The 116,710-nt window shown below is 43.4% G+C and overlaps 3 protein-coding genes across 6 annotated transcripts; 2 read left to right on the forward strand and 1 right to left on the reverse strand.

Moving 5' to 3' along the window:
- Positions 1 to 21,981: 21,981 nt before the first annotated feature.
- Positions 21,982 to 36,731, reverse strand: unc45b (unc-45 myosin chaperone B). 2 transcript variants are annotated; one of them, XM_036526986.1, is made up of 20 exons: positions 36,614 to 36,731; positions 35,437 to 35,598; positions 34,897 to 34,933; positions 34,152 to 34,327; positions 33,758 to 33,847; positions 33,475 to 33,642; positions 32,579 to 32,744; positions 32,010 to 32,180; positions 30,405 to 30,576; positions 29,954 to 30,254; positions 29,433 to 29,527; positions 28,418 to 28,559; positions 27,816 to 27,956; positions 26,962 to 27,089; positions 26,604 to 26,670; positions 25,516 to 25,629; positions 25,236 to 25,351; positions 24,822 to 24,939; positions 23,454 to 23,609; positions 21,982 to 22,829 (listed from the first exon to the last, which is right to left on the reverse strand). In XM_036526986.1, the coding sequence occupies exons 2-20, from the start codon at positions 35,596 to 35,598 to the stop codon at positions 22,569 to 22,571; spliced, it is 2,781 nt and encodes a 926-aa protein (XP_036382879.1). In that variant the 5' UTR covers positions 36,614 to 36,731; the 3' UTR covers positions 21,982 to 22,568. The 2 variants fall into 2 exon arrangements, with proteins under 2 accessions (XP_036382879.1, XP_036382880.1); XM_036526987.1 differs by lacking the exon at positions 36,614 to 36,731 and adding an exon at positions 36,342 to 36,373.
- Positions 36,732 to 41,430: 4,699 nt separating this feature from the next.
- On the forward strand, positions 41,431 to 85,285 carry pip5k1bb (phosphatidylinositol-4-phosphate 5-kinase, type I, beta b). 2 transcript variants are annotated; one of them, XM_036527377.1, is made up of 15 exons: positions 41,431 to 41,625; positions 58,071 to 58,166; positions 58,453 to 58,521; positions 60,172 to 60,302; positions 63,908 to 64,025; positions 65,915 to 66,067; positions 66,641 to 66,937; positions 74,428 to 74,627; positions 75,442 to 75,525; positions 76,665 to 76,713; positions 76,838 to 76,922; positions 78,646 to 78,801; positions 80,773 to 80,908; positions 82,590 to 82,707; positions 85,009 to 85,285. In XM_036527377.1, the coding sequence occupies exons 3-15, from the start codon at positions 58,453 to 58,455 to the stop codon at positions 85,009 to 85,011; spliced, it is 1,599 nt and encodes a 532-aa protein (XP_036383270.1). In that variant the 5' UTR covers positions 41,431 to 41,625; positions 58,071 to 58,166; the 3' UTR covers positions 85,012 to 85,285. The 2 variants fall into 2 exon arrangements, with proteins under 2 accessions (XP_036383270.1, XP_036383271.1); XM_036527378.1 differs by lacking the exon at positions 60,172 to 60,302.
- A 2,439-nt stretch (positions 85,286 to 87,724) lies between these two features.
- On the forward strand, positions 87,725 to 96,661 carry fxn (frataxin). 2 transcript variants are annotated; one of them, XM_036527016.1, is made up of 6 exons: positions 87,725 to 87,898; positions 88,278 to 88,364; positions 88,676 to 88,764; positions 89,750 to 89,870; positions 94,860 to 94,957; positions 95,660 to 96,661. In XM_036527016.1, exons 1-6 carry the CDS (start codon positions 87,773 to 87,775, stop codon positions 95,796 to 95,798), a joined length of 660 nt encoding a protein of 219 aa, XP_036382909.1. In that variant the 5' UTR covers positions 87,725 to 87,772; the 3' UTR covers positions 95,799 to 96,661. The 2 variants fall into 2 exon arrangements, with proteins under 2 accessions (XP_036382909.1, XP_036382908.1); XM_036527015.1 differs by lacking the exons at positions 94,860 to 94,957; positions 95,660 to 96,661 and adding an exon at positions 92,857 to 93,524.
- Positions 96,662 to 116,710: the final 20,049 nt, after the last annotated feature.

Raw genomic sequence — 116,710 nt, forward strand, 5'->3', positions numbered from 1 at the left:
GTATCAAATCACTCATTAACCAGCTGAATTAAGCTACTTGATACATACATGTATAATATATGTATCAAGTATGTATCAATGTATCAAATGTCACTATCCAAACCTCACATTTTGGATCAAAAGCATCTTAAATTTACATGTCTGATGTACACTCTGTATCAAATTTCGATGTGTCAAGCTCACTGTAGCGAAGGGCGAGAACAGCCACTCCACCCAGCCTTGAACCCCGGTCTACGGGACACCAAACTGCTTTAGAATGTCCTTGAAGTGGCGCTGAAAGTTGCACCTATTACCGACTGAAACGCTGGTATCGCAGATGAGGCACACACACTTGTCCTTCACATTCGTGGGAAAAAAAAAAACTCGCATATCCATTCCTCATGGAAATAGCATGTTTTTTTTAGGCTTGGCCACTTTCCTTGTTCATCATAAATCTGGCCATTTTATAAGCTAAACATATTCCACAGTTAGAAGAGCCTCCAAATCTCTCCAGTTTATTAATTCTTGCCTGGTGAGCTATGGTGGTATTCATGCCTCATAATTTGAATGTGGCATGGCTTCACACAATCTATTGGGGTTTGCTGTGAATTGCAAGACCTCCCGTCTCACGTACATGGTGCTCTGCCAGTTGAGTAGGGGCTTTACACTCTGTCAATCTTTTCTATGAGAGACTGCAGCATGACCACTGTCCACACACTGAACCCAGTTCAGTGCACAAATTCTGTATGTTATTTTCATTGGAAAAGGACAGGTTTCATTCACCCATGATATTTCTAGATATTTAGCCTGGAGAAAAATTTTCAAGCACAGTACTGTGTGAATAAAAACAGCAATTGCAGTGGATAATAGCTTACACATCAGAAATGCAAAGCCAAATTTACTAACAAATCCAATGCATTACAAATGTTATTATCTGAGAAGAAAAAGTAGAATCTTAACTGCCCAGTCTTAATTATCTTATACTATTCACTTATGTTGACAGGTAATATAACTCTAGTGTATTACTCAGAAACACTGTACAATTTACTCAGGATGATTATTTTTTCCAAGTAGTACAACACTAACAATGCACATCAACACACATTTCGAGAGATTTTATTGGTGTAAGTGATCATTTAATAGCCAAAGCAAAGCTAATTTCATAGCGTTTATCCCACTAACCCCAAAGCTGCGTAAAAGATTAACTACAGTTTACTTTACACAGATCCTTATAATGAACCTGGGCCAATGCACTTGCCAATTACCCATGCATTATCAGCGTTAGAGACTTGACATTTGTCCAGGAGAATGTCATACTGACTTGAGTATCCCCTGTCATAGAAGCAAAAGACCATTACATGCATTACTATGACAACCAGCCCATCATACATCCATAGAATCTCAAAAATCCTGCAGAGGTCATTACATTATAATTTTCATTTAGCAGACACTCTTATCGAAAGCACTGGATGCTGACCCTGGAGTCAGACGTGGACTAGATCCCCATTCATGCTGGAGGCCTTGTTGAGAAAGTCCATTTCAGTTTGAACTTCTGCTCTTTCTCTGACATCAGAGTAGCTGTGGAGGAAGCATAGAAGGTAACTTCAACAACTTGAAACACCATCATCATGGCTAAGGTGTATAAGGCCTGTTCACACAGGAAAACACAAAGCCTGAGAGATAGAGAGAGAAAGAGATAGAAAAGACAGGAAGTTAGGAGAGGAGAATGGTGGAAGAGAGGAGGAAGATGAAGCAGACTGGAGAGAGAGAACAGGGAGAAAGGAAAGAGGAAGAGGAGACTAACAGGAAGATGAAATTAGGAAAATCAAGGGTGTAGAGAAGCTTCCACTTTTCCTCTAACTCCATTACCTGTTAGGCACACTCTTCTTTGCCCTGTAAAAAAGAAATTTATATTACTACTGTATATTTGTATATTTATATTTAGAATGTATATTTAACTATAATTGTACACTGTCACTGTCAATATATTGGGAAGAACTGAAAAGTATTGTATTAATATTGTGTAAATATATTTGAGAGTTGTATTGCACATGAAAAATATTTTTTGGAGATTACATACTTGCATTTTCTGTAAATACAAACAGCAGCAGCAGCAACAGCAAGGCAGGTCAGCAGCACACCTGGGGAAGGATAACAAATCAGTGAGTGAACAGATTTTTGTCAAACGTCTCTACTAAAATGAAATGTAAAATGTATGTATAACTAGTGAGGAGGCCATCAACCAGGGTGTTGAGCAGAGGGTAGGGAACTGGACTTGAGGTTTGACGTTTGCGAGTTTGAATCCCAAATAAAGAGAGCTTTAGTCTCCCAGTGGCCAGAAATGTGGTCTCTGGTTTTGCATCCGTTCTGTGTGCAAATGTGTTCTTGTCTCCTTGTTGTGTTACTATTTACATACACGACTTGATTAACTCACTGACTTAATTAAAGTGGAAGAGGAAAAGTACCAGTTTTGTATGTGGAGTCAGTTATTACTTCCTCTAGGGTACCACAAAAATAAGTGGTAAGGGAAGTAGAAGTAGTAGCAGTTGAAACTGTAGCAGTAGCAGAAACAGCACTGGCTGCACCAGTCTCATGGGCATGGGATGTAGCTGTAAAGTTAATTTTACCTCCAACAATCCATCCAGTGTTCACGCTTTCTGAAGACAGAAACAGGAAATTGATCAGCTCAATGAGTGTTACGAATGTGATCAGCATAAGCAGCCATTTTTTCCTTCTCTCTACCAAGGAAGTAGAGAACAGACAACGGAAGCTCACCTGGGGGTGGTGGTGTTATGGTGGGTGTAGCAGCTGTTGTATTTCCTGTAGAAAAAGAGGGAAGTGTGATGTTTGAGAATCTTTTGGTCCTTCTATTGCTTCACTTTCCCCTACATGCCATTTATAACTGTAGACCATTTCAGCAGCAGTGTAGAGGAGTTCTTTGGTACATAAAGAACATATTTCCACACACAAAAAAGTCAGCTACAAACATAGACAGTGTTAGACAAATCAAACATGTACACTGTTTTTGTTTTTTGTCTTTAGTTTGGCACTGGCTGCTGATGTCAACACACAGCTAGAGGCAGCCTCCTTTCTGGGTAAGCTTATAAAGGTGAACTGCTGACCGGAAGAGGCAGAAGAGAGACAAACTTTGAATGCAAGGGAGACATTGGTGGCTATTGTTTTGGATGCAGTTTAGATGGGGAGACCAGTTGGCAGTAGAAAAAAATTTATTTGGGTCTGCAACGACCCTAGTGCTTTGTTTGTTCTACTGGGTCTCACAGACTGTTTTTGCAGTCACATATTCGCTGTCAGTTCTCTGAAGCCAAGCATTGGACGGCTGTCTTTGTGCCATTGATTTTAACAAACCACAAATATAAACTGAACAATTCACTGCTGTGGCTCTGGTGGTGGTGGAGCCCAGAAGACAGCTGGCCCACAAGGGGATCCCAAGAGTGTGATGAGGTGGCAAATTCACCTTAGCAATTTTGGATTTGGAGGTCTGCCTTGTGCCACTGTTGGGTTTGTTTGTTGGGGTTGTTTTTTATACTCGCACAACACACAATTAAGTTCTGCTGCCTTCTCCCATTTACAGCAGTTTTCATTGTTTTTGTTGAGCCAGAGAAGCTAGCTATAACAATAGGTACACATATACAGCACATACAGATCACTTACCTAGATATTCTGGATCAGGAGATCGGGTCTGGGTCAGGTTCAGGTCTGAGCAGTCTGTGGGTTAAAGAGTTTTGTTCAGAATGTCAGTCAAACGGCACAGACATACGTCCGCTAGACTTGAACACACAAAACAGGTGGAACCTTTGCTACGGTACTCACTGTGAAATTCAGTGCGGATGTACTTGGACTCCCCTGTTCCTTCTCCATGATAATTGCTCTTGGGTCCTGTGATCTGCATGATAACGCGTCCGTTGCTCTGGCATGGCTCATGTGGCTTCAGGGACGTGACACTGCAGTGCGGGAGGCTTTTACTGGCACTGCTGATCTCCCACAGTGGCTGATCGTCTTCCTTTCCCCAAATCCGAGTTACATTTTGCAGAAACACTGCACACAAATCCTGTACAACCTGGCTGAGAGCTGACCCTGCCACACAAAAGCAACAGTGAAATAGGCACTTCAGATGGGATGGACGTCTAATCCTATAACACTACTATTTCTACTGGAAACCAAACAGGATATCTACTACAAACGCAACAGAAAAAAAATCTACAGCATATGTATTGTAGGTGATCAAGGGGGTTTTTAGTGTTGAATTTAACAGTGGCACATGCAGTATAGACTGGGGCAAACACCCCAGAGAGAACAGGAGCTCTGCCGATAAGAGGTCTCCTACAGGAGATTGGAAATACGAGTGACATACTGACAGACATTATGGAGCAAAATAGCATGGCACATAGGGGGTATTGGTGGCAAAGGTTCAACAGAAGGTGTTAACTGCTTTCTTAGAGAAAAATAGCTCTGCTAAGAGCAGAAATTCCAAGAAGGTAATAATAATCATAAGCAGGGAACTTTCACATGCTTGTACTCAAGGCTGTTCAATGTCTGCTGCTCACTTGGGTGGGAACTGCTGGAAGAAGCCACCACTAGGGTCGCCATGAGTATGATGGGGAAGAGACAGGCTCCTACAAAATAAATCATAGACGACATGAATTGTTAAGATTATAATTTACCTCAGTTTTACTTAGTTTGTTTACTGTACTGATTGTGTATGCATAAAAGTACATGCAAACCCATTTTTGAAACTTACTAAATTCATTTAAACACGGAAGGAATCTCTTGGCACATCTTCTGGATGTTTTCTTCCGTCTCTTCCTCTTTTGACCTTCCTGAGCTTCCTGTTGCCATGTCTCTGCCGTCGCTTGCAATAAAGGCTCCACCATTTCCACCACAGCTTTCTCCTCTGCCTCCTCCTCCTCCCTTGTCTCCTTCTCTGCCTCCTCCTCCCTCACCTCCTTCTCTGTCACCTCCGCCTCCCCACCCTTTGCGTCATTATTTGGCTCCTCCTCTTCCCTTGTCTCCTTCTCCGCCTCCTCCTCATTCTCTGCCTCCTCCTCCTCCCTCTCCTCATTCTCCGCCTCCTCCTCCTCACTTGCCTCCTTCTCTGCGTCCTCCTCTTCCCTTGCCCCCTTTTCCGCGTCCTCCTCCTCCCTTGCCTCCTTCTCCGCGTCCTCCTCCTCCCTCGCCTCCTTCTCTGCCTCCTCCTCCCTCATCTCCTTCTCTGCCTCCTCCTCCCTCATCTCCTTCTCTGTCACCTCCTCCTCCCCACCCTTTGCGTCATTCTTTGGCTCCTCCTCTTCCCTCGTCTCCTTCTCCACCTCCTCCTCCTCCCTCGCCTCCTCCTCCTCCTCCCTCTCCTCATTCTCTGCCTCCCCCTCCTCCCTTGCCTCCTCCTCCTCCTCCTCACTCGCCTCCTTCTCTGCCTCCTCCTCCTCCCTTGTCTCCTGCTCTGCCTCCCTCACCTCCTTCTCTGCATCCTCCTCCTCCCTCGCCTCCGTCTCTGCCTCCTCCTCCCTCGCCTCATTCTCTGCCTCCCCCTCCTCCTCCCTTGCCTCCTTCTCTGCCTTCTCCCTCACCTCCTTCTCTGCATCCTCCTCCTCACTCACCTCCTTCTCTGCCTCCTCCTCCTCACTTGCCTCCTTCTCTGCATCCTCCTCTTCCTCCTCCCTCACCTCCTTCTCTGCCTCCTTCTTGTTGAGGGCCCTTCTGCCCCTACAATTCTCTTCCTTACTCTCCACACCAATGTCTGTTGCCTCCTTGCTAAGCATGGGTGAATCCAAGTTTGCTTCATTGCAGTTGGTTAGATTGAGGTGCTCCTGGAACACTTTATAATCCAATGGCCAAGTGTGAACATCACTATTTATCACAAGGAAAAAAGGAACAATAAACGTTACTTTCTTATTCTCAACAGAAGAACAAAACAAAGAAACGTATCAAACCTGAGACAAGTTCTGTCAAAACTGAGAACACTTTCCACACTTAAAACTTCACCACAGAATGTTACACGGTGCTATGATACTCTACCAAGTTATGGTTTTACAGAAAAAGCTTTGCCTTGATTGGTTAATGTGATATTGAAAAAATAAGTGTCACGGCAACAAGTGAAAATGTACCCCAATCATTAAGCCTTAAAGTGTCATTATACAGTACAACTACAATATGCAGCCTTTGTCACAGTGTAAGAGTGGGGGTTTTCCTTGAAATGAAATGTGCATATGTCTAGCCAAATGTCTTTAAAAAAATGTCATGATAGCACTTTCAAAACTCAACAGTATATGAAATCAGCAGGTGTCAGGCAGGGAGTTGTAGATCATGACAACGGGTCAGTTACGGATATTTTATAAAAAAAAAAATAATAATAATAATAAAATGTAGGCAACTCACTCCAATTTACACCACACATGGTAAATATGGTGACTCGAGACCCCAACTTACCCACTTTCCTGTTCTGGATAGTGAAGCTCTTCCTGTTGATTCTCCATTGGTTTTTCTTGCCCTGTGGGAAAATCGTTTCAACAATAATGACCTTTATTGAGATTTATACGTAAAGGGCTATGAGACAGGGATATGGACAGCACCAACAGATAATGTCTATAGAATTAAAATAGTTTTACTGTTTCGAGTTTTTTTTTTTAACTGTAGGAAGTGATTCGGCAACAAAGAGATTACACGTTTCAAACCAAATCATAAATTCATGACATTTTGACATTTTAAAGAGGCAAAACACTATAACAAGGCCACAAGGTCAGTGAAGCACAACACAACTACCACTTCCACAACAGGTGGTGACTGGCTCTCAAACCCCTCTTCCCAAGATGAGTACTCCCACCCAAATATGGCACAACACTCAGTATCAAATTCCAGTAGGGCATGCTGCATCAATAGGTGGCGGCATATAAACAATAAAAGGGGATTTAAGTGTCTAAATCTCACAGGCAGAGAGTAAACATGTCTCAAGTTCATCTATCTGAGAAATGACTGAAATGACTTATGTTGCATGTTCACTTGCAGTTATCTAGGTAACTTGGATCGAATTCACGAGAGGGGTAACACTCGTTACTAGCTTTTTAACAGTTTACCTCACCTCGTTATGAACTGATCCAAAATCCTGTTATGCACACAATATGGCTACTTGACGCAGAACCAAAGGGATGGCAAGATTTAACAGACACAAAAGCGCGGATCACACCAATCGCGACAATGGGAATTGCATGGAGCAGCTAGCTGAGCTGGTCTGCTGGACAACTAAGATAAATACACTTCACCAGCCAGGACCGCTAATTTCGCACAGACTAACTGCGGCTGACAAGTCAAACTGGCACTACATTTGGGGTGCTGTTCATTATGATACTGGCTCTTACCTTCCTATAGCGGCTACTTCTTTTTGGAAATTAAACTTCAGAGGCAAGGTTATTAAATATGTTATTTTCGTCACTGAATCGTACGAGTCACACTAGCGGAGAAGTCCTGTGGTTTTTAAAATAAATAAAAAAAAAGTCTGAAGCTAACGTTTGCTAACAAGTTTCCCAACAAGTTCATGACGCCTCAACCCAGTTACCTTATCTTGTATTTTGTCAGTATGACAATATCGTTTAGCTTCTTTCGTCCTTTTTGATGAAAATCTGGGTGCACGTCTTGGGGTCTGCACTGACCTGATCCAAAATGCTCTTTACCGGCTGGCTGGATGGCTAGATTGCTACACAGTACTGAACGCTGGAGAGCAGGGAGGTTAGTTTCCGGCTCAAACTGGTCTGAACTTTGGAAGGCGTTGATACAATTAACTAGCTAACTAGACAGGTTGGTAGATTTGGTTTACCAGCTATCGAGATGTCTACATAATGTATATCTAGCCGAAGAAGCAGTAGCAGTATCTTGCTTATTTGCATACCTGGTTTGGAAGTGAAGTTGGTCACAGGGTGATCTTGGCAATCGACTTCAGTAACGTTGGAAGCTTTTCTGCAGTGCCCCACCCTAGTTAGTGGAGATGAGTCGAGTTTAGCCACTTTAACAACTTTTTAAAAAATGAGCTGGTTTGTTATGTACACCTCGCTCGGATGTTTCTGCAGCCCGTCTGAATGTTTAATCGCAGCTTTATTATGTAGTTTACGAAAGGTATTAGTGTAAAAAAGCTTGCAGCTTGCAAATGTCAGTTTGTAACTTAGATTACAACGATAATTAAAATAACCGCCTTTAGTTTTGACACTATAAGTATAATATAAGTTGCCGTGTTCGAAAAGTATTGCCTTCAACCGTAACGCAAGTTCTCAATCGCAGCACTACCGGAGACCGGAGTTTGCTGTCCGCTGTAGTTTTGAAAGAGGTGGAGCTAGTAGGTCTATCAGAGATTCCGAGAACTGTGGAGGTTTCCTTTATAGGTTTCAACTGTGTCATTTGTTTTCACAAAAACGTCAATTTTGTGGAACTGTTAGCTGTCGCCTTTGTCTATAAAAGTCGCAGAATCCATATAGGTCTTCTTGGGTCTTGTGCAATTTATATGTAATTTTATGATGTTTTGTGGCTGCTTCATTCGTGTGATTGCGAAGCAATCGGCTTACGGTCACAGTACCTCATATGCTGGCTCAGGTCATGCCACCCAACACTCAGTGAAAGCCATACTGACCCGCACTCGTCTTTTTGTCGTTCACTCATCCCTCCATCCTCCCATTCACCTCAGATCATTTTTAAGGTCTTACCGCTCGTTCACTTTTGGCCTGACAGCCGCCGTACCACATATGCTGCCTCAGATCCAATCACCCAACACTCACTTTTTGCTGTCGGGTCACAATCACACTCTGCATTTTCTTCAGGAAATGCACTTAGTTTCTTAATGTAATGGTTTAGCACATTTTGACTTTTCAGTAGCCTATGTGTGGACTTATGTATGTAAAAAAAAAAAAAAATTTGTAATAAAATCTTAAGGTCAGTTTCCTTCCTACAACCTCCATTCTTTTTTGTCCACCTGTCTCATCCCTTTCTCATTATTGATTAGCATTTTTATGCAACAGTATTCTTACATTTCATAAAAAAAATATTTTTATGATGAATAATTTATTTTATATTATGAATAAGTTAGTACTCCATCCAATGTGCATATGGCCAGTTTGGTCATTGGTAACCACTGACTTCCTGTCCAGTTCTGTGATGCGTTCTGTTCATGTGCTCATCACAGAAATGTGGCAAAATTTCCTAACAATTATCACATTATCCAAGCAATATGACAACACATCACAGTTTTAGACATTTTTCAATTCATTTTATTAATGCAAGTAATGGTGTTTTTTAATAGCCAAAGCAAAGCGAATCTTTATTCCCACTACCCCAAAGCCCAAATAGATAAACTGTAGTTCATCTTACATTTACATTTTGTCACATAGCAGATGTTCATATCCAGAGTGACTACCAAAGTCAACCACAAATTGCATCCAACAAAACGACACCAAACATTACATAAACATGGACAAGTTAAGTAACAATTGCAATATGGGAAAGGGATATGACAGGGCATCCCCCACTGGCCTCCCTTGATAGGCCCCGTTTGAAAGACCCTCTTGTCCTTCTATGACCAAGTCTTCTTACGAGGAGAGAAACGTTTGCTGCTTCCACTGCTGCTTCAATGCAGACACAGTCAGTAAATGCCCTGCTCAGTTAACAATAGGGCTGTATCGAATGCCATTTTTTGCCATTCTAAATTTTAGCCAACCCTTTTCGAACGAAGCTTCGAATGTCTGTGATGTGACGTCATCGTTTTGGCCTGTTTCGGCATTTCGTAAGCGACCAAATGAATGTAATAAACAGTTCTGTCAACAAAAGTTCAACCAGCATTTGCTTTAGTGTACGGAATCATTCCTGTGTGATTTCATGACACATAATACACTCCATGAACTGCTGACTCACGGAATGTATTGGACCAAATCCCTTTCGTGCACATCGTACCTTCAGTAATATAGCCTATGAACATAATTAATTTTGTAGTTAAGCAAAACACTGATGTCTACGAAAGTTCAAGCAGCCTTTGCTTTTGTGGACGGAATGCCTTCTGTAACTGCCGAGTCACGGAATATATTATGCTAAATCCCTTTCGTGCACATCATACTTTCAGTAATATAGCAAAACAGTTAAGTGGACAAAATGAGCATTGGATGGCATGGAATGATGACAGTATAGTGCATTCTGCATTTCGTGTCACAAAAGCATAAATGCTGGCCTAGAACATCTATTACGTGGACAGAATTACTTTTGCCTAAAAAAGTTTCTTTTGTCCACAAAATGAAAAGCACAACGGTCAATTTAGTGCACGACAGGAATCATCCGTTTTGTTTTCTGTGCACCAAAGTATGTGCTCTCTTCAGTATGTCATGGACACAATTGTAACGCGTTATGGTTTTGTAATGAATTTATGTGTTTCGTAGTACAGAGGGCATTCTGTCTACGAAAAAGGTGTGTTACACTTGGCATCCCACAGTTTTTTTGGCAAAATTGTTTATGTTAAAGCGGCCTACTTTTTATTATCATTTAACATCTAAATTTCTTGTATTACAGTAGTAATAACCTTAAAACTGCAACTGAGCACCCATCCTAATAATAGAATGCTTAATTTCACAATCGAATGCCAATTCAATGAACAAAGCTTCAAAGCTTCAAATTTTTCAGTACAGCCCTAGTTAACAAGTAAATGAGCAGCCAGTTGAGATGAGGAAGCCTAATGCCTACTGACTAATCAGACAAGCAGTATAAAGATTCTTATAATCTCATCTATCTTCCCACTACCGCCAAAGTTGCTTAACAGATTAACTGCAGTTTACTTTACACAGATCCTTATAATGAACCTGGGCCTATGCATTTGCTAGTTACCCACGCAATAGCAGTGTTGCAGAGCCTAAGGATATAAATAAAGTTTATTATTATTATTATTATAAGGGGAATATCATGCTAAGAATGACCTGTTTCTAGAAGCAAAAGACCATTACACACACATTACTCTTGGAGACAATGACACCAGCATATCACATGTCCTCCACTCAAATCTTGCAGAGATCATGGAGAAGACCCTGGGGTCAGTTGGGCTGGATTCATTCAGACCTCCACGTTCAGTGGTTTCATTTCACCTGGATCTTCCTGTTTCTGTCCACCCTCGGTGGTTCTGGGAAGGAAATACAGAATGCACCTTTAACAGCATCATTCCCACCGACAGCACCATCATCATGACTTAAGGCTTTTGCACACCAAGTCCGTATTTTTCGTTAGAAATTGTCGCACATTTAAAAATAAATATGACCTCACGTTGTGTCAATCATGTTTACACACCGACTTTCGTCTTTCATCCGTCATTAAAGTTTTTGGAACAGGTTCGATTTTTTGCATTTTTCGCATCCGTCAAAAGCCTTTAAAGAGTTGCTTGACCACTCAGAGCCTGAGTTGAGGCTGTGCCCTGAATATTTGCGGATCCAGTCGAAAGGCTGATCACCTAGCACGCAATTTTCCGATGGCACAATTTGGATTGCCTGTTAAACTCCTCAAGTGTGTGTGTGTGTGTGTGTGTGTGTGTGTCCCTAATGCCAGCTGCCGTTCAGGATCAATTGGATCACGGAAATTGGTGGTCTTATTTTTAATGTGTGGTTCCAGTATTCCTAGCGACATATCAAACTGGACCACTGACACCCTGAAATAGACCTGGAAACAATCGGGATAATTCCGCAGCTCCTCTATCAGGAGGATAACAAGTGAAAGGACTACAAAATCATCCTCACTGCTTGACGACTCCATTTTGTTTCATAATTTGAATTTTCGCAACAAATAGAATAATAAAACACATTCAGCGTGCAAGGTTTCTGTGCCTAACGATTTTTATCGGATGGCGGATTAAAAAACATGCATACGAAAACTACGGACTTGGTGTGCAAAGGCCTGTATAAGCCCACTCACACATGTAAGGGATCTGCATTTTTTCTACACATTCTGATGAACTGATCGCTAAATTGTCTTATAGTTACATGGGCAGTTTGACACTAAAGACATTCCCATGTCACTGTGGCTGCCTATTGTTAAAAGATGTGCCTCAAATCCCTATTACCAGTCTCTATGCCCCTACTTTGTCCATCGTTTGTTCCCATGTCTGTCCTTTCTCTTCACTAATGAATATTGTTTATTTCCTGTTGACGACAACTTTCCTAAGGCCACCTTTATCATTTTGCCTGGCTGTTTTATTACTCTTGGGTGTGGCCCAAGACTATAGCTGTGTCTTACAAATGTTTGTGTATGCAAAGTTGTCACTGGTATGGGGGGGGGGGGGGGGGGGGGGGTGGTTAGGGTTATTTGGATTATAGTTGAATTATATTTAAAGTAAAAAGACAAGTTTTTTTAACCTTTTCACACGTACTGTCACACTGGTGTGATTTGCCGTTTAGCGTGTATGCTAAAGCCGGTGCGATTAGAACACTAGATTGGAAAAATTCTAATAATATTATCTTTGAGGAAACAGCGATTTAACATATAATATAAAAAATATAGCAAATGCTAACTGAAAACTATGAGAAGCTTAATAACGCTAATGAAAACATCAGCAAGAGCTGAGCAGGGCGAGACATGGTGAAAAAGGGTTAATAAACAAATAATTCCTAATCGTTACATTGTTAAGACAGGTATAACAGAACAGGAGAATTTACTCTGTAGGTAAATTTTAATCCTCAATTTTGCAATACAAATAAAGACTCACCCCCGATTTACTGAGGTAGGTTCAAACCAGCTAGATTTAAAAATAATTTTTATGTTTGCGCCTAAATTAAAACATGCTTTCACTGGGCAGTATAGTGTGATTAAATAAGCTGTTTTTCCTTTAAATCAGGTGGAAGGAGCTAATATAATAATTAGAATAAACCCATCCTTCATTTTTGTGCTCTCTGGCTGACACTTCCTTGAAATACATATTCATCAGTTCTACGGTTCAAGCTGCACCTCTGGAGGTTAATCTGAAGTCATATGTCAGTTGTGGCATTGCGGATCTGCAACTGTGCAAGCCGCTTATACTGCCCATCTACTCTTCAGGCACCCGGTGTACACTTGCCTCAGCCCTCTCTCATACAATGTGGGAATGGCACCCCACAACACATCATTTGTATTGCTTCATTCATCTGCAGTAGTTACTCCAGTGACACACCAACATTTTAAACAAAATATTTGTTATAGCATCGGCACAAATGTTTCTTACAGAATGCACAGTACAGAAGAAGAAAGGCAGGAGGTGAGAAGAGGGGAATGAGAGGGGAGGAGAGTGGGAGAGGGAGGAAAAAAGATCTAGAGAAGAGGAATAGAGCAGGGAGAAAGGATAGAGGAGGCTTTAGAAGAGAGAGAGAGCGAGAGAGAGAGAGCGAGAGAGAGAGCGAGAGAGAGAGCGAGAGAGAGAGCGAGAGAGAAGGTATAAAGGAAAGAGAAGGAAGAGAATGAAAGACAGATGAAATCAGGAAAATCAAGGGTGTGAAAAAGCTTCCTCTGACAGCATTACATATGATCCACACAAGTTACCTGTTCAGCTCACGGCACTGTTGAGTCTGGTCAGTCCTGTAAAAAAAAGAAAAAAATAATTATAATCCTTTATTCCGTCCAGTCAATGTACAGGGAAGAACTGAAAATTATTCAGTTTTAGTAGTTTTTTCTGCATTCTATGAGTGTCTTAATGAGAGTCCCTTGAAAAACACATGGATTCTTTTTTTTTTTATTTTTGAGATTACTTACTTCCGTTTTTTGTAAATCCCACCTCCAACTGTAGTACCAACACAGAGTACCAGCACAACTAGGGAAGAATCAGAAATCAATAAATTAATAAATGTATGATATCAAATATCTCTGAAATTAAAGATGAAATGTGTGTAACAGTAGTTTATGAAAGGCATGTATAAATAGAAAGGAAAGTCTGAGGCCAAAGTTTAAGATGAAAAACTTGAATAAGTCTAGCATGGTAGTAGCTAGTAGTCACAAGCTGTGCTCAAGAGGTCTGTGAATCTGTGGCTGCTGTAGCTGTACATGATAGATTCTGAACAGTCCATCCACACTAGTCAATGGGAAATTTTTCATTGTAAGTTGTCCATATCTCAAAAATTATTTTAAGTATAGAAGTAAAAAGCACAAGCAATCCCATACCAGCTGAAGGTATTGGCCAAGTTTGTCGGAGTAGCAGGAGAAGTCATGTACAGAAAATTGGATAGAATAAAAAGAAATAATAGGAAGAACAAATTCTTACCAGTGTCTTTCCAACCAACTTAATTAGTGATTAAAAGTCAGTCATTATTTGCTCTGAGGTAACAGAACAGCAAGTGGCAGCAGCAGCAGTAGCATTAGCAGCAGCAGTAGCAGGCTCAGTTGGCGAAGCGTTCACTTTGAATGTAGGCTGAGCTTTACGACCAGGTTTCAAAACCAGCCATATCCTAAGTCGGCAGTGACTAGGATCCCACATTGGCAGAATAAACTGGCTTCGTTCCACTGGGGACAGGGGTCAGGCTAGGGCTTCCTCATCTCACCACTCTCAGGCACCTGCAAGTCCCTCAGATGATGTCAGTGTAGTAGCACCTATCATCCTGCAATGGGTATCCACTGCACTGTGGTGCACTGTGTTACTGGTAGTGCAAAAATTGCCATTGTCTGCATGAATCAGTTTTGGAAGTTTACATTCATCTTGCTTCAATACTCCTACACAAGCACAGTTAGATGAGCCTAATGCACACCTGGCAATTCTAAACCCTGCTTGCATTAAGGAGAAACAGTATTTACAAGGCAGCAGTAGCAGCAGCTGGTTGTCAGTGTAAGAAACAGCAGTGTAGGACTGGGTGATAAAACGATCTCGAAACGGGATCATGATAGAATTTATGTTGATAACGATGATAAGCTTTTGACATTTTTATTTGATATGGATAGATCTAACAGCCTATCATGCAGCAGAAATAAAACAGCGACAACAGCCAGTCAGTCTGCAGTTTGTGGCTTGCACGTCATAGTACACGGCCATTTCCTACCGCAAAGCATTGTTTGAGCTACCGGCGGTGAAGAAAGCTCTGGAAATGAGGAAGCCCGAACAGCTGCTTTGTGTGAGAGATCTGTATCATTCCGAGACAATACCTTTTGCCGCTTGTCCCATACTTTTTTTTTGAACACATGGTGCAAAGCAGCTCCAGGGCTCCTTAAATTTGTGACAACATACACCGAACGTTTGTCCGTCATTACTGTTTTCATCTAACCAAGCCTATCGCCATTTATTTTTCACCCCCCGTTCTATTGTGCTTGTGTCTGCGCCAACCTTCACAAGTTTTGCTTCCATGCTCCATCTATCTGAATGCATGCTAGCCTATTGTGCAGTAATCAACTGACACAGTCCCCACAAATACTTCCTGAAACCACCTCACAGAAAGTTGAAACTAGTTGCCAATTGGATAAGAACAGGGCTCTCGTGCCAGTAAATCACCTAATCAGGCTACCATTGGTTAAAACTCATCCGAAAAGACACCATGTCAGTTATTGTTTTTAATAAAATTGCGTTCCGGTCTGGTAATATCAGAGCCCATATATGCTAGTAATAATTTATTGCCTGATCTTAAATCTCTGCCTGCTGGATTTTCGGCATGGGGCCGGAATTCTTTAACCCATGTATATCGTGATAAATATCAATATTGATCAATATTTGAAAAAATATCATGATCATATTTTTTTGCCATATCGCCCAGCCCTACAGCAGTATTTGCAGTAGTCTCATGAGCAATGTAATTAGCTGAAATAACTTGCATTTACCTGCAATGATGATATACAAGTTGGTTGAACCTGAGGGAAATGGAAATATAAAATTGATCATTTCAGGGAGAGTTATGAATCTGATCAGCATAAGCAGCCGCTTTTGCTTTCTTTTTACAGAGGAAGTAGACAATGGACAGCAGAAGATCACCTTGAGCTGGTGGCACTGCAGTAGCTCTTGTAGTGGAAGCATTTCCTGTGTAAACAGAGAGAAAGTAAGACATTTGATTTCCTAAGGACTCCGCCATTTCCAATGTATGCAATGTTACACAGGAAACTTATAATTGGTTATAACTTATAATTGCATTTAACACTTAATTCCATTCAATGCCTTTTACTCTATAGCCACAGCATTTCTATCAGTGTGGTCTGGTTGTACAAATGGGCAATATGTTAAAAAAAATGTTAAAGTGGACCTTAAGAAGAAAATAAAAAGGAATGGAATAAACACAAATCTTTTCTATTGTTTCAGTCTGTCAAAATCACCTTTTACATTTGAGAACTTTGCATACATGTACTATTAACAGTTCATGTGTCGTTATTTAACTATTTAACATTAAATATACAGAGACGTATACATCTTAGCCAGCTGACTTTCTCTTTTCAACGCAGAGAACAGTGATCATACAAGTCCCTCTGATAAGAATGCTGATTCTGCAGCAAACACAAATCACTTACTCTGCTGGTCTTTAGGACTCTGGGTTGAATGCAGGATCGAGTTTAGCTTTGGGTTGTCTGTGGCTAAAGAACATTTTATTCACAACATTATACAAATAGCAATGTAAACATACATCACACAAATGCTTCTAATACTTAGCTAAACATTCAGTGTGTAACACAAAATGCAAAAAACAGCAACTGCCCATAGAAACCCATGAAGGAAAGAAAAAAAATCAAGACAAATCCAACAGCTGTTCATACTTTGGACTCTAATTGCATTTTAAACATTTTATACATCATTTAGTTTTATTTTCTCCATGTCCTTGCTACACTACCATATACCAATGGGTACATGAACACGTGAAGAGCTTTTCAAATTACCCCGAACAAGGCTATATGCTTAGCAATTCAATAACAATGAAGCTAAGCAACATAAACCATTATTCATACATACGTTTCACCCCAGTCTTCAGGTGCTTCTCCTTCCCACTGCCTTCAAAATCATACTCCACGTTGGCTTCGTCAGTAGGAACAAAAATGTCATTGTTGAGTACACACGGGATGTCAGGCTGTAGAGAGGTGGTCCTGCAGCTCAGAAGGTCATTTGTTTTATTCTTTTGGTAGAGCAACATCTCCCCACCATCTTGCTTTCTCCAGATTTTCTCGAGCTTGTCTCTGCACTCCTCGCACGATGCATACCTCCTAGCTGACACTGACACACAGACACAGAAGGTATAAAGGTAGAATGTTTCTCTCTGGCAGTTTCTAACAGAAGTTCCAATAAGAATAATGCAAAAATCCTAAGCAAGAAACTTCTACATGCTTTTATCCCACTAGATAGGTCTTACAGCTCACCTGGGCTGAAACTCCCTGTTGTACCACTTCTGACAGGAAGCACCAATTGTAAGACTATGAAGAGGGAGAGACAGACCTCTGCAAAACAAGTCATAATTGATATGAAATGTTAAGATTAACATTTACCTAGCATTTACTTAGCATTTTTTTTTACCGCAGTCTGTACACGCAAATTATAATACATGCAAACCTACTTTGTTCATAACTTACTAAATCTTTGCCCTTTCACATGAAGGAAATCCTTGAAATAAAACAGGGGGACTTTGCTGCCATTAGCCTTTCTAAGGCTCTCCTCAGAACTTTTGATCTCTGCAGAGCTCTCTGGTTTGGGTTTGGTTGAACGCTTCCTCCTAGAGAGTGTTTTCCGACGTCTCATCTTGCTTTGGCCTTCAGCTCTCTGGGTTGGAGGGCAGAGCATAGTCTCTGCGCTTTCTTCAGAAGCAGGCTCCACTGAGTACCATCCCTCTGACTTATGCGTAGGGTCAAAGGCTTGGTCTTCATTTTTAGCTTTCTTCTCTGCCACCTCCTCCTTCTTTGTGTCCTTCTCAGTCTCCTCCTCCACCACTTCCTGCTTCTTCTCCTCCACCTCCTCCTTCACCTTCTTCTTCTTCATCATCTCCTTCTCCATCTCCTCCCTCTCGGCAAGGTCCCTTTCCCCCATGACAATGTCTTCCTGACTCTCCACACTAATATCAGCTACATCCTTGGCTGAATCCAGGTTTGGTCCAGTGCAGTTTGCTGGACTGAGATGCTCATGGGACACTTTACAATCCAAAGGCATTGTCTGTGCATCACTGTGTGTCACAAGGAACAGAGGAACAATGAAGGTTACTTCCTTATTCAACAGAAGAATGATTATAACCCGCCGTTTGAAAGTGTATCATATTAGTTGCCCTATAGGCTGTAATTGTACAAATCTAATAGTACTGTGTCCTCAAAAAGACCTCGCTCTCAGCTGAGAACTGTCTCATTGTGGAACTGTACACATCCTGTCCCTGTACTGTCGCTATACTTGCTGTATGCACTTTTGTAAGTCGCTTTGGATAAAAGCGTCTGCTAAATAAATAAATGTAAATGTAAATAACAAAGAATAAAGAAAATTATTAGTCATGAGACAAGTTCTATCAAAAATGAAATCATTCCACTGATTGGCATGCAAGTAGAAAGTTGTGATGACAAAAAGTTTCGCACTGGTTAATGTTGTAGGAAGTGGGAAGAGTGCTCTGCAACAACAACTGAAAATGTACAACTTATCAAGCTTAAAGATGGCGGAGCACTGCAGCTTGCAGGCCTAACCAGGCCCAGCGCTATGGGGGTGCTTAGGACCTCAGTGCATCCCCAGCTGTCTCCTTATATCCCGATGTCTGATACCTCTAGTATTTGATATTTATTGTACATGTTGTGTTGTGATGTATTTTGGATTCTGTGTTCAAGGGTATGATGTATTGTAGTATACTTAACTTGTGCAATCTGACAGAAGACAACTTGTGGTAGGGCTCAAATAGTGCTATGCTCACACTCACTGGTCTGGGAGTGTCGTTAGCCTGGACTGACACTGTTGTTCATTTAAATTGAATGGATACACTTATATTCTATTGCGCTGGAAGTCGCTCTGGAAAAGAGCATCTGCCAGATGCATCAAAATGTAATGCAATGTAATCTTACCCCACATCTCAAAAATATACTGACCAAGCACACAGGCTTACCCACTTTCCTGCACAGAAATACGAAGTTTTTCCTGACTCTGCACTGTTTCTTGTTCTGTAAGAAAATAGAACAACAATCATGTTTACTCACATCTGAAACTCAGTAAAGATATGACAATCCATTAAAAAGCATCTTCAGTCTCCCTGTTACCCCGAGGTGAGTTATAGAAATTATGAAATCCTCTATGAATCTCCGTGATGACACACATATCATGTATGCACATTCTCTCTGTATAAAATACAACGGGGAGAATTTATGCTGTTAAAGCTGCAACCACTAACAGAAGGGTATACATACCTTGGTTTAACATGTTTAAATGATTTACTCTGCTTACACCACCAGTACTGACCTCAAATACACACAGAGAATTCTAAATTAAATTTTCAGGTCCTGAAATTGTCCAGTAAATATTGTATTTTTATGTGTAAACAAATTGCAGAACAATAAGAAATACTGATCTCATCATAGTTTGCGTGCCTGCTTATATGAGTTAATGCAAGTGCAATGTCTGCTGCCAGTCGACTTGACATGGGTAAGAGCTGCTGCTGGTCACACGACGACAAAGACAAAGCGTCGAGCGCAGCACTATATACGAGTGATCCGTGGGAATTTTTCAAATACGTTACTACTTGTAAAGCCAGCTCCAGAGAAAATGCCTCAGAGCAACTGATCAAGAGCTGACCAACCACACCTGATTAGGGACTGGAGTAAGATATATCGCGATTGCGAAGGAAAATAACACCAACTCACCCTCTTGAATCCGCCTTAATTACCCAAAAAATAACAATCGATAGCCCATTAAAAAGCTTGTCACTCTGATTGTTAGGCAAGTACTTTAGAGTATGAACAAAACAACTAAATGTTGGGAGCTAGTCGATGCTATCTAGCTAGCCAACACGCCGTTTCCACATTTATTTAACGTTTTAAAAGTCAAGGTAGATGTTGCATTCCGCCGCCTCTTAAAACGACTCATTTAAATGTGCGCACCAGCGCTCGAAAGCTAAAAAAAAAAGTCATCTCCAGGGCACATGGACAAAAACCGGCTAGTAAGTCTCTTCATTCAACGGTCATATTTTGCCGCTGACAGCAATTATATTGGTAAGGAACCACGATGTGGAATGTACAAGTTTAGACTTAATGTTAGCTAACACCGACCCATAAAACGATTTTGCAGGCATAAAATACACTATCCAGCTAAAAAACTAACATGACACTGCCAGCTGACGAAACATACCACAAATGTAGCCTATATAATGAAAAACTGAATACAGACAAAGTAACACTGAATTACCTGGTAGGTCGTAAATTCTCTTCAGGAACATCTTGCAAAGATCAACAATTGATGTTTGATAGGCCTATCCTTTTTATTCTACAAACTTCTCTGAGTGTTTCCAGAGACTGAATTAGCGGTATGTCACCTCAACTCACAACACTCCGCTTCCGCGTTTTAAAGTCTTGCGTCAGAAGGCAGGCTTTCGTCTTTATCATCCGAGCCCCTGGAGCGTATTAATTTCTTGGCTTTACCTTATGGATCCGCCCTTTAGCCTTGTTGGGATACACGCGAGCAAGAGCCCTGTGCTCGCCCGGAATGCAACAAGTGAACAGTAGGTCTGCTATTTCCTACGGCACAGTACAAGAGCAGAGATGTAGTGGTAATTTCTGAAGTACTGGGGCGCCCCCGGTTTTTTTTTTTTTTTTTTTTGTTTGTTATCCTGAATTATGTTTTAGCTGAGTGGAAGTAGCTATGTATGCTCGTATTGTCTCTGATCTATCTATCTATCTATCTATCTATCTATCTATCTATCTATCTATCTAAGTGTATAGTTTCATGAAAAAAATTAAAAAGTTCAAAAAGTTTATTTTAGCCAAATGTAATCCGGTGGTATACGCCTACTTTTTATTTACCGATTCAGTGCAACCATACTTTTAAATAGGTTACAAACATGACTAGTTTCGCAAGTCAGGAAACATGAATTGTGTAGGTCACAACATAACACGTAGGCTAAATGAACAATATTGGAAGTCATTTCATGCACTGCGGGCGTCAGAAAGACACAGAATCCATTGTTGGCTACAAACATGACTATTTTCAAAAGTCGGGCAATGTAAATTATGCAAGTCACAACACACAAAAAACGTCGACTAAAGGAACACAATTCAACGTCCTGTCGCTTGGCAGCGTCAGAAAGAAACACGGATCCGTTGTTTTCCCTGAAAGCCCGTATCCTATACAGTATTGATTGCCGGTTACTATTATTATTCATTTTTATTGGACACAATTAGGCGACTTGCGCCGCTCCTTGTCCCCATTATAGTATTTTTTTTGCAAGTATAGATTTAGACATCGATGCGAACTCCACTAAAAATCACCACGAATAGCCTAAGTGGCGGAGCGTCGCACTGCCGCGCCCGGCCCCACTACACCTATAATAGGTAACAATATTGATATGGAGGCAGGGAAATTTAGTTTTCATGAACAGCATTTACCGATTTTCCATGCAATATGGAAATATATAGATGAAGTGAATATGTTTCAGTACAGCCTGTGTGACATATTTATCCCCCTAACGTGTCTGAAGTCCCTCTTCGTTGCAGGACCTGCATGTAGCTATGATGATGATGCCGATGATTATGTAATTTTCAGGATGCCCTTATTCGGAAATGCTTAGTGAAACATTTTATGAGTTAGGCCTACATGAATGCAGAAACAAACAAATAAATATAAAATCCAAACACAAGTGTCACTTGAAAGTGAAAACGTATATTATGCAATAATTCCATATATAATGCAATTATAAACAAAATTCTCGTGTTAAAAATGATTCTCAAAAAATTTCAATTTAATCAGCACTTTCAAAATAAGACATACAAGCATCATTAAATAATTCCAAAAAACAAAACAATACAAACATCTTTCAGTTAGACTAACATTAAAGCATTCCTAACAAATACGATTGAAAAAAAATCATTGAAAAAATAATTTAGAAAAAAAAACCTGGGGAAATGTAATTCTCAGCTTGTGTCCTATACATCATTACTTGCAAATCATCTTCTGCTTTTCCAGAAAGAAGACCCTGTATTGGCTGCATCTATAAAATACTGTAGCCTGCCCAACTACTGTCATGTGTCAAGACACTACCATCTGGAAGGGGGAACGTGGGATAACATCTGGACTCCCACACATACATTTGAGGAGAGGTGTCTGGGAGATGCCTTTAGGAAAGGGTGGGGAGAGCCAGATAGTTTCTTAGCCAATGTGATTTGCTCAGAAAGGAGGTTATGGGTACATAAAACCCTGAAGCTGAACAGTAAAAATCCGACTGAAAGGTAGACATCCTATGCTACATATCTGTCTGCTAGGCAGGCTAAATACTGATTAATGTCTGTGGTTTAGCTCCTAAGTCCGCTGGGTGTGCACAGGAGAGTATGTGGTTTCTGGTCTTGGTTCCAACTTAATGATTTAATTGGAGCTGTTTTAGAATTTGCTGGCAATTTGAATTGTCTGCTGTTCCAGGTGTCTGGTCGAGAGGCCTCTTTAAAACAGTCAGGACTGCATATCCCCAGGACCAGGAGTGGACACCACCGTTTTAAGAGAAGGGCTTGATGAGGCCGAGGTCCATGGCGGTGGTCAGGCAGGTACGCGCCACGTCGATCACCTGCTGCTTCTTTGGGTTCTCCTCTTGCTTGGAAATAACTGTGAGAATCTCCAGGATCTCACTCTCGATCAGTTTCTTAGCCAGTTCTGCGTCGGCATTCATCATGTTGTAGACGATGACCAGGCCCCTGTGCTGGATCTGCGGGTTGTCATGGAGGCACAGCCTCTGCAGGATCTCCAGCCACTGCACTGTCTGGAGAGAGAGAGACAGGAGAGCCATCAATCAAAAAGGTCATCACATTGCATTACGTGCATTTAGCAGATGCTCTTATCCAGAGAGACCTCCAGCACAATAGAGCATGAGTGCATCCATTCATGTTAAAAGGTCAATGACCTTTCTTTCTTAAACAGTTATGGGCTCTGAGGATAAGGGGCATGCCGTGAGAGGCTACAATGGATTTGCTGTGGAGAGAGGGGAGGGGCCCAATGCAAAAGGGGTATGGTATAAGTATCTGCTATTCCAAGATACTGAATGCTATGCTGTTGAAAGAGCAGTGCACTCTGAACTCTACACTGCTTTGCAACACCCCTTTGGAGGCAGTTCTCTAGTTTTGGGATGCGTGGCAAGGTGCCAAAGGTGCTCTGCTCACTGCACCGATTTTGGATAACAATGGAAAAAAGTTGCCCCAGCGGAACATATTTCACAGCAATAGATGACTGCAAAGTTCCGAGCAATAAGGGGCGTGGCACAATGTCTTGTAGTGATTGGACTGTAGGGGCGGGAGGCGTGGGGCATTAGGTGCTGCGTTTTCATGGGTATGGCACAAGGAGCTGGGGTGATTTTGGAGGGGGGAAGGGCAGAGGGCGGGACACCTACCACCAGGGTCATCTTGGTGCATAGTTTCTTCTGTGCGGCGGTCAGCATGGCCAAGCCCCCCGAAGCGGCCCTCTGCAGCTTGTCGTCGTCCTCGCCGCAGAGCAACACCAGCAGCTTCAGCTTGTCGTTCCCGTCCTCCATGTACCGCTCCTGCACCTGGGAACGACGCACAACACCGGGGACATCGTTACACCCTCGCCCCTGAAGCACGCAGCCGCGGGGATCAAACTGGCCCCCCGTACGGTGTGAACTCTCAGACACAGGAGTTACTGAGTACCCTCATTCCATACACACAGCCCCGGTGGTCACCCCTTCAAACAGACAAGAGCAACTCAACAGGCTAGAGCAGAAAGGTTTGCTCACAGAAGGAGAAAGAACACACTGTTAACTCCATTGAATTTAAATAGCTGTTTTTTTGTTGTGGATTTTTGCATATCTTGTTGTATATGTCGTATTTTACGTTGTATTTTTAATATGTTGTGAGTTTGTATGGCTGCTATCTTGGCCAGGTCTCTCTTGTAAAAGAGATTGTGAACTCAATGGGACTTCCTGGTAAAATAAAGGTAAATAAAATAAAATAAACTCCACCCTCTCCATTACTGTCCGCAGTTCTGTTACTGTCCGATCTGTTGGGTGTGAGGTTTGTCTTTGCTATGTTGGATTCAGTACTTTAAAAGAACACAGAAGGCATTCATGAAACCTGAGATCCTACTTAGGATGGTGCAGTGATAAGTGTTTGTGAGTCACAGATTCCTATTGCTGTTCTGCCCTGGGGCAAGGTAGTGAGTTATTTTCTGGAATTGATGTGTTTCAGGGTGAATGCCCGCTTGTTTTGCAAACTATCTTTACATCTCAAGAGGCATTCCCTTGCAGGGAGAGGCCACTGGAGCCCAGGCAGACTTCCGGCAGAAAAGGAAGTGCAGTGCAGAGACACTTTATTATGGACCTCAGCCAGGGTCAGAAAAAAACTGCATGATCTGATTGACCAGTGTGCATTGTTAATTCTGTTTCATATTCTTATCCATCTTATTTCTAATGCAAGTATAGTGAGGCATAATAACATTGAACATAGGTGGTTATTTTTGAAAATATAGGCCTGTGTGGTTTCAGATTTACGTGTGTGTGTGTCATGGGATTAATTTTCAGTTCCTAAAATGTTGTTCATATTGACTTCAGCGGGGCCAAAAGCATTTGTACTCTGAAGCAAACAAACCTTCATGGAGAGATTTTGTGACATTTGACCATATAGCATTTTTCAAAGCTTACACCATTGGTTGTTTGAGCAGTTGGAACACGATTCCTGTGTGACTGGCATGCAGATTTGGTTGTAAAAAAAAAAGCCAATGCACAGATCGAAACATATCGTACCTCTTTGCAGACGACTAAGTTGCACATACACTCAGTAGCAGCCTGTCTGATCTGGTCATGTTCCTCAAACATGTAGTTCTCGATCTCTGGCAAAGCTTTCTCCTTCAGAATCTTCACCCTGAATGTGGCAGAGTTAGGCCACATTGCATCACATTCATCATTTTTCTGTCACGTTTCAAAAACCCTTTCTCCCTTTTCTTGCCATTTTCAACCACATCATAAAGACCACTAATCTTGAAATTATAACTAGAATGACTAAAGCATAGTGGTTGGGAAACCGCAGAGAGTTTCCTGAGGCATAATCTTCCCACACAGATGGCTGCAGCTTTTCCTTTATATGCATATACAGTGCTTCTACATAGTGACTGGCTCAAGTGTTGCTGAATGAGACGATGTCAAGAACAAGTCACTCACCTCAGCTTGTCATTGAGCCCAGCAAGATTAGTCAGGCCCATGAGAGCCTCGTAGTTCTGCAGACCATCTCTCTCAGGGTTGAGCAAACTCACCAGGGGCCGAACCACTTCGTAAATCTGCGAAAGACAGCGAGCCACATATGAACAGCCTGTTTAGTTTAGACACAGAGTGACCTGTACCAGAAGCCCTTAGCAATGCTTCTGCATATTCATGTTATTATCTGATCAATTGACCCAGAGCCTCTTGGCAGGCTCAGGCTCAGACCAAGGTGTGAGCCTACCCTCTCTCCAGGGAAAGCGATCTCAGGGTTGGAGATGGCTGCAATCTTGGCCAGGGCGTGAGATGCCTTGACTTTGCCCATGTCTGTTCCCTCCAGGGCCAATGGGATGAGTGCCTGATTCCAAGAGAGTCAGAAGTCAGAACCTGGTCCATTACGCAGCACACACAGGGTTCAAAACCCAATCCATTACAGACACAGGGTTCAGAACACAATTTTGAACAGCACAAATTTACATAAACATTTACATTTAGTCATTTGGCTGATGCAATTAGCCAGAGTGACTTACAAAAGTGCATTCAACAGGATAGAGAATTAGCTGCACAGATCCTAAAAAATCTGTTTCGTAGCTGAAATGCTGTGCTGTTGTGGGAAACATTGCCACAATGGGATTAAGTGCTGTCAAAGGATATACAACCTTAAACTATTATCATGCAATATTAAAATGAAACCTTCCAGCTTTAAATGCCATGGGTTTGTGTCATCACAACATGTTTACAGCTGAGCTCATGTCTCTGCAAAAACTCAAGGTGTCACCAGGCTTTTACCTTTTAAGTTTAAATCGCAATCAGTTTTAAAGCTACTGCATGATATTAGTGTTAGGAAGAACATACTGAAGGTCACAACTGTGGTCTATTACAGGAAAAAAAAACTGACACTGGGGCTTAGTACTGAATGGTCGGTACCACAAAGACAGAGAGAGACTGGGAGAGAACCAGCTGCACATATAGCTTAGAGGAGTAGAGGGAGAGGGAGCCTGGGCAGGCAGGAAAAGGCAGTGTGGAAAGTCCCACCATGGCTTATGGGCACTCCCCTTGAAAATAAGGGTGGAGTCTCAAAACTGTCAGAGCTGGAATCAAATTTACAGGCAGAGGGGAACTCAGAAGCTTGCGTTATCATGTGCTGCCTGCCTGGAACGCTGATACAACGTAGCAACCACTGTTTATGTGTATGGCAACCGCATTTTGTGAGTTTGTGTGCAAGTCTGAGTTTATGTGAGTGAATGCTTGGTTGGGTGTGTGTGTTGTTGTTCTGTGAGTGGGTGTGATTGTGAGTTTGAATGTCCAGATAAACAAAAAAAAAACACTCACTTTTCCCCCTCCTTGAGCAACAATAGTGCCACGATCTTTAACATCCTCTGCCAAGGCCAGGAACACTCTGCGGGGAAAAGGGCACAGAGTTCAGACCTGCTCAGGGAGCACATGCCTGAGCTCAGGAGCATGTTCGGCATGACATCACTCTTCTGAAACGATGTGGTCATGGCGTGCAAAAGTATTTAACCCTGCTTCCCTGAGGACCTAGGTGATGATGGCTAGACCCACACATGCCACTGAATTAAATGATTCAGCATCATTTACATGTAGACATTCTTGATTTTTAATGATCTTTATCCCATGGAAACCCATTGTAGGCTTTTGTTAGCAACGCTACAGATACTCCCTCACCCACCTGGCGAGCATCTCTTTGGTCTGGTCTGTCAGGACGGTGCTGTCTGCTTTGACCATGCAGGCCAGGGCAGAGGTGACCCCCGCCTTCAGCAGGCGCTTCACTCTCCTCTCGATAAAGTCCTTCTTGTCCTGAGGGCAGACAGTCTCTGCGTGATTACTGTGTCTCTCACTGTCAAGTGTCCCAAGAACAGAGACACACCCTAGTGTACCTCTCAGAGTCTCTGCGCCTGAGGGCAGCTGCTTTGTGTGCATTTACTGTGCTACTCATGACCAAATCAGACGGCCTTTGTGCAACAACGGGGACAATCAGTGAGGGCTGTGTACGGGTACCGTATATAAGTACTCTGTCAAAGATGCTGAAATGTCCAAAGGATTGACAGTCCTGCACTGATTATTTCTCCCTTTCTGTTGAAAATTCCAGTGTAATACAGAGCAGCTTCTGAATGAATGCTGTGTCATTCTCTGTCGATGGGTGGAGAAACAGTCACACATGCAGAGATGCCCCTAGGCAATGCCGAGATGTATGAATGAAACTGTGTCGTTATGAGTTGTTTGACAGGTAATTATTATGAATACTTTGAGCAGGTGTTGCATATTTTCTTGACTGGCTAACTGTTATCGCATTGAGATTGCGCAACACTTTTTATGTAGGACAGCAGGTGGCAGTGCAGTGTTGTAGAATATGTTTTAGAAGTGCTCTTTTGAAACATTAATAATTTATCCTATTTACCTGTGTAATCATTTTTAGCTTTCTGCCTCGTTGGGTTTGTTTCTCGAGAGCATGGCCATTAGATCCTTTGTAATTACCCAGAATGCCCTTCTTATAAGACACTGAAACGTGGGAGACCCCCTTACCTTTGGGTGCTGTTCTGGAACATGCTGCTTGGAGAACTTTGCCAGCTGGACAAGTTCCGGAATGATCTCCTTCTTATCGTAGCTGTTGGTGCAGTTGACTAACGTACAGGCCACTGCGTACAAGATGGTCTTGTCTGGTGACTGTTCAAAGGGGAGACATAGGAAAGTAAATATTGTGCACTTATATGGTAACATAAGGTGTTTATATGGTGGGTTTTTGTGGTAGACTCTAGATGTTCTGAGTTTTTCTTACATTTCCTCTCAAGCTGGTTTGATAAACCCATAAACTGCATTTTTGTTTTACAATGATCTAATACATTAAAAGTAATTTAAAGCAAATTCAGATTATAAATGTTTTGTCATTCTATATATCTCAATGCATGATTGCAGCCGCTTTTCCACCAAAACTAAAAACACACATAGAGACATGCATACTTCTGCTGTGACAGACTAAATGTTTGGGGGTGAGCATGGAGGTTATAATGAAGATTTTCAAGTCACGCAAAAAGGGTGGCCAATGCTGGATTATCTCTGCATGTAACTGATCCCTATAAACCTGTTTCTGTCAGTGTGGAGTGCTCTGCAGTGAATTATGAGGGTACCTTGGCCAGCTCAAACATGGCCCTCATAGCTGGTTCGTCCTCCACAAAGTCATCCTTCACGTCTGCATCGTTGGTCAGGTAGGCCAGACCCTCCACCGCCCACTTCCTGGTGCGCGCGTCGATGGTAGGATTACACAGCCACCTGGGAAGCACAGAGAGGGGAAGCGTTAGTGCTCAGCACTGATGCTGTTCTCTGAAACACAGCAGCAGTCATCTTGAAATACATCACACACGACTATGTCAGACTTAAGAATAAAGAGAAAGTGTGAGCATCACTCATAATTCAATCATCTTAAAGACAGGCTGAGAGAGAGAGACAGAGAAAATAAAGTGTGTGAGGTTAAAAAAAAAGTGTGTGAGTGAAAAAAGAGGAAAAGAGAATCATTTTGGATTATGCTGACTCTGAATGCAAATATGAGAGAGAGCATTCTCCTCCTAACATCTTAAATACATAAAGGGGGACAGACTTGTCTTCTTAAATGCAGGGCACCACCTGTGTGTAAGGAGAGAACTGGGAAAAAAAGATGCTTCTATCTCAACATGAACATTGACCCTGCTTGACAACAGTTAGCCCAAGTGTATGAAAACAGGAAGATGACAAACTAGATGGCCAGGCTCTGGACTAAACTTAAATTTGGCCAACGACTGATCTGAATGCCTCTGACTCTTGAAAGTAAGATGTTACCAGAGTCATGGGAACTTAATATGCTTAATAGTTGCTTCAGTTTGAACTCAGTTTTACAGTACATTGGATAATAATTTAATTTGGACTAAACAGACAGGAAGTCACTGAAGAAGTAATAAGGTAACAGGCCAGCAAAAAATAGACTGGAATGGAGAATTACATAAACTTCCAGAACAGTGTCCATGCGTTCTGCAAAAAAAATACGCACATACACTTTCTCTACCATTGACACGTCTGCACACTCAAATGCATGCACAAAACAAGCCCACCCATGGGCCTGTATCCTTTCATTGTGAGGATGCTAATGCTAATTGAGGACAATAGACTTACTTTCTGCATTGCTTGGCTAGCTTCTCTGTGGAGCCCTCTGCGAACTGCCGGAGGCTGTAATCGTCACCCCCTGCAGAGCCCAGCTTGCACAGGCCCTGTATGTGTGGATGGGGAAATATGTTAATGGCATTTGTTCAGATTACGTTTGCTTATCAGATGCTCTCTCCCAAACAGAATTATGTAGCATACAATTATTACATGTTACCCATTTATATAGGTGGATATTTACTGAAGGGTTAAATGCCTTGCCCAAGGGTACAGCAGCAGTGCCCATCTGGGGAATCAAACTGCCCTGTCTCCTTTAAAAAGACCACATTGCTCCTCCCTTTTTATAGAGTAGACATTACAGCACTAGGCACTGGATCTGAAGGTTTTGGGTTTGAATCCAAACTTTACTGCAGCTGATCCAGTAAAATTGAGCTCAGCATGCAATAGCACATAAAGGTCGTTAAGAACACAGTGAAAGTCTCTAGTTCTGGTGACAAAACTGAAGGGCTGGTGGCACTGAGTCCCCCACTCACCACCAGGGCGCGAATCTTGATTTTCTCGTTCTTGGTCTTCTTGTAGATGTCCTTCAGCAGCGACACACCATTGGTGATGATGAAGGAGGCACGGCTCATCTTGGTGGAGGCGTGGATCAGGGCCTCCACGGCGACCATCTGGTCCACCTCCCGCTCTGAGCCACAGAGGGCCACCATCATCTCCATCACACCCTGCCGCCCGGCCAGCATGTTGCCCACGTCGAAGGGGCCCTGCAGCAGCCCGGACAGGGCGTTGATGGCGTGGATGTTCTTGTCCATGTTGTTGGGGTCAAACTTGCTCCTTGGGGACAATGCAATGCAAACGAAGGGAAATGCATGAGGCAGCAGTTCACAGCAGGACATGCTGTATGTCTCAGCACTAAAGTGTAAATGTGATGATCTTCCACAGAGCTGGCAGAGACTTGACACCACTGAGGCAGGTGGGACTCACTTGATGTACTCGTCACAGATGTCCCTGAAGTTGTCCCTCTCGGGGTCACAGCGCAGGTCATCATACAGCTTGTTGAGGAGGACGCTGGCGATGAGTTGGGTGTTGTCCGTCAGGGGCAGCTGGTCTGGAAGGTCAGGCACCTGACCACACACCTTCAGGATCTTCTTCAGGCCTGGATCACACACAGAGACTGGAGCTGAGCACAAACTACTACACGCACACATACACACATAAGTACACACACACATATGCATACACACACACAGAAACCAAAAAGCAACTGACCATGGGGTCTGCAGTGCCTGCCAAATGTTGCTCGCGTGAACACATTTACTGAATGTGACATCTCCTCATGCATACACAAACACAGCAGCTCTAAGCAGCTTGATACACCCCTCTCAGGTAAGCATATTGACTGTACACAGACCCTCTGCACATTTCTCACAGAAAATACAGCCATCCATGCCCATAAGACAAACACAGCAACATGGGCTCTCTAAAGTCTTCGCCTGTTCACTGAAATGCTCGACGACAATCACTGATCCAACCCCGATTCATTACGAGTTCCAAGTGACTTTGCACACCTCTGCCAGACAACATCAAAGGCAAGCTGACGCAGCAGTGTAGGGACTGCTCAAAACTCTGCATATTCTTCTGTTCTGGTGTGCTGTTTTTCCAAGCAAGATATTAATAATGATCTCCAAAAGTTAGTTCTGAATATGTTTGGGTCCTCTAAAAGTTATTCTGGATGCAGGAACCCAGACGTTTCATTTATTCACTGGAATAAATTGGGCCAGACTTCAATAAAACACACTATGAAACACTATACTTAGATAAATTTGATAATCCGTCCTGCCTTTTTTCATAATCTGTCATGCTGAGCTGAAAAGTCTCTGCTTATTAAAAAATATGATATGATAATGAAAATATGGTTGGAATTATTCATGCAGCTTTCCCTTTTCCCTTGTGCGAGCTGGCATGACTCTCCATAAATATTATTGTAACAATAACAAATAATACTGGAGTGGATTTGTCTGCAGATGTCTGTAGCTGTTATTCATTCACGCATGATGATTCTCCGTGGGAGTAATTAAGGTGAATGTTTCAGCATGTGTTGGAATGCTTTATTTGTAGTGCTACTGGCATGCAATGAACACAATTGCTTCTGTGTCATCAAATGTGAGCCGGACAGCTAAAAGCTATAGGCCTCAGTCTTGGTCTGGGACCAAGAACAAGTGCCAGAACAATACAGAAACCAAAGCCAAGATACTACTACGGCCCCCCTTTGGCAGAGTGGTGTAGCTGTGTGACTCTGACTCAAGCTACAGGCTTGATTTCCAAACAGGGCCCTGTGTTGGTATTTGAGAAAGGGACTTAATCTGAACTTATTCTTCCTCAAACTGTGAATGGATAATTAGTTAAATGTAAGCCATATGCGGCTACTGTATTACACAATAATTACAACAATAACACTGATGATGCCCATCATCATATGTGGTTAATGCATTTTTGTATTTAACAAGACATATGAATCGAACCAAAGACACATATCAGTTGGGGTGGAGACTGTGACTGAAAGAGAGCTTTTTGCCAGCAGGCACTGACCGTGGTCGATAGTGAAGAGGGTCCTGGAGTTGTCGGATTCCTTCTTGTCCTTCCTGGGAACGTTCTTGGACAGGAGGTTGAGGGCCTGGTCGCGCCCATGTCCTGAAACCTTCTTACTGGCAATCATCTCCAGCAGGGCCATCAGGATATTCTTCAGGTCACGGGCAGAGTCTGTCACAGTGGAAGACAACCACAACAACAAAGCATTTGAATAAGCAAACTAAGCACGTTAAATATAAAATAATTTAACTCTAAGATAACTCTGAGGTGCTGCATATCTATTTTTAACTGCCCACTGAAAACTGTAATGTAATTTGATACATTACAGTTTTCAGTTGGGAGTTAAAAATAGATCATGTCATGATGTCATAATGGCCCTGAGCCAGATTCAGCTGGCTTCGTTCCTTGAGCAGTATGAGAGAGATCACTGTGGATACTCCAGGGCCAGGCAAAGGCGTGACCGTGAGGTGAGGGCCATGTTGTATCGAAATTGATTAATCTCTCAGAGCTGACAGATTTAAGGTACCAAATGGCCAGTAAGTGCAGAATCAAAAGGCCTGCTTGCTTACCCAGCACCAGAGCCTCCTCTTTTCCATAGGCCCTCTTGTCCGCTCCGGACAGGGAGTCATAGATGCACTGGAACAGGTTGCAAGTTGCCAGAGCAATCTCCTCATTGTCTATTGCCATGATGCTGCACAGCTTGTCGATGCCCATCAGATGGATGATGGCTGTGGCCTATGACCATGACAGAAATGAGGCAGGGAGTGAGTACGCAGACATAACATCACCAAGTGGTCAAAAAACAAACTGGGTCACTTTCGACCAGAGAAAGAAAAAGACTGCAATTAAACAATACAAAGGAGACAGCTTTTGGTCTGTTTCTTGATGGTCTATTTTTTTTAGAAATGTCATGGAAAAATAACATTTAATTCCATGATTCACTACAGAAGGACTCTGATGATGATCAAAGAGGCCCAACAAGCACAGATCAATCTCTCTCTTTCCCTCCCATTTCCACTATCTCTCTTTGTCAATGTAATTCAGAAGGCTTTGGCGGCACAACAAAAGAACATTTATGATGCCAAAGCACAGTAAGATTTACGACAACCATTACAAAGCTGATTTAAGAGTGTGGTTCACTTGGAACAAATTCACAGTTTAAAGGAGACAACAATAATGCAAATAAATATATTAGTAAATTAATTATACAAAAGCATAAAAAATAAATCTTTGTTCCTATCTGACTCTGTCTAGCTTTCCCTCTTTCCCTTTCTCATCATCTCTCATTCATTCTCTCCGGTCTGTCTTCAACTTGCTTTCCTTGCACTCATTCTCTTTCTTGTACTTTCTTTATACTCTCAGGCCCTCATCTCCCTCTCTCTCTCTCTCTCTCTCTCTCTCTCCCCCTCTTTGCCCCCTCCCTATCCCTCCCTCCCTCTTTACACTCCCCCACCCCCTCTCTCACCCGTGCCCTGTGTCCTGTGCACATTCCAGACAGTGTCCGAATGGCTGCGAGGATCATCTCTGGCTTTCCTGTCTCGATCAGCTTCTGGAGGAGAGGCACGCCGTTGTTCTGGAAGATTCTCTCCGACCCTGCATCTTCCCTGGACAGGACTATCAGGTTGTTGGCAGCCTTAGGGAGAGAGGAGCATTTAATGGTGTGGGTTTTAGGGACGTGTGTTATTACAAGTGAAGGGTAATAATTGAAAGATTATTGACTTGATCATTCAACACTGTCCTCTACCAACCTTTTCTTTCTTGTCTTTGTCCATCTCATCATCCAGAAGAATGTCAAACATGCTCTGAACCCGAGAATCTGTGGAGAAGGTTGTTTTCAGCTGTGGAAAAAGGACAGTGATGTCATTATAGTGTATCACATTTCAGACCTTTTTCTGTTCCATCACTGTGTGTGTGTGTGTGTAAGAAAGAGAGAGAGAAAGAGCTTGTGAGTGAGTGTGTGGTTATGTATGGGTACATTTTAGGTGGACACATGAAAAAAAATAATTGACCTTTAGTTTACTGAGATACGACCTACTGTAGTTTTTTTCTCTGTCGAGCAACTGAAAGAAAGCAAATTCAACATGGTGTTCATATTTTATGAATAAGGACAGTGCTAATGCTTTATGAATACAGGCCACAGACCTTCTGCTGGATCTCTGCCCCGAGTCTCCTCAGCGTCTCTAAGAAGGTTTTGTTTTTGGGTTCGATGGTGGCACATCTCTGCACATCTTTGAATGCCATGTCCAGCTTGCCCAGCTTCTCAAGAGCCTGACATCTCCTGTACAGAGCTTTCACGTCCGAGCCATCCACATCAATCGCTGCAAGGGGTTTAAGACATAGTAATATTACCACAATGACACCATCTTCCTTAGTGGACCAAGGGCCAGATTTAACCAAAGGATGCAGAGCTATCAAATAGCTAATAGCTTGGTTTTGGGGTATAATTAAAGTTGCAAAAATAAAAGGTTCAGAGCAAACCTGTATGACATGCATAAGCAATGTGTTGCTATTGCTGATGAACTGCACTCACAGTGTCTTTTGTCTCAAGGGATCTCAGAGTGCTTTGTAGTGTGTAATGATGTGATGGTTATTTGGAATCCTCACTGAACACAGGAATCCGTAAAAGGAGCAAGGGTTTATTTTTTAAATCGATGAAAATCCTTAAAGATTTATCTTGCTGTCACTTTGTGACAGTTCTGAGGTGGAAGGAGCTTTGAGTACTACCATGCTATGTAATCATCTGGAGGGGGGTTGGGTGTGTGTGTTTGGGGGGAGGGGTGCTACACGTTGGTGGCGGTTGAGATGAGTCATCACCCTGCACTGTAAAGCACTCTGGGATCCATGAAAGGGCTAACAGTCACTGTTTATTGTCATTATCACTGCATACCTCTAGAGGCGTCCGAGGCAGCATTGGCGTAGTTCCCCTGAAAGACAAAGAGACAGCTTTGAGGCAGGCACTCCAGAGGAGCAACAGGGAAATGCAGGAGCAGTAGAGGCGTTTTCTGAGCAGCGCAAAGCCCCATCAAGCAAACCCCGCGGCTCTGCCAGGGTGGAAGTGAAAGCTGATCTGATCAAAGCCGTTAAATAAAACGGGGCTGTATTTGCACTGCTTTGCGAGCGAGCTGTCATTCTCATAAATTATTCCCACCGTCAGCAGCATTGAATTGCATTGCTTAAGTAACAACAGTTGTCACATTTACTCTGTCAAACACTGAAAGCACAAAAACAAACACACAAAACAAAGGTTCAGTGGCATCATTTGGAATTCTGGGAGTGGGGAATCATGAGGAACAAGGGACAGAATCATTACAACACACACACACATAAATGAAAGGGCAGAGCTACGCGTGTTTCAATCTGCATCAATCTGTGCGGGTGTACATACTGTCGCAGCTCCAGGATGTGGCGGGAAGGGGCAGGGCATTACCTGTTTGAGGTAGCAGGCCGATCTGTTCCTGTGAATGACGGCCAGCACCTTCCTGTCTTTGCAGACCTTGATGGCGTTAGTGTAGCATTCGATGGCCTTGTCAATTTCACCTGCCTGAAAGTGCTTGTTGCCTTCCTCTTTTAATTGGATTGGGTCTCCCATCTGAAGGAAGACGGAGAGGTTAGAGACACACACACACACACACACACAAATACAGACCATTCACAGGCTCAGAAAGTTTGTGAGCACATCACATTCATTTATTTTTACACAGTGAGATTAGTTAAATGCTGTTCTGGAGTAGTTCTGAAGGTGAATGGCTACATGCTAAAAACAATCATTAGTCATAATGTTATGTAGTAATGCATAATCATAATGTATTATGATAATATATCATAATGATAACGACTACCATGAATGCTGAAATACTGTGGCAAGATATTTGAAGCCACTTACTGATTTGATGATGAGGTAACTTTATTCATTATTTATAACTCATATTGATACCTTAGGGCTGAGTTGTTTTATGATGTATTTTATGATATATACTAATTCTATTGATATCAGTACATATTAGACAGTTGGGATTACTAAAATATGTTTATCAATTATGAATTTCAGGCCAGGCTAAATAAATAAAACTCAATGCCCTGTATAAGTTATATAACTTATTAAATGACTAAATAAATGCAACATTCAGAATGCACTGTACAACAAAATGACCATCCATGTGGCTTTTATATTTCAACTGCAACTAATCATTTTATGATTTCCTCAGCTTGTTCGCAGCACACAAGTAAGTCAATACAACACCAACCACAATAACCTACCAAACTGCTGTCTAGACCAAAATAAAGTAAATTAAAAATTCACCCAATAGGTCTGTAAGACAGAACCATTCTTACCTCTCTGCTGGTGTCCTGACGCCTCTTCAGCAAATGGCCTAGCACATGCTGTCTCAGATTTTAAATCACCTTCTCCAAAACCTTATTTGGGCAACAATTTTGTGCCCCAGCAGGACCCTACCACTGACAAGGCTTTCTGACAGACATGTGGACGACTCCCCCAACACCCCCTGGCCAAGATAACAAGCAGTCAACCTTACCCCTTCCCATCCCAGATTGAGGCATCAAACATGCAAAGCAGAGTGCTAAAGTATCACTGTTGCATACAGTACCTTGTTCAGTGTTGAGTTGGTTCCACTCTTTTATTCTTCAGCTTCAGTTACTGTTTGTAGCTTTAGCAATGTGCGTAGCTTCAGCTGTGTTGCGTTGTGCTTGTCTTAGTGACCTCTGTGTCACTAAATCGTTTGTCCTAGCCTGACTGACTGCTGTAAACCCTATATACCTAAGTGGCGTGGGCAACAGCCAGGGGGTGGGACTTCTCAGCACAATCATAGAGGGTGGGGGTGCTGGGGGGGGGGGTGGGGGTTGGGGTCCGGGCTTAGGAGTGTTAGGCCCTGACCTCACCCACCTGTTTGAGATTTAATTTACCAACTGCCAAAAACTTCACCCAAACCACCTCCATCAGCCTCCCCAGGCCAACAGCCATTATCCCGATCATGTATTGGCAAAATAATTGTGGGGCACTTTTTCTATGTGTTTACGGAGACAACGGGTCACCCCTTTTTGCGAGAGTGGTTTGACCCTTGGTCTATTTAAGGAATATGTATGACAGCTGAACACTCAACAGCAAATGCCTGCCCTGCCTTATGGGGGGCAGGGGGGAGGGAGTGTGTGGAGACAGCCATTGACAGCTGTGACAGGGACCTGCAGGGCCTGGCAACTTCTAGAAAGAGAAGGAAGAGGGCTCTCCATATCTATGTGTGTGTGTGTGTAGGAAGGGGGGCAGCAGAAAGGGGGGGCGGTGTTTGTAGAACAGGCTCACTTCCACCAGCACTTTCCACAGAGTTCCCGGTCTTTCTCATGGACATCATGTGACAGAACATCGTGCTCTCTTTGAGTTCTTGAGGGGTGGGGTGTTGTTGGTGTCTTTAAGGCCTAAAATGTGAAAGGGTCAAATCACAGATTTGAAGATTTTCAGGCTGGCTTTATTAGCATGACAGCAACTTCAGGAGAGAGCACACCCAGCATCATCCTCTGACCATCAATGGTGCAGCTGCGGAGAGGGTGAGCAGCACCAAGTTTCTGGGTGTGCACATAATAGAGGACCTCTCCTGGTCAAACAACACCACATGGCCAAGAAAGCTCAGCAACACCTCTACTTCCTGACTGAGGAGAGCCAGAGCCCCAGTTCCCATCATGTGCTCCTTCTACCGTAGCACCATTGAGAGCATCCTTACCAGCTGCATCACTGTGTGGTTTGGAAGCTGCACCACCGCCAACAGGAGAACCCTGCAGCACATAGTGGATGGAGCAGAAAAGATCTCTGGTGCCTCACTCCCCTCCCTCCTGGACATCTACAACACACGCCTAGCCTGTAAAGCACAGAGAATTGCTGGTGACCCCACTCATCCATCGCACACACTCTTCAGTCCCCTCCCATCGGGGAGGCGATTCAGAAGCCTCCAGGCCCGTACCTCAAGGTTGAGGGACAGCTTCATCCACCAGGCTGTTAGGAAGTTGAACTCTCTTCCCTCTCTCAGCAACCAACACAGAACTGAACTTTGAAACCCCCCCCCCCCCCCAACTGAAGCCTGGACTATTCTCCACCCATTCCTACTCCCAACATTAATCACACACAAACTCACACAGATCTGCACAGTCACTTTACTTATATAACAGTCTACTACATATCCTGTGGAATTTATATTTATATTTTTATATTTCTAAACCTACCATGTGCCCTGATGCCCTTGCTGTAAATATTTGTAGCTTGTTCTGTCTCTAATGTCACACATTTTATTTATGTCTGTGTTATTGAGCCATTTGTGTTTATTGTATATCTGTGAAAATTCTTGTTCTTGTCTCTCAGTGTCACTGTGTTATGTCGAACTGTTGTATTGTCACTGTGGGCCTGAGAGAAACGCAATTTCAATCCTCCGTATGTCCTGTGCATATTGGAGAATTGACAATAAAGTTGACTTTGACTTTGACTTGACTTATCGGGGTCTGCAACAGTATTTAAAGGAAGAACTGATAAGATTAACCCTCCCTCTCTCCACTCTCTCTTTCAGAGTGGAAAGGGACAATGTACAGAATGAGTCAAAAGACATGTGAATCGAACAACTTAAATGCTTGAAATTTGTTTCTTTGACAAATATAAATAGTTAAGTTGATGCCCATGTAAGAATTTCTTTCAAAAACAAAATTAGTTTTAAAAAATATTTTTGGCTACTTTGAAGAATCTAAAATATAATATAGTTTTGATTTGTTTCACACTTTTTAGTCAGTGCATAATTCCATATGTGTTATTTCATAGTTTTGATTTTTTTAATCCCACTAAAAGGATCGATCTTTCATCTTTCATAACCTGTGGTGTTTGACCTGTTCTCTTTTTTAAATTTTCATCAAGAGTTTAACCGTAAAGAAAGAGGGTTTAAAATTTAAAAGGCAGTAGCAGTGTACACAACAGTGTACAGTGCATGGAGTCTAAATAGTCTGTTTTGAGACTGGGATGTGCTTCTGTCCTTATGGGGCTGTCTGCTGGACTGCTGATTAAGCTGACAACAGAAAATATCACAAGTTGCACTACTGGTGTTATATAACTGCTGTGCTTTTATAAAAAATAATAATATTGGGTCATATAAGATTGTAATTCACATAACTAATCTATGGGAACATAATAAGTATATGGTGTATGCTTATGATGTTGCAAATCTGAGCTTATATCATGAATGTAGTGTTTAGTTAATGTCAGATAATAAGCAAACTACTCTGAAATTCTGAAAAAACTTCCCTTGGGTGCCATCACACTGTGCTCCTTTCTTGGAAAAAGGAGAACATTTTGCCCCATCCTCAAATAGCTTACCAAGATAAGACGCTGAACAAATTGAGTTATTCTCTGTAAGGCATCTAAAAATGTTTGAGGAATAATTCGATAAACAGACTCTGCTTTTACAGAACAGAAGACCCAGGGAACAGTGAGTCTAAGAGAAGCGCATAGGAAAGGCGTGGTGACACTCAGGTTTTTAGTCATACTTTAAGGGCCTAATTGAGCGAGAACTTAGGAAAGTTTATGAGTTTTAAGTCAATGCTGCTTGAATCTTCTCTCATCTTATTAACACTGAATCTGAGTTCAGTCTATATTTAAAAACCCTATTGCTGGAGGAGGTGGCTTCAAGTTGCCGCTATATATCAGATGTAATCATGAGTTGGTTACTTGACTCTAGCGGCTCAGCTACATCAGCCCTGAAAATTCTATCAAGATTTGTATAAAAATTAATTCAAAAATTAAAAATTAATATTAATTCAAAAATTAATTTCCTGCAATTGGGGAATTGCTCCAAAAAGATCATTTGATCTATGAAATCCAAGAGCTCCTGTTCTTACCATTAGAGAAATGTTGATACATATAACGCTTGCAGGAGGAGGGCCTTAGAAGGTTGTTTCTGGGTTTTGTTACAACCTCTGCTCTATTAATTATCACAGTCACTGGCTTGATCTGATGTTTTGTAATAAAATCATGAATGACAGTATGAATGACAGACAGCTACACTGTATCCTTAGCTAAAATATTATACTATGGTCAAATAGCAGTGAAATTGTGCTGGTGAATGGAACTATGCAGCAATTTAAGCTGCAGGCATTAGCTGAAACACAGCACATACATTGGCCCTTCAGGCAAGGCGTTGTGCAGGCCTAACCTATTCACATCGCTTTGTTGCCCAGTTCATTGTAATGCTATCAGGGATAATTTACCTGATTTTTCGTTGAAATGAATAACTGAGGAGGATAGGATATTTAAAAAATCAGGGGATATCAGCAGGGTTAACCTTACATGGCACCACATTGCTCTCCTCAGAAAAAAGTATTGGTTAAGATGGATTACACTTATAGTACCTTTCAATGTTCTTAAAGGACTTTACAGTGATGGGGGGCCCACCTCAACCACCACCACTGTGTAGCATCCAAATGGTTTATGCACACCAGCAATTTTGCACCAGAAGACTCACCACACATCAGATAGTGGAGAGGGGGGAAATTATTTAGTCAATTAATTATTGTGAAAATCATCTCAGCCTTTCTGATCTGCAATCAGTGACATCATGTCAGGAGAACCTGGGTTAGCCCAAGACTCCTGACAAGTTGAAGTTTTCTGGGCCATGAGGTGTCATGCCATAAAGTGTAATCAAACCTTTACCCCCGGCCTTCACCCTCCAGAACATATCAAAATGTCACACCTGAAAACAAAATTAAGATGGTAGATATAGTGGATCAGATGGCATGTTCAAAATATGTATCCTTAGCTTTAGGTTGGTCTTGCATCATGGTGTCAGTTTGATTATTGTTTTAGACAACAGGCAATGTCAGTGGCTCTACTGAGTGTAAGCTTACGGGATTCAAACTCACGATCTGGCATCCACTTCAGTTCTATAGCCACTACATCATCAAACAGACTTACTCTGGCAACATTACTGACTTGTGAGAGAAGTTAAGACTGGTGGGTCAGTAGCATGAGATACCAATTGTATTTCAAAGTTTACTGGCCAGCAGTGTGAGTCTTCAGACAACCAAAACTAAATCTAACATTGCATATTACTGAAATCTTTAATAACCTTTGTCGTTGAAAGGGGTACCTTTGTACATCTGCTTCCTGTGGTAAGCCACCGGTGAGCCAAGTTGCAGACACAACTATGAAAGCGAATCTGTTCCGCCGAATCAATCCAAGCCACAGTCGCTCGGTTCGCTAGTACTTGCGCTTTTCCCCCAGCTGACGGACTGCGGGCACTGCTTGCATCACCACGCATCACTTGCATCGTCAGCCGGCAGGTGGCCTTGAAGCTCTTCCTGCTGTAATGCTTGCTGCGCATGCAGGATGTGCACTACTCTGTGCGGTGGGGCCATGGTGCGCGCAAAGAGGCGGAGACTTCGGAATGTCTAGCAAGGACTCGCTGTTCGACTGCGCTGATACTGCGAACGGGACTGCACCAGTGCGACTCAGTCAGTAATCGTTTACAGAAACACATTTTGCTGGAGTATCCCCAACCTTGGAAATCTGAAGGGAGAACATCTCTTTATAATCGAGGACGCATCTGTTTATTCCACACGGAGGCGAATTGTTTCTAAGGTAAGCGTTTCAAGAATTTTTACTCGCTCACGGGTAGGATCTATGAACCAATAACTGCCAGCCTCACCTGCCTGCTTGACGCACCTTGCGATGTTTGCCGTGAAAACTTTCACCTTAGATTGCTTGGCAAAGGATTATTCCTGGCTGGGTTGGCTAATTACTTTACAGCAGCTGGCGACCGTGTTCCCTCGTTAGCCTTGGCATAGCCCGAATCTGGTGTACTGTCTCGATTAAGGAGGGGAAAAAGTTATTTCTCCGTGTGAATCATAATGCACGTTATCTGTTTGACAGTGGTCCATATGACATGGTTGGCGTGTTGTTTAAACAAACGCAATGTTTTTATTCTATTTATTTATTTATTTTATTCTGGGTTAGCCTCCGTTATGGCAAGTTTTTGGCATTTCTGTTGCCATTCTGCGCCGTGATAGACAATTTGTCTCACGCACATCACAGAACCGGGTATCAAAATCTGAAAATGTGTAAAATTACGTCATATTGCAGGAAAGTATTGTCGTTGGATTTACTCGAAGTGTGGCAAAATGAAGAAATTGGTTCATTTATTTAAGTTTAATCTGTTATGCCAAATATGCCTTATTATATTAAATATTATTTCGTCAACAAACATTACTGAGTCTATTCAGTCGTAGACATAGATATGCACTAATTCAATACTTACTAGAGTGCGTCACAGTATTTACCACGATACTGAGATACAAGTATTAAAAAACAAACTTGTTTTCAGACTGGCTTCAGGTAGCGCCCGACAAGATTGGCAGTCTGGGCATTCGGCAGTATCTTGTGAGCCCTTCCCCATTGATAAACATATTTAAAACTAAAGAATCAGCCTAACACCTTTTAACAGTTTATACTGCATCCTGAGAAAGACTCTGGAGTACTCTGTAAAATGGAAGTTGAAAGTTAAAGTACACTCTTCTCTTGATTCTCTTGAAAACGGTTGTTTTCACGCTATGATCACTACACAGGCAGGAGTGTGTGCTTTTGCATTACAGACTGTTTAGATCCATTCAGAAACACAGAATAAGTGCATCCCTGATCTTGTTTGGTGGTTGTTGGAGAATAAGATTCAAAAATATGTTTGGGATGTCCTATTGTCATCCGATTGTTGGATCCAGTCCAACCTTTTGCCTGGAGGTTATAACACCAAGTAGTGTCATTATGCAGGACATGAGCAATTTGGTGTGTCACTGGTCCTCATTCATAGTAATATCTACAGTGTCCTTCATTTGTTTCTGATACCATGGTTGTGGCGGGGGGGGGGGGGGGGGGGGGTGAGTTTACTAGGCAGAATATTAACCATTGTTTCCACATTAGCACTGGTAGGAGGTGTTGCCCAGTGATAAACATGCTCTACAAGCTCCTCTCTGAAGCATTTAGCAGTGAATCCTTGACTATGTCTCCTGGAAAGAATTAGCAATTAGCATTTAGCAGTTGTCAGATCTACTTTAAACCTTGTTGGCAAATGGCCAAATAGCTACCATAAATTTATGGTAACATTTTTGAGTTATAATTGAGGGATTGTGCCTTCACGTCATAATCTCACTGATGACCTGATTCTTACATGGGTCCGTTGGTTGAGCTGTGTGGCTGCTGATTGGATACTTAATATTGTAGGGTAGAGATTGTCAAGCATGCCAAGTGTGGGAATCCAAAAACTGCCAATCCAGTGTAGCATAGTGGTAAGGGGCAGGACATGTAACCCATGGCTGCCAGCTCAATTCCCTGGAAGACCACCACTACTTTACCCATGGGACAAGGTATTTAACCCAAATTGCCTCAGTAAGTATCCAGCTGTAAAAATAGCTGACGTACAAGAATTGCATGAGATATGTATGGATACAGGCATCTGCCATGCAAGTCATGTGGCAACAGCAAAGGTAGTTGAGAAGACACCATTGACTCAAATGGAATGCAATTTTTTTTTTAAGAAAGCCATGTGAGAATCACCCAATGGTATTGAAGGTATGTTATAAGGAACTGTGTTATTGTGCCATTTCCACATCCATTTTAGGAGGAAGCTTGTAGGTAATAGTAATCAGTTAAAGACTGTGGGAGAAGCACACTGGGTTCTCTCTGTGTCCCCTTGAGGGAATGGCGGGGGAAATGCTTAAGGGCCATGTTTTGTTCAGGAAAAAAGTTTTGTACACATTTAATTTGATGCAATTAGAATGTTCTTTTTCCCACAGCACAGGAAATTCCAAGAGGCTGTTCATGTGAATGGTAGACAGAGAGGAAGTCACTGAGTATCTTCTAGAAGTTGGCTATGGCTATTTACCGAAATGCCGTTTTGCTAAACAGAATGATTGGAGGTAGGTGAAGCTCAAGCTGCTTATTTGTCATTCAGCAGCCCAAAGGAGAGGGAGAGGATGCTCTGCGCTGGTATGTTCAGATCAACGTTTGCAGTGTGCACTTCCCTCCTGGAGACCAGGGCAGCCATCGTCTGGCCTTGTGCTAAATCCAATGATATCTGCCCTGTGCTGGATGTGGTTCTCATCAGATGCAGTTACACTAATCTGAGGAAGAGGGACCTCGCACATTCTGCCACCAAAAGAACAAGTTGATCCACATTTTCCTGCCATAGGTCAGGCGTTAAAATAGACGAAAGCCCTGAGGTGAGGTATATTTAGGATGTTCCGTGGCTCAGTCTGCGGAGACGGGAGGAGAGGAGCGCAGTTCACCTCCCTGTGAGTGGCATACGCGGTGTTTTCCTCATTTGTTCCGAGTCCAGAGGATGTGTTTCAGAGTCACATGTCTGAAACATCAGTAGTTCTGTAAGCGTGAGGAATAGGTTCGCCAAGGAGCCGTCAGCCTGCCCTCACCTCCGGTCTGCAGAAGCACTTCCTGCAGGAAGCACTGGCAGTGTGATCACTATGCCTTAATGCTGAGGTAAAACACAGTCAGCTGTTTTTCCACTGCAGCATGGGAAAGCGGAATCACGAGGCAACCCCACTACCCCCCCTTCACCCCCCACCCAAAAAAAGAAAGAAGAAATCAAATCATGCAAGATTCAACCAGGACTTTGCATTTTGTTTGGCATGTCTCCAAAACTCCAAAGACGTCATGGAGTTGTTGTTGTTGTTGTTTTTGATATTTTTTGAAACCTTAAATCTTTCATCCAATCATGAATATCCACATAACATGCACCCACTCCCTTGTGAAGTGAGTGTCCAGTGCTGCCCCGCCTGGCTCCTTCATCGCCGTCTCTGCGGTGACGTGTCACATTCCTCCCTGTCCTCCCAATCTGGCCGGCTGGCAGGCTGCCCCCTGCTCATGTCGTTCTGTCCGGGGAACATTCTGCATTGGACTCTATTAGGCTGTAGATGTGAAATATTTCCCCTCAGGTCCCGAGGGATGTCCAGTGGTATACATTAGCCTGCCTTATCCACTGTCAGGAGTTGGCTGAACTTGGTGTATCAGTCTGTCTGTATGTGAATGTGATGCCACCTGCTTTATAACAGCCTGGGGGGGTTGTTTCTCCATGGGAACAAACAGCAGGGGTGACTTTTTTCCATGAAACTCCGTATCAAATGGGCAATGAGAGTGACCAGACCCCCCCCTCAAATTTTTTTCTGGTTTGGCAGCATGGTGTAGTGGTAAGAAAGTTGGATTTGTACCCTAGAGGTTCCAGGCACATTTCCCAGGTGGGGCTGTGCTGTTTTGCCCTTCAGGAAGGTGTAAATATCCAGCTCTAAAAGTGGATGACAAGTAGAAAATGTAGGCCATGCAAATGACTCAGGGGTAAGGGTGTCTGCAAAGAAAATATGTAATGTAATCCAAACTATCGTGTGCGCGGCCAGTCAATGTCTTTCTAGAACACCAGTACAGTAGAGACAGTGAACTGCACTGTGCGTGGCAGAGCTGCTACAGTGTTAGAGGGACGTCAGTGGAACGTTGTGTCGTGTGCTCGTTGGTATGCCAGAATGGGGCCCTCGGCAGCACAGCTGAGAGAACAGCGCATCTGTTTTCTTGACAGACTGCCCTGTCACGGCAAAACAGTCCGTTTCGTGAAAATGCTGTGTCTGCGACGTCCTCCTTGCAATTGCACAGTCTTGATATAAAGCAGCTTCGACCTGGAGCTCTGGCAGCAAGCCGTAAGCTCTGTTCAAATGACCTTTGACCTTTAGTCAGAGCCAGGTGCCATGAGACAAAGCTCAACCTGCCTTTTAATGCTGGGCCAAAGACTTCACTGACTTCCAGTGCGAACCTGTGCGATTTTAACAGCTGCTCAATCCGGCATGTAAGTGACTTTCTTGTTTATGAAAATGGAAATTCAGAGAGGCATGGCAGAAGCTTATAATTAACCCAATGCTGCTACTCTCCAGTGACCACCTGGGTGTGCTTGCTCCTGGAAGGTTCTGGAAGGAGATGCCAGAGACTGACTGTGTCCCTCCTAAAGTCCATGTCTTGATAGTTCTGCTTTTTAATAGAAGGCTGCTGTGCTCTCCATGCTGCTGTGCTAGCTATTGATATTCTGTCTTTGGCCACACCCCTTCACAAATATTCAGAACCAGTCTGCAAATCAGAAAGCTTGTATTGTCAATGGTGGCACAGGCTGAAGTCTCAGTGTTATGCGCACAAAGCAGTACACCTGTGGTGAGGAAGAGGATTTTCTGGGAAGTTCTGGGTGGACTTTGAGAGGGTGAGAGTTCGGAAAGGTGTGTCAGGGGGAAAGTTCTGGAAAGTATGAGTTCACAGAGAAGTTCCTGCTTCCATAGATTTGCTTGTCGTTTTGTCACTGGCACAAAAGGTCATGGCTGTGATGTGTTTGAATGGGAAAGCAGCAGATGCAAATTGCCTCAAAAAAAAAAACACAAATCACCCAGCCAAGGACAGAGTGTATGTGATATCAGCTATGCTGAGTGTCACTCATAGATTATGTAATATTCTCCAGCTCAACAGGGTGACCAATGAGGACAGCACTTCTTCATGGCAATACATGCAGTTCTTTGTATTTTTGTCTCTCCATGTAGCTCCAGTGTGTTTTTGATTACATTGTTGTTGCATTTATTATTGTCATATCATTTCTGCTACTTCTACTACTATTACTACTACAAGAATATGCATTGTGTAGTACATAGCAAGATCTATTTCTTCCATTGGAGGATGCATGAGAATTTTGATTTTATTCAAGACACATCTCCCTTTCACTCGAGAATGCCTGCACAGGAACACGACAGTGTGATCGTAAAATGAAAAGGAAAAAAAAAAACAAGCCATGTGACCCTAATTTGCAATTGCAGAGTTACATAATGACTTTAACTGCTGTGGGACATAGCCTTTTGTTCCACACCCTTCAGATAAGCCCCTCAGTGTCTGAGTGTTTGGATCAACGTGCCTTACCCTTGTTTGAAGTCCTGGTAGTACGTTATTTTAAGATTTTCTGATATGCCATTTTGTTTTCACAAGAAAATGACCCACCTCAGCTCAGCTTTTTTCACCATGACCTCTCCCTTTAGTTCTCTTCCTGGTCATCCTGTCTCTCTGCTCTCTTTCATGTCACAAGAGTGAATTCATTGTCTTATTATTATCATCAATCTGATCATCATCATCAATATCGTTATCTTGATATCAGTCAGAATGTGATTTGAGGGGGGGAAGTTAAGTTTTCTCTCAGTTTCCATGGGATACTCTGTTTTTTTATGCAGGCAGAGGGAGGCAGTCAGCTCTCTGCCACAACCTGCTCTCTTTAGATGGGAGGTCAAGGGTTGCCTGTCACCTTTGGCAACCATATTTGTCTTCCTTTTTACTCCTTTTCTTACAGTTTATCAGTTTGCTTTTCCAGTCAAGCAAACAGAGGCAGTTCTGCTTCAACGTTGAGCTAGAAGGAGGAAGAAAATGAGTGAGACGCCCTTGTGTGTCCAGATTGACGTGTCCACACGTGCATCTACAGCCTGTTTGTGCGCTAGTTTCTGTTTGCACACACGTCCTGCTTCCCTCTCGGAATTCTGTCACTATTTGTTGACTGGTGTGTTACCTTATGGTGTGTGTGTGTGTGTGTGTGTGTGTGTGTGTGTGTGTGTGTGTGTGTGTGTGTGTGTGTGTGTGTGTGTGCGTGCGTGCCACATGCTCAGGTGTCTCCACTGGTGTTGGAGAGGACAGTGGCATAAGGTTAACAAGTGAAAGAGAGACAGTGAGAGAGAGACCTTCAGCAGGATCAGGAGGCTGTAGGTGCATGATGGTCTTCCATGGATGACTGTGTGTTGTAGCAGTTGAAGAACTGAACTTGTGACTAGGGGTTAGTGGGTTCAAATCCCAGATTTTGAACCCAAAGGTGCAGCAATTTGCTATGGTGATAAGGATATCTCCTACCCAAATGCATAGCAACAAATGGTTTCATTTGCTAAGTCAGTGCCCTTAGCAGATGTGCTTACTCGTGACTTACACAGCTTGCATTTTTACATCATTCGTATACACCTGGACACGTACTGAAGTGATTCAGCATTAGCATTGTGCTTGAAGGTGCTGTTCAATATCAGAGCTGTGGGGATCAGGGATCAGCCGGTGTTTGGGTTACAAACATATTGAACCCCCCTGGAACCCCCCCCCCCCCCCTCCTTAGTAGGTATTAGTGAACGGGTCTGTACTGTTAGGGAGGCCACATTTGCATTTGCCTGTGTGGGATTGTGTATATGTGTGCATGCATTTGTTTGTTTTATGCACCTTGATGTCCTATTTTTGGGTCTCTGTTTTGGTTCTCTGTGTTTATCCTTTGATAGGAGCCCCGCCCCCCCCATATCATTAGCAAGGAAAAGGTCAAATAACTGAACCTGAACTACAAGCCCATGTTTTTGAGGGCAGTGGGTCAAACGGCCTGGTTAATCCACCTTGTTGCCATTCTGTGGGACTGTCAGGCTTCTTTTCTAAACACAGTCTGTTGCGGTTTCATCTGTAGCTCACGGCCTTCACTCCCACACTGACCGGCACCCTCCGTGACGTTCTCTAGTCATGAGACGACCTCGCACATCTGACATTGGTGGCTGGGCGGCTCCGCTCAGCTGCCAGAGGGAGGGAGGGAGGGAGGGAGGGATGGAGAGGAGGAGAGAAAGAGAGCAAACACAGGAGAAAACAATAGGCCCCCCTTGTTTCTTATGCAACCTCACAACAACCCAATCCGTGCTCTCTCCCCTGCAGGGAGCACTCCCCGCTGAAGGTCATATCACGCTTCAGAGAGGGAAAAAAAAACAAAAACAAAAACAAAGAAAGCTTGCTTTGTTTTTGAAGTCAAAATAAGTGCCGCTCCTCAACCCTCACTGTTACATGCCCCTGCCGTCACTTTCAAAAGTGTCGTCTCTGACCATGCGAGGTGATTTGCTTGAGCTCCTGCTGATGTACATTAACATGAGGGTGAATATTTTCCCCATTTCCTCACAAATATCAGAGTCCAATTATGGAGCATGCATGATGGGGGAGGTGAATGGTCTGGGAAGGGCTGCTCAAATTCTCAGTGAGATGACAAACAAAAGAAGGTCCGAAAAGGTCTTCCTATAGTTTTATTTACCTGAAATGACAACACCTTCTCTGGGGCCTTGGAGTTTCCTTGAAAGGCACTAACTGTTACACTCTCTGAGGAGGAACACAGACTGCACACCGATTGGCTGGAAGACAGCCAGCCTTGTGTGGATTGGGTCTTGGACATTCAGCTGCACAGCTGCTCAGTGGGACCAAGGGAGATCTGTTGATGTCTAGGTCACGTTCTTCCCAAGTGTGGCCTCACCAGGGTGTCTTTAACAACAGAACAGACACCACCAGTCCTACGTTGTGGCATCTTGTTTTGTGTGGGGTACACATAAGGCCCAGCTTGGAGGTTGAACTACTGCTTATTCTCAGCCATCTTTCCTAATGCTATGGCCTGAGATGGTTCTATTTTCACACAGAGTGCACTTATCCCTGTTCTTTGTCACATGTGGAGGTTTGGCCAATCAGAGGGAGCTGCACATGTCGTGCAAAAGGAGATTTCCACTGGTTCCTTGTTGTCACAGCTGGAAGGGTAGTTTGTCTTGCCCTGGAGGCCCTACTTTTGTTTGTTGATTTGGTTCCTCCTCAACATTTCTCGCAGTGCCTTTTAATTCATAATGCATTATCAGCAAGATCTGATTGCACGGTAATTGCAAGGAATATGATTCAATTCTATCGACGGTGACACGCACATTAAGAATGCCACAAAGGAAACGCCGACTCCTGCTCCCACACAAATGTTTCCCCTCCCCGCCCTCCCTTTCTCTGTCTGTCTCTTCTCTCCTTTGACCTTTCCTCCCTCTCGTTCTCTCTTTATTCTCTGTCATTGTCTCTGTTGCTTGCCTTGGCTGGAGTCACGCACCTCTCATAAGCAGTAGGACTGGAGTGAAACACTGACTGAACAGCAAATGGAGACCTTTCTGGAACTCCATCTCTTGCTCTCGATTTCTGGTTTATGGTTGTCTGTCTCTCTGTCTTTCCATGCCTCTCTCTCTCTCTCTCTCTCTCTCCCTCCCCCTCCCTGTCTCTTTCACTCCCTCTTCACTCCTCCCTCCTCCCTCCTCTCTCCCTGTCCTCCCCTGTTTTTCTGTCTGTCTCCTTCTCTGTCTTCCTTTCTCTCACTGTAGCAGCTTTGAAGCCTTATAGCCCTCACTTGTCCTGGATCTGGCGTGGTGGCTAGCATCATTTCGGACGAGCGATGGAGGTGTTTTTTTCGGTGCGTTCCCTCCTGTCCCCTCAGAGTCCAGCTTCCAAGCTGCTGACTCCTTTCCCCCAGAATGCCCCTCTGCTCTGGGATCTAAAATAACGCAGGTGTTTTATGTCCGCTGTATCCTGCGCAGTGAGTGTGCAAGCATGCATGTGTGGACCACAGCTGAGTGAAGAGCGTGAAAAATTCATCTGTTAAGTTGCAGTATTTCACTGCTCAGTGAACACCCTCACGCGGTGTGGCAGATGCCTTTTTATTTATTTGAACACTTCAGGCTTTCTGAAGTGTTCAATGTCCTCCATGTTCACCTGAGGTGCCGTGTCCACACCTGTGAAAAGGACAAGGTTACAAGTGCCATGTTAGTCACCTGGAATTCAGGCACTGCTGTTCATGTAATACACTGCTACACTGCTGCCCTGAGCTGAGTGCCAGACTAACACTGCATAACACTGTACTAACTATACACAGTCCATGCTCCACCGAATATCCTTTACTCCACACCCTAATGTCTAATACTAACACTAGAGGATGCTTGCTTCACAGCCTTATTGAAGTGCTATACTAACACTGCACTGTGCTTGCTCCACACCCTTACTCAAGTGCTATACTTACACTACACAGTGATTAGTCCACACTTTTACCCAAATGTTTTACTAACTCTTTACAACCCTTACCCTTACTGGATAGCCCTTACTCCACCCTCAAGTGCCGTACTAACACTATATAGTCCTTGCTACACATTGCTGCCCTTACTTAAGGTCTTCACTAGCACACTCAGGACAGTGACAGTTTTTGAAAGGATTATAATGGCGATGACGATTGTCGTGACTTATGGGGATGAGCTCAGTGTTCGGTTTCTCATGAGGCTGAATTTATGAGTCGCCTTTTGACCATTTTTGTTCTGGCAGTGTAGCAAAGCCTTATTTTCCCAGCAGCTTTTCAGCACATGCAGAGAACCTCAGGGTGCAGATAAATTGTGCTGTAGAGATGAAAATAGACCCCAAAGGAGTACATACAACAAAGTGTTCATTTATAGGCCGTTTCTGTCACTGTTTTAACAGCTCTGAAAACATGCGAAGATCAGGGTACTTTTTGTTGTAACACCCTGCATTTTCCCATGCTGGTTTGGCAACAGGAAGTTTGGTCGAGTGTCGGTTTGACCCAGGAAGCTGGGCGCATGACGCAACCCTCTCACTGCTCAACAGGAGGGGAAGTCATCGCTTATGATAACATGCTGAAAGAAGACGCTTAGAGCCATCTAATCCCTGAAGAAGTTCATAAGCCCCTGCGTATGATCCTTGCGTATAAACCTTACCTTGCCTACATCATAGGCAAGGTAAAACAAAACAACTCTCTGCATTTCCCTCAAACTGTGCCAGAGAGATGCCATCATGAACACTGCCCCTCCCCTCCCCATGTGCTCACACACCCTTATCAACAGCACTCTTCACACTTTTCTAGCTAGCTTGCAATGCTTGGGGTGCATTCTTGACAGATGGTGTGCAGTATGACAAGTATTTGGTTTACAGTAACAGTGTGAGCAGAGATAGAGGTGTGAGACAAAGTGCCTATGGTAAGGACTGCCAACGGCCAATGACAAAAATCATTCAAAAAAGGGCCTTTTTGTCAATGTTGTGCAGATTACCGGGCCTGTATCTTATGCGGATCAACCATTGTAGTGGGCTCGGTGAATAGGTTGGGACATTCAGATGATGTTATTCTGTGCATTGATTAGAACAAGTTCCAGAAGCTGTTTCCCGTGTAACAGCAACACCAGTGAAGCAGCAAGACGTGATCCCTGAAGCCTAAAGCATAAGTTGGACAGAAGCAAATGATAAAAAGCTTACCAAGCAGTGGTAGTGAGAACATGAATGTTTATTTTGTCCACTGTTTGTGTGGGAAGATCATCTCCCGGAAGTCTCAACCACAGTGGTGACTGTGAACAACCCCCCCCCCCCAAATTTCAAAACCCATGTGGTATGTCAGCTCCAACTCCCAACAATTCAAAAGAAATGGACAGACAGACATGCGTTGCGGTCTCCAAACAAAATTCTTGTGTTTGTAGGGTTTTCATTCACTTAAAGAATCATCTAAATCACTCCTTCTTCTGATTTTCCTCATTTGACCTCTCTGCATGACAGTGTCTGCCGTGGAAAAGGGCAGAATCTTAGTCTGCAGCTCTTGAAAGCAGTTACAGTTGTGGGTTCATATGTACAGCTCACTACACATGAGGGGTCCCAACATGAAAGAGCACATGTTTTGTGTACGTGTATCGCGTGGAGGCATGTTAAGAGTTTACCAGAGTGTGCATATGTGTAGCACAGAGGTCATGCACATGCAAAAGAGATGACATGATTGTGAGGTGTTCTGTTCTGTCACAGTCGGTGTAGTCTTATAAAAATGCAGGTTGTCAAGTTCTTCTACATCTATTCCACTCAGCTCTTTTGGCTGTGGTTTTTCAGTGCAACAGGTAGGTGGCTTACCTTAACTGCCTGGGTTTGGAAACTGACATTTATTATGCGGGCGGATTTAGAAAAGTGCTGGGAGAAAAAAAAAGCCCATCAGAATGTGTAAACAGCTGCTTTCCGGGAATTCCCTGGAGTCACATGGCTGTCGGTGGCGGTGAAAAGGCGATGCAACGTGAGGAGCTCGTCGAGCAGAACGTCGCTGGAATGCTGTTTCTCCACGTGCTGAGAATAGACTCATGGCTGTGGACTGTGTTCCATTACCTGCTGGCTCTGCCTCGCCACACACAGGTGTCTGACCTGCGCCAGACGCCTGCCCTGTACTGGCCAGCCATGGTGTAATGTTCCCTGAACATTTTAAGCAACGTTGTCGTTAGGATCAAGCCATTGTGATGTCAGCACAAACCGGGCTGCTGTTGTGGATTATCATACAGTATTTTTGCCTGAGTTTTGGCTGGTGTTAATTCTGCAAGTGTCTCCCTCAGTGGATAACGCGTGGCATTATGCTGAATAGACGATGCCTCTCACTCTGTGTTGAGCTGTCTGTTTTCCTTTTTGTATTGTAGAGCCTTTTTAATCATCTCCTGGGCTCTGATGTGTGACCAGTCAATGTTTAAGAAACAGCACAGCAAAACTCTGTTTGGCTTCCAGCGTCTGACACCTGGCGCAGCTCTCTTTGTCCAAATCCTTATCTGCACCTGGAGAGCAAGGTGTTATTTTTAGTGTAAGATGAGATTGTCTGTACATAAAGGGAATCTGAAATTTCAGCAGTTCTACCCAGCATGTATTTGTGCGAATGTGTGCGTAAATGAGTCTGTTTACGTGCGTGTGTGTGTGTGTACCTGTGTACGTGGAGGGGATGGAGTTTGGATTGGTTACCTATCCCACTGGTTCCACTCAGATGAGGATCATTTCTGGATGCCCTATTTGAGTCGGAGGTCAGGGGCAGCGGTGTCATGATGTAATCAAGTAGATGTGCGAGGGATTCGTAGGTTCTGTTCTCCATTGAGTGCCCTCCAGACACGCACTGCCCAAGTTACGCAGTCAGCCTGCTGCTGTGAGCTCCTGTCTGCTCTCTTTATTCCACCTGGAGGCCTGGAGGAGTTATCGCAGTGCAAACAGCAGGTAGGGTGAAGTGGCACCAGCAGGTCTGATTCCAGTGCTTTTACAGTGCCCTGGAGGCTGCCACAGGTTTGCATGCACACGCTCACAAGGCACTGTTTGGAAAAATAGCTTGGCCATCGCTTTCTGTTTCACAGCAAGAGCTTCCACAGTAAAAGCCATTCAGTTTCATCTCCTCTTGCTCTGCTCTCCTGTGATGACCTCAGAGGTTTGGCAGGTCCATACAGATATGTGACTCATGCCAATAAAGGCATTTCATTTCACAGTGTAGGGAAGTACTGTACCAAGCTTTGTCTGAAAGCCACCATGCTGCTGCTGCTGCTTAGCCTATAGCCAGAGGATGCACGAAGTAGACAACAAGCTGAAGTGAAACCAGTATGTTCAGCCGTGAAGTCATTTGATAATAAAGCTAAAACATTGTGTATGGTAACACCATTACAGCGCCAGTTTTGATCAAGGAAGCTGTGAAAGAAATGGCTTTGGCATCTGATTGTGTTGTGATAAGCCTTACAGTGGGTGTGTGTATGTTGGAATGCTGTTAGTGATTGCACTCTTCACACTTTCATTGCTGCTGTTTCTTTTTTATCATCAAGCCGAGGAAGTTGGAACCTGAGTTAAGGCTGCACCCCTCACCTCCATGGCATTTCTCAGATACCTCAAGCTAAGAGCACACAATGCAATTTTTGAAAGTCAGAAATGACTGTACTTGTCACACCATTCGAGCTGCCCACAATCCTTTCTCTGCAGAATCAGGAGTTTGGGCTAACGCTCTGCGATGTCACGAAGTCTTTGAATGTGTCACCAGCTCAGGATGTGGCTTTGGTTATGGCTATGAGTATTAATGCACTGAGCCTATTGTGTAGTTTTTTTGCTCGTTTGCTCAGGGCTTTGAAATGGAGAACAAAAATCCACTGCATGCATTCTCAGCAGTTGACTCTAGCCAGGTGCCCCTTATCTTTCTGCCTCTGTTTGTTCTGTTGCTCGTAGGTGTTTGCAGTCAAAGTTATCGTAGCTTTTGAAGCTCTTGCTGAGGCTGTTTAGCTGACATGCGATTTCGAAGTGTGAATTTCGGTAACAGTGGCAGCGAGCTTGTGGTCACAGGCTTTTCTCTGGGTTCAGATCATACTTTTTCGCTCTGGGACTCACTCCTTCCCAAAGGCACGTGGCAGCAGCAATCAGAAGCAGTGTTGTTGTGCTGCGAGAGATCTCAGCGTGGATCTCTGGCTTCAAAGGCTGAATCGCTGGGCACGGGTAACCTCATGTCTAATTAAACTGATACACAGAGGGACACGTCCCCAGCCATTGGGGGGAAGGGTGTCAGGATGATTTGGGCCTGATCTCATCCCCAGTGGCCAGAAGAGCAAAACCGACTCCAATTTACGGATAATTAGACTGGACTCTTGAGATCGCAGTCACACGTTCACACTCACATGCATGCAAATGTATACACACACACAGTCTGCACATAAGCAGCCAGCTCTTGCTCTCCTGTGTTTAACAGCAGTCGCATGTGGCTGTGTTTGAGCCTAGATAACGCTGCGTGTCTGTAATACTGTGGCGGTATTGATATCATTCAAGCATTCCTGTAGACATAAGTCAGCCTTTCTCATTCTAGACATAGAGCAACAGGCGGAAACTGCGTGACTGAAATGTGGTTCTGTCAGATTTTTGCACCCAGCCCACCATTGGAGAAGTAGGTTAAATGATAACTTGATCTATGTAACTTGCATGACCTATGTAACTAAATATTTCTTACTTACATTTACATAATAATATGTGTATTGCTCTGTTTTGTCATCCTCTGTAAATTGTCGCTCATACCGTTCTTTCAAACAAGTGGTGACTGGGGAGCTGTGGACAGGGCAGGCAGGGAACTCTTGATGTTCATGAGCCAGTTTGGAATGTTTTATAGCAGATTCCCCATCAGCAGCTTTTTAGTTAATTGCATCAAATGTGGCAGCATTTCCTTTGAGAGCTTCACATTCAATCATTGCAATTACAACAAAGACATTAGGTTGTATTTAAAAGAAAAGTCACAATAGCAAAGATATTGGAAGTGTTTTTTTAACAGAAAACCAACTGTTTTCTGCCTCCACTAATTGTAGCTTAGTGGCCATCATTGGCTAATGGTGCACTCTTACTTTCACATAGCCAGGGAAAGTGTGCTTGTCAGAGCCTTTTTCCACTGATAAGAAGAACATTAACATCCTAAATTTGCAAGTCAACTTCTTTACTGTCTGCGAACGTGTGGTTGCCCATTTCCAATGGAATGGAAAGCATGTTTGGTGTGATGTTTTGGTTTGTATTAAACCTTATTGGCACAGTGTTGGAAGATTCACCAAGGGGTTTGCCCAGACATGCCACTGTGCGGCCTGTCCCATCAGTCCTCAGAAAGAACAAGAGGTGTTGGCCATAGTGTGCAAATTCTCTCCAAATTGCCTAATAGTAAAGAATATGCTGTCAGTGAATTTAATTTACCAGGATTAATGCCGTGTTTATAGCAACCAGAAACTCAACCAGCACAAAACAGTCCTATCTGCTGGCTTAGGTGGTAGGTGACCACATTCCTGTCTGAATTGCTGTCATCTGCTTGTGCATATTTCATCCCCAGAGACTATGTTTAGCTGTGATGCAGTTTTTATTTAATTTTTTTTTCCTCTAGCACTGCCCACTGCTACAATTTCAGTAAACTGTTGATAGTCTTCTCTAGTCCTAATTTGTTCCTTAGTAAAAAAAAAAAGTGTGTATATTTGAAAAAATTGTGCCTTAAACCCTGATGTCAACATTTAAAACATTGTTGGTGTCCCACACAATGATGACAATCTGTAAAAAAGAGAGCCTAATCTCAGATGAGTGGTGTGAATATCAGTGTACTCATCCCCCCACAGAATTATGCTTTTATTGATGTATTAATTTTTGTCTGTCTACAAATGTGTGTCAGTCCATGAGACATTAGCCTGCACTAAGCTCTGTCTCTCTCCCTCCCTCCCTCCTCCCACAAATCCTCTGTATTTGTGCCTATGTATCTCAGTCGGCCTATGTATTTCAGCAGCCAGTTAGTGTTTGGGCCATAAGTCTGTGTTGTTGGAGTCAGAGCCTTGGATGACAGGCCCTGCTGACAAAGCTTGTCCTCCAGTGTGAGGTTATAGAACATTGTAATGGTCTATGAAGCTCTCTCTCTCTCTCTCTCTTTCTCTCTCTCTCTCTCTCTCTCTCTCTCTCTTTCTCTCTCTCTCTCTCTCTCTCTCTCTCTCTCTCTCTATCTCTCACACACACACACATACACACACACATAGTCCTCTGAGTTCTGCTTAAGCAGTGTAACGTCTCGCACCATAGAGGGGCAAAGGTTGTTTCACGGCCTGTCAGTCACTGAGTGCATTTATCTCAGCACATGACAGAGCTGTAACCCCTCACCCGTCTGGCGCTCTGGACGCCCATCCGTGGCGCAGGGTGTGGTTTATGGCTGCTGGCAGGTTGTTATGATTTCAGCCGGTGATTTATGGGGCCACGGGAAAACGTTGGCTGTTCCCGCTCGGAAGATCCTTCACCAGGGAACTCATGATGAGAGACCGGTGTGAAAACAGGACGGTCTCCTTGGTGTCACACACATACGCACACACACACATGCACACACGCATACTCAGGAACACATCACTTGCCGTAGGCATGAATATTTACTTATCAATATTTTCAAAACAGTATTATGGCCACTGTTTTAGGTTTGTTCTTTCTAGCACCTAGACAGAATGAAATAGCATTAGTGAAAGTAAAGCCAGTGTCTTTAGGGACATATCTGCTGAAATTGCAGTAGTAATTAAAGGATTAAGTGCATTTGTCAGACATCTCATCTCCCACTAGAGGATGTAGTTCAAACATCAGAGAATTTGCAGAGATTTAGCCCCTCAGTCTTTAATTTCCATTTGTGTTCTCTCATCCTGCAGTGTGTCTGTGATAAGGCACCAGACCAAAGCAGGTCTGTGTCATTGCCAGAAGGTTGTGGTTTCAGTCCCACATACAGTCATATCACACACTTGATTTTCCATGTCAAGCAGATTCAAACCCACAAACCTCTGATGTCCCTGCATATTTTCCGCAAACAGACACCCTCAGACTGTGCATAACACAGAAGTGTTGCCTGATAAAACTGTTCCTTCTCTGGCTTTTTACTTCTGCAGGTTCTTCAGAGAGATCACATGACAGTAGGGCCACATGACCCAGCGATGCAGTGGCCGTAACCAGCGGATGTCTGACAGAGCTTTGGGTTAAGCAAGGTACAGTATGGCTGACTTTCTTCACAAGGGGCAAGGTGACAGCCATGACAGTTTCTTTCACACGAGTGAGCGTACCAGATGTCAGACACTTAAGATACTTAATGTAAACCCAACCTCTTACCAACTTGAAGATTGTCCATACGTTTACTCCAGTGCAGTGTTTATATGTGTGTGTGTGTGTGTGTGTATATATACCTCATACTTGTGCTGTATCTTTTAAGTGCAAGCTGCAGTTGATTTGCACCATGCATCTCTCTTACATCTCACCTCTGTTATTGCCCAAAAGATGTCATCAGCCACTGAAAATGGTGTTGGAGGGTCCCGGAACACCGGCAGGGAGAAGACCTACAAAAAGGTAAGTGGGATTTTCCATGCAGAAACATACAGCATGAAGACATATAGGCAAACCATAGGGAAGTATACATATACCACATGATACTATGCATTCATTAAAGGTGCACCTTGTAGGACTGCTCTCCCAAGAAATTATTCCCAAGCAAGTTGTGGACACACTTCTCTACTATGAATACATCTAACGAGGGGGTCAGTGGTGTGGGTCTGAAACAGCTCTCTGCGTTCTGTGGTCACGTGACCTTTGAGACACTCCCACCTGGGCTGCGATTGGTTGAAGTGTTTCGGTTGAAGTTTTTTTTTGTTTTTTTGTGTTTTTTTTAACAGGTGATCATTCAGCAAGCAGTTCAGTTCATGTAATTTTTGTTGTGCTTCCTGTGGCCAGTGGCTTCTTCTTACCCCGCCTTGTTTCTTGCTGGACTTGTGATTTTGAGGCTTCCTTCAAAATGCTTTTTGAAGCAGGTTGTATTGTGTAACAAAATAGCAAAATCATAAAAGTTTTATTGTCTAGGTAAGATGTGGCTGTGACAAAGGCTCTGCATTTATGGTGCATGAGTGAAATGGATGAAATATTGACCCAGTGCCATTTACGCGTGGGATAATAGACTGTGAACTTGTTTACAGCCACTGCTTTATTTGACTTTTATGGATACTGCACTGTGTTTGGATTGGAGTGATGAGAAGTCAGGTGACGATCCTGTTCTCTTCCTGTGCAAAGAAGCTTGCTTCCATGAGTGAGATCTGGCTGTTCAGTGGCCTTTCCTTTTCTTTAAAAACAGGAAAGTGGACAACCGTACAGTCATGGTGTGTTGTGGGAACATGTCAGCAAACCATAAATTTGGAATCAAATCAAACTTTGACCCAGCTCATCAACAATCACTTTTACAGTTAAAGACTGCCGTTTGCTTCCCGCCTGTGTGATAAGAACTGCTCTGAAGTGGCCAGTGTGTTGTTACGTTCTGTCAATAGCAGATGGGGGATTAAATGTCACAGAGGGTCCACTGAGTTTTTTTTTCCACAGACTGCAGTCAATTGGAGTCTGGTCTACCAGAATAGCCTGCACACAATGTGGTAATTTTAGAAGCGGCGACATAAGCCGCTGATGTACACAAATTTAAACAGGTACCTGTACCCGTAACACTGGTGAGAAACGGCACATGGCAAACCCCTGCTTTTTGTCAAAACGTTATGACACAGGCTTTGATTTTGCATTAATTCTAAATAAAATAATAAAATTCTCCTCTCAAGTAAACTGTCTTTGAACAATCAGAGGACATAGCCAGTAGACTGCCTGTTGGAAAGCCTGGGCGTTTTGAAATTTGTACTCATTGTCCACGAATTATACCTCTAATGCTGAAACCAATTTGGATTTTACAAAATATGTTGATGCTAACAGGATGAAAATCTATGTTTGACAAATTTTCTAACCCTTTTTCTGAGAAAGTTTAAAAGGCACCATTTAAAAGCACTTCAAAATACATCTGTGAAGAACTCATGTTTTTTATGTGTATGGTCCAAACTGTATGATCAATTAAAAGGCTCCGCTGTCATTGGTCTCCAATAAATAGTGGAGGGAGCTGGGGGCATGGGGTGTTGGTAAGAAAATCTGTCTCTTGGTTTGATCTGACGTACGGGATGGATTTCTGTGATTTAGACCACGTCCTCGACGCTGAAGGGGGCGATCCAGTTGGGAATTGGGTACACCGTGGGAAACCTGACCTCCAAACCTGAGCGAGATGTTCTAATGCAGGACTTCTACGTGGTGGAGAGTGTGTTTCTGCCAAGGTGAGATACTCTGAATGCAAGGAAACAGGAGCCTATGCAGCACAGAGATTAAATAGATGGGTCTGCAGCCTAGAAGTTACAGGTTCGGTTCTCAGGTGGGGCTTTAGCAGTATAACCCTGAACTCAGTACCTCAACTGAATTGCTTAATATCCACATGTGTTACTGCGTACTATGTAACTTGTGAGCTGTTTAAGCAAATAGTTCATGGTAGTTTGGAGAAAGGTGGTTTGACTGTTCTGACAGCAGCCCGTGTAAACATGGATCAGTTTTACCCTATGAAGTGTGAGGCATTTCTGGAGCCAAATGAACTGTGTTTTATTAACCGTAATCCTCCACCTAATATCCCTAGTATTCAGGCACTGACAGTAATTTATCAAAGATAATTGCTAGATAGTCATACTTTGTCAAAGATCATGTGGAATTCCGTTTGCAAACTGTCTGGAAGGTCTGCAGTTAGGTTCACGCATAAGACAGGTTTAGAGTCAATCAGTCAAACCCCGGGCCTGTCCTGCATCACTTGCTGTTGGACAAAAAAGCAAAAAAGAAGCATTAGTTGAAATTGTTCTCAGTTGGATGAAAATACAAGAGGAATTGAGCAAAGTTGTGCAGCCAGACAGGACGTCTGCAGTGGTGGCTCTTCTCGGGGCGATGCATTCAAGTAAGACTGGGCTGAGTCTGTCTCTCATCCCAGCACTTCATCTTGCGAGCCAAGGATAACTGTTTTTAGCCTGTGTGTGTGTGTGTGTGTGTGTGTGTGTGTGTGTGTGTGTGTGTGTGAGAGAAAGACAATGTGCACACTAGAGTGTAAGATGTGTCACATTCTCTCACCTAGACATCAGATTACCCTATTTATAATTAGATAGTCAGCGAACACACTTACATAAGCAAAACACTACCACCACATACACACACACACATATACCTACATGCATGGAAGTGGTGTGAGAAAGCCACTCTTATTGGATATCTGTGAATGTGGTATGTAGAGTATGTTATCATCACTGTACTCTGTACCTTTGAACCTCTAAAACCAACTTCTGATTGGTTTGCAGTGAAAATCAACCAAGTTTTAGTGCTGTAGATAAGTTGTTCTTATTTGATTGTTCAATATTTATCACTAATAATCACAACAATAATAAGATTTTCTTAAATATTACTTGTAGCAGTATTAATGTAATATGTAATATTAATTATGTCTCCTTAATATGACCATTAAAACATCCACTAATACATTAACAATAACTCATGAAAAGTTAATAAGTGAATAATTTCACTGATGTAGATTATTTTCCATATCAGATGTCTTTTCCATGGCATCTTATGTTGTTATTATTACTGAAGTTTGTTTGAATTTGTGTAGCACCTGCATATTTTGCATTAGAAGGCAAATTAAAGCCTTAATTGTGTTGCCTTTTTACCTGCATGGTAGAACATTAAAAGAGACTGCAGCAGAATGTGTACATGTGTACCTCTGTGTGTGCGGTATCTGTGGAAACAAGTCCGCTCAGTGATCATTCTGGTCTGAGACCTGACTAAGTTTTAAATGTTCTTCAGACAGGAAAGTGGAATTCACCTCGGTTCATTTCACTGTGCCGTGCTGTTTATGTTTTCTTTCCTTCCTCCAGTTGCTGAAGAAGAGGTTATTGCACACTTAGTTCCCCATCATTTTCCACAGAATGAGCCCCCATATCTCAGAGCTATTCAACCTTAATCAGAGATAGTACCCTTTTTATGACCCGAGGCTTTGCCCCCTCAGTTTTATCATTATGTATACCATTTACGTTAAATCTCAAATTACCCAGATGACCCCTGACGTACCCCCCGGGGATGATAATAATCCTCTGCTCTGAGGGATTGAGAGTGAGGCGCTTGGTGGCCTAGTGGCAGGGAAAGGGGTAATTGACTCTCAGTAATTGCTGTGGAGATAAACAGATGTATTAATAAATTAATGAATTTACCAGATAGCACTTTAGCACTGCCCCCTGATTGAAAGCTCCCGACCCGTCAGATTAATTAGGGAGTTGTTCCAGAGAGCATCCGCGTGGAGTCGGCCCAGGGAACAAATTAGCGGAGCTGTCAGGACCAGCAGCAGAGAGCTCTCCAAAGCGGCTTTCATCTGCATTTCTGCCTTAAATCACAGACGCCATCTCAGAAAGGAAGAAGGGACTGGTCGAAAAAAGCAATCGCTGCAAGCGGTAAAAAAGATTCCATCATCTTTCCCCTTTGATGCGGCGTGGGGGAAGTCTCCAGATGATATTTACCTTTGCAAATAGAAAGCACAGAGCTGGGGATCAGTGTTTGTGCCAATGTTCTTTTCCAATTACTACTATCACAAACTGCAGTCTCACAACCTGACCTGGATGAAAAAACCTATAATTTGTTGTAGTGTGACAGTGGGTTTAAAGCAGAAGATTTTCTTTCTTTTTGGCATCTGACACCATCATTACTGCCAGGCAGCTGTTGGTTTTGTTTGGGTATTGAATGTCATAATCATCGTCTGAGCTTTAATTAGGAAAAGCAACAAAATATAAGATGATTAAGGATCTAGTTTCAGTGCAGAATGACCAGGGCACTTGGGTATTGCCCAGACCTGGAATGAACCCCCTGTAAGATTACCTTTATTTAAGAATCAAGCAAGATAAAAATGCTTCTGTTAATCCTAAAGTTGTTCATGAAGAATTTGATTTGTTGGTTGCCAGGTAATTTGATGTTAGGCCCTGGTTAAAAAAATAACCTGGTAATCCTCACAAACATATAGATTTTCATTTTTTTATGGCATTTCATTTGTGTTGTTCAACAGGCCGGTGAGAGAGTGAAACAATTTTTGTGTGTCGTTGTCACGCAACTTCTGATGATGAACCGGGCTCAGGCAAGAAGTGAAAAAATGTGGGTTGTCAAGTTTTTTCAGGTCACCCCTCATTTCATCACTATGTTAGTGCCTCACATTTCTGTGCTTGTTTCTGTGACACAATTAGATCCATTGTTTATGGTAAATAAATCCTCTCCCTTCAGGCAGTGATAACAATGCGCTTCAGCAGGCAGGTGTACTATATCTCAAACAGAGGAGGAACAGTTACAGTTCCCACGGTAACATGCATGAGATTATTAAAAAAAAATGACACAAAGAAATGATACCTAATACTCCATCCGGGCTGACTATGACTATAGGGTGTTATGGAGAAGTGTGCTGTATCAAATGTGCACTAATTTGTGCCTTTTTATTGTTGTGCGTATGGGAATTATTTGTGCACAAATGTCATATGTGTGAGAATACCTGCATGATATTTACATTTGATTTCAACAGGAAGCTATACATGAACAGAAATGAACGTGTTATAGGCAGTCAATATTATTATGATTATGATCAGGTCATTTTGCAGCTGTCTTTATCCAAGGTGGTTTTAGCAAAAGAACAATCATAAGTATGAACAGCAGTAATTATTATTGTAATAGTAAAACAATTTCTAAAGGTTTCTGAGAATTGTTGGAAATCTTGGATTGTTAGACCAAACTTGATTGTTTCTGCAGGTTTTTGTAAATTTCTGCATTTTCTGTGTTTCTGTTGGGATGCGTTTCTTTGACGTGCACCATGGGAACCATTCAGTGAGGGCAGCAACCTGACCCCAGCACACCACTACCCAGACTTCCGCTTCAAAACCTACGCCCCACTGGCCTTCCGATACTTCCGCGAGCTCTTCGGGATTAAACCTGATGACTACCTGGTAAGCCTTCGGTCCTGCACACCCCACCCTAAGTGCCGTGGGTGACTGAACATACACAGCTACTGCAACATGTGCAACGGCAGCAATGAAGACTGTGGAAGAAACTAAAGGGAGGGAGACTGAGGGGTCGGAGGCACTCAGTGGATATTATTTCTCTCCCCCCATTTCTCTCTGTCATATGAGGCGAAATGGAATCGTTTTTAATTACCTGTGGGAGTAACAGGGCTCATTAAGGTGTAATTGAAGGCTTTGCTGAGTGGCACATGGACTTCCTGTTGTGTTTCAAGAGCAGGTCAAATGTATCCCCTGTTCTCTCCCCTTATTAGTTGTAAGCCCTGAGCTGGCCTGCAAGAGCCCGGTGCAGGGAATTGCACCCACAGGAGACAATAACCCCTCTCCCGAAGCACCCGTAACTCAGCTAAATGTGTGGTCATTGTATTTAGACAGACAGCATGCAAAGTACAACATAAGGTTTCATGTTGCAGAATGAAGTGTACTGTATGTGAAATAAATGGATGTGTACGTGCAGAGGTGATCTCTAAAAGTCTAGAGCACACTGTTGTTCATCAAGGCTGTTGATTCCACCCTTATGAAATGCCTCAGACTCCTCTGGCTTTGTAGATGAAATCCTTTTTCTCTCCTCGACTGCTTTGAGACCAAATGGTGTGAACGTGTGAGTGTGTAACAGTTTATTTTTGTGTCTGGGAACATGCCAGAATTACAGTCCAAAATCAGTGTTGTTGTAGTAGCAAATAGTAGCAGATAACTGCTGTCATACTGCTCCCCCCGTATGTCAGGGCAAAGGCATAAAACGCCACACAATAAATACATGCAAAAGGAGCGTCCACAGGCCATGAACAGCACCACAAAGGGGGAAAAGTGGGTACGTGACAGGGAGAGTCAGTTCCCCCATTGGCGGCCTTAATCGCATTAATAAGACTGGCCGGGCAGTGGAGGCTCATTACTGTAAGTCCGGGCTACCACTTGGGACTCACTTCAGAACATGAGCTCAGCCCCGCGACGCCCACATGAAAAACATCCACAAACTGAAGGTGTATTTGTATCCCTGCCATGGGACCCAAACGTGACTCCGTGTCATTAGCCTGAGTCTCCAGTGGCCCCTGATGACAGCTAATCTTATGTATCAGATGCTGCAGGTTTCCAGCTCACCGGTAATTGAAATGCCATGCATCCCTCACTCTCTGTCTCTCTCTCTCTCTCAAAGACACATACACATACACAGTTTCTATCTCACGATATTTGTGCCTTGTGAAGTATGTCAGTATATCCCAGACCTTTACAAGGTTAGTCAAAATCTGAGAAGAATCTCTCACCATCTAGCAGTGGGGAATTCTCTCTGCAGCAGTGCAGTAACCTCAATCTCAGAACTGCACTGAACTAGTGTCACCGATGATGAACAGGTCGCGCGGCGTGTCGATTGTGAGTCATGGAGGTGATAAAACCAGCCACGCTCTCTGTGCAGCTTGTAAATGTTTAATGCTAACAGCTGAAGGCTCGCTCATAAAGGATGATGGGCTTCAGTGTGGAGCCTCCCTGAACATGGCAAGGCACGAATGTAGACCTACACTTAAAGCTACTAAAGTGTGTGTGTCTGTAGCTGTATCTTGAAGTGTATGTGTGTATGTATTCAGTATCAACTAGCGTCATGATCAGTGTAAGGTATTGTTATTAACAAAGGAAAAGTCACAGAGTGATTGGCTTCATAGAGCTAACAGCTGGCATGTCTGACAATGCCACCAGTGTTTGTTTTTCATAATCCTCAGAGTGAGAGTGAAACGGAACTATAGTTCTTGTGTTCTTATGTTATTATTATAAACACCACTCCTGTTTCTAAACCCATTTGTGCCCCTGCTGTCTATTTATCGTAGTACTCCTTATGCAATGAGCCGCTGATCGAGCTGTCGAACCCTGGGGCCAGCGGCTCCCTGTTCTACGTGACCAGCGACGATGAGTTCATCATCAAGACTGTTCAGCACAAAGAGGCGGAGTTTCTGCAGAAGCTGCTTCCAGGATATTACATGGTGTGTCATTTTTCTCCTTCTAACACCTCATGCTCAGACACGCACACACAGGCCTTGTTGCCAGGCTGGTAAATGCCAAGACCTAGCTTTCACCATTCCTTATTGTACCTAAGCCACCTCCCCACCAAAAACACACATTAATTCAATACAGTAGTCAGTAGAATATTTTAGGGATTGGTATTCTTCATTTGTGTTTTGTGGGTAACCAAGATTCTGTGTAGACTGTTAATCACTGACTCACTGAATGATTGATTACCACAATAATAGCACCACAATAAGCACTAGATTCTAATAAGCAATGATAGAATAGAGAGATTGCTCAAACCTCAAACCAAGAGTAGCTCTCATGTTTTTTCAGGGATTTACCAAAGTAGACCTATCATAGTGTCTTGCTGTAGACAGCAAAGTCTCTTGATTGGTACAGGTCGGTGATTTGCAGCAGGCTCCTCCAATTATAGTGGTCCTGAAAGCACTTCACCAGTGATAAGACCAGGAATGGAGTCAAAGCTAACAGTGCCTGCTGAGCTTTGGATTTTCTGACCCCTCCATGTTACTCCTCCTCCCTGTGGGCAGAACCTGAACCAGAACCCCAGGACCCTTCTGCCAAAGTTCTACGGGCTGTACTGCGTGCACTCCGGAGGCATGAACATCCGGCTGGTGGTCATGAACAATGTGCTGCCGCGCTCGGTGAAGATGCACTACAAGTACGACCTGAAGGGCTCCACGTACAAGCGGCGCGCCTCGCGGAAGGAGCGGGAGAAGGCCTGCCCCACCTACAAGGACCTGGACTTCCAGGACATGCATGAGGGCCTGTACTTCGATGCCGAGACCTACAACAACCTGATGAAGACGCTGCAGAGAGACTGTCGAGTGAGTTAAGCCCTGCCTCTCCTCAACACTGTTTGCTGTTCATTACCAAAATGTCAGGTGTACAAACCCCACCAGTGTATTAATCCCTCCCCTCTCATCTGAGGTGATTGATTTAAGGTAGAAAGTACGGTAGGACCATGCTGTTGCAGTACTCAGTGACATAATTTTCCCTGTTTCCCAAATTGTGATTTTTTTTTTTTACTTTTCTGTCACACAGTCCCTTTTAAATATTAATTTGTGATACACAAGGGAGCTCCTAAATCTTTTTTTTTTTTTTTAACGGAATCAACGGAATGCCAAATACTGCGGCATTATGCCATGAATTCTTCAGAATCACCCAGCATGCATCCAAACATATGACGTCCACCTGACAGACACTGATCTTGCCGCTACCCAATCAGAAAGCATGGGACACAGTGCTGCATGAGAGCTCCACCCCCTTCCTCTGTGCTGGTCATTTCACCCTGGGAACAACAGTTAGAGTATGGTGTCCTTTGCGTAATTTGATTTTTCGAAGTTAATAGGAAAGCCATTCTTAGTTGGATTTAATCTGCGCTGAAGTGTTTAAAGAGCAGAGCGGCTATGACATGTGGTCAGGTTTCCCCCGGTTCACTCTGAGCTCCGCTGCAAGCTTCAGAGCATGCGTCACATGATGGGCCTGCAAGCACCAAATGTGATTAAAAAATGTTCCCAACATGACTGAAGAAGAAGAATTTGCTCTAAACATAACACTTTCACACTGCAAAGCATTCCTTTCTATACCAGAGCAGGAGGCAGATCTTTTATTTATTTATTTATTTATTTGTTTTGATGACATATTTCTGCTTGTATTGATTATTGCCACCTTGGAAAGAAAATCCTCAAAAATAAGGCACCATCATATTAAATCCATATTTCACATATAAAAAATTGAAATCTGATGCAGTATGAAATAATGTACTTGGTATGATCAATAAACCTTTATGCCATGGTTTCTGATTTCTGAAATCAGTTAGAAAGATGAGTTTCAGTGGATAATTTGGCAGTTATGATGTGCAGAGTACTTGCACATTAATGATTAATGGCAGGCACGAGGACAGGGACGGCCAGTCGTTTCTCGTAATTGTGGTTGTGACAGAAAAATATCCTCACTTCCTGAAGTCGAGCCCCAGGGCGTTGCTCACAGTGATATGCAAACAGGATATAGAAGTAAAAAAGTAAACGCGCACACATACACACACCCACGTGCGCTTACACACACACAAGCACACACACAATATTATCATAAATGCCTAGAAGGAAAGGGCTGTATAGATCCTTTTAGAAATGCACTACACTGAAAATGAGCTTTAAATAGGATAATGGGGCATAAAAATGGCAAGTGAGCTATCTTTGATCTCAAACTGCAAGTTCAGGTTCGGGAAGATTAATCGCCCAAATGCGAAACATGCGGCTGTGTGGATCTGGACCTATTAGGTAAAACACGAACTGAAGAGACCTTGTGTTGTCTGGGCTTGATTGCTTCAGGTCACGCTGAAGTGCTTTTGGCAGCTACATCCCTTGCTGTCAGTCGGCCCTACGCTTTAATGTTTTCGTGAGATGGAGGCAGTGTCATCGCCTATGGGGGTCCAGCTGGAGGAGAGGTTGTGGGGGGGGGGGGGGTGTCCCTGGACTGTCTCTCTGAAGTGTCCGATCTGATTCCTGGAACTCTGCAGTTCTTGGGACGTTCTCCAGCAATCAGCTTTTCCATGTTTCCTCCCATGTAAGGCAACAGCTAACGGAATCTGTCCTAATAGGAGTCACAAGGGTTGGGTTCACAGAAAGCACACTTTTCCACTCCTAAAGGAGTGGGCTTGGGCAGGGCCACCGAACCTGTGGGAACTCCTGTCTCTGGGCACTTCCCATAGCTGTACTTCAGCAGGCACCAGGACAGTATAGTCCTATAGCTCAGTCAGTGTGAATTAAGGAAAGAGGCCTCTTCACAGGGGTTTCTTAATCCTACATCACCACTGCAGTTAGTAATTGTTTGTTTTCCCCTTTCAGGTTGTACCTGTTCTCTCTTTGTTTTGGCGTGAAATAAACAAGTCTTTAATTAGGTATTGCACCTATTTTCCCTGTTAAACTGTCGGGGAAAGACTTACCATCTCATTAGCTAATTGCTTTACAAGTTTGTAATGCTGACACTGAAGCACGCACACATACACACACACACACATACATATAGTGCAGCAGCTGAGCAGGGGTGTTGAGTCGCTGTGAACTTTGGATGCAGTCCTGTTATTGTTGCTGCTTCCTGTGTTGAAATTTCCTTTCATTTTTCATGAATAAGCAGGATCCTCATTCTCTGCTACAGGCTCCTGCCTGGAAATTGGTAGTATGTGGGTCACTAAGAGGAATCCGTGAAGCTGCCACCTCTCTCAGCAGGTCATGTGACACAGCCGTGGTGACGGAGCTGTACGTATAAATCATGCATGTGGAGAATGCGAGACTTCCACATCCAGGCTCCTCCTCAGCTGAGTGGCCAGCTGGACCTCCACAACATCACTGAAGAAAAGCTCCAGGCTATTATATTTGCTTAGCAGGTGCTAATGGCTGGAGTGACGTAGGTAGTTTCCATTTCACCAGCCAGGTGTTTACTGAGAGCTCAGAGCTGTGCAATTCAGGTTAGGTACCTTGCCCAGGTGTACAACAGCAGCGTCCCACCTGAGAAGCAAATCAACAGCCTTTTGTGTTACAAGCCCTGCTCCTTACCACTGAGGTACAGGCAGATGGAGATTAATCTGTTTGTAGCTGAGGAATTAGGAGATTCATAATGGTGTAATGATAGCAAACTGTAATGACAGCGATGATGACGGTGATGGGTTGATTCTCTGGCATGGCACTGCTAATATACCATAGAATGATGTTATTAAGCTGAATAACCTCAGCTGATATGCCAGTGTACACATGGATAGAATGTGTACACATGTAAGAATAGGTCGCATCTGGCAAGTGAGTAAATCAGAGGCTATCCCAGGCAGAAAAGGAAACTCATGACCCCCCCCCCCCCCCCACCCATGACCTGGCTAAGCACATGCCTGACCATGCTGCACATCGTGCTGCATTACAGGACCTCCATTTTCCCATCATGCTCCTGGGCTCCCAGGCATTACAGGCTGAGCCACATCGGACCAGATTCCATCATCAGCTAGATATGTAGAGCAGCAGTGTGTCGTAGTGGTAAGGAGCATGGTTTATAACCCAAAGGCCTCCAGTGTTATTCCTCACAGGGACACTGCTGTTGTACTCTGTTCTACTCAGAATTGCCTTAGTGAATACCCAGCTGTAAGAATAGAAGAGTGTCTATTAAGCAACTAAATGTAAATGTTTAGCGCATAGGAAAGTGCTGACACGAGGACGGGCAGGGAGGGGACGTCCTCGCTGGGGTCAGGATTGTGTAACCTCTCTTTTTATCGTCTGACATCATCAGCATTTTTGTGTAGCAATGGCAGTACAGGAGGTCAGATTCCAAAGAAAATAAGTTCTCCTTGAAAAGCAGTCTCTAATATTCCATGTTATATTCTTGTAGCAGGGGTCAGATTTTTCCTCATGCCTTTTATTTTATTATTATTTTTTTTGGAGGGCCAGAACATCTTAACTTTGTGACTAGAAACACTGGGAAGTGATGAAACAAACCAGATTTCTCCAGAATCTTTTTGATGACAGATGCAGTACTCTTGCTCAGCTTCTACACCCGGTATGGTAACATCTCATGGGAAAGTCACGAGATAGATTTTTTTTCTGCAGGTTTTATTGAACTTTTTATTTTATCCTTTAATGAGGGCCATAAAGTGTTCCGGAGGAGTGACAGTGCCTCTCTGACTCGCTCAGGGTGATCTGTCTTTCGTCGCCGTCCCCTGGATCGGTAGGTTCACTGAAACAAGGAGGAACAAACAACGTTGAGAGGAACAAATTATAATTTCCTTTTAGCGCCATACGTTTTGCTGTGTCATTGTATCTTTGACGCATACCTTGGAAATCCCACTCAGAGAAAAACTAATTTTCCTGTAAACACAGAGTAATTAGAATAATTTCGGTCAAGCACCTGTCAGAGCCAAGTGTAATTAGCCAAAAACCAAAAGGCTGCGTAATACTTTTGTAATGTTTTCATTTGAATGCAGTTCAGCTATGAGGAACTCTTCCTCAGCGGTGCTGTGGTGAAAATTCAGAGGAATAATGACAAAGCTCTTGCTTCCCCCATCACTGCAATGTTACCCACACCCTCAACCGCCACCCAGTGGAGGCCACTTCTAAACGTCCCACCTCCTACCAATCATACGTCCCCAGTAATTCTTTTCCTCTAAATGTTACATATATTTGCTTAAAATACATGCTTTGGGGGTATATTCTGATGAAATTTACCACTTTAATGGCTGCTCTTCATTTGTATCACGTTGGAGTTTCTGGTCTCTCACTGCAAACAGCTTTGCACTTTTGTCAAAGCTGTTTGCAGTCCACCTTGCGGGGGTCAGCAGGGTCGGAGGAAGCGGGAGGAAGTTGTCGAGTGTCTCCCGGGACTTGCGCTGAAGGATTTATCAAGAGTGTTGGCGCAGATAGCAGGCGGTGGATTAAGGCGGCAAACCAGGCCGTCTGGCAGGAGCGGCCGACTGGAAACCCTCTCCAAAAACATGCGGCGGTTATGTAAGGGAACTAGAAGCAGGAATGTGGCCGGGAAGTCTGAACAATAAGGACCTCTTATTGTTTCCTTCATCCTGTCATAAGGTTCCTTAATTCAATGAAAACACAAGCTGAGTAGTAATGCCATCTCTCAGACTCCAGAAGGGCAATTACCTCGACGAGACGCCACGTCTCTTCCCACAAATACCACTGGCTGGAGTTTTACTCACTGGGTTTTTTTTCCTTAAATGTTGTCACAGGGTTAGTTTATATGGAATGTTTCTCACATGTTTCACGTGTTTTCACATGAATAGATAAATTATTGTTTGCACTTTTGCAGTGTTTTCTTGTGTGTGTGTGTGTGTGTGTGTGTATATATATATATATATATATATATATATAATAAATTAATATAATGTGTGTGTGTGTATAATGAATCACTGCATGCATATAGTCTCTCTGTATTTTCATGATAGATGTGTGTGTGAGTGTGTATGTGTGTATATAAAATGAATGGCTGACTACATATAATCTCTGTGTATGGTCATGTCATAGGCTGATATATGGGTTCTGGGTATAAGAGCAGATAGGCTGCACTTCTTCCATTTGTTTATTCACATAGAGAGTATTTGTATGAGGTGGGCACTTCTGAGAAGAGAGGAAATGCAAAGCAGAGTCTACAGCATTACAATGTAATACTCCCTGTGTCCCTGTGTGTGTAGAGGGCAGTTCACTTCAGAAGTGAGGAGACAACATACCCTGCTCAGGTGAGCCAATTAATAATGTAGCCAGTAAACCCCAACAACATCCCAAACCCCTGGATTTGGACACCTGGTCAGTCGTGTATGTGTGTCACTGCAGTCGGTCCTGAGCAGAGTGTGTTGTCTCTTCACTTCTGAACTGAACTGCATGGAGAAGAGGATCTCGGGGTTCCCACAGTGACTGGAATGAGTGTTCCTCAGGAGTGAGCATCCATCTCATCCATCCAGTTTTAAGGTGGTCTGCGTCATGATGGACCCTGTGATCACGGTACTGATGAAACAACAGCTGCTTCTTTCTGCTGATAATTGCCATGCATGATCATGATTAGGAATCGATGATTATTGATGGTAATACATAGGACCTGATCCAGCAATGCCAGCTGTATCATCTTACGTAACAGTGTCAGACACAGTTGTGAGCAATATCACCATGACATAGTGATTAGAGACATTTTACCCTGTGGTGTGACTGGCATTTCAAGACAATGAAAAAGTATTTACTTGTAAGCAGGTAGCATAGCTGAAAGGGTGTTGGCCCTCTGAAGCTCCTTGGTGTGACTCTTCCTCTGACGCAAGGAAATCTTTGAGCATGAGTGTGTGTTTGCTCTGCTGGGTGTGATAAAGTAGGCCTGCAGGGTTCATTTACATCGTGAGCTTGACATGGTGATACAGCCTGACCACAGAAACTCAAATTAACCCACAGACCCTTCCATTGTCCTGGGTGCTTTTTTTTTCGTGTGACATGGCGGGCGTGTCATTCAGCCAAGGTCATTGCACCTTTCAGCTTTGCTGTCTGTATTGTATCGGATATCGAGCTGTGCAAGGGGGACAAGCCCAAACATGAAAATATAATATGGCATACACAAAGGCACAACTGTGTTTGTTATTCTATACCCAGAGGGCTGGAAATGCCTGGCGCCTGTTTGCTGTTTGGTGGCACCTGGTTTTTATGATTTAGACACGGAAATAAGGGGTGATTTGTGTGCCTGTTCGTGTAGCAGCAGGGCTATTGAGCGTGGAGGTGACACGGCCGCACTTTTTCTTTTTAACACACACACACATGCAGACATGCACACGGGCATGCAGACACACAGACCCGCAAAGACACGCACAGACACACACACACACACACTCACACACAGTCGCACGGTGAGACTGAAACAGGTGTACACAAGAAGTGCTCATTTGCTAGGCAAATATTCAAATGAGGAGGAAATCCATACTCAGGTTTTTGGCATGCACAGCACGCATTTCTGCTCAAATGTTGCCTCACAAATGGAGGAGCTTAAAATACACACCAAGCGAGGTGGCTCAGTTTGTAGGCTAATCGGGTGTAGTTGAAGTTAAACCTGAGGCCGAGTACCAGTTGATGAATTGCGTAGTGCCCTAATTTTATAAGCAACATTGGAGCAGGTGAGTGCCAAAGTGATTGCAGCAGCTTATTTAAGAATGAAAAGTTTAGTAACTGGTGCTTAAAAGTACATTCACACACTTCAGATGAATTGAAGTAAAATGTTTTTTTTTTTCTACTTTGATAAAATGCTTCATGGAGGTTCAGTCCCCTGGACCACTGTGTGTGTGTGTGTGTGTGTGTGTGTGTGTGTGTGTGTGTGTGTGTGTGTGTGTGTGTGTGTGTGTGTGCTGTCATGTGTGGTCAGTCTGATTTTCCTGGGCCATGTAAATTTTGCCAGGATTAGGTCTCTCCGTGATGGTTGGGTGACACGCATGGTGTCCTTGACCTAGTTTGTGGTCTCAGCCTTCCGCTGTTTCAGAGAGCACTCTTCATACAAATCAGCGTTCCGCTCGGGTGGAGAGCGGAGAGGCTTCTGCACAGATTGCGTGCAGCTGAGAGGCCCGAGCCCCTCAGAGCCAGCGGCTAATGCAATGGAAATTTGAGACCTAACCCTTACTGTACATCTCTGTTCATTCAGTGATTCAGGGTTGATTGATTTTACAAGAGGACGTAACCGTGCAGAACGGAAATACAGAAACACACAAGGCTACGGGTGGTGGTGTGGTTAAAGCACTTCAAAGTCAAATTCTGAAAAGGTGCTGAAGAGTTTCAAGATCATTGTGTGCTTGTTCCCTGCTCAGGTGCTGGAGAGCTTTAAGATCATGGACTACAGTCTACTGCTGGGGGTCCATGTTCTGGACCAGAGTCCAAGAGACGAGGAGGCGTTGCAGGCGGGCGGGGACGGCAGGCGGCCTGTGGGCCAGAGGGTGCTCTACTCCACAGCCATGGAGTCCATCCAGGGTGACGGCAAGGCGGGAGAGGTCATGACCACCGATGACACGTGAGTCGGCCACACCCTTCACATCACACAGAGATATTTTGTTGGTTTTTTGAATTTTGTGGCACACGGAGTACGGCAGTACATTGCAGCACATAGCAGTTCATTACAGCACACCACAGAGCAGCAGCCCAAACCAGCACAGTGAACAATACTCAGCCTCCACTCAAAGAGTTTCTCACAGGTATCCACACTCCTCTAGCGTTGCTCCTTGAGTCACATAAGCACACACAGACACAATACTGCCCCAGCCCTGCGCGCTCAAGCGCCCCCTGTGGTGGGATGAGGCACGCTCACTTTTCTTAGTGTGCACATGTACTTGTGTGGACGAGTGCCATGGGTAGTTCTTTCATGTCTGTCACACAGATACCTAACCTACAGTCCTCAGAAAGCAGTAGTCTCAACAGGTCTTTAATGTGCTTGGTGTTTAGACAAAGATCAGCCCAGCTGATGAACTTCTTCTGCTAAGTAATTTGATGCCTTGTCACAATTATCAGTGGACATTAGTGTTTTCCTGTAGCACCTGACAAATCTGGTTCTAACAGCCTTGCTGTGTGATGTACAGAATACTGTGTGTGGTGTGGATTTGGACATCACATGCTCTTGCAGGTGTCTGGAATAGGTTAACTTCACACTGTTCATCAGTGCAGAATAACAGTCTCTCTGCACTGAGATCTGAACTGCTGCTGCTCCATAGCACTGCATTCCAGCTTAATGTTCTGAGGCTCCTGGGCCAGCGTTACCTTTTAAGGTTCATCTCGCGCCACGGCGACACAGCTATATTTCTTCCTCATGTTTCTTCTCCTTTTTTTCACAGAATGGGGGGAATTCCTGCCAAGACACACAAAGACGAGAAGCTGCTCATATTTCTGGGGATTATCGACATATTGCAGTCGTACAGGTATGCAAGTGCATTTAATAAGGCTCTCTCTGCTTACTCTGGACATATTGCTGCCATACAGGTATGAGAGAGAAGGTGGTGAGACATTTGTAGGGTTTTATCAACATGCTACTGTGCTACAAGTACTTCACGTGAAAGACACTCTTAGTAAACTGGGTTTTGTTGAAAAGGAGCAGCCAGGATCAATATCAACCTTAATCCAGGAGGGCTGGATGATTCTGGGGGATTTTAGCAGGGCAGTAGCAGGAGTGAATGGTGCTGAGTAAGAGAGTGTCCATATCCAAACACTCGAGACGACGCATATTCTGTTAGCATTAACCAAATCAGTTAGCATTCACCAACCCAAGCGTTGGGTTTTGCACAGCACCATGGGAGGTTGTTTTGGTGACAGGCATGAGACTTCAAAAGCAAAAAGTGTCAAAGCAGTGAATCTGTGGGGCGTGAACAGGGAATGAATGCGAGACTCACCCACTATGTGTCCGCTCATCAAAGCTGACCACAATACATGTCACCCTCACAGAGGGTATTGCGCTGTCACTCATGAACCACCTGGTCTCATTTGCATTCTTATATCACAGTTTTTTTCATCTGCCAAAATTTCTTTTCCTTAAAACCTCACTGTCATGAATCATAACAGGATTAGACCTGGAGGCACGGTTAGTTATATAACATTCGAATGAATTTTAACCCTGTTTTCTTGTCAAGGGGATCTGGTTGGGGTTTGGTGTTGATGTATGTGATGTATATCTGGTTGGGGTTTGGTATATGATGTAATCTCATTTATACACAGCTCGGGGGAATTTGATTTGAAGTGTTTAAAATCTTTAAAAAGGTAGTTAGAGGGAACCTGTTCAGAGCAAAGTACTGTCAACAGTGCCAGGGGGTACAAGTATAAGTGAACTCAGAAGTATATTTAGTCTCTCACACTAGAATGTAATTCTTCTAACAACGAGGTATCATTGTCTACAATAACCTTCTGAGATTTATGGAATTCCTCAATGCCAAACTAGATAGACAAGTAGGCAAGTGATAAACAGAGACAGGTTGAATGGCAAGTCTTATTGTCCTGTGTTACCCTCATTTTTTATGTGCCTGTGTTAGAGTTTACTGGAAATGTTGATGAGGTCTCTGTTTCTAAGGTTGATTAAGAAGCTGGAGCACTCCTGGAAGGCCCTGGTATATGACGGTGTAAGTTAATTTTTACGATGCCTGTGCCGCTATGAATACAGGCTATTCATGTGAAATCATAAAACAAAAGATACTTTACCTAACTGGAATATTGAATTCAAAGACCCTTTTGTTTTCGTTTCAGGATTCTGTCTCCGTGCACCGGCCCGGTTTCTATGCCAACAGATTCCTGAAGTTCATGAGCACCACAGTGTTCCGAAAGATTCAGCGTAAGTGGTCTGTGTCGCTGTTTAAGGAAGAACAAAGGTTACATTTTTTTTTCCCCCAAAGGCTAATGCTGCAAGTGATAGGAAAGTCTGTGAACAACAAACAACAACAACTCATTTATCACTAGTAAATAGAATTGTGTTGTTGTGCAAGAATCTTGAGTGTTCTTTGTTGTCTACACTTGGTGATAGTTTAGCACTAAAAATAAAAAGGTGCACAAAAGATTTGAGCACATGGGTGTCACTATCGAAGAGTCCCTTCTAAGTTCTGATATCAACATAATTTAATTCAATGTAATTTTTTTTTTACTCAAGGGAAATAAATTCAACATGGAATAAATCCATGCTAAGCAAATTATTTATTTTCAATCGATTAATCAGTAAATTTTTAATTTGTATTGTGATATTTACGATCACTCAGTTAGAACTGTGCCGCACAGTGCTTCTGCGAGTGTGTCCACTTTGAGGTTTTTGTGTGACCTGGCTTTGTGCATGTGTGAATAAGCGAAGAGTTAAACTTTCACTGGTTTCTCACTGTATAAAAACTGAAATCCAGACTTGATTCAGTGGAAGATTCAATCAGAGCGTGAAGTGGCTCATTCCTTCAATTGAGACAAAAGGAGAAAGCCAAAATTCATGTCAAACTCAGAGAAAGCATTTGTTTATATGTAAGAGTTTGTTTATATTGTTTTATTGATAAGTCCCATAAGAAACATCTGCGTACAGTAGGGTACGCTTAGAATATCCATGTAAAAGCTTACTGAATATCACCACACCTAAAAACCAGCAGATAAGTTACAGTGCTGAACTCCCAAGAGATGTTCAGATGAAACGAGAACTGTAATGGAAGTGCTGAGGTTTCTGAGAACAGTCCCATGTGTACTCATAACAGGAGATAGTGTTCAGCGAGGGAACAGAGCACTCTGTTGCCTGATCTGCCTAGGGCCTCCTCTTTGTTTAGAGGGAACTTTAGGAATCACTTAAAAAGCTGTCTGGATTTATTTAGCCCGGTATTTGCCGTTTTCAAAATGCCTTTTTCAATGGATGAAAAGATCCTTAGCAAATGGTCTAATGACCTGTCAGTCTGAGATTATTATCTCTGTCATCTGTTTCGTAGCTAAATTGGGGTGTAAATGCTGGGGTAAAGGCTGCCATTTTATTTCATGAGTGAGTGGAGGAGTAATAACATGGCTGTTTAGTGTTATGTACTAATCTCACATGTGACTGAGTGTTGCTGGGTGACTTGCATGGCTCACATTTGACATATTATCAACTCTTACTGCTGAATATTTGTTGAAGTGATTCAGGTTATGTGTCAATTCTCAGTGCTACATATGGCTGCCTCAACAATTATTGTTTTTAAAATAGTCCCTGGCTTGACCTGCATTCGGAGGGCCCCTAACAGGGCTTCTCAGATACAGAGCAGCACAGAGGATACAGAGGTCTCTGGGCTTTTATGTTAGATTAAGGTCTAACAGTATGTGCGCTCTCACCCCCCCCCCCCCCCCAATCTCTATCTCTCTCTCTCTCTCTAAATTTTCATTTTCCTTTATTGGCATGACAAATATGCAAAACATTCTCTCTCCCTTTCTCTCAATTTTCAATTTCAGTTGGCTTTATTGCTATGACAAACATGAGAAACAATCTCAATCTCAAATCTCAATTTCAATTTCCGCTTGTATTATGGGCATGAAAAGCATTTCTCTCTTTCTTTCTGCTCTGACAGCGATCCGGTTTTCTCCTTCCAAGAGGACAAGGAGCTCCATCCCAGCTCTGAAGTCATCCTCACAGGAGATCCTGTCCTCCCAGAGTGAGGACAAGATTGAGGACAAGAAGGACCGACTAGGTGGAGCACGCAGCCTGGCCAGTCTGGACGGACAAGGTAGACAGCCCTATTCTATCAGTGACTACATATCCCACAATGCTGTTCGTCAGACAGCCCTGACAGACTCCCTCTGTCAATGACAACAACTCCCACAATGCACTTCGGCTGTTCCACACATCGCATTGTCATTGAACAGCTAGAGTACAGTAGTATCACCAGCAATCTATCTACATTAGTTAAAAGATCAGTGGATTACTGACTACCTAAATCTCCCAATGGACTTTCAACATGTAGTACACCCTTGCTGAACACATATCCCTAACTGCTGCTGTCCTGCACAATCACTACTGTTTGCAGATAATCAGCTACAGCATGCCATTGTGACTGATCACAAATTCCTGATTGCACTGCTACTGTCCCATAATGCAATAGGACTCCTCAGTTAGATTACCAAGGTCAGAAGCAGGGCCTGGGACAGTATGTGCAAAGGGTTTGATGTATGGGTGCGTACTTCTCAAGAATAAAGGAGCACTAAAGGAGAATAGTGTGTTGGGTCATTGCATGGTGTAGGTGCATCTTATCAGTCTAACCTCTAACAAAACAAATCTCAAGTATTAGAGTGGGGTGGGGGATCTTATCAACGTGCTTTCCAACTGAGCTGAAAGTTGGCAAGCCTTTGTGTGTGTATGTGTGTTAGTTTATGCATGAGTGGGTGTGTGGGTCTGTGTATGTGCCTGTGCATGTGTGTGCGCACGCATGCTTGAGTGTGCGCACATTCATTAATACATGTATTTGCGTATCTGTGCCTGTGTATACATATGTACATATGTGCATGTGCACACCTCTGTGAGTTATCAGTGTGGGCATGTATGCATGGCTGCGCATGTGTCTGTGTGTGTGCATGTGCGTGTTGGCAGGGGTGTGCACTCTCTCTCACAGACAGATTGTCTCTCTCTGGATTTGGTTCGTCTTCACTCCCCTCACGCACGCTGTTACGAATTCAGAAATGGAAGGATGTGGCCGATGAGCCATCTGACGTGCCACCCTGGTGGGGAAGTGATGGGGAAGTGGTTTGTGACTTTAGGTGCGATCTGCGCTGCTGTGATGTTTACTCTGAGACACCTTCAAACCTCAACTTCCTGCGAATGACGAGAAAAGCTGAACAGCTATTCTTAGCCTTGCTGATCATGAACAGACACAGTACAAACCTGCATCAGCTCAGGTCATGGTCCTTTGCGGTGCAAGTGGCTGCTTCTGTTGCGGTGTTGCCCATTTATAATGGAAGCCTTACCTGTGACGGAAGCAAGCCCTGCCCCGGAGAGAGGCCGTAGGTCTGCTCCGTGTTACTGTCCGCGACAGGCAAAACAGCTGCCCATTGGTGCTTTCACGCTTGAGAGATGCGTTCACTCCCTGCCAGTGCTGATGCTCGGGAGGTTTTTAAAGCCAGGAAACCGTCACATGACAGGTTCTCACTCTGTGGTCCGCTTTGGATTTTTACAGTCCAGCATTTGTAGCTCTGAAATCAGACACAGTTAATTATGTCAGACTTAATACCTACATTTGTGGAAACAGTGGGAGTGTTTTTCACAGGCTCCACTAATTGGCAGGAAATTCAGCGTGTAATTATTTATCAGCTCGTAGTTGTTAAGAGCAGGAGAGCTTTTACACAAAGTGATTTGCTTTTTCACCGAAACCACACAGGAGGTAAGAGGATGTTGATTTTAGTCTTTTGGATAACAGGTGTGCAACACCCACTGTGAGGGAACTTATTGGATTCAAATTAAACAAGCAGCAGAAAGCTACTGTGTGATTTTAAGAAGTTAATTTAATTGAATATCACAAAGATAATGATAGCTGGACGCAGGTGTAGATCTGTGGACTCTATTGTCCTGCAGGATGCAAGAGAAGATTTTGCAATAGAAACAGCAAGTTGAAATGAATGTGTGCAGAACTAAGGGGGATGAGAGTCTGTTCTGGGAATCTACAGCGTTTCAGCCTGAAAACCAAGTTTTTGTTTTTCCGTCACAGTGTTCGGCTCCTACCTACGCCCTGACTTGGTCCCACCCCCTTCATCCCTCCGAGAGGCCGCCTCCATGGCAACCACCATCTCCTCCTCCTCCCTCTACACCAACGACCAGTACCTGGACACCCGCTCTGAGGACAGGTAATCCCACCTGAATTTATGAATTCATCAGGGAGGACAGGTGTTTCTGACACCTGCCTGTCAGGTGCAATCTCACCTGTACAGTTACAATTGAAACCCTGGTTAGTGTGATCCATTGAGTAAATGGCCTCCCTTCACTCCCCTGTTGCACTGCAGGAAATCTCCTGCTGACTAAACGCAGTCAAGTATTAGTTGCTTTGGCAGAGGCTTTCATTGTGGACTCTAACTCCCCACTGGGGTGTCGAACCTGCATCCCTATGAATACATGCCCGGTTTCAACCGGTCTTCGTCTCTCACCTCCAAGCGGCATGCCTCTGCTGAAATGCTGCCTCGGTGTCAGTCACACCGTCTGGGCTCCGAACCCTGCCTATGCACATGTTTTTTCCCCCTGGCTTTCACTGCATTGAAAAAGCCTGCTAAATATTTAAACAGCAGCGCAGAGTATGCCTGGCGCAAGACATTGTTCTCTGAACAGAGCTACATGGGGGGGTGTTTCTGCCTCAGCGGGAGGAGTGGCTCTGTCGGCATAGGCCCCTGTCTCCCTGTCGCTGAGCTAATGAAGCCCTGTCGCTGGAGTGGTTCATATGCAGGCTTGCACATTGTCATACTGTCCTCTGCTAATAAGCAGTCTCAAAGGTCACAAGAGAGGGCGGGGCTTTTATACTTTACTTTCTAAATGAGGACATTTCACGTTCTCCAGGGTGTCGCGGAGGCAGCCTCGAGAGCAAAGGTGGCTCTGTCTGCCCTTTCGACAGCAGGAGTGCCTAAGGCTTTCGTGGAATCAGGACCGGCTGTTCAGCAGCGGGGCGGTCGTGAAGCCAGGGCTAAGCCTTCATTGCTCTGTGTTTGTCCTCAGTAAGACACAATGCCTCCCATCTGCTGCGGCCCGAGTCAAGCGCCCGTTTAAAAGAAATCGCTGGACCTGAACGGTGGCGAGAAACCCGCTTGATCCGCGGGTGAGGTTTAGCCAGCGTTAATGAGTGGCATCCAGTTACCCAAACAACGTGTAACTGGGAGCGGCGGTGTCAAAGATGCGGTCACGAGGGCAGGCAGTACACGCCACTGTGGTTAGTGTAGGAACAGCAGAGGCCGTAATTACAGGCAGTGAACCATAAACGCGTTCCAGTGTTAAAGTGCAGATGGATGCCGGTGGATTCATGCTGATCCAGTTAACTGACACTTTATTTTTTTAAAACTGGTCAAGCTGAAGTTGCAAAAACCTGTGTTGTTGTGCCCCAGATTTTAAAAGATCCTCACAATTGTTTGTAACCATGTTTTTTTGGGGGTGTAGATACCTGTTTGTATCTGAAACTGATTTCACAGATACTAGGCTTGAATATGCTGACTATACCTGCTGAAAATTGAAGGCAAGAGTGTGTGCTTATGTTTATCTGTCTACATCTGAATGTCTAATTGTTGTATTGTCTTCCCCTGCTCTCTCTCTCTGTCCCTCATTGCCTCTCTCTTACTTTCTCCTTTCCCTCCCCCCTTCCCTCTCCTCCTCTCTCCCTTTCCCTCTCCCTCTTTCACTCTCCTCTTTCCCTCTGCCTCTCCTTCTCTCTCCCTTTCCCTCTTCCTCTTTCTGTCCTTCCCTCTCTCCTTCTCCCTCTCCTCCTCTCCCCCTCTCCCTCTCCCTCTCCCTCTACTCCTCCTTTCCTCTCTCCATTTCTTTCTTTCTCAGAGATGACCTGGCTTCCAGTTCTACATTCACTCTGGAGGACAGTGCCATCTGCCTGACGTCGGAGCAAAGCACGCTGGACATGGACAGAGATGACGGCTCTGTGTTGGATGTCTACTTGGTAAGTGTGAGCTGAGTAAATATTAACTGCCATTGAGGGCTGTGGTAGAGATTGCCCTCTAATGTGCTTCGTATGCACTCCTGATTGAGGTGGAGTTCAGCCAGCTCCAATGGGCTTCCTTTTCAACTGAAACGTAAAAATCTCAGGGAGATGGTAGGTGGTATTTTCTGCCCCTCCATTTTCCAAACCTGTTCTGCGGATCATGTTCAGTACTCTCCTGTTGAGCTGGCCTTTGTCTCCCATTGTTCCTCTGACCCCTTCCTGTGCTGAGATGTTTTTGCTTCCAGGCCGGGCCCTGCTCCCCTCCCCTCTCACCCCAGCTCAGTACACCACGCCTGAGTTCAACTGTTAATTAAGATCTCAGGAAGTAGGACATCTTTTGAGAAACACCCCCTTTTCTTTCCCTACGACATTCTAATTTCAGTTCTAAGACTGAGCAGGCAGAGGAGAGAGAAACTTGAGTTTACCGTCATGAATGCAGACCATTCAGTATTCTCCCTGAATCGCTCTCTTTAAACCCGTTCGTGTGTGTGCTGTTTGTGTCGTCTTGCGTCATTCGATACCTTCTAGTCATTGAAATGAGCGGCGGTGTGTTGACCTTGGCGGTTTGGAACATAAGGATATGTATTCATTTCACGGCTTCTGTCTCAGAGGAGCGCCAGGGATCAACAGGCAAGCTGATTACACTTTCCACCGAGGGCTCCATACCGCGTGTAAACAGTCAAATGCATGTCAGCGCCAGAGTTACTGCGTGGTTATGATGATGATTCTCTAAGGTGGTTTCATGCTACACACAGAATTAACAACTTTTTGGGGTTTTTTTTTGGAATTGGGCCATGCCTTGCATGTATTTATACATTTTCTTGTTTGTTTCTGTGACACTGTTTCACAGTCAAGCTAACCTTTGGTCCCGTTGACGTCATCATTTCAATTGTATTCTGCCCAAGTATGTGTGCTATCATGTTTCCATGACAACCTGAAACTTAGCAAATAGAGTGGAGTCCTCAAGGTCTCTGCTGAACCGACAAGGGACGCGGTGAAGAAAAGAAAAAAACAAAAAAAAACCCAGAACACCAGACCCCTGTTTGCTCACATTGCTTTTCCCTCCTGCTTACATCTGCTGGACATGGGTCTTTAGCTCCTCCTAACTCAATGACACACAGATCCACAGTTCCCACAATGCCGTGCGGCCAGGGGAGTTGCGCTTAAATCCAGTGTTTGCGTCAACTGTAGTGACTCAGGGAGCAGAAAATACATTATCAGAAACCTGAGGCTTACATTGTTATATAATCACACATCGATTAGTTCAGCAGATTCCCAGCAATCGGGCCACGTCTCATTCTATATCCCATTTGTACAGCTGGATGCCTTAATTGGTTCACTCAAAGCAAAGCTACTTGCTCAAGAGTATGATTACACCTGGGATTCAACTGCTCTTGCCCTCTGGTTCTTAGAGTGAAATGCAGGTCTGAGTTTGAAGGTGAGGGTGACTTCATCCGCACATCCAGAATTTGGTGGCTGTGCCACCCATTATGAACCATGAATGACTTGCTTGGTTTCAGTGCCTTACAAGGCCACATTCCTGTCTGTTCTGTGATGCAGATGTTTTAACTCCATCAGGTGAATGCTTGCAGTGTTGCACCATGTAAAAGGCCTTCTGTACATTATTCAGAAGGCATGAGGCAGTCGGTGCCACACTGACTGGATGAGAACACAGTACAGGATCAGAAGACATATCATGACATACTGTCATGCTATTCGATTGGACGCATGTTGGCCATGTAACGGAGATGATGCATGAGGACATGGTGATACATCATTAATAAGCATTTTTTAGAAGAGGGCCGAAAGAACACCGCTCTCTCCTCTTCTATCTATGCTGCAGTTGTGTTTGCACAGTGAAACATGCTGTGTAAGCATGTATATAGAATTACTGGATCAGTGCAGAGAACCATATGATGTACATGACATCACTCTGACCAGTCTGAAGAGATGCGCTTAAAAATAGCTACACTGTGTTCTTGATTCCCAACAGCTAGTTATAATAGATAAAAAATTATGTTCAAATTTGACTCAGTTCTTAGCTAGCCAATATGTCTGGACCCAGTTTGCATCCATGTGGTTATTTCCGTTGATTGCCATGGAACTTACTAGAATTATTGTATGTCCACACACACATAGAAGTAGCATTGTGTAATGTTAACGGACTGCACTGGACATATACTGCACATCGATATACAGTGTTCTGACATCATGTCTGTGATTGTGACATCAACACTGCCCTTTTCTTGTGTTTTGCAGTAAAGAGGGGTGGGAGTGATGACTGCATCTTTTCGACCAACTCCCCCCCATTGATCATTCCAACAGTCGCCACCTTCAACCGGACAAGCCAAGGGGCACATCCTGTGGTCACAGGGGCCCCCAGCGCCATACCCAATGGCCTTGTCTGAAACTGCTGAAGCAATAGCTGCTGTTGTCCCACTGCGGGCTGTTGCAAATTCAGAGTGGACCGGGGCACACGCACATTACAGACCGGACAAACAGACTCAATCACTTAAGAGAAAGTCATCGCTGAGTTACATGCCATTTCATTAGATTGCGTTCACATACTTTCACGATTGAGTGTTGCTTCCTAGAGCATGTTAGATTGGTCTTATGTACTTTTTGTAGAATATTTCCTGTTAATTATATTTGAAGAGAGTATATAAATATAAAATATATATTTATGTTTGACTGAATGTTTTCTGTTTTCCCTGCTGATCAGAGTGCATTCCTTCAGTCCAAAGTTATTGCACTTGCTCTGTAGTCGCTTGTCTCGAAAGAAAAAAAACGTTTACAGTGATTGCTTTTTCGTCAAGTGGAAGAACCATGAGGTCATAGCAGTGGCCCTATCTCTCCCTGAAGGACAATGCTAATGGATGAAGTTATAAACTTTTCACACTCTTCACTTAGCCACTTCGATACTAGCCAAATGAAGGAAAAGGCACAGGGGTGGCTTTGAGAGGTGACGTGTTGACACTTGTATGACATTATGGACGCCTGAACACACCCCTTCTTGTAGTCAGCAGAGGAAACATACCTGTCAAAAGGACCCGAGATACTGCCGTCTGGGAGCAAGATGGAGCAAAGCCGAGCTATAGGGGGGAGATGGACTATAACTACGGTTGTGAAAATAGCACTTTTGATCAGCATAATATGAAATGTATGTATGTAAGACGCACAGTCATGCTCTGTGGCCTAGGTCAAGTTTTCAGACCTAAACACATTTTGATTGGGTGAATATGCATATTTTATATGTGTTCACACATACTGTGGACTGTGCGTTATGTACAGTGTGTGTGAAGACAGATGCACAAATCAGGCAGACAGATTAGAGGTGTTCTGATGCAAAAAAGAAAATGGGACTGGAGGATTATGTCTGAAAATGCTTTTTCTCAGGATATCCTTTTCCTAAAAGAGCGTGTGTGTCACATGTTGTGAAATGCTAAACAGTAGGGTGTTTTGAACACCAAACCGAAGCTGTTTAATTATTCCTTGCAGACAGTGTCAACATATCTTCAAATTTCATGATTGCACCATTGTTGGTTTGGAGACCATAATTTATTAAATCATGAATAAACTTACAGTGTGCTGAAGATGAAAATATTTTAATGTCTGAATGTAAAGCTGTATTTATAGAAAATATGTACAACTACATGTGAAATAAAACACACTTATACTGTATGTCAGTGTTTGGTCTTTTCCAATGGTTATTCTGCTGATGCACAAGTGGCAGGAAATTTGTAAATTAGTGTCAGCAGCCTTACGTAAATATATCAACATATTGCGCTAGCTTAAAAAGACAACAGTAATCCCCTGCAGAACATAAAACCAAGAGTATGTTTCATTGTATTTGAATCATTCAACAAATCCGAAGTGTTGTCCTGAGGTGTTCTCGTGACTCTTCACCTCGATTCTGTGCGCCCTCTAATGGAAAATCGAGGTGTTACACTTTTTGCACAGGTACCTTGACGTTTTCCAAATAAATGCAAAGTTTAATGAGAAAATAATCTTCATCTTTGAAAATGTGTCATTTTGAGGAATTATACAAAAATACAATAACTCGATGATATTGTCATACAGATTTCCATTGCCCCATGACAATCGATCTGAACAGAAATTTGAAAGTGGTTCGAAAGATATGATAAGGAGACAGCACACCTTTGTTTTAAAAACTGCATGCTGACGCCAGACAGACAATTAAGATCCTCTCAACAAACAGGTAAATTCATGGGCTATGCTTGGGATCCCCAAATTCAGTAACAGCCAGTAGGTGATTTGTTCATTTTTAACAGGGGGGATGCACACGTAGCACTCTCTCTGCTACTAACTAGGGGATGGAGAGGGGGATGACAGGTTAACAAGGGGGATGCATTTTGGTCATTTTGCTAACAAAGGGGATAGCATCCCCCCTCGTATCGTCTACTGGTAACAGCTAGAAGTTGTTCCACGGACAGTTTGTCTGTTCAATCGTGGAAGTGGTACCCGTCATTTTAGGTACGACCGGTAATCCGTTTTTATTTTACCTGAGATAATGTTTGTTTGCTTTTTTACAAGGGGATGTGTGCTTTTTTACAAGGGGATGTGTGCTTTGATAAGATATTCAAATCCATGCACTCAGATGCACCCGATATCAAAGGATTACTTGTCTTTGTGGCTCTCTATTAAAGTGATGAAAAAGAAAACAGTGCTTGGGTTTTTCATTTTTACATTTATTTTGGACTGTTTCAAATGCATAAATGAGTGTGATCATCATGGTGATGAAGGACATTATGTGTGCCTACCGACTGATCTCAAACTAATTCTGTACTTTTCAGTCAATACGCCATTAAACAATGAAGTTAATAAACTAATCTATACTTTACATCTACTAAGATTTAAATGCGAACACGCACCCCTGTAAATAAACGTGGCGCTCTTGAACGTTTTCAAGTCACGCGAGATTGTATGCAGGCGCGAATAATCGCGTCTGGAATAATCGATTCGAAGACACTCGCGTGTGTCGGTTCTGTAACATTGCGGGTAGATGAACATGTCAAGGTTGACAAGTAAGAGACTGTGCATTTATCGATTTATTCGTAACCTGAACACAAAACATGACTCATGTGGTATTAACACCTCTCCCAGGACGACCAGATTCCTGTCTAATGAAGTGAGTAACGTTACGAGGAAACGTCCAGCTAGTTTCGCCGGCTAGCTAGTTTGCTAATGACAACCTGAGCTTGCTAGCAAGCGGGCTCGTTAGCGAACATTGTTAGCTTAGCTATCTGGCTTGCTCTGGTGCTAACCAGCCTGTCAATAAAATGACTGTTAACCACGACAGAAGATTAGTCAGTCATCTGGCTAAAGTGTCTGTTTTGTTGGCTAGCTATCAATTTGAGCTGCCTAGTCGACCAAGGTTGCTACGTTGTAGCTAACGTTGGCTAACTGACAGCCCCTGTTACTGGCGCAGGAGACTTCATACGACACATTTGACTCTAGCTAGCATGTTTATCATAACAATCTCTTATCGTTGTTGTTTTCCTCATCAGAACCACTGCGGTCCTCGGCACAATCTTTCCGCAGTTTCTTCTAGGTGTGGGGGATCAACAGCACAACGACTAACCGCATCGTTGAAGGTAGATAGCATTAGCTAACTATTTATTCATAGAGATTGTGGTCTGTGGTAACTGGTTACTGTTTTTGGTTCCATGTAGCTATCTACTTTGTCATTTCTTTTCTAGAAAGCACTGTCCCCCTTTTCCTTCGCCCTAGCTAACTTACATGATGCTATTGTCTAACATGTACATGAATAAATGTACCCAAAACGTATTATTTAAATCATTTGTGAACGTTAGGGAGTTATTTGAGTTGCAACTATGTGCCAAAGTCGGTTGTAATTTCAACTTGTTTACTTCCGCAGTTGAAAGAATGTGGCTTTTGTTTTCAGTTGTACGATGCAGGACTGCAGGGGATAACACGTACGAGAAGTATCCACATATCAGCTTCTACAAATGCAGAACATGCATCCCAGATTAGGTAATGCATTTGATTATATTGTTATATATCTGTCTTGAGTGAGTATGGACACGCAGTGGTTTACTGAAGTTTAACTCAATTTAACTGAAGTAGAGTCGCTTATAGTGATGAGGCCTCGAACCGTACGATGAGCTACGATGTGCTGTCAGTCACGGACTTGGTTGAAAAAATCACGAAGCTTTGCTGTCCACAGTAAAACATTATGATTCATTCCGTAGGCTGCTGAAGACGCGATAGCTGTGTCCTTTACCGGGTTCATGAATCCTCTCGCTCATCACTAATTGTCAATACGAGAAATGTAGCCTGTTTGCCATTTCCCCATTCCGTCTTCCACTAATGGCAGTATAACCGGCTTTGCAACAGGTAGAGTCAGTCTGATGAATGTGTACACACTTGTGAGACATTGAGTGCTACGAATGTTATTGGTACTTGCGTTCAAGTAGAGTTCACTGACGCTCCACAACCGTCACCATACATGGACGGCACCCTGCGCCGGCTTTATCTGCTTGCCAGGTGGGGTTTACTTTGTGTCACGGGCAGGGGCTCCTGTGTGATTTACATTTACATTTACTCATTTGGCAGACGCTTTTATCCAAGTGCGGTGCTTGAATGGTTGATATATGTGATGCAAGTTTTGCAAGTCACCCAAGGCAAGAGCTTCCACTGAACCAATGAGCAAACGAAATGCAATGGAACCTGTACTCTGTTACATAATATAGTTAAAAGCATACACTTTTTCATCCATCTAATTGGTTCACCTGTTAATTCAAGAGATGGGATGAGGTCATGCCCCTTCTTTGTCACAGAGCAATATGCATATCCATTAATGGGCAGAGGAGCCAAGCATAGAAAGTGTGATCAGATAAGGGGGAAAAAAGGATGGACTGCCCCTACACCTCTGGAATGCTCCCAAAGGGGGTGTTTAATAAAAGCATTGTGCCCATCGGTGCCAGCTCTCCTCACTGCAGCGTCTTTGACTCCGCAGTGAGATCTCTGAGGCCACCTATGAGAAGCTGGCGGATGAGACCCTGGATGCCCTGGCTGAATATTTTGAGGACCTGATGGACGAGTCTTTTACATCCACGGAGTACGACGTCACCTTCTCTGTAAGTTTAGAGTTTTCTGAATCGCCAGTTCATGACGGATCATTTCGAAGTGTGTTTCATGAACTGTCCACAAGATGTAGCTGTTGGCCTAGAAATAGCAAAAATCTATATACGTTAAAAAGAAAGCCTATAGGGAATTCATTATAATATAATGTAATTTAAGGAAAAACCAATGACATATATTTTCAGCCAACATCTTTCCCCTCTTACACCTGTTGTGAAACACTTTTAGGAATTTTGGGCACCTGAATTGCAAAAGAAAATCTAAGTATACCAATTGTAACATAATCCAGTCAGTTCGGAGATGCAGTTTGTCTTGAACAGAGGGCTTAAATGTTTAAGGAATCTACAGCTGAATGACTTCATTCACGCTATTTAAATAAAAATGGCGGTTAACCACATTTCATGAACAATGATGGAGGATATTGATGGAAATAGTGAAACACAGCATATGGCATTATATAAGCTGCATTTTACATCACTTGCAGTGAATTAACCACAAATGAAGTAGTACTTCACCAGTGTAAATCATGACTGTGCACTTGTCTTGAAATCAAGGAGTGGCGCTATGGGTCCCATTACAGCATCCAAGGCGAGGTCGCGAGATGAAATAATCAGCATCCACTCCATTTGTCAGTGACATTCTCAGGGCAGTAAACACCCAATCAATAGCCAGCTGTCATCTGCTGAGAGAGAGGGAGGGCGAGGGAGAAGGAGAGAGAGGGGAATTGTGTGTGTGTGTGTGTTCTGAATTCTGCAGTGTGTCTCAGTGCGCAGCTTTAGCTTGGAGGATGTAGTGCTGTTGTGGAGAGTGAATAAGAACAGCACACTGCTGTTTGAGCTCACCTAAATTACAAACCGAGTACAAACTTGTAGCCATTCCAAATCATGACAGACCGGAACGTTCTCTGATATCAATTACTGAACAGCAGCAGCGGGTCTTCCGGTTCCACCACATCCAGGGGCCTGGCACTTGTTTTTTCGGCCCCATTTCGGTATTGATTTCTGTCCCAGTTTAGTGCATGCAATTAGGGCTGTCCAGCAGGTGGTCTGGCTGGGCCCAGTGGAGTGAGACCGAGGCATCTGTGCACTGTGACTCTGTCCCATATCTCTCTGACCCACAGTGCCACCATTAATTTTTCAACAGCAGTTTCAGCAATCAGGGAAAAAAAATAAGCCTCTTGATCACGTAAATTGGGTTGCTCTCTCCAGAACTCTGCCAAAACGAGGCAGGGGCATTGAGTAACTGCTGAAAGTAATATGAAAAAAAAAAAATGTAACAAACGAAATGTGGAGCATCGTTTGCCAGTGTGTCGATAAACCAGCTACATTCTGCTAACCAGGTTGTGGATAAAATCGGTGGAGTGAGCTGTTGAGGAGCTTGCTTTGGCTGATCAAACATTGCCCTGAGGCTCCAGTTTTGTCATGGCCCTTGGGGAGGTATTGAATGGGAAGAGGAGGGAAAGAGGGCACATTATCGATGCTGATTATGAGGGTACCTCATTGACCCTGACTGGTAAGACTGAAACCGAAAGAGGCACTCAAAAATAGAAAGTTGGTTGCGATTATGTTCTCCTGGTGATATTAATGATAGTTATATATTTTAGAGCTGGAAGCCTTGGATTCCTCCTTCGACCCATTTTACCCTTTTTATTCCCATCTTGTCTTTGTTAATACATTGGTGAAAAGTGCTCCTTGGTCTATTTTTTTTTTTTCTGCAATATTTTCTTTTACTCAATGCCTCTGTCTCCACTGGAGAGAGCATTTTAAGTGATCAGGAAGCTTCTTTTTTTTCTCTGGTTAAATGCAGGCTGAAAGGCTAATATAGGTGTTGTGGATCAGAGACATGGGACAGTGGTCTAGTGCATGAGTCTTAGACTGTCATACTCTGCCAGACCAGAGGGCACAACTAACTGGGAGTTTTTTAAAGACGAAACACCAGAGAGTATACTCAAGACCCCAACACTTCAGCAACAAACGCCTCTGAAAGATCATTGGCCCCGGTGTAGAAAAAAAATGACACATCTAGACAAAGTTATTGGCCAAGACAGATCAGTCTGATGAATGACTGATGAAAAACCGTACTTTAACGTTCTCAGGAATTATGCTAACTACAAGTACACAGAGGAGCAGCTGTTTGACTGATCTTGGTCAAAAAAAATTAGGATGTAAGTCAGAAGAGGAGATGAATGCACAAGACATCAGTCAAAAACACAGCCCTGTGTGATCGAAGCCCCGCCCCTTACCATTAATCCCAATGACAGATCTGTCACGGGACACATGATGGACTTAACCTCATGCCACACCATTAAGAATCCTGGCTGAGCCTGCGCTGCTGCCTGGGTGGAGGTGGACTGATTGACAGCTGTCATCTGGAAGACTGATAGCCCGACTCCCTTCCCCTCCACCCCTATCTCCACCGTCTCAGACAAAGCTCTAGAGTATTAAGAGTGGCATAAATACAGGACAGGGCTGAAAGTGACGGATTACTTTTTGTTCTAGTTTGCCCTTTTTCACCTAAGGGAATCGGAGACTAAAAGAAAAGATTCCCGTGAAGTGTGTGCTGGCGGGTGCCCTTGAGAAAGTGCCTGCACCCGCCCCGCCCCTCCCTTTCCTTGCTTTGACAAGAGGGTGAGCTGATTGGTGGGTAGGTCATTCACACTGTCAGCTGTGCCTCCAATAACCAGTCAGATTAGTGTCAGAACGTCCACCATCAGTTCTTGCACCGTCAGTGAGCTGCGAGGATTCCGTCATGGTATGGGGTGTGTGTGTGTGTGTGTGTGTGTGTGTGTGTGTGTGTGGGGGGGGGGGGGGGGGGGTGGGGGGGGGGGGGTGGGGGCACTGCCTTTCAGATTTCTGGGGGGGATAAAAGTGCCAGTGAGATCTATAACAGTCTCGGCAGCCACACCACTCCCCAGAGGCCCGTGGGGTGGGGGGTAGGAGGAGGGTGATTAATGCTACCGCAATTTTTTAAATCACTCGGCAGGACAGGCGATGTCCCGTTCGAGCAGACGGATTGGGAGATGTTCCCGGCTTGGCAGCTAACCTTTCTGTCGGCCGCCGCCAGAAAGCCTCACAAAGCGTAACCGACGCTGACGCCCCCGGGCTCATCTGCAGAAGGCGAGCCCAGACCTCACTGTGCACCCGAAAATGAGACGCATAGCGTAGACACCTGCTGTACAGCTGACGTGTCAGAGGACACTGACTGTAAGCTGTGTCAAGGGCCTGGATCGTTTATAACTTGAGTGGGGAAGGTCTCAATGCCTGATGTTTTTTTTCTAAATGCATTGACTAAATGCAAATATAGTCACGGTTGGGAATGAAGATTAGTTTTTTGTTGTTTTTTTTCAACATGGTAAGTAAAACACTCAAAGGGCAAATACAGTAGTTACCTTAAATTGTGTACAGGTAACCACATACTATAATTATCTAACAGTACAGTGAAGACATGTAATGTGTTCATGACGTCTCTTTTGGGACTGGAGCTATATCCGGCTTCGACAGGCATAAGAAGTATGTGACCTTGTCGTCACCCAATATTAAGCAATAGAGTGCTGAGGAGATAGAAAGAGCTGAATTACCACAACAGTCACTGGCACCCATCCTAGATTAAGCTTAATTCAGTTTATTTTTATTTCTTTGCAGACAACCTCAGAGCAGACAAAGCTCACGTTGTTGCATGCTTCATTTGTCACATGCACCATGTCACAGGTGTCTGTGTAGCACTGTGACTAAGGAACTGGGATCATAATAAGAGGTTCAGTTTCAGAGTGGACCTGAATACCTTTGAACATAATACCTGAGTCCCTAAATCTGTTTAGCCATACGAAAGGATAATATGTTAAAATGTAAGTTGTTGGTCTGTATCAGTTCCTCTGTGAAACCAGCATTCTAATCTGACAACTTTTTATACATTGTTCAATAAACTGTTTTTGCATTTGGATTTTTTGATGGATTTTTAAATGCTACAGCAGCAGTGGGCCAGCTGGGATTTGAACCCATGACACTCAGGTTTGAAGGTCCGGCTTCCTAGCCGCTGCATGTAGTGGCTCAGTGCTAATCTGCTTTTCTTAATCTACTTTAACGGGGAAATGGGTATTAATTAAGGGTTTAATGGCTTGATTCGCAGCGTGCCGAGGCAGCCGGGGGGTCTAGCGCCGGCTCCAAAGAAATGGAAATTGTGTAAAAATTAATTCAGCCAGAGTGCCCCGGTAGGGTCAGTTACTGGAAGTACAGTATTCAAGTTATTTATTGTTAAGGGAAATTCAGATTCCAAAGGCTGGAAGCCAATGCACTCTGCGTTGAAACAGCACATGGGACGTGCTCTGCATAATTTGTACCACTTGAACAGCCAGTTCCAGGACACGAGGCTCCACCGTTGCACTGTCAACGTTGTTACGGAGATTAAATCAAGAATTATGGAGGGACGGAGAAACTGCAACACTTACCTAAGCCCCCGTTTGAGTGGAATGACAGTTACTAATGTCATCAACTGTAATGAGCTTTTGTTTGCAGTATGATCAATCAGTTTGCAAGGAAAAATTTAAATAAACCTGTTTCAGCAATTACAGTATGCAGTATTAGAACATATTGCTATGGCATAATATCATCATAATATGGCATAATATCAGCAGACATCATTGAATTTTTTTTTTTACTGAGGTTTCCTGTGTAGGGGTAAATTGTGGTGTACAAATTTAGACCAAGAGGAGGACTGCTGTTACTAGATAGGAGTGTAGCTGCATGTTACACATGTCAGAGGTCTGGGTAAAATGGAGAATTTTGATCCACCAATCAGAAATGCTGAAAATTGTGCAACAAATCCTCCTGTTGAGCCGGGGTTTTGTTTCCAAATTAGCAGAGGAGTCGGAATTTGGATTTCATTCCCGTGTGAGGCATATGGTCTCATTCCATTTAGTGTTCAGTCCAGCCACAATTGTGAAAGGCACTTCATTCTGTGTTTTTTTTTCCTTTTTTGTCCCCTGCCAGAGTGGAGTGCTGACCGTGAAAGTGGGCGGCGACCACGGGACTTATGTCATAAACAAGCAGACGCCCAACAGGCAGATCTGGCTCTCTTCTCCAACGAGGTGCGTGCACATGCAGTTTGTACCTCACACTATGGCCCTCTCCAGTTTCGGTTCATTAAAAGGGACTGGGAGCTGGTTCCTGGAAAATGTGAATAGAGAAAAGCTGTTCAGTCAGACAAACCAAGCATTAACAAATCAGCCCTGCCAATGCATTTAATGTTTGCTTTATATGTTTGAAACCAAACAATGTTTCTGTTGTTCATTTTGTAATTCTAGAAAACTTGAAAACTAACTGATATCAATTTACAGTTGTGAGGTTAGGTAGCTTGAACCCAACTGGATGTGTCTGGTACTGACATTTTAGAGCATTGCTACAGCAGTAGCTGGCAGTAGTTGGCATGTACATTTACCCCACAGTGTGCCAATCAGGGGTACTTTCAATGAGTCATCTGGGGTCCTTGCTATCAAGGTAAATAATCATAATCAAGGATAATAATCATAAATAATAGCAACACTGGCAGGGCAGGTATCATGAAGAGTTGCATTAAGAATAACCAGGGTGAGGATGCAAACCAGTATTCAGCTGCAAACCAGTATTCAAATGCAAAACATCTGTCTATGTGGATGAGAATATAATGTTTTCAATCAGTATTTAGATGATTAATCTTATCCAGAGATTTCAGAGGTGAGGTGTGGACCCCGCCCTCATCCTGCCGGGGTCATCCCGATTTCGCGCTCACCCCTTCCTGTTCCTCTCTCCAGCGGGCCAAAGCGCTACGACTGGACGGGCGAGAGATGGGTGTACGCGCACGACGGCGTTGGCCTGCACAAGCTGCTCTCCAGAGAATTCTCTGTCATTTTCAACTCTAACATGGAACTGTCACATCTGATTCATTCCTGACCGAAAGTTCAAAGAGAGAATGTTCTGATTTTTACGAAAAAAAGAGAGTTTTCCCTAAAAGATTAGCATTTGACATACCCCTGTTGCGAAAGCCATACAAAAAACCCCAACACTGTACAATCAGTTTCTGTAAGTGAGGTGTGCACTGTCTGTAGAAGTAGTAATTTAATACAGTGATTGGAAAAAAGCACTCAGATTAAAGTACTATGACAGACAAATGTATGTATTTGACCCACTTACAGGCAATATTATGTAATATTACTATTTGTTCATTCATGTGAGTGTTGAGATTTTTTTTTCTCATGGAAATGGAACGCATTCTCCCTGATGCTATAATGGTATAGTGTTGTAGCCATCATTTCAGCTACCATCGACTTATTACAGTAGAGGATCTGTTAGTGTCTTTAGGGTTCACCAAGCAATTGACAGTTGAAGATGCCAATAACTGTCAGCAAATGGCACATTTTTCACATCCAGCTCACACCTGCTCATCATTTTAGTTGACACAGCTTCTTTCTAGATTCAGTGGTTCAGTTAAATCTGTTCTTTCACTCCCAGAAGCCAGTATTTGCGTCTGTGTAACGGCTTTCCTTAAACCATACACGTGGATCATATTCCGCACATTTGGCGGATTATGGAGTACAGATGGACAGAAGATTCTTTTGTCCTTAAGCTTGTGTCTGTTTATCCAGGGGTCGCACTTCAACTCACGTTTCTTTTCTCATATTTTACGTGTAGCTGAAAAAGTGCTTTGAAGTTTATATGTGTATATACTCTATGCTAAAATTCCTCAAATATAAAGATGTATAACTCAGATTGTATCTGTGTAAATAACTTGAATGAGAATAAAGACAACATTCAAACCTATTAGGTTTGTCTTTTGTGGAGATGATGACTAAGATGATTACTATATATATATATATAGAAACTGACACAATGAAATAACACTCTTTTTGCTCATATTGACTTCCCACAGGTAAGGTATTTCATTACACGATACAGTAAGGCTTAGTGGTAGGGTTTGCCAAGCAAAGGTTGCTGCTTTTATTTCCCCAGTGGGCCAGTGCTGTTGGTCCATTGGCAAGACACTTAAACTGAATCATAAATGTCTAACTGTACAATGAACATGAAATTTTTTTTTAAAGATATTTAGGGTGAGCAGCAGAGAGCGTTTGCTAAGAGATGTAATGGTTCATGCAAAGGCTTTGGTGAATGGCTTGCAGAAATTGTTAATCTAGTTGACAATATTAAATACCATCTGCAAATAAAGTTGCTCCTTAATAAATCCATGGATTTCTGTTCTGTAGCGATCCTACCTGAAGAGAAATATTGAGTGTTAGGTGTGTACAAAGAAAATAACCTAGACGTGGATACAGTCGGTTACCTACCCCGCGTATGCAATAATTGTTAATCGGTACAGTATTGTCTTTATCTTAAGCATGAACCAGGGTGAATCTTCCCCCATCCACAAGTCACTTGTATTCGTGTATCATTCACCACTCGTGGCCATCGACATGGAGTACTGTAGTTGAACATAAAAGGCTTTTAGAGACTAGAAAACAAGTTTCTATGGGAACGCGTGGGGCTGATATTGGATGTCATAGGCAACACGTCGCTTAGATTTACTAAACCACGGATGCTGTTGTTCCCTGGAACCCACAGAAATATTTACGAAGCCTGGAAAACTGGCTTTGCTGCTTATTTCAGCAGAGGACAGGTCTCTGATGCTACATACGACGTCACAACCTCTCAAAGACAACCGTAAACACAAATGCGCTGGTGAACGCACTATATATTTGAACAAGCTCACACCTGCTTCTAAGCCAAGTGAAACCAAAAACCGGCAAATGGTCACAGTGAGTACACTAGCCTACTGTTGTTGCCTGTTCAAAAGATTGTCTCTGTAATGCTCTTGCAATGCAATGCCACAAACACATTGAACGTCATATGTAGCCTAGTGATGTGGACTTACATGGGACCTGACGTACTTGTTAAAAAAAACGTTACTACTTTCGTTCTCACACCTGTTGTTACAAGGAATAGGACACCTGCGGTACCAAAGACACGCCCATATACCTGTTCCAGGAATCCTGGGATTTTTTGTGAAACCTCGGTGTCATCGTGTCAAGCTATCACCTGGAGTGTCCTGGTTTTGAACCGATGAATATATTTTTCGGACAAGAGGACCAGAATCCATAAAGCAAAGGTTCGTTGATTTACATGGATCGATATTATAGCGCATTTGTCCGTAAGTGTACAACGGCTCCAGCGGTTCGAGTTTTGACGTGTTGTCTGGCTGTGCTGTTCATATCGACTGCTTGATAGCCTTGCGTTATATAACTACATCCAACCAATCAAGGGACCTTTTTTTTTTTTTAGAAATCGTGGCCTCTTTTGCGATATAAATTTGAACAATAAATCTTCGTTGCACGATAAGTTTATTTGTAGACAGGTTCAAAGCCAAGAAGTTCAGGTCGGGTCAGACATGATCTGTGGTTTTCGACTATCCTTATTACCCGTCATCCCATGCTTCATAACCCTATTGGCTAATAACTTTCAAAACATGCAAGGAAATGTGCAAACACTTTTATTTCGTTGCCTAAAAGAAACAAAAAGCCTTCCTAATTAAAATAAGTTGAAATAATCAGGAAAAATTCTGTCTTAATGTAGCTAGTAGTAAGTTTTATACTTATACTATAAAGCTACTTAATTTTACTTTTAGAAATTAATGAATATAACGCTCTTTTTAAGAAACAGAAGTGTTTGTTGTGAATGAGGGCGAGAAGGATGTTGAAATGTTATTTATTTTGCCACGGGTAAAAAAAAAAAAAAAAAAAGATCGGCCCTAGAGGGCACGATCTGCGGACAGCCATGTGAGTTAATTTCCCACAGGGAAACGCGCACCAAGCCTGATACAAATAAACTATTCTGGTGTTTTTAATATTACCTTTGGATATTCACAAATGCTCATTGTCATTACTGGATAATATACGCTTGCTATTATGCTACAGTGATAATTGATCACTGGATTACTATCAGTAGTATTCAAGTATTTAATACAGTGTACACTGAGGATAGTTCAGAGCTCATGGGGTTGTTGTACAAATATCAATACCGTAAGGATGAGGTTGTTCAAATAGGGTTGACATTGAACATGATTCTGTTTATTAAGTGGCTATTTTGTCAAAGGAGTGCCATCCCTCATGCAGGATGTGGAACATGTTGGAAGTGTATGTGCTTAAATTTCCTGCCTTGTAAACAGGAGACCCTTGGGCAAGTTACTTAACCTGCTTTGGCTCAGTAAATATCCAGCTGTATGAAATGGATGACTTGAAATCTATGTACGTCACTCTGGAGAAGAGCCCCTGCTGAGCAAATCTAATGATGTTGTCCCTCCCTCTCCCAAACTTTGTTGTCTTTCTCCTTTTTGTATTTATCTTTGTGTGCTTGTGTTTTTGCCTAACAAGCTTGTTTCAGCCTAGTGTATCTTGTAAGACAGCTGTGCAACCCCAGAGTCTCCTCTCTAATGAGGTTTGTGGATATCTGTATCTGTAATTCGGCTCAATGCTCCAGCGCTTATTGCGTTATGACAAATGAAGCTGGTTTAACTTCTTGGCAGGAGTCCAAAAATCAGACCAACCCTCAAATTGCAGCAGGCCTACAGAAGGGAGCATCAGCCACATGTCTGGAACACAAGCAAGCCACTGTAATTTGGCAGCGGTCCGTACTGTAAGATGATGGGAGCACAGGAGTTGGGCTACTCTAATCACCAAGAAGTAATCTCATTACACAGAATGGGTTCATTACAAGCTATTACCAGTAAGGAGAGAGGTCTGTGTCAATCAGTGTAAGGTCAGTATATGATCAGATTAGTTGCTATTTAATCTTTCTTTTCTTTTTTTGCAAAGTAGGCCTCAGCCCATTTCAAGCACATTTTCTACACACTCTATAATTCATGTATGTAGATTTTTTTTCCTTTACATTTATTATGGATGATGCTCACGGCAACTGGGTCCCACCCTGAATTTAAACCTATGACCTAATCACCCCACTCTCATTCGGCCCTCACTCCCAATGAAGTCACTCGGCCATCTGAATTCAGCGTCCCCAAAACGGAAGCGTTTTCGTGTATTTGCGTGAGACTGACTGTCCATAAAAAAAAAAAAACTGCTTCGACAATTCTGAATTCCGCTCCCATTTTCTCAGGCGCAGGCTGGAGGTCCTCCGCAATCACATCCCGCGGCCTCACCGGGTCTGTCACTTAGCTGATGATGATAAAATGTGCCGCAGAGGGCACGTCGGCCTAGGATAGGCTGTGACTGTTTTTTTTTTTTTTTTTTTTTTTTGGGGAACAATAAGTTCTGTTTATTTATGGAAGCGAGTCCCATGAGGACTGCAGTGCGTGCTGCTTTTGGCTTAAAAATGAAGGGTGGATGGGTAAAGAGGCAGAGGGAGATGGGGCTGTGAGAAGCAGTTTGGTTATCTCATCTTATCTGTAGGGGTTGACACAGCCCATGTTTACTGTTGATATATCGATCACGTGATAAGGCAAACAAACAGTAGTGTCATCAGACCACAGCAAAGCAGGCTTTACTTACCGTTTCTCTCAGATACCATCTTGAGTAAAAAAGAAACCATGAAAATGCAGCCTTTGAATACAAGCGTTCAGTGAAGACCCCGCCAAAGTGGCAAAATTAATATGTGTGGTTCGCAGCGAATGAAGCAATTTGTCTTAATCCGCAGCCATGTAGCATAGCTGGATCTAGCTGTCATGTAGCCTACAAGATTAAATTCTTTTACTTTTGAAGAATGACAGCCTAACTTTCAGCAGCAGAATGGAGAAAAGTTTGGATCTTAGTAATGAAGATGTACTGTGAGGAGCTAAAGAGCGTCTCTTGGATGGCGTTTTTTGTTAGCGTTTAAAATTAACATTGTTCAGACTGCCTAAAGAGGCTGTGATCACCTGTTATTAACCTGCTGTGATATAAGGTGCGTGAATGCATTTGTAAAGTTCACGTGCAGCACATTCACTTACAGTTTCGTGTCTATGCCAAAGTTGGTAGCCTATACTATTCTGAGCTTGCCATCATGATTTTCTGGATGGCAGTGGTATGGTGTTATTCAGCCTCCATTTGCTCTGAATAAACCTGGCTATTAATAATGTATATAATTGAATTATAGAAATCAATGAAAAATTCAGAAGACAGGAACATTGCGTTAGATAGAAATGAGAATTTGGCATAGGATCAGCATATTCTGATATGTTCTTGGGACACATTCTAAAACTTTTAGCTTCATTTCAATTCCAGTGCAATTACCAGAATGCATACAGAAATGCAATTGGTTATTTTAAATGCATAATTGTTTCAGGGATGGCCATTTTCATGTTGACTTGCATTATTAGGATGGGTCAATACAGGTAAATACAATGATATTATTCCCATCAGGATCTAAAATCTATCTGTTTTTCCTCATTGGACAATGTTTTTCTTTCTCCCTGTCACTTGTACCTCAGTTGCTGTGCTTGATTTATTGACAAATGAATTCAGGACTCCCTTTTCTCTACAGGACAATTCAACTGTAGTTTAATTTTAGCTAAGTACAAATTAGCACGTGATGGCATTCTGCATTTAATTTTTGGAGAGTGTCTTTCATATCTGAAAAATAAAGTGTACAAAAAACAGCAAGAGGCTGATGTCGTGTGCCTAACATCCACAGCACAGCCAGTGACGGTATTGAAGAAGATAATGCAAGTGTTGTGTTTCATTCCCTACTGAATGGACATGCTGTGTGTCACTCTGGATAAATGCAAAATAAATGTAATGTAAAATTCAAATGTAAATGTAAGCAGCAAATTCATTATATTGTTTAATGGGAAAAAGTCGTGCTGCTTCCTTTCATGATTAAAACATAAGGACATTAAACATCTTGGTTATAAATGAATCTCGATCTAGGTCATTGTTTGGGCAAAGTTTAAGGGGAGATTTCATATGTCTTAAGAACATCCATGTTACATTTGATAAGTACATTTGACTTGATATTTCATCAGATCAGCATCTCCCCTGGTGGATGACTCTCCTGTGATGTCATAAAACTGTCACACAGGGGGTCATGACCTTTACTTTAATGATTCTGATGTCCTTAGAAGGAATAACCCAGAGTTATTAATTTAATTTAATTAAGAGAGAAGAACAAGCTTGTGGGTCATAATATTTATTATGGATCATTTACTCATAATTTGATGTCAGATATGATTGAAACCCATTTCTCTCAGATAAGTATGCAGTATCTTAATTGCTATTGCTGATACTTTGTCTGATTTTAAACAGGGGGAGATGGCACGTATGATTTCTATGGCATCACCAGGAATGTGTTCTGAATCTCTGCAGTGCTGTCTCTAGTAATCTAACCTAACTAATGGTAAAGCCTTAACTCAAGGTTACAGCTGTGTTCTGTAAGATTTAGGCAGCCCGGCTTGTACAAATCTGGAAAATCTCCATTTGAGATAACAAAAATCCACAACAGAGGCTCTTCTGGTCACAGGAAACGCCCAGAAAATTGAGTTGCACATCAGATATTACTTAGTAGCTGTAAATAAATATGGAGGAATCCTGGACTCCCAAGGCTGGAGTAATTTAGAGGGGGTTGGTGAAGGGGAAATTGTTGCCTATGGTCTGGTTTGGTCTGCCTTATTTGACCTGCAGATGACACAGGACAGGGAGGACAGCTGCCCTCTATCCTAATGTCTGGAGAAACCAAGGTGGAGTGTGGGCCTACTGCTGAGGTCCTGGAGCTGGAAATGCTTCCACATGTAGTGTTCCTGTTAGTTCTCCTCTATCCTTCCCAGTGTCCCACCACTCTGATCTACCCTACCCTGTCATTCTGTCTCACACAAGCAGACACACACATTCATACACACACAGAAAGTAACACCGCTTGTGTACATATTCCCAGATATGGTATGTCCCTATGCACAGACGCATGCATGCACACACAGAATGTCATCTCTCTCTGCCCTTGTATTGGTGCCCTATGCAATTACTTGCCATCTCTCTGCTCCGCTGTAGCCCACACTCGGAGCCCTCTGCTCTCGTCTCCTGTTCGACCCGCAGCTCACAGAGATGCAGTGGCATGGAGAGATTACCCCAGAGAGCGCTGCGGAGCTGGAGCGAGAGCCCCAGGTTCGGACGAGGGAGGCCCTCTGCTCAGAGGATTGATCGCCCATGCAGATGCGCCTGCATTATGCAAACCTGTTTCTCTCTGTACTGCAAGTCACACAAAGACACAAGCAAACAAGCAGCGCCCGGGGGGAAGTCTCAGAAGGGCGGAACCTTGTAAAGGTGTTTAATGCTGGCCCCGATTCAGCACGCTCAGGCCTAATGGTGATGCATGGAATGACTCCACTTTGTGGCAGAACACTTGAGATACACAACGTGCCTCAGCACAATTGGCTCTCATTGAGATTAATGGAATGGTGCTGGTCACACGAACACACACACGCGCGCACACACACAACAGTGGGGGATCCCCCATATTTAGAGGTGAGTGTGTGTGTGAGAGAGAGAGAGAGCGAGCAGGCAATGTCAGAGTAATTGCTAATTTACGATCAGAAGAAAAATATAAATCCCTAGGTGAAGTTGATTAAAATCCTCACAGCTTAATATTGATGGTTTGGTGGCATCTCTGAGGCATTAGAGGAGGGCAGGCTGATTTACTCTCTCAGTCACACACACACACACACAAACACACACACACACACTCCCCTACATAGACAGAGTTGTCATTTTGGTTCAGATGCTCTGCAGTCCTAGCCCAGATTACCATTGACAGGCTGAGTTTACATAGTTTTGCTCACCAGCTACTGAAACCAAAACCTGAATATGCCTGCCGTATCTTTCAGAGATCTTGTGTGTCATTTGCACTATTTCTGAAAGAGTACTCTGCTCTTTACTTCCTGGCTGTGCAAAAATGAAAATTTCTCCCCAGGACTTTCACATGACATGTTTATATTTAAAAAAATATAATGTGTAGTTCTGTTTTCAGTGTAGAGATGTGTGTCTCATATTCTGCAGGGTACAGTGTTTTTCAATGGGAATGACGGAATAGAATTAATATAGATAGAATTAAATGAAAATGTGTAACTGACTGAATAAATTAATGCTTGATTGTGTTGACGTTTGTATAAGGTCTGTCTGCTTGCACTGCAGAAGTGTGTCTGTCTAGTCTGCATGTCTGCTGTACACACACTGTGTCTGTAAAGGTGAAGAACTTTGTGTATCAATGCAGAAGTCTCATTGCTTTCTGCGACTTTGCTTCTGATTCTAATACATAAAGTTTATTTTTTGTGGCAGCACAGATGTATTACGTGAGTAAGTTACTGTAAGGGCAGCCACATTCAGAAAAGACTTGAGAAGGCCCTTGACTTTGTGTGAAGGTCCTTCTGCTGCTGCAAAATTACCATGTAAATATATGCGCGGTTCGATGTTTAAAATCTAATTTGTATTTACATGAGTATTGACGCTACCGTGTAACGCAGTTAAACCCTTTGTCCGTTCCCAGGATTACCAAGCATGATAATTTGAGGTTTATTTTTATCCATGTGCGGCCAATGGACCCGAGCAAAGCGCACGATGTCTGACACAGGGCTGTTGTTGAATTAGATCATTGCTCACGCCTAAATGAGGAAGACATGCCCTCGGTTCTGTATGTGAAGTTTATAGGTGCCTGAAGAGTTTGACCCGTTTTCAGAATTTGCATAATGCACAAACTGAACGGCCAGGCATACACCAAGCAGTTTGAATAGTTGCATTTCATGCAACATCACGATAGATCTGAGCAGCCAGAAAAATGGTTTCGTTATTTAGATTCCCTCCACAGGGAGGCAAATGAAAAACCAGTCAATATAATTCAAAGCATCACTCAAGCTCTTGATCACTTACATCGTAAAGCTGTCAGGTGAAAAGACGGATACATTTTGTATGCAATTTTTGCTCAGCTTACTCGTGCTGTGTTTTATTGTCAAGAAACCTGGTATTTATTTAAAATTAAATATTTATGAATGCAGCCTAAAGCACTGATGTTGCAGATTTACTCCTGTGTCCAATCAGCTCCTGTATTTAGTCTGTTATTTTCATACCACTGATATCACAGTAGGGAGTCTGGAATACCTGGAACCAGACTTCTGAGGATTCAAAAAATTCTATTATTACAAAGCTTAAGAACCAAAAGGGAACAGGAGGAAGGACAGTGTGTGGGGGATTTGGTTGAGTCCAATGATTAAGTTTATCTTTCATATCTCCCCTTACTGAGGTACCAATGCCCTAAAAATTCTGCTTTTAAAGCTCCAAGTTTTCAGTTTCTCCTCTTCCAGAAGGTCCAAAGACTGAGGTCCTTAACACAGGACTTGGGAGTATGCTGTAGGTGATGGTTTTTGTTTGAGGTAGCTGGCATTTTAAAACTGGTATGTGTTAAAGGTCTGCTGGCTGTGTGTGAAATAAATGTGTGTTTCTGCTGTTAAAAAATAAGGTATAAGGGGAATTGCTCTGTCTTGGTCCTAAAAAAAAGAGGATTCACTTACTGTTTGGCTTGTTTAGCTTGTACGAGGCACTGGTTTTCTTTCTGTAGAGCGAAGGCACATCAGGTGTAATGGCCTTGATTCGGACTCATTAGGAATAATAGCATCTCCTTCCCTTCTCCCTTCAGATGCGTAACTGATAAGCAACCAGTTATCAAAGCATGTCAAGAATGTTTTGTATGTTGGTTTTCCCCGTGCCGCTGAGAAGCATGTATTGGTAGGACATTGTGTCAGACACTGCGATGGAGACAATACAGTGACAGCAGTGCTGACAGGGAAGCTCTAAATAGGGGTTGCAGGGGACTTACCTTAGATAAATCTGGACCTTTTTGATCGTTTTTGCCTGATTGAGACATCAGCCTGTTTAAACAGGGATCACCCATTTGCAGCTGATTACTTTTTACCTGATAGCATCTCATGTGGCTCTGCATTTGTACACTTTAAATCAAATCTGTAATAGTATGAGGGAGCAAATGTTTTAAGTAAAAAAAAAAAAAAAAAAAACCACCCAATTTCTAGTCTATTATAATCAAAGGTTTTTCATGTGAAATGCGCAACAGTAATGCCACCAAGGTACAGTCAAATAAAAAGGAACTGGTGGCTGATGGAGTGATATTTACCAAAATTTGCTGGCTTGTCAATCATCCAGGTTGAGGACCACTGTCAGTTTGGAGATTAGTTCTCTTCCCCCACTCCTTGTAACTCACAGGCCACCAATGAGCTACAAGAAAACTAAACAATCTTCAGTAGAAGGAGGACCACAATGAACTGACACAGCTGTGAAATGGTCCCTACCCATTACACAGCAATTTGCTGTTTAGTATGGCTGACATTGTAAAAAAAAAAAAAAGCTAAGTCCATAAACTCACATGCATTTTATCCAATGATATGAAAATAGAAGTTGTTATATATAGATTTACTAATCCTATGAAGACCTACCCCCCCCCCTCCTGCCGAACCCCCCGACCTTAGCCTGTTCTTTGACAACGAACTCCCTCTGCCTCCAGCGTGAAAACCAAACAGAATGTAATCTATTCCGTGCAAGCTGCCAGCATATAATTTCATCTCCAAAGCTGGGCATTGGCTGAGTGCCTCAGACCCTGCTGTTGTTACAAGAGAGTGGTTGATTGTTTTTTTTTTTATTATTTTTTTTTCTATGATACATAAACAGGATTTGGGATTAAAGCGCCATGTTTTTAACGGGACAAGGTGTGGGGATCATGATTATCTAGCGCTCCTAAATGAGAGGAGCCGATGCTGTTCTTTTTGATGGGGTGGGAAGTGTCCTCTTCTGAGGCTAAATGCTGGCACTGGAAGGGCCGGTTAATCTGCAGTTAAGGATTACAGGGAACATGGAGAATCAACGTTATCTGGTGGGGCTTAGTGCCACAATTATCCCTGTGGAGCATTTTCATTAGTGTAATGTTTAAAGGTTCTTTAGAATTATGTAAGAATGACGCTCGTGAGATTCACATTCGGATCCTGCTCTGTGCGCGTGTGTATTTGTATGCGCACGCGCATGTTTTTTGTTAACCAAACGCTTGTCGCTGTGGTTGTTGTTGTTGTATGGCTTTTTTTCTGAGGGGAAGGACACTCAGTATAACTAAATGGGCATCAGTAAACCGCTGTGCTTTACTAGACTGAAGCATAGTTGTAGTTAGTAGATCTCTGTATAACAACAACAACAAAGAATGAAGTACAAGAAATACTTCACCATAATGCAGGCAGCCCTCGGGATCGCCCCTCTCAACAAGCGGGAGTTTCTGCCACCACCGCGGAGGCTGTGGAAGACGACAGAGTAAGTGGCTGTTCTGGGATTATGCAGGGAGAGGTGGGATGAGTCTTTCAGAGCCGGGCAGGGAGAGGTGGGATGAGTCTTTCAGAACCGGGCAGGGAGAGGTGGGATGAGTCTTTCAGTACCGGGCAGGGAGAGGTGGGCTCGTCATTTGGGAACTGGATAGGGAAAAAACTGGACAAGTTATTGGGAATGAGGCAGAAAGAGATGGGATATTTAGTTGGAAATGATTGGCAAAATAGATTTTTTGCTTTGGCATGAAATTGTTTAAGGAAAATGTTTGAGATTAATTCTGTAAAATATTTGTATTCTTCATCAGTATAATTCAGTCTTATTTCAACATTTCTGTTCTTATGAGGGTGTTTTTAAAGAAAATTAAACTTGAGATCTCTTATTCTTGAGATAAAATTGGAAAATCACATTGCATACATAGAATCATATTATATAATATTATTGTATGATTATATACAGACATATATACATACATACATATATGTATGTATGTGTGTGTTAGGATGAAATTGATTAATTGGTCAAATTAATTGGTCAAAAACAACACACAAGACCAGGCTCTTTTCAGTTTGGTAGGTACTACTTTGCTAGTACTTTTGTAGGTTCTCTTATTCGGGAGTTTTGCCATCTAGTGGTAAATCAAAGTACTGTATTTGCTTTGGGGGAGACAGTCAATTAGTGAATGAAGGACACTGCTGTTTCAGTACTGTGCAGCCCAAATTTTGCAATGGGCAAGTAAATGGATAAGTCAAATACTTCTGCATTTGAAATGAAAATATAAGAAAAAACTGATGTTTGAGTATTTTGATTTAGGTCTAGATTTGGTGGGGTAGTTTCAAGTAATGGCTTGGTAATGTACAAGAGATATTTAGTTGCATTTTATAATTTACAGCGAAAGTAAGTTTATTTTGTTCACCAAAGGTTGTATATTTAGTTAAAATGCTCTTGAAAATGCATGTGTAAGTCTCCATAGCTGCATGGCAGAGATTCTGAGAAAATCATTTTATGCCTAATTGCAGCATCTTGTAGAGAACATTTTCAGTGTATTCATTTGAAATGTTTAGGAGCCAACATCATTTGACACAGTCATTAGTATTTGGGGGTGTTTTCGAAACAAAAGGGCTTTTGTGTAATTGTATTCTTTTAAAGTGCAGTTTATGTGAGGAAATAGCAGCATTTTTACACTTTGCAGATTGAGAGCATCGTGGGGCATGGTAAGGCGCCTGAGGCAAGAACAGGACCGGTGATTTAGGGCTCTGAACTGGTGACCCATGAGGTCATAGGTTCAGATCTCAAGGGGAGGCTGTGCCTTTGAACACAGCAGATCAACCCGGCTACCCCCCCTCCTGCTCATTAAGCACTGCTCAGCTTGTGTCCTAAGACAAAAGCTGCAGGCAAATTCGTTTAACATTAATTAATGAAACAAAATTAAAAGGCGTGGTTACAGCTATAGGTGGACATGCTGAGCTGTGTGTGTGTGTGTGTGTGTGTGTGTGTGTGTGTGTGTGTGTGTGTGTGTGTGCACACACTTACATTGATGCAGTGATCTAATGTAATGGTATCTTGTATGTGTACACGTGAGACTGTGCATGCATGTGTCAGAGTATTGGTGTGTGAGAGTGTGCAGGTGTGTTTCTGTGTGCATGCATGCGAGTGTGCGTGTGTGCATGCATTAGATTATGTGAGTGTGGGGAGGGGGCTGGCGGCTGCTCGCTCTATGGGCTGCACCTGTTGTCTTTGTCAGCGCGTGCTGGGAGCGCACCACAGTACAGAGGTCCAGCAGCCAGCAGCAGCAGCAGCAGCACAGCTCTCCCGTCAGTACGCCTAGCGCGCCGCTCCGTGAACGAGGGGACCCGCACCTCTCTCCTCCTCTTTCTCCATCTCTCCCTCCTCTCCGACCCCGTCACCATGCGGCTGGGAGTCTCGTCCTTCATCTCGGATATCCTCAGCACCTCCAGCAGCATCTGCTTTTGCTGGGCGGAGGGAAAGGTACACGCACACTCCGGGCTGGAGGAGGAAGCAGGGCAACTTCTCCGAGGAAACGCTGCCGCTCGCGCGTGGGTGTGGGTGTGCGGGCTGCCTCTGCCTGAGCTTTGGCTGGGGGTGATGTACATGCAGTTTTGTAGTTGACTGTTTTGACTTTCTCTGAGTGTGTATTTGTGTTTGTGTTTAGGTAGTTTTGCTTGCGTAGTTGCGTGCTTTGTCCTCTGCAAAAGGTGCTATATTTTGTGTGTGTGTGTATGTGTTTGTATTAGAGGGCAAGCTTAAAGTGTCCTGACTGTGTGTGTGATTGCAGCAGCCTGACTTGGCACAAGTGTGTGTGCGCGCTTCTGTCTCCTCTTACACAATACAGACAGGCAAAGAGATGAGGAGAGAGACAGAGAGAGACAAAGTCGGCAAAGAACAGACCGGAGAGTCAAGTTACGAGCAGAGCTTGCAAACTATTTATGGTTTCCTCAAAATGTAAGAATGTCAGTTGTTTTGCGCACAGGGGAACAAGCGGGGCGGGGTGGGGTTGGTTGGGGGGGGGGGGGGTGTGTGAAGGGCTGGAAGCGGAGCACAGGGAGCCTCATTATGGTTTAATTAATGGGACACCAAGCTGCTTGATTTAAATATTTGTTAATAAAGAGAGCAGGACAAAGTGTGCGCTAAGTTTCCCCAGCTGTGTGCTTGCGTGTGATTGATGGGTCTTCCCGAGGTGGGGAAGCGTATTGCATTCGGTGTCAGGGCTTAACAGGAGGGGGGGGGTGGAGCTGGAGGTGGGGGTGGGGGCGGGGGTGGTGCTGGGGGTGGGGGGGAATGTGCTCCAAGTGATTTGTTTGCAGCTCACCGCCTGCCGTTACTGTCTGCGTTTGACCTTAGTGGCAAAACGTGAGCATCGACAAGCGCTATTTCCAGGCAGGTGGCCGGGCTGTAAATGTGTTTTTATTGCCGTGGCATCCTTACTCGGGATACTTTATTAAAGAAGCAAATAAATTATAAATATGTTGTTGTGGCATTGCCCCGCTCCGCCTTTGAGCGTGCGCATAATTGAAAGGCTTTTATTATGTTATCCGTGCTCTGTTTCTTACCCGGACATTAAACATGTCATATTGCAGGGACGCATCAGAGTGATATTGATGTGAGGCTTGAAGTATAAAAAAGATTGTTCAGTTGTCGTATTTGCCGCTCTTTTGTTTTTTTTTCATTTTTAATGTGAGTTGCGTGGATTTCCCCGCGGAATGACTCTGGAAGGATAGAAAAGGAGAAAGAGTTTTGTGTTTTGCTGTACGTGCATGTGTGTATGTGTGTGTGTCAGCGTGAGCCTGTCTGTGTGTGTATGCATGTGTGTGCATGTGTGTTTCTGTGTTTGTGTGTGTGTGTGTGTGTGTGTGTACACTTGTATGCGTATGCGACTGTGAGTATGTGCATATGTATGTGTCTGCATGTGTGTGTGCACACGTGCAAGCATTTGTGTATGCGTGTGTGTACATGTGCATGCATTCATGTATGTGCGTGAGTGTGTGCATGTGTGTGTCTGCATGCAAAGGGTGACGGGCACAGTTGCGTGAGGGGCTCTGCCTAGAGAGCGAAGGACATATTTCTTTTTCCAATCAGGACAGTCTGACTGCATGATGAGCCCACTTCCCAAGACAAATGTTCTCGTATTGATTGAACAATTTGGACAAGCAGATCTTCCCATTTGATGAAGCACCCAAATCCATCTGCTGCTGTCCTGCTTATCCTAACCGATATACACAGCCTCCAAAGACAGCTGTTGGAAAGAATCCTCTTTTCTTATTGAACTGCATCTCAAATAAAACTTTATGAAAAACTTTGGATAACGCAGCCTGGCAGACACTGTCATGCATTTTACATATCCCTTTATTCGCACTAAAGCAATTCAAGTGCATTGCCTTGCTGAAGGGTATAATAGCAGTGCATCACTGGAGATATGAGACTTGAACCTGCAACCCCTTGGGCTCTGTCACAGTTCACTACCCCTGATAATGACACTGCTGTCACGTAAGAAAAAGCTGCTCCAAACGTGGGCTGTGGAAAGACACAGCAGCCATAAGAATGGAGGGGCGAGTTGTCACAGGGTGTTAGAGAGGTGCAATTCTCACAGTTCCCTTTCTCTAGATCTGACCGTTGCAGCAGTCAAAAAGGGTTCAAGGCGCTAGCACCACATGTGTTGAATTCCCTAAATAATGTGCGTTTTACATTTGTCATGCTCTCATCATTTCCCAACCTATATCCAGTCACACATGACCTTAAGGGGATGAAGTCTCCAGAAGTTGCATGGTGATGTTTTGGAAGTGACGGCTTCTCGAAGAAGTGAGAGTGAGTGAGCATGTCCAGAAGACCGCAGGCGTGCGACCGCGGAACGTGCCAAGCCGTTTAAAGGCAATAAAAGTGCGTGCGAGAGGAGGCACTTTAAAACTTTAATTGTTAACCTTTAGCTGTTTCCTTTCGCATTACTGCAAATTTGATGAGTGTTTAAATTATGCATGTTCTCTTAATGAGATTTGCAGAGGTTCCGTTTGGCTGTAAAATTAATCGAGGAGGCCCTTGTGGTAAGTCGTGTAGGATCCGTAGTGAGTGCTTGTGCAAAGCTGTCGGTGGGGGGTGTTTGTGTAGAAAAGGAGCTCACATGGCTACCACAAATTACCACACCTGCATAGCCATCTCTGTCCCTCTCCATCCCTCCCTCTCTCTCTCTCTCTCTTTCTCATCCTTTGGTGCTGCTGTTGCCTGTTGTGGGTGGTAGTGAGGTGCTGTGATTATATCAGAGTTTCCAGCTGTGGGAATGGGGTACAGGGGGACCCTGTGGGCAGATTGATGCTGTTTGACTGGCCCTAGAGGGGGGCAGTACAGTGGGGCTCACACAGGGCTGAGTGGTTGTTTATGGTTTTTTTTTTTTTGAGGGGGGGGGGGTGAACTCTAGGCTGACCAGCAGGGTAATCAGGCTGGATAAATCTGCCATGGGCTGAGGGGGGATGTCACTGTAAAGTCTCTGTCAAGGTTACACAATTTATGCTTTTTCAGTCCAAGGCACTTGTAGACTGCAACAAGTATATATATATATATATATGTGTGTGTGTGATGGCTTTTAGGAGCTCAGGTTGGTAAGGGTTGCTTTCTGAGTTTTTTTTATTTTTTTACACTTTTTCTGTGACACTGGACACGTGAGAATGTTGAATATATTAATATATTCACAGAACACCCAAGTATGCAGCAAAAAGGAAGAATATAAATATACAACAATATAACTATGCAATTTACATTTTCAGGTGAGTATAGAGGCTCTTAGAGTGGCACAAACCTCATGTCTGTGTTAAAATTATTCAAACTGGAAAACATCACACAGTGCAAGGTCAAATTGTATTTATTTTTTTATCAAGCTGCGTGTGACCTTTAGCACAGCATATGGTGTAAACCACAATTTCCATCTAAAAAACAGCAACTAAAGAAAAAAAAGACACGTCATCGTAAGTCATATTTAATTCCTCTCAATTCTGCACACCTGATCTACCTTTCCTCAGGGGACATTGCGCACAACACCTCTCAGAACAGCGTAGGGTTGAACATCTGCCCGTTGTGTAACCCGAGCCCGGTGGCGCAGATCTTGTTTTAGCATTGTTGCCTTTTCGCAGCTTGGACACATTTTTAAAAAATGAAGTTCACTGTCTCAAACACAGCATTTTGAAAAGAAAATTAGGGTTTGATTTTTTTTTTTTTTGAGTATTTGAGTATTTTTTTTGGCCTCCAGTGCAAAACCCCAGGTGAGAGAGGGTCATCTCCCTCCTGTGTTCCCTCCTCTCTCCTCTGCATTGACCTTTCTCTGCCAGAATTTCCTGTCCTGCCTTTGCTCCCTCTCTCTTCCTGCCATCTTTCTCCTCTATTTCTCTTTCTCTGTATCTCCCTCTTTTCTCTCTCCCTTCAGAATCTATTCAAAATGATATGTTGGCATGAATTTCTTTGTGTACTCACTGGCAAAGCTTATGGGTGACATACACCTCAGCAAGGTAAAATAGGTGAGGTAAAATGATTCCATATGCTTGTGAAAACAAATATTAATAACATAAAGTGCATTGTCTCTGCGGTCTTTCTGTCCCTCCCTCTGTCTCACCCTCACTCTCTCATTCTCTGTCCCTCTTTCTCTCTCCCCTTTCTCTCCCTCTCTCCCCCCCTTTCTCTCCGTGTCGGCCTGTCGTGCAGGAGTGTTAATTAACTGTGTCCAGATGGGGCTGGCTGTGAGAATGTCCTCACTTTAAGCATAAACCGTCAGTAATGCTCTGCGTCCATGCAAGAGCTGCGCTCACAGGCACAGCCCAGAACCGCACATGCACACAGTGTGTCAGTCTCCTCTGTGTCACAAGAAACACTAGGTTTAGAGAGGGCCATAATGGACAGCACTGATAAATTCGTAAATTACATAAATACATAAATAACTGTGTTATTTTACAAAAAGCTTATTTTTGGTGTTCGCTATGGCCCTACGAGGCATTGGATTCTTTCTATTAGGATTTTAATGCTACAGTTTCCACTCTGAGCTGATAGATGCTCCTATCCATGGCAATTTACATTTGCACATATTTTCCTTGTATGCAGATTTATGCATACATACATCATGTCCACTGAATGGATTGATTAAATGCACTATTTTCAGTGAATCCACAGATGGCCTTGAGTCCCTGTGCCATATTGGAATTGGAGCATTTTGCTTGAGGACAGTAGAAGTTTCACAAAGTACAGAAAATTGCATGAGCATCATTCCTTAATCTAGGCACTTGGCTGAAGTACGGTAATGCAGTAGAGTGAAGTGCCAGGGTCAGCTCCAGTCAGAGGTGGACACTGAGTGCACTCCTGTCCCAGTGTCAGGGTGATGCCGTGGCTCCTGTTCATTTCCCAGAATCCTTTTCTCTCTGCTTAGAGCGGTGTCTGTGGCTGCGCCTCGCAGAGGTAAATGTTAAAGCGCAGTAACGGGACAGGTGAAGTTTAGGCCGGAGTGCGTCTTCAATGTTCATGACTTGCCTTTCTGGCTGAGGCTGCTGAATAGCCTCTCGCGCAGGAGATGTTTGCCTCTCTCAGCATGTTGCTTCCTACAGTCCCCGCATACAGGACATAATCACGACCACATATTCGACCTTGGTCAGCCTTGCAGTCCTCCTCTCCCGCTCAGGCGAACAAGTGTGGGCTCTTTACCGGGCCTGCACGTGCCTCTGTGATTTTTTTTTTTTTTTTTTTACTGGATTTGGCCAACTCCAAATGTCACCGATGCCATAAATGTTTAATGAGGTTTTGCAGTTTAAAGGTTCTTAATGCCAGGTAGGCGGTCTAATTTCTTTTTGTAGAGGTTCTGCAGAGGGAAGATTCTGTCCTGAATACCCTAGACTGCAGTGACCTTGTAATGACATCCACATTTTTTTTCTTTACTTTGCAACAATCGTTTCTCATCGCCGCAGCGGCCTTGACCGTGGCAGGCCGATGTTTGGCGTGCTCGTGAAGCTAGAAGCGTGTTTATTGACAGATCTGCAATAAAACACCAACTGGCATGAGGATGTTTCTGCAGCAGCCAAAACAGCCTGTTTCTCAAAGCCAGAGGAAGAATGGGACAGTTTTAATGTGCCTCTCTGTTTGGCCAGCTGGGGTTCTGAATTTACCAGTGTGCTCAGGGGGAGATGCTTGAACACTTGTGCTCTTGACTCAAACAAACCCGAATCCTTTCGTGAACTGACTTTTTTATTGTCTTTTGAGCATTTGTTGAAGTGACTTTTGTGGGCACTTTATGAGGAGGGCTATGTTATTGTTACAGCACAGTGGGGTATTCTTTAATAATTCCTCAATATTAAATATTTATTCAATATATAATAGTATGTAATTTTTATAATATATAATATTTATAATATAACATTAAATTAAAAAAAAAATTAAAGATGCATCTTTCCCAGAAAACAGTCAGAAAACTTCCCCAGAAAACTCAATTAATGGTAGTAATTTACAGTAGCCATAAGTACCTCAGCACCGCTGGCCCCTGATGTCAGATGAGGGCAGTTGGGTCTGCTTTGGTGGCAGGTGGAGGGAGCAGGTGGTGAGTTCTCCGTCACAGGGCGGTTTTCTGTCTCAGGGCAGAGTGAGCTGCGTTAGCGAGGCGCTGGAGAGCTGCGCTGCCCTCTCAGCAGCAGCTTCCAGGAGTCACAAGTCACTGCTGATAAAGCTTCCCTCTCCCCCTCGGTGGACCTCTCCGCTTAGGTGTCACATCTGACACCGTCCTCCCTCCTGTTCTCCCCTGTCATTCTGAGAGTGATGTCTGCTCATGACACTGCTGCTTGTGGTGGCCCACTCTCATGCAGACACGGACACACACACACACACACACACACACACACAAACAAACATGCACAGACTCATGCAAAGACACATACACAAACTCTCCCAGACTCACATTCACCCAAACACACACACACACGCACAAATATATGCACAAATACAGAGCCTACCACTGCATGCGTGTGTGTGCGCGTGTGTGTGTCTGTATGCGTGTGTGTGTTTGTGTTGCCCTGTGGTCAGACAGTGTGGGCTTAGGTTTCACAATGCTGTCAGTGACACTCCGGTGTTTCTGCAAACTGGATGTGACAGTGACGGGGAGGGGATGTTGCTGCATGCGCGAGTTGTCAGCCAGGCCTGAGGGGGCAGCGTTTTTTCTTTCTCTCAGTCTCTTAGCTGAACTGTTATCAGACATGGATCATGTTGCTCTGCTTTCTCTTAGAGCTCTGCTGATCCATCCACATATCCATGCTACTGTGGATGTCTCAGTGGATCGTTTGGGTGTCTATATGTAAGCGTGTGCGTGCATGCGTGTGTGTGTGTGTGTCTGTATGAGTTTACATATGTGTCTATGAGCTTGTGTGTCTGTGTGTGACTGAGTGTGTCTCTGTGAGTGTGTGTGTGTGTGTGTGTGTGTGTGTGTGTGTGTGCGCGCGTGCGCGCGCATAAATAAAAAAGTGAGGGAGGGGGGATTGGTGGTGTTGTCAAAGCGCTGAGGTGTCAAGGCTATGCTGGCTAATGTCCAGCAAGTTGTTTTAATCAAACCCGCTGAAAATGGATGGGCTCGATGATGCAGTGGAATCAGCAGTTGAAACCTGGCCTTTGGTCAGAAATGTCATGTCAATCAATCAAAGTTGCCTTGTCTGCTCATCATATTGGGAAGCTGGTTAAGTGTTGAACAGGTGTGATCAAGAAAAGTCATTTCTAGCTGACTTAATTAACGAACTGCACTACTGCTCTGGACCCGGGGCCCCCCGGGAGTTTTTGGGTAATGAGCACAAAGCTTTGTGGGTCACCGTGCTCCCAGTTTGCGTGGTGAGGATTAAATTACAGGGCCTGCGGGGGAAGCAGTCACAGCATTTATGGAAAAAGCAATGCGTGTTAAAACGTTATACTATAAAAGAATAATTACAATATTAATAGTTTACCACTTTATGAATATGTACCCTAATGTAGATATTTCATATATATACAAAGTATGTCATTTTTACACAATGTGTG

This window comes from Megalops cyprinoides, chromosome 4, assembly GCF_013368585.1.
Source record: "Megalops cyprinoides isolate fMegCyp1 chromosome 4, fMegCyp1.pri, whole genome shotgun sequence".
NCBI classification, from domain to species: domain Eukaryota; kingdom Metazoa; phylum Chordata; class Actinopteri; order Elopiformes; family Megalopidae; genus Megalops; species Megalops cyprinoides.

What these genes read in the sequence shown, in the direction of transcription:
- unc45b (XM_036526986.1), bottom strand. Translation starts at nt 35,598, where the DNA reads ATGGGAGACCCAATCCAATTAAAAGAGGAAGGCAACAAGCACTTTCAG. An exon ending in CCTCTTCACTATCGACCACG is followed by an intron (nt 30,577 to 32,009) that starts GTCAGTGCCTGC and finishes TGTGTGATCCAG; the next exon opens with GCCTGAAGAAGATCCTGAAG. An exon ending in CTAGCCAAGCAATGCAGAAA is followed by an intron (nt 28,560 to 29,432) that starts GTAAGTCTATTG and finishes TGTGCTTCCCAG; the next exon opens with GTGGCTGTGTAATCCTACCA.
- pip5k1bb (XM_036527377.1), top strand. Translation starts at nt 58,453, where the DNA reads ATGTCATCAGCCACTGAAAATGGTGTTGGAGGGTCCCGGAACACCGGC. An exon ending in GAGAGTGTGTTTCTGCCAAG is followed by an intron (nt 60,303 to 63,907) that starts GTGAGATACTCT and finishes GGAACCATTCAG; the next exon opens with TGAGGGCAGCAACCTGACCC. An exon ending in TTAAACCTGATGACTACCTG is followed by an intron (nt 64,026 to 65,914) that starts GTAAGCCTTCGG and finishes TATTTATCGTAG; the next exon opens with TACTCCTTATGCAATGAGCC.
- fxn (XM_036527016.1), top strand. Translation starts at nt 87,773, where the DNA reads ATGAACATGTCAAGGTTGACAAGTAAGAGACTGTGCATTTATCGATTT. An exon ending in GAACATGCATCCCAGATTAG is followed by an intron (nt 88,765 to 89,749) that starts GTAATGCATTTG and finishes TTGACTCCGCAG; the next exon opens with TGAGATCTCTGAGGCCACCT. An exon ending in TGGCTCTCTTCTCCAACGAG is followed by an intron (nt 94,958 to 95,659) that starts GTGCGTGCACAT and finishes TCCTCTCTCCAG; the next exon opens with CGGGCCAAAGCGCTACGACT.